Below are 143,532 nucleotides of genomic sequence, written 5' to 3' on the forward strand. Positions count from 1 at the left end.
TGCTCTTGCTTGTTCTCTCTCTCTCTCTCCCTCCCCCTCCCTCCTCCTTCTTGTCCTTCCCTCCCTCCTTACTTCTATCTCTCTCTATCACTACTTTCACCTCTCAGTGCTGGAGAGAATCTTAGAAATACTTTGATTCAAGCCCTTCATTGTACAGATAAGAACTTGAAGCCCAGAAAAGTTGTTACTTGTCCATCATGAAGGTAAGAATCAAACCCATAGCTTTTGATCTCAAATCTAGTGCTCTTTCCATTTCCATGCTGCTGGGGGAGGGAGAGTGGCTTCACTTGCCTTAGTTCTCTAGAGAATGATAGCCTTAGCACGACTCAATTCTATGTGTAGGGATGTTCCCAGCATCCTTGAGAAGACCAGGGGTTATTCTCTCCCTGGAGAAAAGACCAGAGAGGGGAAGTTGTTTGTCTAAAGGTCACTTGGCCAGTTTGAAAGCTAATGGGAATAGGGTTTCAGGCAGCAAAGGAAACTGAAATGGTCTATTCTGGGACCCTCTGTTTTTAATCACATGTTTGCAGATGATACTCAGAGGTCTAGGGACTGGGGTAATGAGACTTCTGCTTTGTTTTCATTCTTAGCTGTAGGGTAGGAGAAGCTGAGTTATTTGGTTCTTTCACTGATTTGGGGTTGAAAGAAAAGGGAAAGAAGGAGGAAAGGGGGGAGGAAGGAAGCAAAGAAGAAGGAAGAAAATAAAGGAGGGAGAAAATTAGGAAAGAAAAAGGAAAGAAGGAAGGAACAAAAAGAAGGAAGGGCAAGTCAAGATAGTCAATAAACTTTTACCAAGTGATTTCCATTTTCCAGGCACAATGCTAAACTCTAGAGGTACAAAGAAAGGTGAAAGACAGTCTCTGCCCTCAAGGACCTCAGAATCTAATATTGTGGTGGTGAACCTATGGCATGTGTGCTAGAGGGGGAACTCAGAGCTGTCTTTGTGGGCATGCCTGCTGTAACCCAGCACAGAGTTCACCAGAGTTTTTTACTAGAAACTGTTATAAGGAAAAGTTAAATTATTCTGATACTGGCCTATAATTAAACATCTAATCACAAACCACCCTATATTACAAAACCCAGAGGGAGATGGGGCCAGGCTGCTCTCCTTCCCCTCTTCATGCAAGCCTGAGGACCTCATCTACCCCACTAAAAGGTTCACCATCACTGGTCTAATAGAAAAGACAACATGTAAACAACTAGGTTCAAATGACCTAACCAAGCCAGAGGGACCTAGTTCCCATCTAGACTGCACCACTAACCACTCATGTACCATTGGGTAGTCACATCCTGTCACTGGACATCAATTCTCCCATCTATAAAATAGGGGCATTGAAGTAGATGGTTTCTATGTTCCCTTATAGCTCTATAACTCTAACCAGTTTTCACAGATACATTACCAGCCTCCCTTTCCCCCTTTGTATTAGAAATCATAAAGAACCATTAAAATTTTCAAGGCATTGTAGCCTGATGGATAAAGTCCTAGACTTGAAGTCAGGAAGACCTGAAATTAAATCTGTCTCTGAGACTTCCTGGCTCTATGACCTTGGGCAAATCGCTTATCCTTCCTGAGTCTTAATTTCTTCATCTATAAAATGGGGCTGATGAGGTCCAAATAACAAAATACTTTGCAAATTTGAGAACTGTCTAAATATGAGACCATCATTATTCACCTGGGGCACTTCAACCAATTTGCTCACAGTATCTCAGACAATCATTTCCTCTATGTTGAGTTCAGGGAAAGTAGATTTAGTGGGCAAAGATGTGGCACCACGAGACAATCAGCCCTGTGCTTCTTTGGAAAGGCTTCAGGGAGCCTACTTGGACCCCCCGGCCCCTGGCAGTATTTGACTCAGGGGCTGGAAAATGCCATGCCTGTCTCAGACTTAATGCTGTGTGGGCCTGGTATGTTTAGCCCAAGCCAAAGGAGTGGTTGTGATAGTTGGAAATGTGGAATGCTTCTGGAAGATAAAGATAATTAAGTGTCAAAAATGCAGCCCTGGGGGATGGGAAAAGCAGAGGGAACTGGGAGTGGGGTAGGCAGACAGACAAGTAGACAACATCCATTCAGAAGACCCAGGCCTGCCTACTGTGTATAAACCAGCTAGTGCTATCTGATTGGGGGGAAATGGGAGGAGGGTTTAAATTCAGCCCCATAAAACAAATATTTATTAAGTCCCTCCTCTTGTCAAGGTGTCCTGAGCTCTGGGGAAACAAAGGATCAGTGCTAAGAGACAGAATATGTACACGTGAGAAGCTAATACTTTTAAAAGTCAGTGTATGATGATCAAAACTCTTCAGCTTATAGTGCTCAGAGATTTTGTGAAGGAGGTGTGACTTGAAGGATGGGTAGGATAAAGAGAGGAGGAAGGCAAGAGGAAATAGCATGAGACAAGATATGGAAAATAAATAAGTAGACCTTTTCAGCTGGAGCAAAAGATTCCTGAAAATTTAAGAAGTTGACTGTGGAAAAAGTGGAGAGAACAGGGGCAGCTAGGTGGCTCAGTAGATGGAGAGCCAGGCCTGGAGATGGGAGGTCCTGGGTTCAAATGTGATCTCAGACACTTCTGAGCTGGGTGACCCTGGGCAAGTCACTGAACCCCCATTGCCTAGCCCTTACTGCTCTTCTGTCTTGGAACCAGTACATAATATTGACTCTGATGTGGAAGGTAAGGGTTTAAAGGGAAAAGCATCCTTCCTCTGGGACAGATGGGCAAACTGCTACCACATGCTTCCTTTACCTAGAGCTGGAAGTCCGGAGTTTAGTGGGCAAAGGGCTGGGCTTGGAATTAGAAAGCCTTGGGTTCTGTTTCTGCCTCAGACACTAACTAGCTGTGTGATCCTGGGCACATAACTGAACCTCTCTTGGACTCAGTTTCTTCATTTGTAAAATGAAGGGTCCCTCCCATCTCTAAATTAATGCTTTTAACCCCTTCCTCAAACCTCAGGCCAGATTCCATGTTCTTAGGGCTACCTAAGGAATTGGGGCAGTGAGTGGCACAATGGATAGAGCACTGGGCTTGGAATCAGGAAGACTATATTTTCCTGAATTAAAATCTGGCTTCAGGCACTTGCTTGCTTCATGACCCTGGGCAAGTCATTTAACCCTGTTTACCTTAGTTTCCTCATGTGAAAAAAAAATGAGCTGGAAAATAAAATAGAAAATCATGCCAGGAAAACCCCAAATAGGGTCAGGAAGATTGGACATGACTGAAAAATGACTGAACTAAGAAATTAAGAGGTAAGGAGATATTCCAGACAAATGTGGGAAAGGAAGTTGGTATGTGTGGTAGAGAGAGTTCAGGGCTTGCATTTTGTTCCAGAGTCTGCCATTCCCTAAGCTAGGTGACCTTGACTGCTTCATGTCCCTGGGCCTCAGTTTCCTCATCTGTAAATGGGGATAATAATAGGCTATACACTTACAGGGTGGTTGTGAGAATCAAGTGAGTTAACAGATAAAGAAAGCCCCTTTATCTTTCTTAAAGCACTGCATAAGTGCTTGCTTTCACTGTTATTGTCTCTGAGGTCTCTTCTTGTTCTGACATGGTCCGATTCTAATCGCCTGGTTTGGTGCCAGGCCAGTACTGAGATATCCCCAGTGTCGGGAGCCAGGCTGGTGCAATGTGTGTATGTGTGAGAAAGGGTTGGATTTCCTCTGAGAATCATCTCCTCCTCCATAACATTTCTCTTCCACAGGGGCCTGAGCCCTGGATGCCTACACTTGGATTGAGACTTTAGAATCTGGGACCATTTATTCAGCCTCTGAGCAGTGTTTGTGGCAAGACGAGGCTTTGCCTAAAATACACCCATACTTTCTGACTTCTCATTCCTGAGACAACACAGGAAAGGTCATGGTCTTGGGGAAACTGGAGAAAAAGATGAAAGGAGGGGAAATTTGGTAGCCATCTCCTTTTATAGCTGTCCCCTCTCCCGCTTTCCTCTCCTGCCCTTTGAGCATCAATGGGAGGGGCAGGGACAGGAAGAAGTAGATGCCAGTGAATACCTTGGCCAGCCGAAGGAGGCAATATGATCTGGAAAGGAGACATTGGGTCATATCCTTTTGAACTCTAGAGCCCAGCTTCTCAGTCATGTGAAGAACCCAGGGGATTAGCAAAATGGGCAAGATCAGAGGGAAATGAAGCAGCCACCTGGAAAAGGCAACTTTATTGATTCCTCTGCTCTCCTTGACTGGCCACTGAGAAGGGGGGGGGGGGGAGAAACCAACTGGGCAAATGCTAGGCAAGGAAGAAGACTGGGGAGGGAATAGGATGAGGAAGAGGAGCTGAGAGGAAGGGGGAAAGAGCAAAGGAAACAGGGAGAAAGCAAAAGAGAGAGAGATTATCAGGAGATGGTAGGAATGGGGGCCAGTTGAGAGAGGTCGATTTGTGGAGGAAAAGAAGATGAAAGATGTTGACCTGGATCAGAATTTTACTTCCCTGTTTGATTTTTGTGCTTTCTTGTTAAAAGGGAAGCATATACTAGGATAAATAATATGGAAGAAATAAATACTATGGGAAGAGAAAGGGAGAGAACAAGCATTTATTAAGCCCCTACTATATGCCAGGCACTCTCTATTATTTCATTTGATCCCCACTACAACCATGGGAGGTGGGCACTGGAATTATTCCCATTTAATATTTGAGAAAACTGAGTTTGAGAGGTTAAGTGACTTGCTTAGGATCACACATCTAGTGTGTGTCAGAGGTAGGATCTGAAGACCAGTCTTCCTGATTCCAGGTCCAATGCCCTATCTACTCTGCTATCTAGCTCTCTAATATTGACATATGATTGAGGTGTAAAAAAAGCAAAATATCTTAATAAAAAAGGTGTCTATGTATATAATGTACATGTTATGTGTATATAACATAATCTATCATGTATATATTATGCATGTATATATAAACATATTTATGAGAAAGGAGAGAGAAGAGGGGGGAGAGGGGGAAAGAAGGAGGGAGGGAGAGAGAGAATGAGAGAAAGAGACAGGGGAGAGACAGACAGATAAAGAGGAGAGAGAGAATGAGAGAGAGAGAGAATTAGAGAAAGAATGAGAGAGAAAGAGAATGACAGAAAGAGAGGGGAGAGAGATACACAGAAAGGAGAAAGAATGAGAAAGTCAGAGAAAAAGAGAATATGGGGATTAGAGAGAATGAGAGAGAAAGAGAAAGAATGAGAGAGAATGAAAGAGAATGAGAGAAAGTGAGAGGAGACAGAGGGAGGAGAGAGAATGCAACAGAGAAAGAGGGAGAATGAGGGAGAAGGAAAGAGAATTAGAGAGAATGAGAGTCAGAGAAAGAATGAGAGAGAATGAGAGGATAAGAGAGAAAGAGAGAGGAGAGAGACAAATAGAGAGAGGAGAGAGAACGTGAGAAAAAGAGAGAATGAGAGAGAGAGAGAGGGAGAAAGAGAGGGGAGTAAATCTAGAACACACAGTGTCAGAGAATGGGCCCTGGTCTTCAGCAAAGGGAAGCATTGGTCTTACCCAGAGGAGATGGGAAGAAAAAGAGTGGTTCTCCCTTTCTTCCAGAAATTTACAATCTCAAAGAGAGAGAAGGGCATCCCTGCATGTCAATAACTACAATCAATCAAAAAGCATTTTGGAAATTCACTTTTATTTTTAGGTCCAAATTCTCTCCCTCCCTCACCCATTGACAAAGAAAAAAGACAGACCCATTGTTGCGCTGTATAGTCATGCAAAACGGATTTCTGCATTAGACTCGGAAAAGGTGGATTGTTAATTGATTTGGAAGCAAGACAGTTTTTATCCTCCAGGTGCTTAATTGGAGTCAAAGGCTACAACACAGTTTGGGAGAAAGCAGGCCTAGAAGATTTCGTCCCAGAGAGTCGAAGGGACAGGCAGTGGTGCCATTGGTCAGTGTCTCTTTCCTGGCGCGCTGGTAGTAATGGCTGGAATCTTGGTCCAGTGAGTGAGGGGAGAGGGAGCGCTGGGTGGAAGTGGGGCAGATGGTATCCTCCTGAACCTGGTGCCTCAGTTGGATTTGAGGAAGCAAGTCCCAGAGCTACAGAAAAAGGTCCTTAGGAGTTGTAGGTTTGCTCACCTACTCACTAACCGGGTCCACACCTCCCTGGGGCAAGAACTTGGTGATATCCAGGAGAAATGCCTAGGAAATGTTCTAAGGCTTTGCAGGAGGGAGATAATACTTCCCTTTGAGAGGAAAACTAGGCCTGCCTTTTCTTACCAGCAAAATGAAGGGGTCATACGACAACAGGGGTTCTTTATTAGGGAACTTGTTTAAAAAAGAAAAAGCTTACTATTGGGGCAGCTAGGAGGTTCAGTGGATAGAATGCTAGGCCTGGAGATGGGAGGTCCTGGGTTCAAATGTGACCTCAGACACTTCCTAGCTGTGTGACCCTGGGCAAGTCACTTAATCCCAATTGCCTTACACCTCTTCTGCCTAGGAACTGATACTTAGAATCAATTCTAAGACAAGGTAAAGGTTAAAAAAATCAATAAAATAAAAAATAGTTTACTATTTAAATATAAGTAATTGGTTTACTTTGGAATTCTATGTATTTAATTAAAAAAAAAAACTCTTACCTTCAGTTAAAATCTTCCGACACAGAAGAGCAGTTAGGGTTAGGTAATGGGGGTTAAGTGAGTGACTTGCCCAGGGTCACATAGCTAGGAAATGTCTGAGATCACATTTGAACCCAGGACCTCCCATCTCCTGGACTGCCTTTCAACCCACTGAGCTACCCAGCTTCCCCCTGTATTTAATTCTGTGCTTTTAAAAACATTACTCTGAGAAGGGGGTCTCCTTAGACCTCATCAGACTGCTAAAGGGTCTTTGACACAAAAAAGGTTAAGAACTCTTGGCATAGATCTTCTTCAAGATGACTTCCAGGGCACTTACTAAGTGCTCAGAGGTTGGCACAGAGTAGGCACTTCATTTAAACTCTGAACTGTAATTCTATTTGCTGGTTTGCTTATTCTGAGCCTTTACCTTTTCTAGGTAGGTACCATGAGAGGACATAAGGAGGCAACGTGGTCCCTGCCTACATGGCTAAGCGTTAGCCTGAAGCAAGGAGGGAGGGGAGGGAGATGGCAGAATTCAAAGGCAGTTTCAACAGAGAGGGAACACTGGAGAAGGGAGACTATAAATGGGCATAGATTCTGCAGAGTCTCCTACAAGCTTCAGTCCCTCCTTTCTCTGTCATCCCCACCCCCACCAACTTTTACACCTTCCTGTATGCACAAACACATCTCTTACACATAAGCACTGCCCACTGACAGGGCACACATCACAAGTCTACTAGACCCTGCACATTTCCCCCTCCCTTCTCTCTCCCCCTCCCCCCTCTTTCCTTTCCTCCCTCCCTTTCTCTCCTTTTCTCCCCCCCCTCTCCCTCCCTCCTTTCTCTTCTTTCTTTCTCTCTTTCTCTCTTTCTCCCCCCTTTCCTTTCCTCCCTCTCTTTCTCTCTCTTCCTTCCCCCTCTCTCCCTCCTTCCTATCTTTCTCTCCCTCCCTCCTTCCCCCTCTCCTGGTGTTATCCCTGCTCCACTGGTTTTCCTGAGCATTATGGGAATTCCAAGCCTCTGAAGGAATTTCTTAGGCCTAGTGCTGGGTGCTGCACGGCTCAGCCATCTAAGGGGAGAGAAAAAAAACACAAGAAAGCAAGCTAGGAAGGACCTGTATGCCATGGGAGGATGGGATGGGGGATGGGAAGCAACCAACTCTCTTCCCCTATCCCTCCCACCAGGCAACCTGTCTTCTGATTTATTTTCCCGCAGCTGCCGACCCCAAGTGCTGTTTACCTCTCCTGGCTGTCTCAGCTGGGGCAGGGAGAAGAGCCCAATATTGTTTAAAGTCAGGCAAGGACTCTTGCCTTAAATAGGCATGGAGTATGAAGGGGAGGGGAGAGCTGGGGAGAGAGAGAGGGAAAGGGAAAGGGGGGTGACTGGAGTCCAGCCCCTAGGGAGAAAGAGGAGGAGGAGGAAGAAGGAGATAAAGGGAAAGGAAGAGAGATCTTCTTTGCCTTGGCCTTTGGTCCCTAGACTTCCACTTATATGCTACTGCAGTAGGTTTCTGTTATAGGCCAGGACCCTAAGAACCAAACCTGGGACAGTTTGGGGTTCGGTTCAGGCCTATGGAAGGTTAGAGCCTTTCCTCCTACCCTTTCTCCCACTGATCTCAGCTTTTGCTTTTTGACTGTCTCTTAGATTCCTCCTGCCCCCTGCTCTAGCCCCACTTTCTCCCCTTGCCCTGCCTCTTCCTCAGCCCTGCAATAGGATACCCCATTGCCTTGTGACTGACCCCTCCTCATAGTTACTCGGGCATCTCTATTTACTAAACCCAACACCAGCCCAAGCTAAGGAAGGCTAAGGGCAGGGAGGGCATCTCTCAGGGAACAGCCCTCCATGGAAGTCTCAGGAACCAGACCTACAGAGCAGAAAGTTACAGAGGTAGGAGCAAGCTAGAAATGAGGGGAGGTGGAGGGTTTGGAACACTGACCCATCAAGGACAGATGCTGAGAGGAGCCAGGAAAGGCAAAGAAACTGAGAAAGGAAAAACCCCAAAGAATTGGGTAGAGGGAGGAGGCTTTTCCAAAACTCTTGTAGACAAAATTTTGACTTCAATTACCTTGGGATTATTGGTTCAGAGTTGGAAGGGATTTTAGAAGTAATTTGGTTCTACCCCCTCATTTTACAAAGTAGGAAACAAGATCACAGAGCTAGTAAGTGCTACGTAGACTCAGGATTCGAATCCAGATCCCGAGATTCTCTAACTCCAGCAGGTTTTCTGTTGCACTATACAGTCTTCTAAAACTCAACTTTGGTGCTTGCTTTGGCAACACATATACTAAAACTCAACTTTGTAATTAAAAAAAAATTTATTTGGTCAATTACAAAAATCATATTCTATTCCTCCCTCCCCTCCTTCTACCCCTCCCATAGCTGATGCCCAATTCCACTGGGCATTACATGCAATTCCACTGGGTATTACATGTATCCTTGAGCAGAACCCATTTCCATGTTGTTGGTGTTTGCATTAGGATGTTCATTTAGATCAACTTTGTAATTTTTTATTATTGTAAGAAATATTTTTTGTAGTTTTATTGAATTTAATTGGACTTGATGAACCTTTTTTAAGATGTCTCAAAATATATAATCTAGCAAGGTACTTTGTCCTAGCAGGCTTTCAACAAATGTTTGTTGAATTGACTGTGAAAGCCTAGTACAATTTAGAAGATGCTCCCAGTTTGCTATAATGTAAGTGGTACATGATAAGTTCATGAAAGAGGTCCAAAATAGAGTACAGCTCCATGGCAGACTAGGATGGCATTTGGGCTTTAAAGGAAAGCATAAGAATTCAACAGATGAAAGAGGTTCCGAGTAAGGTAAACAAAAGATTCACAAATAGGTCAAGTCAATAAGCATCTATTAAGTTCTTACTGTGTGCCAGGCACTGGGTTAAAGCTCTGGAAATAAAAATACCAGCATTTATTAAGTGGGCAATGGGGATACAAAGCAGAAAGTTGTTGCCTTTAAGGAGTTGATCTTCTCTCAGAGGGAAACAACATTCACATGAACACCAATGACATTTTAAACTACAAGTCAACCAGCAAAGCAGCCTATATCAGGACCTAAATATACTAGGTCCAGAGATATGAAGTCTAAAATGAAAGTTAATTCCCTTAAGGAGCCTCCATTCTATGTTTCTCATTCCCTGGTACCACTCAATCCTTGACTTAATTTACTGGTTTTGTTTTATTGATCTGGGTGGGGAACACCCTCTAAAGGTTATTTTCATTTAAATAGCAGATGAGAAGCCTGTGAAACTTAAAAGACCAACAACCTACAGGGCGAAGAGTTAAAGACAGAATTTCTGGGACTGTGACAGAGGTACAGGAAAATGAGTGCACCTCCCATCATACCTTGCCCACGACTGCCCAGGGCCAGAGGGGAGGCCAGATCTGTCCATCACCCACTGATATGGAACATGAGGATAAGCTGAAGTCCCCACCGGAGGTATTCTGTTGAAGGGTATGGCATGATGGGGAAAGACCCTTACCTGCTACCCCATGTTAGATTTAAAATAGTTGAGGTCTTAAACTGTAGTGAGTTAAAATGGTGGAAGATATAAATTGTGATAGATATAAGAGAGGGTGAGTAAATTTGACCGCAGAAAATATGTTTCACTACAGTGTCTTGGTTTTTAAATCAAATATAAGGTGGTCACCAGGGAAATATTCCCAATTATTCAAATACCCAAGTCAACTGGGTTTTATAGAGATTTTAATTAATACAAATGTGGAATTAAAGAAAAGAGAGAAAAAGGAAATAAGTATGAAGGGCCTTAAGCCAACATGGCCTAGACCTGAGTCTTAAGAGAGAGAGATCAGTCAGTCAGTCTTTAACACTCACCACAAGGTCTGTCTAAGCAAGGATTCTAGTGACACCAAGCCAGCATCATCTCAGCTGCTTTCACCAGCTCCCTTCTCCATCTGAATGTTTCAGAATCAGTCCTTCCTCAATCTGAATGTTTCAGAATGAGTTCTCCTCAATCTGAATGTTTCAGAATCACCTCCAGCTCTTCTCTGAGCTCTTATTTTTAAGGGCGAAATCTTCTATGTCACCTCCCCTAAGTTCTTCCATCTACCAATCACTATAGATATTTTCCAAAAGACAGCCCATTTTGAATTCACAGCTGAGTAGATTAATCTCTTTAGTAAGTCAGAAAAAAATGCTGCTGTGCCTACTAATTTCATTAAGAGAAACCCTCTGGGTAAGTTTTCACCTTTTAGGTCTAAGTAGTTTACAAGTTGCCCCACCTTTATAGGCACCTAGCATCCCATTGTATCAATTCCAAAAACAGGCATGGCTCAAAGAACTCCTTTCCTTTATAAGTATGGTTTTCAAGTACTTTCATTGTTTAGCAAGGAGTTTTCTGCCCTAAAGCAGTCTTAAGTAGGGGTGGAGTAGGGATACTCCCATAGCAAGGAGTTTTCACATTCAAGTAGAGTTCTCACTATCTGGTAGGGAATTATTTCAAGTAGGGAACTGGAGGATTCCTCAATGTGGAGTAAAATTTTTAACATTCATAAGTCTGAAATTTTAAGGTTTACACCCAAATGCCAGGGTCCAGCCTTGATACATATGATTGTGACAAGACAAAGAAGGTAAAGTTTACTTAATGACAAGACAGTTTGTCCAGCATCAAAGAGTTTGTTCTCAGGGTTTGTCCAGCATTAAAGAGGGATTCAGTTTTGTTTGGTGATTGAAAGTCTATTCATGACAGAGCCATGTTGGCTGGATGTGGTTCCTGCAGGTGTTTTCTATTATTCAGAGATGACATAGTTGGTCTGAGTTGATCCATGGTTCTGGTCCATGGTTTTGACAGTAACACATTGACAACAGAGTTCATCCTTAATGTACATTCACAAAGGACTGTTGTTATGGCAAGCTCATAGCACATTTTTAAAATTAAATTAATTTTTTAAATTTTATTTAATTAGTTAATTTAGAATATTTTTTTATGGTTACAAGATTCATGTTCTTTCCCTCCCCTTCCCCCAACTCCCTCCTGTAGTTGACGAGCAATTCCACTGGGTTTAATGTGTCATTGATCCAGACCTATTTCCATATTATTAATATTTACACTAGGGTGATCCTTTAGAGTCTACGTCCCCAATCCTATCCCCCTCGACCCATGTGATCAAACAGTTATTTTTCTTATATGTTTCTACTCCCACAGTTCTTCCTCTGAATGTGGACAGTGTTCTTTCTCATAAATTCCTCTGGATTGTTCTGAATCTTTGCATTGCTGCTAGCAGAGAAGTCGATTACATTCCATTGTACCACAGTGTATCAGTCTCTGTGTACAATGTTCTCCTGGTTCTGCTCCTCTCACTCTGCATCACTTCCTGGAGGTTGTTCCAGTTCCCATGGAATTCCTCCACTTTATTATTCCTTTGAGCACAATAGTATTCCATCACCAATATATACCACAATTTGTTCAGCCATTCTCCAATTGAAGGGCATCCCCTCATTTTCCAATTTTTTGGATACCACAAAGAGCACAGCTATGAATATTCTTGTACAAGTCTTTTTTCCTCATTATCTCTTTGGGGGTACAAACCCAACAGTGCTCTCATAGCACATCTTGATTAGTTAAATATACTCAGTAGCTGGATTTGGGCCTGGGGAATATAACTCTGGAAAATGAGAGGCATTAGCAATGGTTAAATTTTGGGGTCCTGATAGATTATGAATTTAATGTTGGTAGGGGAATTAGAGGCCACCTAGTAAAATCCCACTATACAAATGAGGAAACTGGGACCTGGGGAAATTCAGTGATTTATTCTAATTCCCATAGGTTGTAAGTCTCCAAAGTTAGAAGTGGAATTTGAACCCACTAGAGTTCTTTGACTCCAGATTTTGTGCCTGGGACTATTAAATGAAGTGTACGATATTGGAACAAATCTATTATTAGAAGTTCAGAGACATGGGTCCTACTACTCCTAGCGTTTCCATTTTGCTACTAAACTTGGGTATGACTTGAACTTTGAACCTCAATTTCCAATCTTTAAAATGGGAGCAATTATACTTGCCCCACATAGAATTTGCCTCAGTGATCAAAAGATCCAGTGAGAAAAGGTGCTTGGAAGCTCCCTGAAAACCATAAAGCCCCCTACAGATATGGGACAGCATTCCTGCCAAATCCTGAATAATGGAGTTTCCAGGCTGTGGGATGGTGGTTCCAATGGCAATATGCAGCCCCCCCACCCGTGTCTCTTTTGGGGGACAGGGAGTCGACGACACACAAGACAAAGAGATCAATAGATAGATTGCATTGGCCTGGGCCTGATGTTTATTCTCCTCGTTACCCCTTGAAAGTCAGGGCCAATCCTCAAAGTGGGGTCCCCACAAGGACCTGAGAGTGGGGGGGAGGGTCCTGAGGGAGTCAGATGGTGGCTCTCCCCCTCATGATCTTCCGGGACCTCCCCGCCACCTCTCTTAGTAGCAGGTGACCATTTAGCGCCCCCTCGTGGAAAGTGGTGTGCATGTACATCGGGGGGTCCAGGGCCTTGGTTCTGGATAGAAGCTTTGCAAATGATGTTTGTCTAGCAGAGGTGTTTTCGGATGAAAGAAGTTTGGTGACTGGAAGCAAGGTCGTTTAAGGGGACTACTATTTGACCAGACTTCGTATTTGGGGAGAGGGCGTTCTTTAGACACTGGAGTCTTTTTCCGAACAGGCTGATGGTTTTTCTCCTGCGGAAGAAACATAGGCGGATGCTATGAAAAGAGAGGGGATGAGGTTGGTGTTAGAGCTGGGCTCCAGAACTGGCGTCAAGGGAGCTCTCAGTACTTAAGAGTTGGAAACACATTGAGGATCGATACCAATGGCCTCGTGTATCCTCAATGCCCACCCACCATGCCTTGACTAGATTTGGTTTGTTGGTACTTAATGTTTTAAAATTGAATTCTATTGGGAGGAAAAACGGGGTAAGCTGGAACTAGGGTTGGGAAGAAAGAAATTATGTGGTTGTACCTACCCTATTCAATCCTGAGTTCCTCTGGTTTAGAAAGATGGATAAAGTCGGTTTTTGTTCCATAAAATCACTCAGTTCCGCAATCCTGGTTAGAGTATTACAAAAAAAAATACTCTTAAGAGGGGGAAAAGGGAAAAAACCCTTTTTCTTCCTTTCCCCCAGCTCAGCACCTATCCCTATCAATTTCTTCACAGGATGATAGAAAATAGCAAAGTAGAAAGATCACTTGGGCTAGGTTGGGAAGGATCACGACTTAAGAATCCATCTTGGGCCTTAGTTTCTCCATCTGTAAAATGGAGATAATATCTGCCCTGCTTCCCTTCTCAGGCATCCTTGATGTTTCTTAGAAGCTACTATATAAACGGTGAGCTATTGTTAGTGTTCTCACTGTCCTCTTCTTCCTCCCCCCAGGACCTCAAGTTCTAGAGCATTCCACTTTTCAGCTATCTCTGGCTTTTCATCAGGGTTTGGATCTAACCTCTTTCCTCCCCTTTTCCCAAAGGCAACCTATAGGTGAAAGCTGAAGGGTCAGGGAGCTGGACCAGGTTGGGGTGTGAGGGCTACCTTTGTTTGTTCTTCTCAAACATCTCCAAGAGTTGATCCATCCCTGATGGTTGGTCCCTAGGCTTGGGATTCATCTTTCCGGTCTTTAAAGGTTTGGTCTTAGAAGAAGCCTTCTTGAGATTTGGGCAAGTTTCATAGTGGAGCCCATTCACCATTAGCCCAGTCCCTGTCAAGGCTTTGGGTCCCATCTGCAATGGAGCCAAACTCTGGTCTTACTTCTCCCCACCTCTAGTGTCCCCAGGGCACTCATCAGAATAAGGAAATAGAGTTCCTTTTCAGTACTCCACACCTTCTACCCTCAAGGCACTGGTGTCCTTCCTTTCATAGCCTACATCCCCTAACCCGCCTTTTCCTGTTGGAGACCTGCTTAAAGAAGGCAATGACCCATGCTTGCAGTTGGAGGAAATGAGAGCCTCATCTCCATATGGCTCCTTCCAGCCATTGTTCTTAGAAGGGCCCAGGGAAGGCAAACATCTATTCCCTCCTCACCTTATCTCTGGGTACAAACATCCATTCTTCTCTGCCTCCCTTTCTCCAAAGTGTCTGAACTCAAACTCTGGCCCTTAAGTAAGTGCCATATGTATCCTTTCCTCCCTTGAGCTTCAGAATGGCCTTTCCCTCCATTGTATCATTGATCTTACATGTTCCATCCACCTACTAGAGTCTGGAAGCTCCTTGAGGACAGAGACCAAGTTTTACATGATTTTGGGTCTCTTTCTAGCACCTCAGAGCTCTGCACACAGTAGACAATACATATTAAAGAGAATTTGGACTTTCTTTCAAAACTTGCCCTTCCTATGGCCCATCTCCTGAATACTAGCTAGCATTTGTAACATTGACCATGTGCTAAGCCATTTTACAAATATGTTATTTCCCAACAAACCTGGAAAGTTATTATCCCCATTTTATATAAATTGAAGCATTCAAAGGTTAAGTGACTTGCCCAGGGTCACACAACTAGTATCTGATCTCAAGTCTTCCTGATTCCAGGCCCCTTTACTCTGGCTACTGTGCCCTGTAGTAGCTGCCTCTAATGGGGCAAAGGTATTGATAGGTACTACTATTACAAATACAACGACTATAACAACTACTACAATTATTTCTTGTTTCATCATTTTACAGCTGTGTCCAACTCTTTGTGACCCCATTTCGTGGCAAAGATACTAGAATGGTTTGCTATTTTCTTTTTCAGCTCATTTGGCAGATGAAGAAACTGAGGCAAACAAGGTTAAGTAATTTGCCCGTGGTCACATAGATAATAAGTGTTTGAGGCCAGAGTTGAATTCAGTAAGAGGAGTGTGCCACTTAGTTGTTTACTAGTACTTACTACCACTATTTTTTATACAGTTCCTGTGTTGTAAGGTACTGTGCTAAGAACTTTACACATATCTCATTTGATCCTTACAAGAAGCCCTGTGAGGTAGGTGCTCTTACATCCCCATTTTACAGATGAGGAAACTCTGGCAAACAAGTCAAGTGACTTGCTTAGAAAAGTAATCTGAAGTCAAATTTGAACTCAAGTCTTCCTGACTCCCAAGTCCTACAATCTAGCCACTGTGGTACCTACAAAGGTTTCTATGACTACTAAAATAAGTACTACTAGGTTAACTACTTCTTCTCTTTGGGTCACACATTGCATTTAAGGGGAGTCTTCTCCAAATAATTGCTATCCAAAAGAGTAAGGTTATCGAAGGTGAGAATTTCAGGCAATGGGGAGAAGTGAGATAGATATCTTAAGATGAGAGCTCTCTTTGGCCCTAACTGTGACCACTGATTTATTACCTCTCGTAGCAAAGCCAAACTGTGTGAATGCAGAGAGAAGGGTAATGGGGAGGTTGCCTTCTCTGTGATCTTGCCATGCTGACTCTTCTCCATCTAACTAAATCCTACTCTGATTCTTAAGCTCTATATTCACACGGACTTTACTGACCATTTCTATCATTTTTCTGTTATATTTAAATTGATGCCACTCGGTTTCGCCTTGTTTTCTAGTCTTTCTCATTTGTATTGGTTCTGATACCCCAAATATACTGTAAACTCCTCGAGTGCAATTAAACACTGTATTTCATCCCATTTCAGTCACTGTGTGACCTTGGGCAAGACCCAGCTGCTCTGAGCCTGCTTCCTCCTCTATAAAAATGGGGATAGCAATAATGCTGGTCCTCCTCTACCTCACTGAGCGGTTGTGAAATAATGTATGTAAAAGGATTTTGTAAAAGGGAAAGCACCATACAAATCTGAGATATTATGATGACACTTTTTTGTATCTCTCCATACTCAGTAGAGATCTGGTTATTGATCGTAATATACAACAGAAGAAGGGGACATTTCTGCACAAAGGTAGACAAGAAATGAACCCAGTTTTCACCATCTTTCTGTCCTAGACCTGGTTTCTCTAGGTTTTTGGGTAACTTTGTCTACTCTCGGGAACAACCATCAAGGAAGCACCTCCATTCCTAAAGAACCATTTACCTCCATTGCAGAAAACCCCAACGGTTGTAAAAAAAAGAGTGGCTGCCAAGCATAGCAGGGTGGGCAAAAAGATTTCCTTTTCTCCGGGGTACTTTCTGTCCCTTCCCTTGAGTCTTCATGTTCTTTATCAGGTTCTGGTAATTTGGACTTTACAGACCTGAAGAGAAAGGGAGAAGAAATTAGTGAAAGCTGGAGATAGGTCTCAATAGAATTCTGGGGAAGTAGTGGCAGCTCTCCTTCACTCTCCCAGCTGACAAGAGCAATGATACTCAATAGAAGACCCCCCAAAGTACCCAGTAGCCCATGGCAGGTGCTTTCAACAAACTTTCTACTAAGGCACAAATACAGAAAATGAAACAGTTGCTGCACTCAAGGAACTCATTTAATATAACTCTGACCAAGAGAAAACTAGTTAGGGACTTACCAAACTTGGGAATTCCTTTAAGTTTCAAAGTAGTTGGGACATACCCAGGTCACACAGCTAGTAAGTGTCTGAAGGAAGATTTGAATCCAGGAGGATTCAAAATAAGGAATTTAAATTTCCATGTTATCCATTTTTATAAGTGAATAATCTTCTAAAACCCAAACCCCAAAACTTATACCTAAATAAACAAGTGACAAACCAGATATTTTCATCTGCATTTCTACTTCAACAGTTCTATGGAGGTGGATAGCATCCTTTTTCATCAGCAAAGTCTATCACATTTGGTCATTCCACAATATTACAGTTACTATGTGGATAATGTTTTCCTGGTTCTCCTTATTTCATTCTGCATCAGTTCATATAGGTCTTTCCAGCTCTTTCTGAAATCATTCAGTTCATCATTCCTTGTAATACAATAGTATTCTATCACCATCATAGACCACAACTTGTTCAGCCATTCCCCAATTGAGGGACACCCCTTTAGTTTCCAATTCTTCGTCACCACAAAAAGATCAGCTAGAAATATTTTTGTACAAACAGGTCCTTTCCCATTAAAAAAAAGTCTCTTTGGGATACAGACTCAGTAGTGATATTACTGGACCAAAAGGAATGCATTCTTTTATAGCCCTTTGGGCATAGTTCCAAATCATTCTCCAGAATATTTGGATCAGTTCACAACTCTACCAGTAATGCATTAGTGTCCCAATTTTGCCAAATTCCCTCCAACTTTTAATATTTCCCTTTACTGTCATATTGACCAATCTGATAGGTGCAAGGTGGTACCTCAAAGTTGTTTTAATTTGTATTTCTCTAATATATAGTGATTTGGAACATTTTTTTCCATATGATCATTGATAGCTTTGGTTTCTTCATCTGAAAATAACCCATTCATATCCTTTGGCCATTTATCAATTGGGGAATGACTTGATGAATCCAGATCTTTCTCATTCAAAGCCCTTCCTTCTCCAGCTCATTTTACAAATAAGGAAACTGAGACAAGTAGGACTAAGTGACTTTGCCCAGAGTCACTCAGCTAGTAAGTAGCCAAAGCTGGATTTGAACTCAGGAAGACCAGTCTTTCTGACTCTAGGCCTGGTGCTCTATCCACTGCCCCATCTAGCAACTTTTCAAAACCTTGTACAGTAGTTCATTCACTCTATCCCAACACTTAGGCCACAGATGAGTAAATACAAAGTACTTACAAAACAAATACAAAGTAATCAGGGATAAAGTCCATAGAACAGTAGCAAATGAATGCTCAAACATTTGTCGAATAAAGGAATCCAGACTTAATTGTGAGCAAATAGAGGTTATTCAGCACCTCCAACCTCCAGCCAACTGATTTTGGTGGTGGGGTCATACTCCAAGAGCCATCCTGTGCTCCTAGGCTGCTCAAGACAGTCCAACCTGGGACCTGTCTATATGGGATCAATTCTCAAAATTGGGAGGGGATTCAGAGGACATCTAGAAAAACCCTTATTTTACTGATAAGGAAACTGAGACTGTATTAAGTCAGAGCTTGCACAGAGCTAGATAGTGGGAGAGCTAAGATTTGAACAGAGCTAGGTGCTTGCTCTGGTTCTAAACTCAGTTCTCTTCAGTACCCTGTACTACCTCTGTCCACCCACCTCCAATTTCCTTCTCTTTCTACCCTCTCTTAAAAACAAAATGAAACAAAATAGGAAGAGGGGGCTATGATTATAGACTGTTGTATCGACTGTCAGATGTTTTCAGGTGGGCTTCACTCCCATGACCCAATGGTGCTTGCACCCATTTGCCCAGGTTAGCCAACCCCCTTCTTTTCCCTCTATTCACCCCACTAGCTGGCTCCCATCTGATGTTGGGATTTCAAATATTTAAAAGGTTCCCCATATGGGAAGGATTTGACTGGGGCCAGGATGGAGGAGGACAGGGGCTGGGATGCTGAAAGGCTGATGATGGATTGGGAGAGGAATTTGGTCTCCTCCAAACTGCAAGGGGCTCGGGCCTACAGGAGGATCCCCAACATCGCTTGACTTAATTATTAGCAACTACCCCTTTCCCCAGGGTATCTTCAGCCAGTGGACACACCTCGCCCCAATCCCCAAATATCATGTTTGATGATCCAGACCTTTTTTTCCCTATTCTACTCTTACCATGTACAATTCCATCCTCATCTCTCTCAAGGAAATTGTGAAGATCAAATGAGATTTTTGAAAAGTGTCAAGAGCTGTAGGTAGTACGATGGTTACCACAAATGAATCTGGGCAATATGTCGTCCTCCCAACACCGCTTTTGGGAATATACATACTAATGAAGACTTCTTGGGGGGTAATGTCTTAAGTTACCTCCAAAGAGATCATCATAGTTTTCAAGAAATCATGACTCTGGTCATCTGAGGCACTGAGACAGGCAGCTAAGGGAAGACTTTTGGGTGGTGACAGGGCCTCAAGCTACATGTAAAACATTTCATTTTTGAAACATCATTCTTCCTCCAAAAGAATTGCTATGTGGAGAATCCTCATCAAGGGAAAAATAGAGACTCAAAGAATCAAAGAATTTTGGCATTGGAAGGGACTGCTCACATCATTTGATCCAAGTTTTTAACTTTACAAAGAGGAAAAATGGAGACCTAGATGGGTCTCAGTGACTTGTCCAAATTCCCAGTTACATTAATAACAGAATTTGCCTAGAAGATAAGTCCCTCCAGCCCAGGCTCCTTTTTCTATGGGCCACATAACATTAAAAAAAACAAAAACCCTTACCTTCTGTCTTGGAAGCAATACTTGGTATTGGTTCTAAGGCAGAAGAGCAAAAGTGACTTGCCCAGGGTCACACAGCTAGGAAGTGTCTGAGGCCAGATTTAAACCCAGGACACCTCCTATCCCTAGACCTGGCCTCTCAATCCACAGAGCCACTTAGCTGCCACCCCTCACCCTCCCGCAGCAACCTTCCTTTTGCATGTCATAGACTCTTTGGCAATCTGGTGAAATCTATGGGCCATGTCTCTGAATAATGTGAATAAAAATAAAATATATAGCATTGCAAAGGAAGAAATTATATTGAAATAGTTATCAAAATAGAAATAAGTTGAGAAATTCCAGGGTCTTATTACCATGGTGCATCACTCTAGTCATGCATATTATAGGTTATAACATATATTATACTATACCGTGTGTTATAATTACATATTATGTAATATATATTATTCAGCTTTATTTTTTATTTTTCCTTTCCTTTTCCACACTCTTTGATCCCACACCAAACTGTCCCTTGCTGTTCTTCTGATAGGACATAGCACCTCTGGTCACCCCCCAATGCCTGGAATGCATATCTTTCTCATCTTTGCCTCTTGGGATCCCGTGTTTCCTTCAGAGCTCAGCTCCATGTGATCTACTAGACTTTTACTGATACCTCTAGCTGATACCATATCCCTCCCTCCACCATTATCTTGTATTAGAGATTTATTTTGCAACAATCTGATACATACATATATATATATATACACATGTTGTTTTCCCTGATATAATGAAATTCTATGAACTTTTAATACATGTTCTTTTTATGTATATGTATAGACATAATATCCCATAATAAAACATAAGCTTCTTGAAGGCAGGCATTGTTTTTCTTTTTTTGTCTTTATATCCCCAGTGCCCACCCACAGTATCTGGCACAGAGTACCTGCTTACTGAAAAATGGGTTGATCTTGGGATCCTGGGAGATGGAAACAGGTACTCAGTGTATAAAGAAGACTAAAGGGGAAACTTGTTACTATACTTGCAAGTTTTGGAACAAAAACAGATCAGCCAGTAAGTTTGAGAGAATGAGACTCTTGCCTTTCCTTTCTGTTCCTTTTCCACCATTCCCCCCACCCCGCCAAATTTGCTTAGGACTAAGAAGTCACTTCAGTTTTCTGTGGTTGATCCTTGAAGGGGTAATTAACCACTTAGCTTCCCTGCCCTCTGCCAGATAGGAAAGGATTAGAAGTGGAAGTTTTGGTCCCTGGAATGGTGTCCTTGACTTTTCCTTCTCCATTCCTAGAATATCTCTCTAATTTCAATGACCTATATATCTTTCTAAGTAGACCTATGAAAAATGAATGAATTGGAATAAGGGAGGAAATTACAAGGGAATCCATGGATTGGGATTGGAGGTGCCCTGCTCTCAGAGTTTAAACTGGGGTGGGGGGAGGTTCTCTGTGGCTCTCTCAAACTTAATTTTTGCGGAAGTGAGTTCTTTCCACAGCCTTTCCAAATCCAACCCTTCCTCCTTCCTCAAGTGTCATCTTGCCATCTCAACCCTTACTGATCCCCAATTCCTCTGAATGCCTCTTGGATTTAACCTCCAACCTAATGGTTTCCAAACATTTCTTGATCAAGAGCCCCTATCAGTAGGTAATTTTTAATTTCTAAGGGCTATGCTAGGGGAGAGATATTGATTTTCCTAATGGCGTCCTCATAGCTACTGCTATGGGGTTAGATTGAACTGCCTTGGGGGACCAGAGCTATGAACAGAGTAGGGCTAATTGGGTAGCTGATAGCTTTATTAGGAATGAAGGAGTACTGAGGGGAAATGTGAAGAGGTTAGGTGTGGTTATTTGAAGATAAGTGACATAATTGGCTATCTCAGGGATAGTGGGAGGTGAACCATCTTCCCATTCCTCACTGGTTAATCACACTTCTTGTGATTGAATCACAGTCCTGCTCCTCCACCTCCCCCCAAACTTGGTTGCCACAACTGATCTAAACAATACCATTTGGAAGCTTTTAGTTATATCCTATTGTTTTATATTGTACTGGGGCAGAGTCAAGATGGCACAGTAAAGGCAGGGAATCACCTGAGCTCTCTCAAATTCTTCTCAAAGCAACATTAAAATAATACCTCAAGGGGGAGCTAGATGACTCAGCAGATAGAGAACCAGGCCTGGAGATATTTCCTAGCTCCATGACCTTGGGCAAGTTGCTTAATCCCAAATTGTCTAGCTCTAAATTCTCTTCTGTCTTGGAACCAATATACAGTATTCATTCTAAGAGATAAGACAAGGTGGTTTGTTTTTTTTTAAGCCTCAAGAAGATGGTGGAAGAGAAGGCAGGGAAAGCTCAAACTACTATGAGAATCCTCTCCAACCAACCTTAAATAACACCTCAAAATTAATTTTGGAATAAAAGCACCAACAAGGAGATGGAGTGAAGAAACTTTCATACAGAGGACCACTTGAAAGGTAGGGAGAGAGGGTCTGGTTCACTGGAATGAGAGGGGAGCACATCCCATAGGAGGCTACAAAGGTGTACCTTCATAAGCTAACAGTGAGTACTTCCATCCTATATTTACTGGTTCAGATTCTGAACCTAGGTACAAGCCAATATTCAGACTCTGCTACCCCACCTAAACCAATATCAGTGCAATGACAGGTCAAGTTCAAAAACCCAGCCTAAGCCTGCAGTAAGGTCTAGAATTCCAGCACAAGGCAGTCTACATAGCACACCTGATCTGTGTAAGCCCAGAGAGAGGCAGGGAGCTCCAGGCCAAGCTTATAGTGAGGAATTGAACCCCATCAATAGTCAGTCTATAAACCACATACCTCATCTGTATAAGCTCAAAGAAAGGTTCCAGTTGAAGCACAAGATGGTTTGCAGCTGGTTAACCTAAGTAAGCCCACACCAAAGTCCCTATAAAAGCTAAAGGTGAAGTTATAAGCCCCAGGGCCAGGTAGTCCACAGTGTGCTTTACCTGATCAAGCCCAGAGAGAAACCAATAGCCTCTGCCTAATCCTGAGGCTAGACTTTGAGCCTCAGCACAGGATAGCTCACAGTGCTCTGAGCTCTGCAAGCCATCAGCAGTCTTAGGGGGTGATTGAATCAGCAGTGGGAGATGGCTTTCAGAGCCTTCACCCTTCAGGCCATACCCCCTTGGAAGAACTGAAACTTGCAGAAACCCAGAAATAGAGTTAGTAGTATATATAGTAGCATCAAGGAAAAACTGAAGTTTAAGACAGTGTCCTCTCTACTCTGAGAAGAGTCCACCTTTAAGATAAAAGTGAAAGTCAAAAAAACTCTGGGAAAAATGAGCAAAATTTGTTATAGAGACAGAGTAAGGCACAGACACAGTAGAGGACAGTGGAAGGAAAGCAAGCACACACAAAACTTCAAAGAAAAATATGACCTGGTCTCAGGCTCTGAAAGAGCTTAAAAAGGATTTCAAAAATCAATTAAGAGAGGCAGAGGAAAAAAATGGAGACGAGAAATAAAAGCAATGCAAAAAGAAAATAACTATAGAATTGGCCAAATGAAAAAGGAGGTTCAAAAGTTCATGGAAGAAAATCACTCCTTAAAAATTAAAATTGTGCAACCAGAAGCTAATGACTTCATGTAACATCAAGAAACAATAAAATCAAATCAAAAGAATGAAGAAAAAAAAACAGAAGAAAATGCGAAATATCTCTTTGAAAATATAATTGACCTGGAAAACAGATCCAGGAGAGATAATTTAAAAATTATTGGACTACATGAAAGCCATGATTAAAAAAAAAATCCTGGACATCATATTATAAGAATTTATCAAAGAAAACTTGCCCTGCTATTCTTGAAAAAGAGAGTAAAATAATCCCATATCAGAAAAAGAATTTGAATAAACCATTTATGAGCTCCCTAAGAAAAAATTCCCAGGACCAGATGAATTCACAAGTGAATTCTATCAAACATTTAAAGAATAATCAATTCCAATACTATCTAAACTATTTGTGAAAATAGGCAGAGAAAAAATCCTACCAAATTCTTTTTAATGACACAAATATGGTACTGTTACCTAAATCAGGAAGAGTAAAAACAGAGAAAAAATTATAGACCAATTTCAGTAATGAATATATATGCAAAATTTTTAAATAAAAAAATTGCAAGGAGATTACAGCAATGTATTACAAGGAAAACTATTAGCATACTTGACCATATCAGTAAACAGACTAACATGATTATTCCAATAGATTCAGAAAAAACTTTGTATGAAACATAACACCCATTCCTATTAAAAACACTAGAAAGCATAGGAACAAATGGGTCTTTCCTTAAAATGATAAGTAGTACCTAAAATTATCAGCAAATATAATCTGCAATGGGTATTAAGTTCTAAGCCTTCCCAGTAAGATCAGGAGTGAAGCAAAGATGCCCATTATTTCCACTATTATTTAATATTGCATTAGAAATGCTAGCTTTAGCAATAAGAAAAGAAAAAGAAATTGAAGGAATTAAAGTAGGCAATGATGAATCTAAACTATTACTTTTGCAGATGATATGATAGTATATTTAGAGAGTCCTAGAGAATCAACTAAAAACTAAATAATTAATAACTTTAGTAAAGTTGCAGGAACAAAATAAATCCACATAAATCATTAGCATTTTTATATATTATCAACAAAGTCAAGCATTAAGACATAGAAAGAGAAATTCCATTTAAAATAACACTAGACAATATAAAATAGCTGGGAATCTACTAGTCAAGACAAATCCAGAAATTATATGAACCCAATTATAAAATAATTTTCACCCAAGTAAGGTCAGATCTAAACATTTGGAAATATATTAAATATTCATGGGTATCTAAGCTAATAAAATAAGAATAAAATTTCTACAGAAATGAATTTACTTATTTAGTGCCATACCAATCAAACTACCAAATAATTATTTTATAGAACTAGAAAAATAATAACAAGTTATCCAGAAGAATAAAATGTCAAGAATATCAAAGGAATTAATGGAACAAAAATGTGAAGGAAGGTAATCTAGCAGTACCAGATCTCACACTATACTATAAGGTAGTAATCAAAACAGTCTGGAATTGGCTAAGAAATAGAATGGTAGATGTATCTAAAAAACACTATCCACAAGCAGAGGATAAACTGTGAGAGTAAAAACACCAAAGAAAAGCAACTGCTTGACTACAGGGGCTGAGGGGAAATGACTGAGGAGAGACTCTAAATGAACACTCTAGAGCAAATACCAACAACAGGGAAATGGGTTCGAGTCAAGAACACATGTGATACCCAGTGGAATCATGCGCCAGCTATGGGAGAGGGGGGGGGGGGCGGGGAGGAAAAGAAAATGATTTTTGTTTCCAATGAATAATGTTTGGAAATGACCAAATAAAATAATGTTTAAAAAAAAAGAATTAATATTAGAGAATAGAAGGTTTTCCTCTCAGAAAATTAAAGCTGAATAAATTGTTCTCTGTCTCCTTAAAAAAAAAAGAATGGTAGATAAATGGAATAGATTGGATACATAATATACAGGAGACTATGACCTTAGCAACCTAGTATTTAATAAACCCAAAGACCCTAGGTTTTAGAATAAGAACTCATCATTTAACAAAAACTGCTGGGAAAACTGGAAAATGGTATGGCAGAAACTAGACCAATATCTCACACCCTATATCAAGATATGGTCAAAATGGGTATATGATATAGATATAAAGAGTGATACCTTAATTAAATTAGGGGAACATAGGATAATTTAGCTGGCAGATATTTGGGGGAGGGAAGAATTTATGACCAAACAAGAGATAGGGAACATTACAAGGTATAAAATAAATAATTTTGATTCTATTAAATTAAAAGGCTTTTGAACAAACAAAATTAATGTAATCAAGATTCTAAGGGAAACAACAAATTGAGGGAAATTTTATAACAAATTTCTCTGATAAAACTAATTTCTCAAATTGGTAGAGAACTAAATGAAATCTATAAGAATACAAGATATTCTCTAATTGACAGATGATCAAAGAATATGAAAAAGTAGTTTTCAGATGAATAAATTAAAGTTATCAATAATCATATGAAAATACATTCTAAATCACTATTAGAGAAATGCAAATTAAAACAACTTTGAGGTGACACCTCACACCTATTATCAGATTGATCAATATAACAAAAAAGGAAAATTTCAGAGGGGATATGACAAAATTGGGAAACTAATGCATTACTGGTGGAGTTGTGAACTTATCCAACCATACTGGAAGACAATTTGGAACTGTGCTCAAAGAGCTATAAAACAATACATATCCTTTCATCCAGTAATTCCACTACTGGAATCTGTATCCCAAAGAGATAACAAAAAAGGAGAAAGGATCTGTTTGTACAAAAATATTTCTAGCTGCTCTTTTTGTGGTGGCAAAGAATTAGAAATTGAAGGGATGTCCATCAATTGGGGAATGGCTAAACAAAATGTGGTGCATGTTGGTGCTGGAATTTTATTGTGCCATAAGAAATGATAAGCATGATTCCAGAAAAAGCTGAAAAGATTTGCATAAACTTATACAAAGTGAAATAAGTGGCAGAGGGAGAACATTGTATATAGTAACAGCAATATTGCACAATGATGAACTGTGAGAACTTGGCTAGCCTCAGTAAGGAATTGTTATGGGACAATACTGAACAACTTATGAAAGGGAATGCTATCCATCTCCAGAGAAAGGACTATTGGAGTCAGATGCATGTGAATTATCTTTCACATCAGTTTATTTACAGTTTTACTTTAGGGTTTTGCTTTTGTATGAATGTGCTCTTACAATAATGATCAATAATATGGAAGTTGTTTTGCATGATAATAAAAAATAAATTTAAAAAATTCTCAAAATACGTTATGGAGTGGCAGAGCTAACAAAAGCATGAGGTGAAATAATTATTCAGGCCAAGACAACTTAAAAATTCATCAAAAAGGTTTGTCTCACTGGGGTGAGAGAGTGCAGTTAAGCATAGGTCTTGCCCCAGCAAACCAACAGCAGATCTTGGTAAACACTGAATCAGTAGTACAGAGGCTGTGTCCAGAGCTCTGAACCCATAGATAGTGAAGGGGTTGGAAAATTGATCAGGAGATTACAGGAGACCCTTTGCTAACTGAAATAGAGAACACTTTCATTGCCCATAAAAATTCTGGATTGAAGTCCTCATGTGAAAAGTGTGAGGGGGTAGAAAGTTTTTTTTTAAGATTGAACTGGATTATTTAAGAATAGGGTCACCAGGAATTTAATTTATTCCAAACAGATTTATTTATAATTTATTTACAAAATATAGAAAGAATGAAGTAAGAAAATTAGAGAGAAGATAGGGTAAGATATCTAGCCTAAGCACTAAGTAATTTGCTCCCAGCCCCTGGCTCAACCCAGGCAGGGAGAGTTAGTTCTTGTCCAGAGAGGCCTTGGCAAAGCCTAGGACCTGGTGATGTAGGGAGCCTCTCTCAAGAGGATAAGTCTCTCCTGAGGCTAGTTTCTTCAGAAAATCCAGGAAAGGAGTCAGCTTTTTCACTCACCATGTGTCAGTCCAAGGGGAGAGATTTAAGGATAGTCTCACCAGGAATCAGGGTCTAAGGTCTAGTCAGCAGATTCTTCTTCAGTCTCCAACTGGAATTCAGAACTCCCAAGAATGAGAGCAGTCAGAAGTCCCAAGCATGAAGAATTCCAGAACTCCTTTACAAGTCCAAAGAGTGAAGAAGTGTCCAGTCTCCACTCCAAAGAATAAAGAATTCCCTCACAGGAAGTGACAGCTCCTTTTAAAGATGCTTCTTTTATGACACTTTCTGTGCCTTACCCTAATTTTCATGTCTAACAATTATAGTTAAAGCTTTGCTTAGAACTTCCCAGGGGGCAGTCAGTTTGATTCTGATTCATTACCCACTATTGTACATGTGACAGGTCACAGACCTCTCCCACTAAATGATTAAGTGGAATATTTACACTTTTGGTGATTAGATCTAAAAAATGGGCAAGGCAGTTAATTTAATCTTCACAATCAGGGGAAAGTTAATTAATTTCATTTTCACAATCAGGGGAGAGTTAAATTTAATCTTCACAAGAGGAAGACTGACATGAGCAGGGACCCTTGTCACAGTTCCAGGGCATTAAAGGATGCTTGTGGTCACTCATAGACTAGAGCACATGCCAGGAGATTATTAACCACATCTCTCCTTAGAACATAACAGACTCCAAGAATTAGCCACACATTAGTTTGGAAAATTTGAAGCTTGGGACAGTGTGCTCTTCGAGGACAGAGCCCAACTTAGCATAAAGTTAAAAATCAAGAAAAGGATTGGAAAAATGAGCAAATATTAAAAAAAAACACCTGGCCATATAAAGTTACTATGGTGGCAGGGAAGATCCAAATACAAACTCAGAAGAAGACAATGAGATCAAAACAGATAATATGAAAAGCCAAAAAGAAAAATATGAGGTCATAGAAGAGTTCAAAAAGGGTTTTAGAAATCAAATAAGAGAGATGGCAGAGAAATGGGGGGAAACATGAAAGTGATTCAAGAAAGAATAAACAACTTAGTAAAGGAGGCACAAAAAAAATATTGGAAAAAAGTAATACCTTAAAAACCAGAATAGGCCAATTGTTAAGAGGTACAAAAATCTACTGAAGAAAAACCTTTCTAAAAAAGTAGAATTAGCCAAATGGAAAAGTAGGTCAAAAGCTCACTGAAGATAATAAAAAATCAGAATTGGGTATGTGGAAGCCAATGATTCATGATTCATCAAAAATAATAAAACAAAATAAAAAATAGAAAATGTGAAATATCTGGTTGGAAAAATAATTGAGATGGAAATAGATCAAGGGGAGATCATTTATGAATTACTGGATTACTTGAAAGTCATGATCAAAGAAAGAACCTAGACATCATATTTCAAGAAATTATCAAAGAAAACTGCACTGATAGCTGAGAACCAGAGGGTAAACTAGAAATTGAAAGAATCCATTGATTACTTCATGAAAAAGATCCCCAAATCAAAATTCTTCAGAGTGTTATAGCCAATTTCTAGAGCTCCCATGTCAAGAAGAAAATACTATAAATAGTCAGAAAGAAATAATTCAAATATCATGGAGCCACAATCAGGATAACACAAGATTTAGTCATTTCTACATTAAAAGAATAGAAGGCCTAGAATATGATATTCTGGAGGGCAAAGGAACTAGGATTACAACCAAGAATCAGCTACCCACCAAAACAGTATAATCATTCAGAGGAGGGAAAAAGAATAATGAGACTGAAGACTTTTAAGTATTCCTGATGAATAGACCAGAGCTGAATAGAATATACCTTTTTCTCATCAGTACATTAGGCCTACACAAAAATTAACCTAGTTTTTGGTCATAAAAACCTCTCAATCAAAAGCAGAAAAGCAGAAATGTTAAATACATCCTTTTCAGATCACAATGCAATAAAATTACATCCAATAAAGGGTCATGGAAACAGATTAAAAATCCACTGGAAGCTAAATAATCTAATTCTAAAGAATGAGTGGGTCAAAGAATAAATCATAGAAACAATATATCCACTAAAGTTAATGACAATGAAACAACATACCAAAATTTGTGGGATACAACCAGAAGGGAAATTTTATACTCTAAACACTTATATTAATAAAAAAGAGAGAGAGAGCAGATCAATGAATTTGGCAGCACCCCCCCCAAACCAAACAACTAGAAAAAGAACAAATTAAAAATCTTCATTTAAACATCAAATTGGAAATCCTGAAAATCAAAGGAGAGATGAATAAAATTAAAAGAAAATCATTGAACTATTTTTATCTTGTTCCACATGAGCCATGACAGATAGCAGCTGGGTGTAGTAATGGATAGATAGCCAGCCATGGAGTCAGGACAACCTGAATTCAAATCCTGCCTCTGATGACATGCTGGCTGTGTAATCCTGGGCAAATCACTTAACTTCTCAGTATTCTAGGCAATTTAAAACACTAAAAGGTATAGAGAAGATAACCTGCGAGTTTCCTTATCTGGAAATATATAAAATGTTTGAGATACTATTTAAATTATGTAAATGGGTGAAATTACTGATCCACTTCCTATCCCCATCCTAGTGTATAATCTCTCTTGAAGATAATATATATATGTAAATCTTTACTGCTTATATTTCTTGGATAGGGTCTAGCACAGGGTAGACCCACAGTTGGAACTCAGTGTATTCTGGATGATTAGTTGATTGGGAAATAGGTGGTGAGAGAAAGAAAAACTTACAAGAGGGAGGCTAGTGCTGCTAGGACTTTTAACCACCCTTCCCCCATCCATTCCTGGCCCTCTTTTCTCTTCCCCACTTCCCACTAAGCCCAGTGCCCCTCCTGCCTGTCTTACGATGATGGGCCCCAGGACTTTGTTGGCAGTAACACCAATAGATCATTGCATGATTTTTCATCTTCTTCATCGGTGAAAACTGAGTCATAGTCATTCTCAGTAGTTTTCAGTCCTGTAGAACTGTGGAAATAACGATAGACACAAAAGCCCTCAGAAACTACTCTCAAAGATATCAACTGACTTGTGATAGAATTAGTCATAGAATCAGGACTAGAACCCAGTTCTCCTAATTCCTGAATCCAAGGCTCTTTCCATTGTACCTTAATCCTCTAGAAGGACTAGAGGTGGGTTGACATTTTTAACTACTCCCTCCATTCCCCACCCTACTTATTCTCAAATACACATGCACCAAACACTTTCAATAATACCAACTTAGCACCATTGATATCTAGAGGGAGAAGGAGATGGGGTCAAGGAAAAGGGAGAGGGAAGTGGTGGAGAAGGGAACAAGGTAGCCGGTGGCTAAAGTGAAGAGGGGGCAAAGTTCAAAAAGGTGTCTCCAGATGACATTTTCACCTGCTTAGAAGTAAGCAAAATTGAAAATTCTTCAATTCCAAAATACCTGCTAGATGCATTTTCATTCAATTCACTCATCCATCCATCCATCCATCCATCCATCCATCCATCCTTGCATCCGTTCATCTCTGGTCTTGTGCTTTGAAGTACAGCCCTGAGAAACGCACAGAATTCCAACTTGTCTTCAGGCTTCTTAGAGTGAAGTCAATTCCAGTCCTACAAGGTCTCTGTGGCAAGATAGGGAAGATCCTAGAAGTCTTTACCCTGACACCCTTTTCCCCTGGCAGTTTCAAGGATATCGAGGCTTCATTTCCTGCTCCCATCCACCCTTCCCTTCAAATCTGGTCTTCTGCTGGCATTGTCCACATAAGGTTTACTCACTTGTAAGAATAGCTTCCTTGTGGAGTATAGGGTAGGTCTTTGAGGGAAGGGAATGGGGGTTGGTATTGGGAGTTCAGATGTCTCATCTGCCAGAACCCAGTGAAGTAAGCATGGAAGAAAATAAAGAAGGGGTGCTAAATAGGAGCAAGGCCCAGGATAAAGTAAGATCCTGGGTTCGGCGTGGGGGAATTGATGGTTTTGGGGGTGATTAAGTCTTCATTTCATGCTCCCCATTCCTTAGGTGGACACCCCTCCCCTCAGGCCCCCCCTCCTCTCAGGCCACTCCCCCTGCAACTAAAGAGGGTAGGGGCTGGGTGGCTCCTTTGGGTGGATGCTAACCAATGGCTTTCATTGTTCTTTCATTGTTGTCTGGGAAACAACTCAGGAAACAAACAACCCAGATGCTGAGAGGTAGGTGCAGCCAGAGTGGCTTAGGAGCCTGGGTGTGGGTCCTGCTCTCTACAAAGGACTGAGAAGTTCATGCTTTTCTCCTATCAGTGAACTTGACAAAAGGTTTAAACTAATGATGATGATGATATAGTAGCTCTACATTTATATAGTGTAGATAACCCTTCCCCATCAAGAGGGTTAGGGGCCCAGCACCCTGATGATCTGGAAAATCCCAGTAAAATTTTTGGCCCTCCCGCCATACCAGAGAAGTAGTCTGAAATTTTTCTTTTTTCATTTATGGGGTGTTCACAGTACCTAATTTGGGTTAAGTATTTGGTCCTAGGCTATGTGTAGATCAATGTTAAGTAAGAATGAATTTCTAAACTTCTGTATCATCTGCTGGCCCTCTGGTGTTGTCTGTGGCTCTTCCATAACTCCCTCCAATAATCCCATTTAATTTCTTTTTTTTTAAAGTTTAATTAATTTAGAATACTTTCCCATGGTTACATGAATCATATTCTTTCCCTCCCCTCCTCCCACCCCCTCCTGTAGCCAATGAGCAATTCCCTTTTAATTTAATTGTGCTGTCCACAATATATCGAAACCAATGTTTTAGAGTTATAAAGCATTTTATATACATTCATTTGATCATCACAAAATAAGTTAAGAAACTTGCTCCAGATCAGAGAATAATAAGGCTTATATGTGAGGGGGACTGGATTCCCTCTAAGATCTCTTCCACCTTGAAAGTCAGTTCACACAGAGTCCATCTAGGCATCCATCCATCCATCCATCCACCCATCCATCCATCCATCCATCCATCCATCCATCCATCCTTCCTTTTCCAGACATGATGAAAAAGCCATGTAGTTGTCAATGCAGCCACGAGGGGACACCAGACTCCCACTAATTCTAATATCCTGCACTAAGCTCATGGACACTGGTAAACACTTAAATGTTTTCTCAGTCTATCTTGGAGTCACCTTTGACTCTTTTCCCCTCATCTTACACCCAGTCGGTTACCAGGTCCTTTCAATTCCATCTTTGCTAATTCAATCTGTCCTCACCATCCAACTTCTGGTCCTTCGCCACTTGGATTATGGCAGTAGACTCTAAAGTCTAATCCCTCCTTTATATCATTGTCAGAATAATCTTTTTTCTGTGTCTGCATATGTTGTTTAGAAGCAGCAAAGGGCCACAGTGGTTAGACAACTGGACTTGGAGTCAGGAAGTCATTGTATTAAATCTAGTCTTCAAACATATTAATTTATCCCTCTGCTTCAGTTTCCATAGCTGTAAAATTGGGATAACCATAGCTCCTATCTCACAGGGTTGTTGTGGGGATCAAAAAGGAGTAGAGCAAATTTTAAAGTACTATGTAAATGCCAGATACTGTTATTTGTTATATATGTTGTTTCTCCCATTCGTATGTAAGCCCCTTGAGGTCAGGGCTTGTTTTTGCTTTGTCTCTGTACCTAGCACTTACCACAGTGCCTACCTAGCACATAGTGCTTAATACATTTTTGTTGATTCATTAATGGATAGTCCTGGTTATGTCATTCTACTGCTCAAATATTTCAGGGGCTCCCTATTGCCTAATAAGTAAATTCAAATTCCTCTGCTTGGAATTCAAAGCCCTCCATATTCTGGTAGCTCTGTACATTTCCAGCCTCTGCTGTTATTTTCCTCCATATACTCTCACCAAATTGGTCTATTCTATGGCTTTTCACCTCCATGTCTTTGCTCATGCTATTTCTTATATATGCTTTCCCTTCCCCTCTTTACCCCACTTATCTACCTTCAAAACTCAATACAAATGCAATATAGCCTTTGGAAATCTTTCTCTGATTCCCTTTGACTATTAAATACCTTAACACTTGAACTAAAGGAATTTCAGAAGGAAACAGAAAAGCATGACAACTTTCTTTCTTCTCTGCTACTTTGAGCTTGATTCTTTTTTAAACAGTTTTTAATCTTTTTTTTTTAAGTCTGAGCCAAATTCTCCTCCTTCACCCTCTCTGAGATGGCAAGCTATCTGATATAGATTTTACATGTTCAATAATGTAAAATATTTTTCCATATTAGGCAATTTGTAGAACTCTAACAAAAAAAGGAAGACAGAAAGTGAAATATAGTATGTCTCAGTCTGCATTCAGACTCAATCACTTCTTTTTCTGGAGGCAGATGGCATTTTCCATCATGAATCCTTGGAGTTATCTTGGCTCACTATACTGCTTAAGAACAGCAAAGTCATTCATAGTGGTTCATCATATAATATTTCTATTATTATGTACAATGTTTTACTGGTTCTGCTCACTTCACTCTGCATCAGTTCATGTAGGCCTTTTCAGATTCTTCTGAAAGCATCCTGTTCATCATTCCTTACATCACAATAGGGTTCCATTACTGTCATATCATATACCAAGACTTGTTCAATCATTCCCCTATGGATGGACAGTCCCTCAATTTCCAATGTGTTGCCACCACAAAAAGAGTTGCTATAAATATTTTTTAACAAATTGGTGCTATGATGGCTTTTAGAAGAATCGTGGTATTATACTTAAAAAGAAAAACAGGCTGTAAGAGATTTGAACTTTAATATAACTTCCTTTTCTATTTTGTATATGGAAATGTTCTTTGTTTTAATTCAGTGTAAAAAATTTTAAAAGCCTTTGACACCTTGTACTTTGTTCCTCAATAATGAACTTATAACTCACTATAGGACTTTAAGATTAGCAAAGGGCTTTATTTCCTATGAAGGAGGTAATGACATTTATTTAGTGATTTAACATTTGCAAAGCACTTTACAAATATGATCTCATTTTATCCTTATCACAATCCTGGAAGAAGGTACTATTATGATTCCCATTTACAGATGAAAGAACTGAGACAGATAGAAGTTGTCACTTGTTTAGGGATCACAGCTGGTAAACATCTGAGGCTATATTAGAATTCAGGTCTTTGACTCTATAAATTACACCAATTAGCTGTTTTGTAATACAGATATCCCCATTTTATTTCATGGTATAAAACCTGGAACATAGTGCTATAAAAATACTCTGTTCATTCATCTATCCATCTGTCTATCTATCTATCTACCTACTTATCCATCGAATGCTCTATCCATTTATCCATCCATCCATCTATGGAAACAGATATCTTTTTTGCCTCACACTGGTTTCTCTTGTTTGGATAATGAGGGCAAATTCTTTTGAGTTGATTATGGGCCTCATTTGGGAGGTTCTGATGTCCTGGGACTTAATTACGAACACAATACAGCTTAATTAAAAAAAAAAACAACCTAAGAACATCTAAAGGACCTCCCCTTCAAAATTGAATCCTTCTTCCATTTGCAGTCTGGGGTGGACTGTCCTCCATGACTATAGTTGCAGCTTCCACCACTTAATGACTTCTAATTAAGCATCAGAAGATCATCTGACAAAATGATGTCTGCTGATATATTTTTCAAGGAAGCTTGTATAATTGTATTATTGTCATGGGAGCTGAATTGATGGAGAAGTGTTTTTAAGGTGCCCCATTTCTCACATCAGAAGCTTTTTTATAGTTGTCTTCCTTATAACTTCCAGTCAGTTGTATTAAAGAGGAACATTAACTTAGCTGTTGTTCCTCTAAATGTGATTTCCTTATCCAGAGACCAACAAGCAGATATATTGATGGAGGAGCTGAATTATATTCACCTTATCTTGTTATTCCCTCCATAAAGAAAGCTGGTGGTAAAAAAAGGAAGTTGCAGTTAAATAGAAGGCTGGTTCAGAGGTTCTTCTTGTAGAGGCAACTCAAGGCAAATCTACAAATTTTGTAGGTGAGTTCTGACTAGCATTCAGCAGGAATTCAGGGTAACAAAGACACTTATCTTGGTGGTCAAGTATATCTAAGCGGAAGCACAGCCAGGAGAGGAATGAACTGGTCTGGTCTATCCCTTAGTGGAGGCACCATGATGAAAGCATGAATGGAAGAGGGGACCAAAAGAGTGGAGGGATGTCTGTGTATATATATATATATATGTATGTATGTATATACACACTTAATCACCATTATATCTATGTTATATGTAATTATATTAATTAAAATATTTTATAGCAGCTTTTATATTTATATATAATTTAATTTATATTTATTAAATGTTAAATTCATATAACTTTATTTTTTTTGTGTATATGTATATAACACATATATTTTAAACCTTTACTTTTTGTCTTAGAATTAATATTAAGTATTGGTTCCAAGGCAAAAGAACAATGGAAAAGTCCAGACAGTTGGCAATATAGTTGTACAGTTGGGAGATGTTTTTGAACCACAGTCTCTGATCAATCCAATTTGCTAGCCATTAAATTTCCTTTCTTCCTTCCTTCACACTAGAGGTGCTAGTTCTCTTTGAACACTCCATACATCTCATAGCAAGCACATAGTAACACTTAACAAATGATATTTTCCTTCCTTCCTTCCTTCCTTCCTTCCTTCCTTCCTTCCTTCCTTCCTTCCTTCCTTCCTTCCTTCCTTCCTTCCTTCCTTCCTTCCTTCCATCTTAGAATCAATACTGTGTATTGGCTCCAAGGCAGAAGAGTGGTAAGGGCTAGGCAATGGGGGTTAAGTGACTTGCCCAGCATCACACAGCTGGGAAGTGTCTGAGGCCAGATTTGAACCTAGGACCTCCTGTCTCTAGATCTGACTCTCAATCCACTGAGCCACCCAGCTGCCCCATGGTTTATTTTTAACCAGAATTTGTGGTGAGTAACTGCCTAGCATTCTATACCTGGCACCTGGTTTTGCAATTTAGAGAGGTTTATGTTATGCAATGGAGAGATTTAATGTTGGTTCCATTTAGCAGTTGATATTCTTCCCCTCCTAGACTAGAAACTCAAATAAGAGCAGAGACTGTGTCTTATCTAAGCCTTTTATTTCCCTTACCTCTTGCTGAATGAATGGAAAATGCCTTTCTTCTCACCCAACATATTAGGTCTTCTACCTGATGGTCAACTGCCTGATGAGCTAAAAGCCTACTCATGAAATCAAAGCCCTCTTCTCCTGACAAAGCGTTAGAAGATTAGTGTGGATATCATTCCAAATGTAATTCTTTGTAGCCCGAACATACTGTAATTAAAGCAATGATCATGGCTTCCTAGTCATGCTTACATATCTCCCTTGGAGGATTTGAGCTCCCTGGGCAGAAGTCACCTAGACTCTACCTTTCCTTGGTGGCCATACTGTTCTTTTCCTTACAATACTACTTTTTTTTTTAAGTTGTTGACAGATTGTATTTTTTTTTTATCAGAGCAACAATTAATCACAGTTGATGAGATCCCAAATCCCCTGAAGTATGGAACTTTTATAGCAAGGTCTTCAGTCTACAGAAACATTACAATGTCATTTGAACCTAACCCTTTGATCTCCAGCCACAAACTCATCATAACAGTGTCTTCATGAATGAATACTCAAAAGATAAGTACCCAGAACCATCTCTCCAACTCTGTGCAGCTACAATACATAACCTCTGGATCAAAAGGCAAAGTGATGTTGAAAGGGTCTAAGCTATCTCATAAATCACAAAGGCTATAATACTATCATTGTATGAATGGTTCTCCTGGTTCTGCTCACTTCACTCTGTATCAATTCATAGAAGTCTTCCCTAGTTTCTCTGAAACCATCCCCTCCAACATTTCTTATAGCACAATAATATTCCATTATATTTATAAACTGTAATTGTTTCAGCCACTATTGCTGACTATATTACAGCCACTCACATGCCCTATTGATGGGGCATCCCCTTGGTTTCCAGTTCTTTGACATTATGAAAAAGAACTGCTATAAAATATTATGGATATATATTTTATAATAACTAAATTATATATATATATATATACATGTAGTTTTGAAGGGGAGGTCCTCTAGATGTTTTTGCTTTTTAATGCAATTATGCTTTGAATTGAGCCCCAGAAAATCAGAACCTTCCAGATGAGACCCACAATCAACTCAAAAGAATTTAGCCTCTCTATCTAAACAAGGGAAATCAGTGTGAAGCAAAGAGGTATCTTTTTCATATATATGTGTATATATATATATACACACACACACTTAATCACCATTATATCTATGTTATATGTAATTATATTAATTAAATATTTTATAGCAGTTTTTATATTTATATATAATTTAGTAAATGTAAAATTCATATATCTTTATTTTTGTGTGTGTGTATGTATGTAACACACATATATTTTAAACCTTTACTTTTTGTCTTAGAATTAATAGCAAGTATTGGTTCCAAGGCAGAAGACTAGTAGGGGCTAGGCAATTGGGGTTAAGTGACTTTTCCAGGGTCACTCAGCTAGGTAGTGTCTGAGGCCACATTTGAATGCAGGACCTTCCATCTCCAGACTTGGCTCCAGACTTGACATCGAGCTACCTAGCTGCCTCTGCTATAAATATTTTTGCACATAGGAATCCTTTTCCTTTTTAAAGAAATCTCCTTGGGACACAGGCTTAATAGATATATTCCTGGGTCAGAGGTATGAACAGTTTGGTGACTTTTGGGTATAGTTCCAAATTGCTTTCATTAACATCTGGATGTATCACAGCTCCACCAACATATACATTAATGTTCATATTTTCTGTCAACCCCTCCAATAATTATCAGTTTGGGGTTTTGGGGTCATCTTTGCCAATCTGATAGGTATAAATCCTTAAGTATGGGTGTAGACATTCCTGTTTTTGTTGGAGTAGGTAGGGTGGAGTAATCTAAAGTTCACAATCTTCAGAGTTGCTTAAATTTCTATTTCTCTAATTACTGGTGATTTGGAGAGTAAATCTTGGAGAACGGCTCTTGTTTCTATTGATCTGAATCATTTCCTGACAGAACATTCCTTAATCTCTATCACTAAGCTCTACAAACAACCTTACCAACTAAAAAAGGAGTTCTTAACCTTTTCTTGTCTCACAGATCCCTTTGGTAAGCCCATAGACCCTTTGTCAGAATAACATTTTGAAATATATAACAAAACACATTACAGGATGACAAAAAAAATCAACTATGTTGAAATATAGTTGTGTTTGTGTTTATATACATATATATGTATTTACTTATTTTATTTATTAAAAAATGAAAAAATTCATCTGGAAGAACAAAAGGTAAAAAATATCAAGGGAATTAATGAAAAAAAAAGTGAAGAAAGGTGGCCTAGAAGTACCAGGTCTCAAACTATACTTATAAAGCAGTCGTCGTCAAAACAATTTAGTACTAGCTAAGAAATAGAAAGGTGGATCCATGGAATAGGTTTTAGAGGTAAGTGACCTTAGCAATCTAGTGCTTGATAAACCCAAAGATTCCAGGTTTGGGGATAAGAACTCACTATTTGACAAAAACTGCTGGGAAAATGGAAAAATAGCATGGCAGAAACTAGATATAGACCAATATCTCATGCCCTATACCAAGATAAGATCAAAATGGGAATATGATTTAGACATAAAGTGATGATATATGTAAATTAGGGGAACACAGAAAATACTTTACCTGTCAGATCTACAAAGGGGGGAAGAATTTATGACCAAACAAGAGAGAGAACATTATAGGATGCAAAATGAATAACCTTGACTACATTAAATTTAAAAGTTTTGGTACAAACAAAACTAATGTAACCAGGATTAGAAGGGAAACAAAAAACTGGGGGGAAATTTTATTTAAAAATTTCTCTGATAAAGGTCTTATTTCTTTTGTTTTGTTTAAAACCCTTATCTTCCATCTTGGAATCAATATTATGTATTGGTTCCAAGGCAGAAGAGTGGTAAAGGCTAGGCAATGGGGGTTAAGGGACTTGCTCACACAGATAGGAAGTGTCTGAGATCAGATTTGAACCCAGGATCTCCCATCTCTGAGTCTGGTTTTTAATCCATTGAGCCACCTAGCTGCCCCCTAGAGGTCTCATTTCTTAAATATATAGAAAACTAAGTTAAATTTATAAGAATACAAGCCATGCCCCAATTGACAAATGATCAAAGGATATGAATAAGTATTTTGTGATGAAGAAATAAAAGCTATCAATAATCATTTGAAAAAATGTTCTAAATCACCATTTAAAAATTTTATTTTATTTTATTTTTTTGGTTACAATATTCACTTTATTTCCCTTCCTCCCCTCCACCCCCCCTTCCCGCAGCCAATGCACAATTTCATTGGGTATTACTTGTGTCCTTGATCAGAACCTTTTTCAACGATGTTGTTTGCACTAGGATGTTCATTTAGAGTAATAAGGTTCCACTTTGCCAGACAATAGAAATCCACTTCAGGTGGGAGGTAGACCCCATCCAAAGTCAAGTAGCTCTTTTGTCTCCAGAAGCCTTTCCCAGTATATCACACCCTCCTTCCAAGGATCAAACTCAGGACCTTCAGCTTTTGAGACTGATGCGCTACCTACTGCGTCAAAGCTGAAGTGGATCTAAATCACTATTGATAAATGTAAATTAAAATAACTCTGAAGTACCATCTTACACTTATTATCAGAGTAGCCAATATGACAGGAAAATGATAAATGTTGGAGGGGGAATGTGGCAAAATTTGGACATTAATGCATTGCTGGTGGAGTTGTGAACTGATCCAACCATTCTGGAAGACAATTTGGAATTATGCCTAAAAGGGCTTTAGAACAATGCATACTCTTTGATCTAGTAATACCACTACTAAGCCTGTATCCCAAAGAGATTTAAAAAAAGGGAATGGACCTGTTTGACAAAATATTTCTAGCTGCTCTTTTTGTGGTGGCAAAGATTTGGAAATTGAGGGGATGCTCATCAATTGAGAAATGGCTGAGCAAATTGTGGTATATGATGGTGATGGAATGCTTTTGTGCTATAAGGAATGATGAACTGGATGACTTCAGAAAGACCTTCATGAACTGATGCAGAGTGAAATAAGCAGAACCAGGAGAACACTGTTCACAGTAACAAAAATATTATATGATGATCAACTGAGAAAGACTTAGCTACTCTCAGCAAATATGATGATCTACGACAATTTTGAGGGACTTATGATAAAGAATGCTCTCCACATCAAGAGAAAGAAATGTTGGAATCAGAATGCATATCAAAGCATACTATTTTTCACTTTTTGTTTATTTTGGGGTTTTGTTTTTATTTGATTATTCTTTTACAAAAATGAACAATATGGAAATGTTTTGCATGATAATATATTATGTAGAATAATATATTACATGATATGTGTGTGTGTGTGTGTGTGTGTGTGTGTGTGTATATACACAAAACCCAGGTATATTGCATGTTATGTATATGTAAAAACCCAGATCAAGTTGTTTGTCAGCTCTGGGAAAGGAAAGAGAAGGGAAGGAGGAAGACAATTTGGATCATATAAATTCAGAAAACTTATGTGAAAATTTGTTATTACATGTAACTTGTAAAATAAAATATATAACCAATAAAATAAAATAAAATTATACATTTAAAAAAACACAAAAAATCCTTTCATTTAATTTGAGAATCAATACTAAGTATTGGTTCCAAGGCAGGTAAGAGTGGTAAGAGGAATGGGAGATAAATGGCTTGCCCAGATATACACAGTTGGGACATAGCTGAAGTCATATTTGAACCCAGGACCTTCCCTCTCTGCTCTTGGCTCTCAATCCACTGAGCCACCAAATTCCTGGACCCCCAAGTTAAGTACCTCTGAATTAGAGCTTACTTGTGGCCCATAGGAATGAATATGGGAAGAGAAAATTGAGTTACAGTTTTCCAAGAGGAAGAGAACCTCTCCCTGGGCTCCCCACCCATCCTGGGAATTATGGAAGTGAAAAGATCATAGAAAGGTGTGACCTCTGATTGGAAGACAAAGATAACCAATTCAGGATGAAAGTCCATGCTCTGGTAGCCAAGGTAGTGGGGTAAGGGCTCCACCCTGCACAGAGGGAAGATTGAGGTAGTAGCAGGCACAGTCCCCCCCAGCCCAGAGATGAACAGAAGGGGAGGATATCTGGGAGACTCTCCCCTGAGAATGAAAGGGAGACACACATACAATCCTTGCGAGATCAAAGATCCAAGGCTGAAAGGGACCTCAGAGGCCAGTAAGTGCAAAGCCTTCAGTTTACAGATGAGACTGAGACCCAGAGTGAAGTGCCTTGTTCAAGGCCTTACAGGTAGAGTGAGGTAGGACTTTCTGCCCTTTGGGCGCAGGGACTCAGATGTCAGGGTCCTTATTCTCCTGTTCTGGATCCTCTTCATCCTCATTCAGATAAGCCTGGGACAGAAAGAGGCAGATTCTTTGAGTGTATCAGCATTCAGGACCTCCTCCTTGTAACTTCCAGAGCCTGGGCATCCCAGCCCTCTCTTGCATCCATTCCAGGATTGCCCATCTTGCTTTTCTGGACAGCCCCTGGCCAAGATGACCCAGAACAGTGACCTCCAGACAGTCATTTCCATCACCGTGGCCCTGCAGGGTAGTCCCTGCAAAGCTGATCCCCCCCCACCCCCCCCGCACCCAAACAGCCTTCCAGAGCCCTCCCGTCCTCTGGTCCATCCACCCACCTGCTTGCGGAGAGAGGCATAGAACTTCAGTACCCGAGGGTCACACCGGACCACATTGGGGTCAAAGTCCAGCACCCGCAGCCCCTGTAGACTCCGGGCCCGAGAGAGGGCCACATAGGCCTGGCCACTCTCAAACACTCGGGCCAGTGAAATCTCCACACAGTCAAGAGTCATGCCCTAGAACGTGGGAGGCAAACACCAGGGTCAGCGCGAAGGGGAAGAAAGGGGGGAGGTAGGACAGGGATCCAAAGCTGGGGTCTGGGTGAAAGGAAAGAGAAATACAGACATGGCATCCTACAGAGAGAAAATTCTGGAGGGACAAGGGCTCCCCGGAGACCAGACAGAGGTTGGGGATCACAGGCACCAGGCTGGTGAAGGCTGGATTTGTTGCCCTGAAGCGAGAGGTTTGGGTACAGAAGGAGAAAGGTAGAGGTGCTGGGAGAAGAAATTCACCCTGGTGACTCTTGGTGCTCAGCAAGTCTCTTGTCTTAGAATTGATATGAAGTGGGGCTGAGTGGAGAGAGAGCCAGATCTGGACATGGGAGAATCTGGCTTCAAATGCGACGTTGGACATGTCCAAGCTGTGTGAGCCCTTCCCTAGTCCTTACAGCTCTTTTGCCTTGGAACCAATACTTTATATATATATTAAACCCTTACCTTCCTTCCATCTTGGAGTCAATACTGTGTATTGGCTCCAAGGCAGAAGAGTGGTAAGGGCTAAGCAATGGGGGTCAAGTGACTTGCCCAGGGTCACACAGCTAGGAAGTGGCTGAGGCCAGATTTGAACCCAGGACCTCCCGTCTCTAGGCTTAGCTCTCAATCCACTGAGCCAGCCAGCTGTCCCCCAATACTTAATAGTTTGACTCTTGATCCTCTTCCCCTTCTCCCCCTCCATCCACTGTGGCCCAGGGGTCATCCCTCTGCCTCCATCCCCCGTGGTCTCACCTGACTCTTGTGAATGGACAGAGCCCAGGCTAGCCGGAGGGGCAACTGCTGCCTGCTGAGGAGCTGGCCACCAGGGCCATGCACAGTCCACCGCTCGGTCCGGACGACCTCTGTGACGCCACATAGGAATTTCACGGTGGGAAGCCCTGGTGGGGGAGGCAGGGAACGGAGAAGAGAAAGCCGGCCGATGAACACTCACGTCTAAGAAGGGAGTGGATGGAGCCCTGAAGCCCTCAGGTCATTGGTCCGGGGTGCCCTCACCCAGCCCTTCCCAGCCCCCTTCTTCCCTCCCGCCGGAGCCCAGACCGTCTCACCTCTCCCGTCTGCTTCGAATCCGACCACGACGCCCCGTGCTCCGTTTACCAGGCCCTGAGATACTGCCAGGTTCTTCACCAGCATCACCTGGGGAGGAGATCCGGAGGGATGAGGGCTCTCGCCTCGGCTGGGAGGGAGCGCAGAGAGGAAGCCCCTTCCTGAGAACCGGGCGTTTATGTCCTCATCCCAAACAGGCCTTCTCCGCTAGGAGTGGGGCCGAGGCGGTGTGGGGACGTGGGAGCGACACACTAGGGGCGACGAGGCAACCTGGGGTTAGAGAGCCCGGAGAATCTGGCTTCAAATGTGACTTCGGACGTTGCCAAGCTGTGTGACCCTGGGCAAGTCCCTTAACCCCCCTTCCCCAGCCCTTACAGCTATTTTGCCTTGGAACCAATACTCACTGTTGATTCCAAGACAGAAGGTAAGGGTTTATTTTTAATTTAAATTTTTAAAATAATTATTTAAAAAATAATTTAATTTTTTTTTCAAAAGATAAGAGTTTTTAAAAAAAGACACCCTGGACTAGCCATCAGGAGGCCCAAGCTCCGGCATCCTGTATTTATGACTAACAGGATGGAAGGAAGAGACGGCCAGGCTCAAAAACTGAGGAGGCCAGAGAGGATACGGGCAGGGGTCTGGAGGTAAACCTGCTGGGAGAGATCTGGGGCGTAACTCCGCCCTCTGACCCCTGCCGCTGGGCTTTCCAGCTCACCTGGGCTCCCAGCTTTAGCTGCAGGAGATGACTCACTGGGCACTGGGAATCAAGGGTCCTGACCATGCTGGGGTCGCTATCTACAGCTTCGTAGCTGTGGACTTGGCCTGGGTGGAGAAAGATGGACAATTTAGATGAGAAACTAGGTCTTTTTTTTTTTAATCTTCACTTTCTGGCTCAGTATCAATTGTTTAATTTTAATTAATTTATTTTTAAATAGTCTCCCATGGTTCCATGATTCCTGTTCTTTCTCTCCCCTCTTCCCTCCCCCCTCCCAGAGTCAATAAGCAATTCCACTGGGTTTTACAAATGTTATCACTAGATACCTATTTCCATATTATTCACTGAGTATCAATTCTTTTAATTTTAATTATTAATAATAATTATTATTAATATTAAAATATAATTCTAAATATTTACTTATTTTTACTTTGTAGCAATTCTAAGACTGAAGAATGGTAAGGGCTAGGCAAGGGGGTGCTAAATGACTTGCCCAGGGTCACACAACTAAAAAATGTCTGAGGTCAGATCTGAACCCAGGACATCCTCTAGAGTTGGCCCTCCATCCACTGAGCCAGCTGCTCGGTCATCATGAGGCAGGATTAAAAGTCTGTCTTCCCCACTCTACCTCCAGGGCTCCATCCATTCCATCCCCTCCTAGGCCAGGCCTCCGGTCCCACAGCCCCAAGTCTCTGGAATGGCTTTCTTCCCTCCTTTTCTTCTTCAACGCCTTTTCCATTCCCTGCTCACCAGGCAGCTGCTGCAGCCTCCGCTCGTTGGTCAACGCCACATCATCCTGGTGGGTACAGAGTCTTGTGGCCAGAATCCCATCACGCTCTACTTTGTGTCTGGCTGTGGCCTTTAGCTTCTGGGTCACCTCATCTGAGCACCTGAGTTACAGAGAACGGGGCGCTGGGATAGACACTCCTCTCCAAGCCCCTGGGGACCAGATCCCCCTGAGGGGTCCTCAGGAGATCCAAGTGGGATGACGAGCAAATCAATCCTTGTGAGCAGCGTGTGTATGATGTATTCACATACTCCCTAATGAACCACCTTTTGCTTTTTTTTAAGTACATTTTTTAAAAATTAAAAAAAAGTGAACACTTTTTATTATTTTAATAACAAACTTCCACATAAGTTTTCCAAAGTTATAGGATTCATGTTGTCTCCCTTCCTTCTTCCCTGCACCCTCCTGGAGTTGAGAAACAAATGAACTATTCTTTGTAATAAAGAATAAATTCAGAGAGCAGTAAGGTGGCTCAGTGGATGGAGAGCCAAAGATAGATGGGAAGTCCTGGGTTCAAATCTAGCCTCAGCTTTGAGACCCTGGGCAAGTCACTTGACCCCCATTGCCTAACCCTTACTGCTCTTCTGCCTTGGAACCAATACACAGTAATGATTCTAAGATAGAAAGCAAAATAAAATAGCTTTATAATAATAACAAAAAAAAAACCCCAAACCAAATCAAATATCAACCCCTCTGTGAGGCCTCCCCAACCCAGATCTCTTCAGTTAGTAACAACCTTCCTCTCAGACCTCACAGAGCACTTTATTTTATAATTCCTTCATGTGTATATATATAAAAGAATATTGCCCATTATAGTTATCTGTGTTTGTGTTGGGGTCCCCTACTAGACTCCATGAGGTTGGGGCATGGGATCATGTCTGGCCAAATATTGTATCTTCCTCAGCTAAAGTCCACACAGCAGCATTGTGGTTAGGAGCTGCTGGACTCAGGAAGCAAGGCTTTAAGTTCTGGTGAAACTTGTAAGGATCCGACAATCAATAAACATTCATTAAATGCCAGACCCGTAGCCAGGAGCTGGGGATACACATGCAAAAGTCAGAGATTTCCTACCATCAAGGGGTTTTCTTTCTCCCTCCTCTCTCTCTTCTTTCTTTTCCCTTCCTTTTCTTTCTTTCTTTCTTTCTTTCTTTCTTTCTTTCTTTCTTTCTTTCTTTCTTTCTTTCTTTCTTTCTTTCTTTCTTTCTTTCTTTCTTTCTTTCTTTCTTTCTTTCTTTCTTTCTTTCTTTCTCTCTCTCTCTCTCTCTCTCTCTCTCTCTCTCTTTCTTTCTTTCTTTCTTTCTTTCTTTCTTTCTTTCTTTCTTTCTTTCCCCTTCCTTTTCTTTCTTCTTCTTTCTTTCTTTCTTTCTTTCTTTCTTTCTTTCTTTCTTTCTTTCTTTCTTTCTTTCTTTCTTTCTTTCTTTCTTTCTTTCTTTCTTTCTTTCTTTCTTTTCCCTTCCTTTTCTTTCTTTCTTTCTTTCTTTCTTTCTTTCTTTCTTTCTTTCTTTCTTTCTTTCTTTCTTTCTTTCTTTCTTTCTTTCCTTCCTTCCTTCCTTCTTTCCTTCCTTCCTTCCTTCCTTCCTTCCTTCCTTCCTTCCTTCCTTCCTTCCTTCCTTCCTTCCTTCCTTCCTTCCCTTCTGTCTTAGTATCGATTCTAAGACAGAAGCATGGCAAGGGCTAGGCAATGGGGGCAGGGGGGGGGTACCTGAATGGCTCAGGGTCACCCTGCTAGGAAGTATCTGTAGCCAGATTTGAACCCAAGTCCTCCTGACTCCAGGCCTGGCTCTGTATCATACTGTGCAACCTCGCTGCCCGTGGGGTTTACTTTCTACTGGGGAGGTTACAACCTGTGCACAGATTAAATAAATATACTCTCTATACAAAATAAAGGCCTAACATTTAGAGGGGATCCAGAAAGCCTTTTTTCTGAGGAGACAGAAATTAAGCTCTGCTCGGTGTCAGGAGTGGTAATCCCTTTCCCACTCCCCTATGGCTGGCTGATATTTCCTAGGGAAATCCTGGCATCATGATACTCATCAAACTTGGAATTCAGTTTGATAAAACAAATGCCTCTAAGTCCCTACTACGTTCCAGAAACGAGGTGCTGGGGAGACGAGAAGAACGTGAAATCTACTGGAACAAATCCTCAGGGGTCCTGGAGAGTCTCCTCCCTAAGCACTGGCTAGGCTCTGCCAGGCACTGAAAACTCTACCCGCAGGCCTCTTTCCATCTCGTGGGCCTCCACCTGTCCCTTTCAGCTCTGGGCACATTTTGAAACTCTCAGTGCCTAGAATGGGGTGGCCTGCAGGCTGCTACCAGTGGGGGCGGCTGGCCCATCCTGTAGAAACCTTCTCTTTTAGTCATTGTTGGGGGTTATGGGAAAGAAGGTACCCGAGTGGACTGGGACAGAGCTAGGAACCATTGCAGCAGTTTGGAATGGTGCAAATAATTTCGATGCCAATGATGGACTTAAACAACGTCCCTCTAATATATATATGTGTGTATAATCCAGTGGAATTGATTGTCAACTCCAGGAGGGGGAGGGGGGATGAGAGAAGGGAGAAAACATGAATCATGCAACCCTGGCTCAGTCACGTTACTTCTCTAAACCTCAGTTTCCCAATCTGTAAAAGGAGGATAACCATGCCTTCGCTGCCTCCCTCAGGGGGCTGCACAAGACTAGAACGGACCTGGAGAATGCACGCCAGACTTTAAGGGGCTAGATAGTATATACTTATTTATAGATTACATGCATGTTGTTATATTACACAAGGGGCTATCTGTATCATGGACACGTTCGTTGCTATTATTTCTTCCCAGGGTGATCTGCGGAGATTGCTTTGTGAACGACATCAGACGAGGAGCTATGATGATACGATCCTAGAATGGGGGTTGGAAGTGACTTTGGAGGCTAAGTCCAACCCTCTCACTTTACAGAGAAGAGAGCTGAGACTCAGACTAGGGAGTGTATTTTCTGAGGCAGGATTGGAACCCAGGACTTTCTGAAGCCCAGCGCGCTTCACCTAGTCTCTGTTGCCTCTCTTTTGCTCCGGGCTATAGTTAACCGGGCAGCTACGGGGTACGATGGAGAGAGTATCAGGTCTGGACGTCCTCATGAGTTCCAACCTGGCCTCAGACACTTATCAGCTATGAGACCTTGTTTGCTTCAGTTTCCTCCTCTTTAGAATGAGCTGGAGAAGGAAATGGCAAACCAGTATAGTATCTTTGCCAAGAAAACCCCAAATGAGGTCACAAAGAGACTGACATGACTGAAATGACTGCATAATGAAAACACCCAACTGTCAGGGGCAGCTAAGTAGCTCAGTGGATAAGGGCCAGGGCTAGAGTCAGGAGGTCGTGGGTTCAAATCTGGCCTCAGACACTTCCTAGCTATGTGACCTTGGGCAAGTCACCTAACCCCTATTGCCTAGCCCTTAGGGCTCTTCTGCCTTGGAACCAATACACAGTATCGATTCTAAGGCGGAAGGGGAGGGTTTAAAAAAAAAAGGGGGGGGGAAACAAGCAAAAAAACCTGTGAAGACTTGTATGAATTGATACAAAGTGAAGGGAACAGAACCAGGAGAACATTGTAAACAGTAACAGCCCTATTATACCATGATCAGCTGTGAAAAACTTAGTAACTCTGGGCAGATCCAGCACAACTCCAAAGGCCTCATCATAAAAACATGCTCTCGGCCCTTTGATAGAGAAATGATGGACTCAAGAGCCCAGACTGAAGCATGTTTTTTCCTTTTTTCCTTGCTCTCTCTACCCCTTCCTGACATGGATAATTCATATATATAATGGGAATCCTATTTCTTGCCTTTTTAATGAGTGGGGGGAGGGGGAGGAGGAAAGGGAAAGAATGAAAATTTTATTTTATTTAATTTTTAATTCCCCCCCTCATGATTCATGTTCTCTCCTTCCCCTCTTCCCCCCACCCCCAGCTGACAAGCAATTCCATGGAGTTCTATATATATTATCACTCAAATCTTATTTCCATATTATTCATTTTTGTAATATTCTTTTAAATCCCAAACCCCAAATCATATCCCCATATAAACAAGTGATAAATCATATGTCAAAAAATTTTTAGTCTTTTATCTACTCCTTCTAGAATGTTGATCCTTGAGTTGGGAAGACCTGAGTTCAAAATCTGTCTCATATATTTACTACCCTTCATTACTATGTGACCCTGGACAGGTTACTTAGTTTCTCTGGGCCTCAGTTTCCTTATTAGTTAAAGGAGGAAGTTGGACTAGACAGCCTTCTTCTAGCTCTATGGCTATGATCCTACAATCTCTTCATCTCCATTCACACACATGTTCTATGCACACATTCAATAGTACATTGCCTTGGACCTCCCTCGCTCTAGTCTTTTTCTCTCTTTGGATCTATGCCATATCACTGAATAATTCATCTTCTCTTACCACCACTTACGTTCCTTTTCTGATAAGAAATCCTCAGTGACTCTTATTTCTTACCCGTTAAAATCTAAACTCCCCTGTGGAATTAAAGTTCTTTTACCCTACATCAATCTGATCCCAGAACCATCACTAGCCATCCTGGCACCCGGGGCAAACAACAGGAAACAGGCCCTTAAATCAACTTTGTAATTGCTTATATAAACCACAGCAACCAGCATTCAGCTGCCGCCCTTTCCCTTTCCCCCTTCTCCAGTCTTCTGTCAAATATCCAATCAGCCACTAAATGCTCCTGATCTTTCCTTCTGTTGATTAAATCAAAATCACAGGATTCCCGCAGGTTCTCTCTCCCTAGGAAACAAAGAACAAACTATGGGCTCACCTGCCCAGTCGCACAGCTTGTAGAAGGGAGATAAAAGTCTGGTCTGTCTGTCTCCACACCTCAGTCAGCTCCATGGTCAACTGGATACATTTCCTCCAGCTTTTTGCCTGATAAGGTGGAGAGACAGAGGGAGGGAGAGTGAGAAGGAAAAAAGGAGAGACAGAGGGATGAAAGGGGTGTGTGTGTGTGTGTGTGTGTGTGTGTGTAAGAGAGAGAGAGAAGGAAGGAGAGAGGAAGGGAGAGAGGAAGAAAGAGAGGGAAGGAGAGAAGAAGAGAGACAGAGATAGACAGAGAGACAGGGAGGGAGAGTGAGAAGGAAAAAAGGAGAGACAGAGGGAGAGAAGGGGTGTGTGTGTGTGTGTGTGTGTGAGAGAGAGAGAGAGAGAGAGAGAGAGAGAGAGAGAGAGGTGAGACAGACAGAGGGGGGAGGGAGGGAGGAGAGAGAGAGATTAAGAGAGGGAGGGAGGGAGAGGGAGGGGAGAGAGAGAGACAGAGAGACAGAGAGACAGAGGGAGGGAGAGTGAGAAGGAAAAAAGGAGAGACAGAAGGAGGGAAGGGGTGTGTGTATGTGTGTGTGTGTGTGTGTGAGTGTGTGTGTGTGTGTAAGAGAGAGAGAGAAGGAAGGAGAGAGGAAGGGAGAGAGGAAGAAAGAGAGGAAAAGAGAGAAGAAGAGAGAGAGACAGAGATAGACAGAGAGACAGGGAGGGAGAGTGAGAAGGAAAAAAGGAGAGACAGAGGGATGGAAGGGGTGTGTGTGTGTGTAAGAGAGAGAGAGAAGGAAGGAGAGAGGAAGGGAGAGAGGAAGAAAGAGAGGGAAGGAGAGAAGAAGAGAGACAGACAGAGATAGACAGAGAGACAGGGAGAGAGAGTGAGAAGGAAAAAAGGAGAGACAGAGGGAGAGAAGGGGTGTGTGTGTGTGTGTGAGAGAGAGAGAGAGAGAGAGGGAAGGAGGGAGAGTGAGAAGGAAAAAAGGAGAGACAGGAGGGAAGGGATGTGTGTGTGTGTGTGTATATGTGTGTGTAAGAGAGAGAGAGAAGGAAGGAGAGAGGAAGGGAGAGAGGAAGAAAGAGAGGGAAGGAGAGAAGAAGAGAGACAGACAGAGATAGACAGAGAGACAGGGAGAGAGAGTGAGAAGGAAAAAAGGAAAGACAGAGGGAGGGAAGGGGTGTATGAGAGAGGGAGAGGGGAGAGGGGAAGAGAGAGAGGGAGAGGGAGAGAGAGAAAAACAGAAAGAGACAGAGAGATAAAGGGAGGTAGAGCGAGAAGGAAAGGAGAGAAAGAAGGATGGAAGGGGTGTGTGTGTGTATGTGTGTGTGTGTGTGTGAGAGAGAGAGAGAGAGACAGAGAGACAGAGAGAGTCAAAAAGTGAGAACCTTCCCTTTCTTTGCATAGGCAGGAGACTATGGACTATTGTATACACTGTCAAATCAGCTTAATAAAATGCTTAGTTTTTCTGAACTGCTTTTTTTTTGTGCCGATGGCTTGTAAGGTAGGGAGTGGAGAAGGGTGATATCTGGAAATAAAAGTAATATTTTTAAAAGATATCAATTAAATAAGGAAAAGGGGAAATGGCTTCTCTAGTAGGGGAGAGCCCTATCATTGTCTAGGTGGCATAGATACTCAAATTGGGAAGGAGAGACACAGGTTGGCGAGAAGAGAGGGAAATGAGGGGAGCTTGATTTTACTGGAGGAGGGAAGGGCAAGGTTGGAGGGCAGCTACCTGGAAGCAGAACTGGGGGGGCTGGTTGTTTTTGGTCACTGGCGGCAGCTGTAGGAAGTCTCCACAAATGATGAGCTGAATCCCCCCAAAGGGCTTATCCTGCTGTCTAATAGCTCTGGAAAGGAAAAGGAAGGGTTGGGAAGGGGCCATGATTTAAGAAGACTGGATGGGTTTGGATGTTCTTCCAGGATTCACAGGCAAACTAAGGACCGGGAAAGGGGGGATCTACATCTATATCGACATATACATATCAATCTATATGCACGTTGAGTGGGATCCTGCTGGACCCAAGGCCACGACAGTTCTTCAGCCTCTCGCCGTGCTGTCCTTCTCGCTCCTGCATACAAACCTGGCCACCGCTTCCAGCTTATCAAACAGACTTGCCTCCACCATGGAGACTTCATCGATGACAAGTCGCTGACAGCTCGCCCAACTCTGCCGGATGCTGGGTCTCAGTGCCAGAGCCACGCACTGCGCGAGAGGGGCCTTTCCTGAACCAATGCCTGGTAAAAGGCAGACATGGAACTTAGTCCTCTAAAGGGAAGGACCTCCCACCCTGGAGAGCCTCCTTTGTCTCTGCCTAGAGCCAGCCTTGTTAGACCCTACCGCATCCTTCAGACCTCCAAGAGCCTGATTCTAGGAACCCAGTTTTGGAAGCCTGTTTTAGGGAGACCCAGAGCTGGAAGGTACCTCAGAGGCCACCCCGTCCAACCCCTTCTTTTTATGGCTGAGGAAACGGAGGCCCAGGGAAGATAAGGTCAAACACAGGTAATAAGTGACAAAGGTGGGATTTGAATCCAGGTCGTCTGACTTTTCCACTCTTACCTGGAGATTCTCCTTGAATTCTGATTCCCTAACCCATCTTAAAACCTGGTCTTTCACCTGTGCCTCAACACTGCTCCTTCTCAGGCCCCACATCCCTACTACAAACCTGCAAAGGCATGGAGGGTGGTACCCCCAATGTGGCAGGCAGCCACCCCGGTGCTGGCAGTGACCACAGTGCCCTTTGGGGGAAGGGAGCCAAGGATCCTCTTCAGCAGGTATGATTTCCCTGTTCCTGGACAAGAGCCAAAGGGGTTAGGGAAACATTTGGGGAGTCCCCAGGAGACCCTCGAGGATCTTCATCACTTCCTTTTTTAGGCTTGGTCCTCATCTTTTTTTTTTAATAAAACCCTTACCATCCATCTTAGAACTAATACTATGTATTGGTTCTAAGGTAGAAGAGCTAGAGAAGGGCTAGAGCTAGGAGGTATCTGAATTCAGATTTGAACCCAGAACCTGCCATCTCTAGACCTAGCTCTCCATCCACCTAGTTGTCCCACTCCCCTTTGTTTAATAACTTTTTTTTTTATTAATCCTTATCCTCTTGTCTTAGAATCAACACTGTGTATTGGTTCCAAGACAGAAGAGTGGTAAGGGCTGGGCAAAGGGAGTTAAGTGACTTGCCCAGGGTCACACAGCTAGGAAGTGTCTGAGGCTAGACTTGAACCCCAAGGCCTCCTGGCCTCCATCCACTGAATCACCTAGCTGCCCTGCCTCTCCATTTCCTTTTGTAAAAATTCTATTTTATCTTCAGTTCTGAATTCTCTCCCCCTAGGCCATCCATTGAGAAAGCAAGAAAAGCAGAACTTACAATTATGTGTAGCCAAGCCAAACAGATCCTCACGTTAACCCCGACATCTGCTTTTAGCGCCAGCTGCTCCTTACCTGCACTTCCAGTGAAGAAGATGCTCTTGCCGCTCAGCACAGCGCTCAGCACCCGGGCCTGCTCCGGGGAGAGCTGGGGTTTGGGGGAGGGAAGCTGGAGACGATGCCTAGGTACTGTGCTCTTGGTGGAAGATGCCTAGAAAAGCAGAGGTCAGCTAAGTGGCAAAGTGGATGGAGGCCCCGGCCTGGAGTCAGGAAGACTTATTTCCCTCAGTTCAAATTGGGCCTCCGACACTTACTAGCTGAGTGACTCTGGGCAAGTCACTAAATCCTGTTTGCCTCAGTTTCCCCCTCTGTCAAATGAAGGAAATGGCAAACCACTAAATTCCAAATGGGGTCATGAAGAGTTGAACATGACTGCACGACAGCAGAAACAATAAAAAAGCAGAAGGTAAGGATGACTCCAGGATCAAAAGAACGTCTTGAGTGGGGAAAAACACTGGATTTAGAGTCAAAGGACTGAAATTCAGAACCTGGCTCTGCCGTGTTAATGCTGTATGACCTTAAGTAAACCATTTCCCCTCCCCAGGCCCCTGAGTTCTTCACCCAAAAAATGAGGGAGGGGGCCTTGAAGGAGGATTAGCTGGAGTAGGATAGAATGAAAACTCCTTGAAGACATGGACTTTGACAGTTTTGTCTTCCTATATACCTAGTGTCGAGCACCGTACCTGGCACACAATAATACATTCTTGTTAATTAATAAAATAATTTTAAGTTCCTTTCCAATTCTAAATTCAATGATCCTATAATCTGTGTTCCTTCATAGCCTCATTCAGTTTTCACTTTTCCTCCAGTCTTTTTTAAAACCCGTATCCTCTGTTTTAGGACAAATTCTAAGAGAGAAAATCCATAAAGGCTAGGCAATTGGGGTCAGGTGGCTTGCCCAGGGTTCACACAGCTAATTAGTCTCTGAGGCCAGATTTGAACTCAGGTCCTCCCAATTCCAGGTCTGTAGCTCTATCCACTGTGCTACCTAGATGCCCTCACTTTCTCCTCAATCTTTCTTGGCCTGATTCTATTTTATTATTTATTTATTTGATTTGATTTTAAGTTTTATTTGGGGGAAGAGGGGGGAATAAGAGAGTCATATAGACCTGTGATTTCCTCTGACAAGGAATTTTCAATGAGAAAACTCCAATATAGAGTTGCAAATCTTCTATAATCAGGCACTAAAGAAATGAAGTGACAGTCTGGCTATAGAACGAGCAAGGGTTGGGAGCAGGACTTCAAACACAGGATGTTTCTGACTCTAAGAAGACTCTAGAGACCTATGAGGCTGTGTTGTCTTTCACTTAGCACCACAGTGACAATATAAATATCTTACACATAGGCCCCTTTAAAACAAATTCTCAACTTGACAAACACCAAATAAAATGGGTATTTCCAAAATGAAACCAAAAAAGGGACTTGTTCATGAAACTACAGATCTCTATTATCAGATAGCTTGCTTTTATTTTAAAGTATTTAAGTTCTGCCTCCCATATACTTAAGAAAACCCAACTACCCTTACCTTCTGTTTTAGAATCTATATTTCCAAGGCAGAAGGGTAGTAAAGGAGTCAAATGACTTGCCCAGGGTCACACAGCTGGGATGTATCTGAAGCCACATTTGAACCCAGGACCCGTCTCTGGGTCTGGTTCTCTAACCATTGAGCCAGTTAGCTACCTTTCCCATGTACTGTCCCAAACACTTTCAAATGTATCATCTCCTCAGACCCTTATAACATCTTTGTGAAGCTGATGGGTCAGGGAAAGATTATGCCCTTGTTACCAGTCCGAGGTCACCAGCTAGATAAGCGACAGCTAAATGGATTTGTTGTCCCCATGGCCCCTGATTCACCTCCTCCCACCCTTGCACCCTCCCCGCTGGCTCATTTCTCACCTTGCCAGTCTGGCCTCTGATCTCCTGGAGACAGGGCCGCTTCACAGGGGTTGTGTCCTGCGTTGCAGTGGCTGCCACCAGCTTCAGGTCCTCAGGTTGGATGGGACTGATGGTATAGAAGGCCTGAGGTCGGGGACCGAGCAGGCGGGATCGGAAGGGGGCAGGCCCAGGGCCGGGGGCAGTGGCCAGTTTAAGGCGCACGGTCCGCAGGAAGCGCCGCAGCCTATCTGGTGGGCAGTCAGACAGCAGCAGCTGGATGGAACCTGAGCTGAGGCCGGCGTCAGAGTCAGGGCTGAGCCGAAGAGCGCTGCGGCCAACTGCTGCAAAGCGGGTAAAAAGTCTAGCGGTACGAAGGGGGAAGCAGCGGGACTGACCTGTCCCCTGAAGGCGCAGCATCAGTTCCCTCCGCTCATTTCGGCCCAAGCTGAGCTCAGCATCCTTGATGGCCTGCCGCCTCCTGGGCTGACCGCCGGGGCTCAGCTCTTCTAGGGCCACTCGGCAATGAAGCGCTGGGTTTTCTGGCTCCCCCAACTCTGATAGCATCATAGGACACCTGCCTCCGACCCTGTCTGGGGACACAGAGGCTGTTAAAGGGGCACATAGAGTCTGACTCAGGCAGATACGGGGGAAGATAGAAGCCTGTGAATCTTAAAAATTCTCAGACCCTACTTCAGAACACTTTGTTAAGACCATTCCCCATTTTAAACAATGAAGGCACTTCGTCAGGAATGTGAGAACTCTACTCCACCCATACTTAAGCATACTTTAGGGGAAGATAAAGTTGTAAACTCCTTACTGAACAATGAAAAAGTACTTAACTCATACTTATAGTGAAGCAAAAGCCTTAAGCTAAGTCTATTTTTAGGAAGGTGCTAAGTACCTATGAAGGTCAAATTAATCACTAAAGGTTCAAGCAAGCTTAGCAAGAGGTGTGAGGTTTTAGTCTACTCAGGTGTGAACTTACTCAGAAGTTTTAGTCTACCCAGAGAAGTTGAGAACTAAAGAAGGTGTGAATTAAGAACGGTCAGTCCTATGAAAACATCTACTGTGATTGGTAGATGTGAGAACTTAGGGGAGGTGACATAGGAGAAAATTCTCTTTAAAAGGAGGTCAGAAGCTGAGAGAAAAAACTCTCTCTGAGAGAACTCTCTCTGAAGAGACTCAGCTTGCCAAAACTGAGATGAAAGGGCTTGGTGGCTGAACTTAGTCAAGCTGAGGAGCTGAACTGGTGGGTCTCTCTAAACACTAGAATCTTGCTTGGGACAAATCTTGTGGTGAGTGGATTAAAGACTGACTGATCTCTCTCTTAAAGCTTAGGCCTAGGCTGGCCTAGCCCTTTTCTCATTGTTTCCTCTTACTTTCTCCCTCTCTCATTAATTCCTTATTTGTATTAATTAAAATCTCCATAAAAACCCAGCTGATTTGGGTATATTTCATATTTGGGAATTTTTCCCTGGCGACCACTTTATATTTGATTTAACTCAAGACAATGTCTTGAAACCATATTTCCGCGGTCACAGTTTATGCCAACCACTCTTTTAATTGTAACAAGCCTCACATCAGGAGACAGGAGAAGGCACCATTCACTGACAAGAGTCATAGCATAGCATCCTAGATGATGGAGATTGGCCACATGGAAATAGCTAGATGTGTAATTTCAATGAAGAGGACTTGTCAGAGGCAAAAGCAGGGTGGGAGGTGGAAGGTGTGTTGTATGTATATGAAGGGCAAGAAGAGGTACAGAGGACCTGTTATCAGTGAACATGAAAGAATTGGGCCTGGTATACAGTATAAGAATTGACTGAGGATAGGATCTAGAGCCAGAAGGACTCTAGGGGAAAGCCCAGTTCCCATCATTGTATAGATAAGGGAATCCAGAGAGATGGATAATATGGTTCAATGTAATTAAACATTTAGGATAAAAGTTAAATTTAGGGGGCAGCTGGGTAGCTCAGTGGATTGAGGACCAGGCCTAGAGATGGGAGGTCCTAGGTTCAAATCCGGCCTCAGCCACTTCCTGTGTGACCCTGGGCAAGTCACTTGACCCCCATTGCCTAGCCTTTACCACTCTTCTGCCTTGGAGCCAATACACAGTATTGACTCCAAGACAGAAGGTAAGGGTTAAAAAAAAAAAGTTAAATTTAGAGTCAATGGGATTGTATTCTAATCTCACTGACTACTTTTGTGACTTTGGGGTGAGAGTTAATTTTGTAGAATCAAAAGAATTTTAGAATTGGAAAGAGACCTCAGTTGCCATTTTGTTCAATTCATGCCTCTCTGGGCCTCAGTTTACTCACTTGTAAACATGTGGGTATGGGACTAGAAGGTCTCTGAGGACCTTTCTAGTCAGTCTAGACCTATTTTGTGCAAAGGTTATGGGTCCTGGGGGCTATTAAAAAAAAAAAACAACAACAATCTTTGCTCTCAAACATCTTACCCTGAGGTGGAGGTCCAGAGAAGGGGGGGGGGGGGGAGGACGAGGGAGAAGAGAAATGGAACTTAGGTTTTGACAAAAGGGAAATGGACAGGGATTTATCATGAGGGAATGGAGAAGGGATTTGTCATAAAGGATGAGGGTACATCACCAATCACAGAAGGCACAAAATCTGTGGTATGGGAACGGAGACACTCAAATTGTCACAAGGACGTCGAAAGGAGAATCCAGAGGGGCCCGTGGGGCCCTTCGTAGGGGTGGTGGGATTTGATGAAAGGGGAATGTCGAGAGTTCTGAGGACGGAGGTGGGTTTTTTTGCCCGGAGAGGGGGAGGAAAAGGGGGGGAGGGATCTGGAAATTAGTGCCGGGACAGGAATGGGGGGGCTTCAGAGAGGCTTGCTTAGTGTCCTGGGGTTTTGAGGGAAGGGGCTTCGAAGGAACACGCAAGCCCCCTCCCCAGAAGCTCGGGACACTGGGCTAGCATGGCTCGCTCCTTACCTGCTCTCTGCAGTCATACACACCTTCCTGCGTGGATCCAAGATCCAGTACTGGCCAGACCCCCTCGCCCCACCCCGTGCCACGTTGGGGTTCCCACCTGCAAAGCACAATGTCTGGCAGACTCTCTCTGCGAAAAGATGAATGGCACGGATGGATGGATGGATGGACCCAAGTGCAGAGCGACCAAAGCCGGTACCGACCTCAATGTTCTAAAGCTGGAGACTTTCAAAAATGCCTGTTAAAAGAACAGCCAATCCCCTAAAGGACCTTTAAAGATTTGAGCCAATCAGTGACAGGGAGCGTGGCCACTTTTGCGTTTCTCCTCCCTCCCTGAAGGGAAGAGCTCAGAATGTACCACAGGTCTGAGAGGGAAGGGGTTTCTGTTGTTGGGTGGTCTGTACCATAAACGCGAGAGTGGGGGAGGATTAGTGATGAGTCGGGTATTACATCACTTAACCTAGCCTTGCAGCTATATTTTCAGAATGTATCCGCCCCCATACCAGTATCAGCGAGGAGGAGAGGGGTGGCAGCAGCTGCTGCTACTGCTGCTGCCGCCGCCGCCGCTGTGCCGTCTTGAAAAAATCCAGCTTCAGCACAAAGAAATGATTCAGTTGACCCACCAGGAAGCATATCTTGAGTGCAGTCAATCAACTAGCATATATTAAGCTCCTATTAAACAAACAAACAAACAAAAACATGTTACACTCCCAACCCCTGAGAAAGGCATTCTATTCTCTAGAATTTTTTAAAAATGAGTGCCCCCATCTAAGAGTAGACCTCCATAAATATTTGACTATGGCCCTCTTTCTTTATTAGGCTTTGGCCAAGCCGTTTTCTCTCTCTCAACCTTATAAAAGGAGAGGGTTGGAGTACATAGTTTCTAGGATCGTTTCAAACTGTCTTTGATTCTAATCTATTCAGGGTTGGAATTCCAGAATTGGAAGGGACTGCAGGGGCTATTTTCACCAACCTCATCCCCGGAAAAGAATCTTCACTACACAAGGATGGATACATTAAGCACTTACAACGTGCCAGACTCTGTATAAAGTAAAGGAAAAAAGGAACAAGAGTCCCTACCCTCCTGGAGCTTATATTCTCATGGAAGAAGATAACACATAAAAAAAAAAAAAAGGAACTGGTTGCCCAGCCTTGGCTTATCTCCAGTGGCCAGGGTGTTATTTCCTAGGCAAGCCTAGCCCCTCTGTGATAGAACTTTCTTGCCTGAATTGGTCTAATCAACCACGGTATGTTGAACCTCATAGTGATGCCATTTTGATCCTCTTCCGGTGTGAAGGACAATGACCAACCAACCAAAAGGTCTATTCCACTTTTGTATATTTTGTTAGAATTTTTTCTTGATACAAAGTCCAATTTTGCCTCTTTGTGATTTCTACCCATCTCTACAGGTTCTGTCCTCAGAGACTAGACCAGAGAAGTCTAATCCCTTTCCCTCTTCCAAAAGACAGCCATTCAAATACTTGAAGACAACCATTATCATCTTTTTTTTTTAATCCTTACCTTCCGTCTTGGAATCAATACTGTGTATTGGTTCTAAGGCAGAAGAGTGGTAAGGGTTAGGCAATGGGGGTTAAGTGACTTGCCCAGGGTCACACAGATAGGAAGTGTCTGGGGCCATATTTGAACCTAGGACCCATCATCTTCTTTTCTCTTCTCCAGTCTAAACATCTCTAGCTCTAGTTCCTTCAAATAATCCTTTCATGGATTGAAGCATCATTTTGATTGCTTTCCTCTGGATGTTTAACTTATCGGTGTCTATATCTTTGATAACCAGAAATCAATGAATTATAGCTGTGGTCTAACCTGAGGAAAGCAAAAAGGATTTATCATCCATCTCCCCATTCACAAGATGGGGGTGGGGGAGTATTCCTCTCTTAATTCAGCTCCAGATCACATTCACTTTCTTGTATGTTTTAGCACAGTTTTGTTGTTCAGTCATTTCAGTTGTGTCTGACTCTTTGTGACCCCATTTGGAGTTTTCTTGGCAAAGATACTGGAGTGGTTTGCTATTTCCTTCTCTGGCTCATTTTGCAGATGAGGAACTGAAGCAAATAGGGTCAAATTTGAACTCATGTATTCCTGACTTTAGATCTAAAGGTCTATTCACTTTACCACCTAGCAACAAAACGCTGGCAGCTAGATTGTGCAGTGGATAGTGTGATGGGCCTGGAGTCAAGAAGAGTCATCTTGTCAAATTTGGCCTGAGACACTTACTAACTGTGACCCTGGACAAGTCACTTAACCCTGTTTGCCTCAGTTTCCTCATTTGTAAAATCAGCTATAGGAAATGGAAAACCACTCCAGTATCTTTATCAAGAAAACCCCAAATGAGGTCATGAAGAATATGACACTTTTCAGACAAATTGCTATCCAACCATATCTCCTTCATCTCATATATGTGAAATTCATTTTTTAAATTTTTATTTATTTATTTATTTTTAAACCTTTACCTTCAGTCTTGGAGTCAATACTGTGTATTGGCTCCAAGGCAGAAGAGTGGTAAGGGCTAAGAAATGGGGATTAAGTGACTTGCCCAGCATCACACAGCTGGGAAGTGTCTGAGGCCAGATTTGAACCCAGGACCTCCCATCTCTAGTACTGGCTCTCAATCCACCGAGTTACCCAGGCGCCCCCCCCCCCCCCCCGTGAAATTCATTTTTTAAAAACCCATGTCAGATTTACATTTTTCCCATTAAAATTCATCTTATTAGATTCAGTCCAATTTTCCAGGTTGTCAAGATGGTTTTAGATCCTGATTCTATCATACAAAGCATTGGCTATCCCTCTCAATTTTGTGCCATCTGTGTATTTGATAATAGTGCCATCTGCGCCTTCATACAAGTCATTGATAAAAATGGCTAAGTACAACTCTCTGGGCCATCCCAGTGGAGACTATCCAAGTTGACATTGGGCCATTAATGTTGATTCTTTCAATCTGGCTACTCAGCAGCTTTGACAAGTTATTATGGTTCTTGCTGTATGGAAGGCATCTCGTTAGGTCTTGCAGATACACAGACAAAGTAATTCCTGTTCTCAGGGAGCTCATTCTACTGGGGAGGGATAGAACATTTATGTATAATAATTGGAGGAGGGAGAAAGTACTACTACCAACAAGGAGATACCCGCAAAAGCTTCTGGGAGGTGGTGGCACATGACATGATCCATCACTGAACCCTAAAGGCTATCTGACCCCAGGGAGAAACCAGAGAAAAACTGAATATTTCTGTGGGGAGCATGTACTAAATTCAAGTCCAACCAAGCCCACTTCCATCCCCTACAGCATCCCTAACCTCTGCTTAAAGATCTCCAGTGATGGAGAACTCACTATCTCTGAAACAAGCCATTCTACTTTTGAGTAAGTTTAATGACTAGGAAGTTTCTCTTTACATTAAGCTTAAATATGACAGCTTGTCCTGAAATCCTTATGACTTCTAGTTCATGGGTGAGTATCTTCTGGTATCTTCCTATTTCCCTCCTATGATTAGATCCAAAGAATAGTCAGTTTATTTCTGACTTGGAAGGAAGCCTCTGGTGCAATACCTTAGAGAGCTCTACTTGGCCCGATGAATCTGGCCTCAGACACTTACCAGCTGGTGTGACCCACAGCAAATCACTTCACCTCTGTCTGATTCATTTTCCTAAACACTAAAATGAGGATAATAATAACCCTTACTTCTTAGAGTTGTTGTGAAGATCAAATGAGATAGTATTTGTAGATAAAGCAGGTATTTTAATAATAAAATACTTATTCTTTTTATCCTTCCTTTTTAAACATTTTTGTCAGTGGCTTAGATAAAGGCATAGATAGAGGTTACTAAAAATGAAATTTAAAGATGACAAAGCTGGGAGAGATGCCCTTTGACCCACAGATTCTATTATAAGTCACATATCCCAAAGAAGTCAGTGATTTTAAAAACATGTTCCCATATACATCAAAATATCATAGAAGCATTTTTCTTGTGATAGCAAAGAAATGGAAACAAGAAGATACCCAGCAATTGGGGAATAGCTAAAGAGATTTGTAGCATATGAATATGATGTAATATTACTTTGCTACAAGAAATTACAAATGTGATGGATACAAAGAAGTATGGAAAAATCTATGTGAACTGATGCAATGAAATAAGCAGAGCCTAGAAAACTATTGGCAAAAATTGCTGGAAAAACTGGAAAGGAGTTTGACAGAAACTAGATTTAGACCAATAACATCTCTTACTATATCAAGATAAGGAAAAAATGAGTTAATGATTAAACATAAGGAATGATATCCTAAACAAATTAGGAGAACATGGACAATTTTACTGGCAGATCTATGGTTAAGGGAAGAATTTATGACCAAATGAGAGCCAGAGAACATTATGGAATATATACTGAGTAATTTGGTTACATTAAATTAAAAGGGTTTTTCACAAAAAATCCCAATGCAACCAAGATTAGAAGGAAAGCAGGAATCTGTAAAAAATTTTATAACAAATTTTTTTATAAAGGTTCATTTCACAAATATATGGAGAATGGAGTAAAATTTATGAGAATACATGTCATTCCTCAATTGATAAATGGTCAAAGGAAATGAATAGGAAGTTTTCTGAAGAAATCAAGTCTCTAGTTATATGTGTTAAATATATGGTTGGACTGAATAATAATTTAGTTGGTTGCCAGGGATTTAAATTTATAAATCCCAAATGAGTTACTCAAGTCAGAATGGAATTTATGGTACTTCATTTGCAATAGAAGAAAAATATTAAGGAAGAGAGAAAGAGAGGAAAGGAGAGAGATAGCTACTCCTACCTCCTCTGAGCCAGGCAGGAATTCAGAGGCCCCAGCCAAGGGAAAGGAGTCCCAAGATGATGGGCCTCTCCAGAGGCTAGTGCCTCCAGAAAGGCCAAGGAAAGGGAGTCAGTCTTTGCACTCACCAGAAAGCCAAGGAAAAGGGGTCACCAGGAAACAGGTACAGTCAGCACTTTTCTGAATGGAGAAAATTCTCCACTCCAAAAGAACTCCAGCAGAACTCTCTCTCACAGGAGGTTTCACTCCAAGTGAGAGTTCCAAGTTGAACTACTTTCAGGTAGTTGTTACTTTCTTTTAAAAGACATTTTTCTCTTGCCTTCACTTCCTCTAATTTTTACATCTATCAATCACAGCTGATGCTCCACTCTAGCACTGCTCAGAAGGCAGTCAGTCAATTCTGATTCGTCACCCACTCTTTCACACGTGGGTCACAGACCTCCCACCTAGTGTGTGTGAGATGGGTATTCTACCTTTTCTGGTTAAATCCAAAATGGGTAGATCTCCATACTTAACTTTTAAGTACTCTATTTACACTTATGGGAATTAAAAATCTAAAAACAGACAGATCTCTATACTCAACTTTAAGAACTATGTTTACACTTTGGGAATTAAATCTAAAAATAGACAGGGGATTACAATTTAATCTTCACAATCACATTGTTATTGTTAATCTTCACAACCTTCATTGTTACAATCAGGGGAGAGCCAAATCCAATCTTCACATATGAAAAAATGTTCTAAATCACTATTGATTAGATAAATGTAAATTAAGACAAGTTTGAAGTATTACCTCATATCTATAAGATTGGCTAATGAGAAAGAAAAGGAAAATAGCAAATGTTGGAGGAAAAATAGGAACTAATCCACTGTTGGTGGAGAAATAGGGACATAAATGCATAGTGCATAGCTGTGGACTGTAAGATTAAAATTAATATCCAATAACCCCAAGTGTTATATTTTATAAGATTTATTAATAATCACTTGAAATAGAAGAAAATAAAAAGACAAAGGAGAAGTTTTCCCAGCTGAGTTAGTGGTAAAAGAGAGTGAAGGTCAGGGTTACACAAAACTTTTTCTCCAAAACATAAGGACTTAACATGAGAAGGAAAGTGGGATGCTGGGATATAAAGTCCTGCGGGGCAGATTCTAATTATACAGGACTAATCCAACCATTCTGAAGAGCAATTTGGAACTATTCCCAATGGCATTTAAAACTGTGCATATCCTTTGATCCAGCAATACCACTACTAGGTATGTACCCCAAAGAGATCAAAGGAAAAGGAAAAGGGCCTATTTGTACAAAAATATTATAGCTCTTTTTTTTGTGGTGGTAAAGAATCAGAAATTGAGGGAGAGATCATCAAAATGGGGAATGACTGCCAAGTTACAGTATATGATTGTAATGGAATAATATTGTGCTATAAGAAATGATGAGAAGAATGCTTTCAGAAAAAAAAACTGAAAAGAGTTACATGAACTGACACAAAGTGAAGTGAGCAGAACCAGGAGAACATTGTACACAGTTAATAGCAATATTGAATGATGATAAATTGCGAATGACTTAACTATTCTTAGCAATACAATAACCTGACACAGTTCTGAAAGACTTATAATGAAAAATGTTATCTATCTTCAGAGAAAGAACTGATAAAGTCTGCATGCAAATTGAAGGATACTTTTTAAAACTTCCCTTTTTTCTTTTTCTTGTCTGTGTTTTCTTTCAAATATAACACAAAACTGTTTTTTTATGACTTCATATATAAAACAGCAAATTGCTTGCATTCTGAAGGAGGGGAAAGGGTAGGGAGGGAGAAAATTTGGAACTTATAGTTTTAAAGGATGAATGTTAAAAATTTTTACTTGTAATTGGAAAAAATAAAACATTTAAAAATGTTGAACAAGATGCTTTCAGAAAAACCTAGAAAGACATGAATAAACTGAAGTAAAATAAAGTGAATAGAACTATGAATCTTAAAATTGCTCAGACTCTACCTTAGAAGATTTGGTTAAGCTATTCCCTTATTGTAACAAATGGAGGTACTTGATCAGGAATGTATTGGGAATTTTAACATTACTCCACCCATACTTAGGCATACTTTAGGGGAAGATAAAGTTGTAAACTCCTTACTGAACAATGAAAAGTCCCCAACTCATACTTAGAGTAAAGCTAGAACCTTAAGCTAGGTCTATTTTTAGATCTAATACAAAAGGGTACTAAGTACCTATAAAGGTTAAATTAATCACTAAAAAGGTCAAGCAACTGACAAAAGGCAAGAGGTGTGAAGTTTTAGTCTACTCAGAGAAGGTGATAACAAAAGAAGATGTGAACTAAGAATGGTCAGTCCTGGGGAAAACGTCTACTGTGATTGGTAGATGTGAAAATTTAGGGGAGGTGACATAAGAGAAAATTTCTTTAAAAGGAAGGGACTTATTGAATTTGAGTGAGTTGGAATTCACTGTGGTAGTTGGAGTTTGGAGTTAGTTGGAGGAGCTGGGTCTCCGAAACTCAGTTCAGGAGTTGAGGATTTCAGTGAAGGACTGGAGTTTTGCTTGGGACAAACCTTGTGGTGAGTGATTAAAGACTGACTAGTCTCTCTTAAGGCTCAGGCCTAGGTCAATTGGCCTCGGCCCTTCCTACTATTTCCTCTTACTCTGTCTCTCTCCCTTCCCTTAATTTCTTCATTTGTATTAATTAAATAAATCTCCATAAAACCCAGCTGACTTGGGTATTTTCATATTTGGGAATTTTTCCCATGGCGACCACTTATTTTTGATTAAAATCAAGACACCAAAATTATCTTTACAGTTTTGGCAATTAACAGTCTTGAAACTCACATTTTTTGCGGTCATAGAACCAGGAAAACATTGTGTAACAGCAATATTGTAGGTGTTTAATTGTGAATAATTGATCTTATTCTCAGCAATACAATACAATCTAAGATAATTCTGCATGTTTTTGATGAAAAATGTTATCCATTTCCAGTGAAACAACTGATAGAGTTATGAATGCAGATTTAAGCATACTGTTTAAACTTTTTTATATTTCTTGAAGGGTTTTTTTTTATCTGTGTTTTCTTTTGCAAATGGCTAACATGGAAATGTGTGAGTTTTTTTTTTAAAGATTAATTGGTCAATTTAGAACATTATTCCTTGGTGACAAAAATCATATTCTTTCCCTCTCCTCCCCCTGCCCCCTCCCGTACCCGAGGAAACTTTTTTCATGTTGTTGATGTTTACACTAGGATGATCATTTGTAGTCTACATCCCCAATCATATCCCCATCAACCCATGTAATCAAACAATTGTTTTTCTTCTGGGTTTTTGCTCTCACAGTTTTTCCTATGAATGTGGATAGTGTTCTTTCTCGTAAATCCCTATAAATTGTTCAGAATCACTGCATCGCCACTAATGAAGAAGTCCGTTACATTCTAATGTACCACAGTGTATCAGTCTCTGTATACAATGTTCTCCTGGTTCTGCTCCTTTCGCTCTGCATCACTTCCTGGAGGTTGTTCCAGTTCCCATGGAATTCCTCCACTTTATTATTCCTTTGAGCACAATTGTATTCCATTACCAACATATACCACAATTTGTTCAGACATTCCCCAATGGAAGGGCATCCCCTCATTTTCCAATTTTTTGCCACCACAAAGAGTTCAGCTATGAATATTTTTGTACATGTCTTTTTCCTTATTATCTCTTTAGGATATCAACCCAGCAGTGCTATGGCTGGATCAAAGGGTAGACATTCTTTTATCACCCTTTGTGCATAGTTCCATATTGCCCTACAGAATGGTTGGATCAATTCACAATTCCAGCAATGCATTAATGTCCCAACTTTGCCAGTTCCCCTTCAACATTCATTACTTTCCTTTGCTGTCATGTTAGCCAATCTGCTAGGAGTGGGGTGACACCTCAGAGTTGTTTTGATTTGCATCTTTCTGATTATAAGAGATTTAGAATACTTTTTCATGTGCTTATTAATAGTTTGGATTTTTTAATCTGAAAATTGCCTATTCATGTCCCTTGCACATTTATCAATTGGGGAATGGCTTGATTTTTTGGTACAATTGATTTAGCTCTTTGTAAATTTGAGTAATTAGACCTTTGTCAGAGATTTTTGTTATGAAGATTTTTTCCCCCAATTTGTTGCTTCCCTTCTAATTTTGGTTGCACTGGTTTTGTTTGTACAAAATCTTTTTAATTTAATGTAATCAAAATGATTTATTTTACATTTTGTGATTTTTTCTAACTCTTGCTTGGTCTTAAAATCTTTCCTTTTCCAAAGATCTGACAAGTATACTATTCTGTGTTTACCTAATTTAATTATAGTTTCCTTCTTTATATTCAAGTCATTCACCCATTCTGAGTGTATCTTGGTGTAGGATGTGAGATGTTGATCCAAACCTAATCTCTTCCATACTGTCTTCTAATTTTCCCAGCAGTTTTTATCAAATAGTGGATTTTGGTCCCAAAAGCTGGGGTCTTTGGGTTTGTCAAAGACTGTCTTGCTGAGGTCATTTACCCCAAGTCTATTCCACTGATCCTCCTTTCTGTCTTTTAGCCAGTGCCAAATTGTTTTGATGACCACTGCTTTATAGTATAGTTTGAGATCTGGTACTGTGAGGCCTCCTTCCTTTGCATTTTTTTCATTATTTCCTTGGATTAACATGGAGATGTTTTGCATGTATGCACAGGTATAATCTATATAAAATTACTTGCCTTTCTAAAGGAGGGAGGGAGAGGAAGAGAGAATTTGGAACTCAGGTCTTTTTTTAAAACCCTTACCTTCTGCCTTAGAATCAATAAGGCAGAAGTAAAGTAAGGGCTAGGCCATGGGGGTTAAGTGGCTTGCCCAGGGTCATACAGCTAAGAAGTGTTTGAGACCAGATTTGAACCTAGGATCTTCAGTCTCTAGGTCTGACTTTCAATCCACTGAGCTGCCCAACTGCCCCCTAGAACTTAGATTTTTTTTTTAATTTTGGAAATTTTATTTAATTAATTAATTTAGAATATTTTTACAAGGTTACAAGATTCATGTTCTTTCCCTCCCCTCCTCCCACCCCTCTCCCATAGCCAATGCACAATTCCCCTGGGTTTTACATGTGTCTTTGGTCAAAAACTTTTTTTATGTTGTTGATGTTTGCACTAGGATGTTCATTCAGAGTCTACATCCCCAATCATATCCCCATCAACCCATGTGATCAAGCAGTTGTTTTTCTTCTGTGTTTCTACTCCCACAGAAGAACTCAGATTTTTTAAAAATGATAAATCTTTTTACATGTAATTTAAAAAAAATAAAAAGCCCAACCCCACCTCACTCCATAATACACAATGACTACAACATCATCAACAGAAAGAAGTCAAACTCCCACAATAATCAAAACTGAATATTGCAAAATTTAAAAGAATAAGCATGGCTTGAAAGAAGAAATATGAGAAGACATTCCCATCCTATTATTTTGCAGAGGCAAGTGGTCCACAAAGGTTGCCCTTTGTACATATTTTCTGACTTTTCCAAAGTATTGCTCTGTTATAGGCACTTTTCTGTTTTTTTTTCTTCTTAAACTACCCCAATATTTGTGTATATGAGTTGGTTTTCTAGGAGGGGCAGGAGGAATAATACTGAGGAAAACTATGATGATGCTAAAAAAAGGCATAAAAATTATTTTTGATAGAATTTTTGTTTTTTGAAAAGAGAAGAGTGGGAAAATAATCCAAGGGGAACAAGTGAAGTTGTAGGAGTCTTTAAAAATAAATTTTATCCTTTTCCCTAAAAAAGAAAAAAAAAAGACACACAAGAGCAAGAACTAAGCCTGATAATTAATAAATGTATAAATTACTTTATATATGTTTAACCATGGGGCTAAAGATATATACTTGCCTGATCTTGTTGAACAATAAGGATCCCAATGGCAATCTCACACTCAGTCCATTGGTCAAACTCTCCCCTCAACATCTGAGAGCATTTTAGGGAAATGGTAAACTCACTATGGTTTTCTCCTTTTGTGGGTGACAGTCCCCTTCTTCATTAGTCCAGAGGGTGTGGTGTTGGTGTATTTTTCCAATTAAATTCTTGGTTTGGTCCCTATTCACTGGGAAAAATCTGCCTTCTTTCCTTCTTGTTGCATTTCCATGACATCATACTAGAATAGCATAAAGAAATTGAATGCACAAACATAGTTTAACTATGCAATTATTTGTTCATATCCATAAAAGCAAAGAATAAAATCCAATATATTAAAACATGTACATTGTAGACTTCTTGCTTACATTTTCTCCCATATCTAAGAAGTTTATAACCAATTTATAGGAAACCTCAAATTCATGAATTTAGCTGATTCCTCAATTTCAGTGATACCCACTGGGAGCTATCAGGTGCCCCTCAGATGCTTTTCCTCTCTCAGCCTTCTGAAAAGCTAATGTCCACTCAGTGGGGAACTCTCTAGGGTATTTATTTCTCTTCTGGCCGCCTTCCTTTGTTGACTACTCTCTTGCATCTCTCTGATCCTGCTTTCTCACTGTTTCCTAGAGTTTTGACTCATGGGTTAGGCTGTAGAGGAACTAGATCATTCATCCCTCATAGAATGGTAGATTGAGGAGTCAAGGGCAGGCCCAGGCATGGAAAGGGACTCCTCCCATGCCTGTGATTCCTCCCTCTTGTCCTTGCACACCCTGTCTCAGGCTGCTCTTACTTTTTACTCTGTTCTGTACACTGATTCATTTATTCCCTGCTCCCTAAGCCCAACATCCCCTGATTCCAAGTCTTAGGGCTCTCCCCTAGTAGAATCTGAGAGAAAAAGGCTACAGAATAAGGACAACTGCAAATGTAATGTATATATAGAATTACTTAATGCCTTAGCACTGACTACCAGTGTACTTAGAATATATGGGGAATTTGCTAACAAGCTTAGTTTGCCTTTTAGTATCAAGGAGTTGAATGAACAAGTCTGATTGGATGAGAAGAAAAATCATCATCTAATTTTTACTTCATCAAAGAAGGTTTGGTAGAAGAGGTTTAGTCATAGGGCTTCTTTACAGGTAAGCACTCTATTTCATAGATTGACATGGATCTAAGACCAACTTCACCTGTGCTATAATTGTGCCCAGGATCAGCTCTGTAGGGAGAGGGATCACTGAACAAGGAAATGTGTTTCACGTTGTGGTATTTATCCATTCAGGAGTCTCATCTCTCAGAATTTATTATAAGTTTCACCCTGGTAGTATCCCTGGGTTATGCTTCTGTATTTCCTATGTGGTAGGCAGTCAGTGACAATATACATTGCATAGCATGGGATGGAGAAAACTAGTGAGAATGTTAGCCGGTATGCAATAAAAAGCATTCAATTATTCACTATTAGTCACAGAATTTCAGAGTTGGGAGGTATCTTAGTGACCATCTAGTCTGGATCATCCTTGAAAAAGAACCCATTCTATAGCATACTAGGAAGTGGGCATCCAACTTTTGCTAAAAAAGACTTCAAGTGAGGGTAAAACCTGATACCATTCCACTTTTGGAGAACCAGAATTGTCTGGAAGTTTTTCCTTACATCAAACTTCCATTAAACTTCCAATGATGGCTACTATTTTTGCTCCTCTTTAATGAGATAACCTTATAGAAAAACCTTTGTACCTACCTCTAAAGGTGGTTGTGAAGATCAAATGACATGTTTATAAAGCACTCAGCACAGTGCCTGGTACATATTAGGTGCTTAATAAGTCCTTCCTTCCTTCCTTCCTTCCTTCCTTCCTTCCTTCCTTCCTTCCTTCCTTCCTTCCTTCCTTCCTTCCTTCCTTCCTTCCTTCCTTCCTTCCTTCCTTCCTTCCTTCCTTCCTTCCTTCCTTCCTTCCTTCCTTCCTTCCTTCCTTCCTTCCTTCCTTCCTTCCTTCCTCCCTCCCTTCCTTCCTTCCTGAAGTTTTTGTTCTCTTTCCCCTATCCAAATCTATCTAGAATTTGCTTCTCCTCTTAATCACACCTGTTGTAACCCTTGCTTTTTTCAAGGCACAACCCAGGTGTCACTTCTTACATAAAGTTCTTTCTCAGTGTCTTGGATGGTAGCATGTCCCCTCCAACCTTTTATTTTCCAAGTTAAGCACCCCTAGTTCCTTTGGCTAGCCCTCAAATGGCATGAACTGGATGCCCCTCATCATCCTGATCAATCTCCAGTAGGTAGGATGTTCCAACTAAAATGGGCCTCTCAGAGCAAATACAATAGTCTAGAGGTGGTCTGACTAGAGCAGATTGTAGAGGAGCTATCTATCTCCTGTGAGACTAATGCAGGGAATGAGGAGGGAAGCAGCTTCTGCCTCCTTTGATGCCTTGGCCTCAGTCTTTTCAGGCATCCTTTGTATTCTTTTTTTTTTAAACCTTACCTTCCACCTTGGAATCAATACTGTGTATTGGTTCCAAGGCTGAAGAGTGCTAAGGGCTAGGCAATGGGGGTTAAGTGACTTGTTCAGGGTCACACAACTAGGAAGTGTCTGGGACCAAATTTGAACCTGGGACCTCCTGTCTCGAGGCCTGGCTCTCAATCCACTGAGCTATCCAGCTGCCCCCCATCCTTTCCATTCTAAAGATGATCACAATATAGACGCATGGGATATAATAGTTGGCAGGGACCTATGGCATGGGATCATAGATTTAGAGCTCTTCACCTGGGATCCATGAATTAGTTTTAAAAAATATATTTTTTTCATAATTGCATTTCAATATAATTGGTTTCTTTTGTAATCTTTGGTAGTTTATTTTATTCTGTCAGTTGTGTCTGACCCTTCATGTCCCCATTTGGGGTTTTCTTGGCAAAGATCTTGGAGTAGTTTGCCATTTCCTTCTCCAGCTCATTTTGCAGATGAGGACATTGAAGCATACATGGGTAAATGACTGGCCCAGGGTCACCCAAGTGGCTGAGGCTGGATTTGCACTCAGGAAGATGTTTTCTTGACTCCAGACATGGCACTCTATCCACTGCAATACCGAGATCCCAATTTTATTTCATGCATTAAAAATTTTAATAAGACATAATTCTGAGGAGTTCATAGATTTCCCCGAATTGTCAAAGAAGTTCAGGACCTGAAAAAGGTTAAGAATATCTTTTTTAGAGCTAGAAGGGACTCATCCCTTATGGATGAGAAAAATGAGGTCCATTGAGGTTAAATGATTTGCAGAGTCTTAAATCAAGCTGAGTCAATTCAACTAGAACTTGTTAAGTAATTTGCTGTGTGCTAGGCATTGTGTTAAGCACTGGAGTTATTAGTTGGGTCACATAGCAAATAGCTGTCTCAGATAGAATTTGAATCCTTATCTTCTGGATTCCATGTGTAGCATGGATGTCAGAACCTAGCCTTAACTTTAATGGTAAAATTAGAGGTTTGGGAGAGGCATTGCGCTGTGGTGAATACATCAATGGATGTGGAATGTGGAATATCAGTGAGTTTCCTAAGTTCATAAAGTGAGCCAGGGGGCAGGGCAGAACCCAGACATGAGCTCTTTTGACTCCCAGCCCCAGACTCCATTTCCCTGGGCTACTTTAGCCTTTGGAGTTGAAGGTCCAACCAGCATAGCCCAGCATGTCTGAAAACCAAGCAGGATCAGAGGGCAGAGCAATGATTGCACAAGGCTGGAGATTGAGAAAAATAAAACCACATAGTGTCTGCATCATCTTGCCACAGGCCTGACTTCCTCTGATATCCCAGGCTGGATTTTCTTCCCCAGACACTACAGCAAACAGAAAAGGCACCAGGACATTTCAGATCTGTCAAGTGGTTGTGGAGAAACAACAAAAGGCTTAGGATATTGGAAAACTTGTGTTGGGTGTGTTTGTCAGCAAATGCCCAGCAGGCTTCCTCCTGGCACCATCAGGGGTACCCTGTCAATCAAAAAACATTTACTGAGTGTCTTCTGTGTGTGCAGGCTACTAGTGATACCTAAACATGATCCGTCTCTCAAAGAGCGTACTTACTTACTTACTTACTGGGGAGACAAGTGATAGCCAAAGAAAAAGATAACCACAATTTGGAAGGCAATAGAGGGGTGCCAAGTGAGTGGTGTGGGTGCTCTAGTTCAGAGAAAGAAGGGATTATTATGGTGAGTGGAAAAGGTGGCATCTGAGAGGCACTCTAAAGGGGTAGGTGGTAGGATTCCAAGCAGAGTAAGAGTATTTACTCTCTTCTAGAGGAAAGAAAAGGCTATGGAATCTTGTTGTTCAGTCCAGTCTGATTCTTTGTAACCTCACTTGGGGTTTTCTTGTCAAACATATTGGAGTGGTTCACTATTTTCTTCTCCAGCTCATTTGATGGATGAGGAAATTGAGGCATATGGGGTTAAGTGACTTGCCCAAGGCCACCCAGCTAGTAAGTGTCTGAGGTCCAATTTGGACTCACGAAGACAAATCTTTCTGATTCTAGTCTCAGTGCTCTATTCCCTGCTTCACTTTGATGCCCCTTGTATAGCCTTAGGCAAGTGATATAATCTTTCTGGGCCTCAGTTTCCTTATCTGCAAAGTGAAGAGATAGAGCAAATGACCTTTAAGGTCTTTTGAGCTCTCAATATATGATCCTGTAATATCAAATTGGGGGTTTGTGTAGAGATAAAAGAAAAAACCCCAAAGGAATGGAGGCTCTAGGCAGGAAAGGCCATCCAAGTTTCCCTATTTCCTTATATTCCAACGGCCCATGACTCTCAGTGAGTCCAGCACCTTTTTCTGATGGTCAAAATCTATTCTGAGAATGGAGAGTGGGGTGCTTTTCTTGCCCTTGTTCTTCATGTGACAAACCAGGCCAGGGGGCACTGTTACCTCTGGGGCATCAGGCTCTTAAACTGCTCATTCAGGACACAGGCCTGAAAGCAGGTCAGGGTGCCCAGGGCCCAGCTGAGGAGACAGTTGTCTGGGAAAGGGCAGAGCTGGAAGTCGAGACCCAACTACTGTATAAAGTTGCTACAGTAGAAGTAAGAGCCTAAGGAGGTCACAATTGATCCTGCAATTCTGACTTAACCCTTTCTGTGGTGAGTTGGGCTCCCAGAGTTGGAATATGCCAGTTGGAAGTGGGTAATGAGGAAGTTTTGGCTATGGGGAAAGGGCACCACTAAACCTCCAAAGAGAATATTGTCTTAAGTCCAAACGGCCTGAGGGGAGAGAGGGAAGAGAGATCTTTTGGGGACAAAAGAATAAGACTTGATATTTTGTGGCTGAAGGGGAAGGCATTTCATTTGGAAAGTGGTGGTAATCTTTTTTTTTTTTAAGAAAGTGGTTGTTTTCTGGTTTGGGGACCAACTCAGATCATGGGCAGAAGAGCATGTACCAGTTTCTGATAAAAGGAGAGAGAGGATGATTGGAATTGGCAGCAGCCTCATTGAAAACATTTAAAGTTACACCTAGAAAAAAATCTCAAGACTGAATTGCTCAGGCCCTGGGCAAGTCCAGTTGCTTTTGCCTCTAGAGTACCTTTTGGGTAGGTTAAATTGTGATAATAGCTACCATTTACTATTTTAAAGTTTGTAAAGCACTTTATTAACTCATCTAATCCACACAGCAGGCCTGGGAGACAAGTACTCTAAGTACTACTATTATTCTGACCATTTTACAAATAATGTAGCAGCTAGGTAGTGTAGCTAGAACAGATTGCTTGGCTTAGTGTCAGGAAGACTTCTCTGAGTTCAAATCGAATCACAAATACTGATTCTGGTCAAGTCACTTAACTCTGTTAGCCTCAGTTTCTTCATCTGTGAAAATGGTGAACCACTCTAGGTTCCCTGATAAGAAAACCCTAAATGGGGTCATGAAGAGTCAGACATGATTGAAAAAGTGACTAAAACACAAATGAGGAAACTGAGGTTTGGTTAAATGACTGGTGTCCAAGGTCACAAAGCAGATAAATGCAAAGAAGCAGGAATGGCAACCAGGTTTATTCTGATTCCAAGTTGAGCTCTCTTTCTCCTCCACAGCATTGCCTGTGTACTTACTAGGATAAATCGAGGCTCAGGGGGGGAAGAGTCGAAAAGTCATTATGAGTCAGGGCCTGACCTGCCAAAAGGACCCAGGTGTCCTAATTCCCAGATCTCTGACAGGTCTAGGAGGGAGGTGACCAGATTGATACAACCCATTGCAGAGAGAACCCGTTCAAGGCCCTGCTTTAGCTCCTACAGCTTGCCTAGGCTTCTGCCTCCAACGTTCTCGCCTTCACTTTCCTCCTCCAGGACCACGACTCCAATGAGACGGAGATGGAGGAAGGCAGTGAGTGGTACCCAGAGCCAAAGAGGCGCTTACCGGCGGGTCCCAGGACTAGCCAACCAGGAGGAGACAGTCTTGAAGGAAGAGGAGGGGGATGAGGGGCTGGGCTAGAGTCACGTCTCAGGAGGTGACCGGCTGGAGGTTTAAACTCCGGCAGCTTCGACTCCGCCCCTTTCAAGTCTCAGCTCCGCCTAGGTCAGCCCATTCAGGGGCTCGCCCCATCTTAGACATCAGTTTTACCCCTAGCCCTGACCGCAAGCCATCCATCTCCAGCCTCCTCCCCAACCTCAGCCCTTCTCTGTCTCCGATCGAGGTTCTTCTTTTGACAGGTAGCTTCAGACTGCAGCTGGACATCCAGGGCCCCCCATTTTACATCCCACTACCTCTGGTTCGGGAATAGCCCAAAGGAAAGAAGGGGCTCGCCGCGGCTCTGGTTCCGGCCCCTGCCCCTCCTCAACCCGGGCCTCCCAGCCCCTCTTGGCCTTTTCGGTCCCGCCTCCGGGTCCCGCCCAGGCTACGAGTCCACCAATACATCAACCCATCCGGACCCCCGCCTCGCCCCGCCTCCCGCCCCGCCCAGCCCTGGCCCCACCAGCACAACAAACTCCTGCTGGCCCCCCTCATCCGTACCCCCCAGCCTCCGGGGTCCGGCCCCACCCGGACTCTGGCCCCACCAACCCCTCCCGGCCTCCTTGTCCCGCCCACAGCCCCGCCCCTGCCTCAGAAACCCCTCCCCGGCTTCGACTCCGCCCCCCGCCGAAGTTTCTTCTTCTGGCCGAGCTGCGGGCGGGACAGACAGAGGGGAGTAGCCGCCGCCCGGCTGGGATGGGGGCGAGCAGAGCCGCGGGGCCCCCGCGGCGTACGGGCTAGTAACCCCCGGGGCGGAGCGGCAGTAGCGGGAGCCGCCCGCCCGTCCCCCCGCCTCCCGCTCGGCCCGGCCATGGAGGAGGAGGTGAGGCCGGTGGCAGGGGGGCCCCCCGGGAGGGAGGGACGGAGAAAGGGAGGGGAAGGGGCTGCCGAGCCCGTCCTCAGGGGGGACAGGCGCGCTCCTGCCCTGCTTCTGGCCGTCGGGTTCCAGCCTCCGGTGGCCGGCTGGGCTGGGCCAGGGGTCGTTCTGGACCTCCTTCTCTCGGCGCTGCCTGGGGTTCCTCGCTCCTAGCCGCGTATCTTCCCTTTTGCCGGGAGGGGCGGCGGCAGAGACGGGCGCACCGGGAGTCTGGCTCAGCTCAGGGCTATGGGCACCGGGCTGGGTTACCGGATCCGCTGGCTGGGGCGATACAGACCGTGGGAGTGGAGAGAGAGTCCGGAGAACAGACCAGGAGGAAGGGCGGGGGCGGGCGGGCGGGCCAACGGGAGGCTAGTGGTTTGGGGAGTCGGAGTGAGGATGCCTGCGAGGGCACGAAGAGCTGGCGGCGCTGCTCATCCTCGAAGTGGGGGTGGGGGGGTTCCCTAGTTCCCTAGTTTCCTAGTCTCAGCCCTGGACAGCCTGCCTCTCTTTTTCTGCCTCCTTCACTCCCGGGGCCCAGAAATGCAGGGCAGGGCAAAATCGTGCTGGGGTCCCTGAAATTCAACTCTGCTGTTGTGGTAGGAGAACCACCCTGTAAATGTGTTCCTCTGTCTGAATGTAAAGGGGATGTCTGGTAGTGGAGGGGAGCCTCCTTGTTTTGGTAGTGCAGGGGTGAGTCTTTATAAGTTTTCAGAGGTTGTTGGGGGAACCTAGACTGCCAGATATAACAGAGATCTGAGCCAATGTAACTATGTGTCTTAGTCGATGAAGGGAACCTGCCTTGTACACAGAGGTTTTGGGAAGGGGTGCTTCTCCACACACACACACACACACACACACACACACACACACACACACACACACACCCTTCCCTCACAGACCCCCCCCCCCCCACAACGCACAGACACACATAATATAGACAGATATAGACAGTCACAGACACACACACTCTCCCCTCAAACTCAGGGGTATTGTGAGAGTTGGCCAAGAAGTTGCATTTTTCTACCCAGAAAAAGGACCTTTATGCTGCCCCACCCACTGGACCACATCTGTCCTGAGAACACGGTGTGGTGGTAGGGAGAAGGAGGGAGGGCAGAGGCTGTTAATAAGACTGTGGTGGGTAGCCTGAGCCCTTGTTTCTCTTGGCTAATCAGATAGACAGACTCACAGGGATGCAGATGATGTCTTCGGTTTTTGGTGCCCCCCCCCCCTTTCCTTACTCTTCAGAATATGAGGAATAGCTTTCCTGTAGGAAAGAGCTGAAAAGAAGGTAGGGAGGAAAAGGGTGTCAGCCTTGACTGAAGGCTATTATAGCCTTTTCCCAGTTTGGGCCAGGGTTTCCTCAAGCCTTTTGATAGGAGTGCAAAGGATCCTAGAATTTCAATTACCCAGAAGGGTCATGGTGGCTCAGAGGTGTAGGGGAGAGTTCCTACCATTTTGGTAATTGGAGGCAGGTATGGATATGTGAGCTTACTTGACCTTCTTCAATCTTCTATTGAGACCAAATCTCTGTAGTCTCAGACTCCAGGAAATCAGAAAGCAATAGCTTAGAGGTAGGAGGCTAAAGATGGGCTAAGAACTTGGCTCCTTTCTTAGTAAGGGTGGCTTGAGCCCTTGAGGTCAAGGGAAGATGCTGAATCCTTATGAAGTTAGAAGGAGTCTAGTGGTATCAAAATGGTCTTCAGCTCTTCCTGAAAACCAAATTTCTAACCTCTGGCCAAAGTGGTAGTTGAACATAGTAAGATCCTGGCTAACAAGGCCAGAAACCTTTCATGTATGATTAGCTCAAAACAACAGTTTGACCCAGGAAATTTCTGTTCCCTCCCTGCTGTCTCAGTAATCATGTCTTTATAGCACCAACATAGTTAGACACTAGATTGCTGGGATTCAGGAGACCCTAGTTCCATTTCTGCCATTTATTCACAAAGTAGGCTTATTAAATATCTACTATGTGCCTGGCATTATACCAAGGTGCTGGAATTTATAAAGACAAAAACCAAACATTCTTTGCCCTCAGGGAGCTCATGTTCCACAGGGTAAAACTGTTTTAATAAACAGAAAATATATACAAAATAAATGCAAGATAATTTTTTGAGAAGGCCTAGTAGCTAGAGGATCTGGAAAAGCCTCATATAGGAGGTAGGAATAGTATTTTTCTTCTTTGGACCTCAGTTTCTTTATCTGTAAAGTGAAATGGTTCATAGGGTCCTAGATTGAGAGTTGGACTTTAGTGGTCATCTAGTCCAAATCCCACATTTTTTTACAGATAATAACACAGATCTAAAAAAAGGTTAATTGACTTGCCTATATTCTTTTAGGTCCTTTCTTTTCTTCTGCTTGGATTTGCAAATACTTTTTGGTAAGTTGGGACAGAGTGATTTGGTTTCCTGCCAGTGGGTAGTTGGGAGAGGAGCTGACCAGCAAGGAAAAAACCAAACAAACAACTTTTCAGATCAGAGCCTCTTTGGAGAGGGTCTTGGAAACCAGCTCCCAAACTCTCTCTATTGGAGGTTGAGAGATTCTGTACCCAGTCTTTTCTCTGGTAAAGATAACAACTGAAGCTAAAAAAGTGAAACTATGCTTTTCATCTTTTCCCTCCATCCTTGCATCTACCATTTTGGTGACTGCCATTGGAGTTTTCATCCTTCATCCCTGCCCCCCAAGTTTGGAAGTCATCTTCAGTGTTTCTTTATCTTCTCACCTCCTATGTCTTCCCTCACATCTATCTTGGTGCCAAATACTAAATGTTTTTATCCCAAATTATTTCTTAATTCTAGTTTTTCTTTCTCAGGCTCACTCTCCTTATACCTAGACAACAGCTTCTCCTTCAGATTGTACAGGGAAGTGAAGAAAGTATCCATTTAGCTTAATTTTGATACTGCCACTCCCTTTCCCAGAAACTCTCATCTCCTCTCAGTTTCTTCTGAATCAAATTTCAATTCCTAGGCATGTCTGTCTCTAACCCATTGGCTTCATCCTGGCTTATATTCCTTGCTCCAATCTATCTGGTCTTTTCCCTGTTTCTTTTCTGCAGGCAGTGCTGGGTAGTGGAAAGAACACTGGATAAGACTGAGATTCTAGGTGCCAACTTTGCTACTAATTAGAATTTTAAACCAGTTTCTTCATCTCTGTGGTCTCCATTTCCTGATGTATGAAATGAGGGGTTAGGAATTAGCAATGAGAGGCTTTCTATAATTTATATTCTATGATCTCTAAGATTTTTCTAGCTTTAATGTTCTATAATTCTGACTTACCTAGGAACCTTTCCTGTCCTTGATAAGTTCTTACTTTTATGATGTCAAAGTTTGTCCCTTTTTACTTTAAGAGCTACTTAGAACTTATTTCCTACAGGAAGTAGGATTTTTCCCCCTCACTTGATTTTAGGTACTCCAGTAGCATCTAAGTCCTAGACTTTTCTGTCTCTAATTTACCTAGAATCTATATATTATTCATTTGTCAGGTTAATATTTTGTTATATTTTTTATTTAAAGGTATTTTATTTAATTTGTTGTATTTGATTAAAGGAAGCTCAGTGTATAGGATGCTCTGTAACCAATTTAAGGCTATCACACTGTACTTACCTGAGCCTCGTCCATAGCTCTCTATCACATTTTTGTTTGGCAGAGTATGTAGTTTGGTCACTTCATCCCTGACTGAAAAAGCCTCCTCTACAATGGCTATTGTAGCATTTTGTCCTTGGCCCTGCCTAAGATGCTCTTGGGGAAAAAAAGAGATATATTGCTGTAGAGTGGTCTTGGGATGTAGCAGAAGGTACCAAAATTGTACCCAAAGGATTCCATGGAGACCTGATGATTGGGAGGAGGGAAGAAGGAGGGAAAAATAGAAAAAGCAGTGGTCAGCCGGTCAGTGAGGGAGAGGAGAGGCAGCCGTGAAACTAGGCTGAGAAGGACAAAGCCTCCACTGTGGCAGTGGCATGCTGCGCCAAGGAAAGGGGATGGCTTATTAAAACTTCCGGGTATATTGCCAATCCCCTGACCTCATGGAGCAGGGGGAAGGGTGACTCCAAGTCTGAGGGGGAGGAGGGAAAGGGAGGAGGCAGGTGGAACAGAGTGACAGCAGGAACTGAGTCTATCCAAACTTAGCCATCTGCAAAGGGGACCATGTGTGATGTATGGGGATGATGATGATATGCGATAATAAAAGTTTCCTTCCTACATTGGGTCATGCTGTTTCCTATGCCTGCCTGTCCTTTCTTCATTCTACCAGTCTAAATCTCTGAAGCAATATAAGGAATCAGAGGCCTTTAGTTCAAGTCTTAACAGCTCTGCTACTTACTCTTCCACTGCCTGTGACCTTGTAAAGGCCAGAATAGATGACCTTTGACAAGTCAGTTCCTGAATCTCAAGTTTCTCAATTTCTTTAGGATGAGATGTTTTCCAAGGTCTCTTCCAGTTATAAGTTCTATAACTTTACATGTCCTTTAAGAACCTCACTTCCTTAGATATATATTTGGAGCTGGTAGTTGTCTTGTTCAATCATTTTTCAGTCATGTCTGACTCTTCATGACTAAATTTGAGATTTTCTTGGCAAAAATACTGGAGTGGTTTGCCATTTCCTTCTGTAGCTCATTTGACAGTTAGGGAAACTGAGGCTAACAGGGTTAAGAGACATTCTCAGGGTCACACAGTCAGTGTTGGAAGCCTGATTTGAACTCAGAAAGGTGAATCTTTCTGACTCCAAGCCTGGTACCATATCTGTTGTGCCACCTCAGAAATCTTCTAGTCTGACTACCACATTTTACATATGAAGAAACTGAGGAACATGAAGCTGAAGTGACTCACCAAAGGATTCATCCCTGGTATACAGAATCAGGACTTAAAACTCAGATCTTCTTACTACAAATCCTACCCCTTCTTTCCACCATAAAACAGATGGATTTGATCCACATTTAGGAAATGATATACTTTACAGGGCTAACTCCCTTATTATAGACATTCCAATAGCCCTTCAGCCTAGCCTTGACCATCTCTAATTCTTCTGGTACCAGAGGTATATTGGAATCTGCTCATACTGGCTCTGATGATTGTGAAATTTTCAGTGTGAGCATCTCAGGAATTGGCAAAGACTATAAATCAGGAGGTAGCTAGGGTGAAGTAGGTAGAATGTCAGGCCTGGAGTCAGGAAGACTTGTCTTCCTCAGTTAAAATCCGGTCCCAGAAACTTACTAGCTGTGTTACCCTGGGCAGGTCACATAATCCTGTTTGCCCCAGTTTCTTCATCTGTCAAGTGACCTAAAGAAGAAAATAGCAAATCACTCCAGGATCTTTGCCAAGAAAACCCTAAATGGAGTCACAACTAGAATGATTGAACAACAAATCTGGGCTCAATTTATTGTTTTATTGACTGTCTAGACTTAAGAAACAGGTGGAGAAAATGTTAATAATCCAGATTAAACTTAAAAGTGTGTCCTGCACACATCTACCTCCTTCCTCTAAAGAGCTGGTTATTAACATTTACCAGTACATTTCCTGTCCAATACTTATGTATTATTTGTTCATTTGTTTTGCTCAGCCTTTGAGGGAGGGACGGAAGGACAATACAAAGGTATATCCTAAGTGCTTCCTTGCCTTCAAGGAATTTTTAATCTACTTAGGAAGATAAGATTCAAATATCTTAAGTTTCATAAGCTAAAATAGAAAATGGATAGTATAAAAGAAGCAAATTCTGTAAGTGTTCATGGAAGGGCGAAATCTCTGTAAGTCAGGGAAGGATGTTTATTTAGGAGTGGGAAGGCATCTTAGGGATCATACACTATCCTCCTTCTTTTAAAAATGAGGAAATTGGGGGCCATAAAAGTCAGTTTCTTGCCCAGAAAATAGATAGTAAGCATTAAAACTGGTATTTGAACTCAGGACTTTTAATTCCAAATTTAGTGCTCTTTCCAAGGCTTAATGGAGGAGGTGGGACTAAAAGTTCATGAGGAAAGAAAGAGATGCTTGGTCCATGAAGTCTTTTGTTATCCTATTTAATTTCCTCTTCCTATGAATTCCTTTAATATCCAATCTGTGCTAAACAATTTAGTATCAAATTTATTCTGCTTGTATGTCAAGGTAAGTGTTTCTGAAGCATCAATCACGTCTCCAGGATTGCTTCCAATGGTGTGAACTTTCCATGTCAACTAGATTGGAAGCTTCTTTGTATATCATCTCATCATATTCAACTTAGTCCCTGCTCTCTCTATACATTCCTGTTCACTGCTTTAATAATAATAAAGTTCTTAAATATCTTCCATACTTTAAGTATGCTTAGGTGCTTGAAGTACCAACTCCATTGTTTCCTTTGATTACCTTAAGTATTGTAAGTACTTTAAGTATTTCTTGTATCCTAGATATCTTAAGTATCCTAGTACATACTTTCCCATGTAGGGATGTGATCAGTTTAGCTTCATTGAGTCCCTTGAATTTCTCCTTTTCTTTTTACACTACTCGAGTGTTATATTTGATCATCAGATTTTATTTTCAGCTCTTATCATTTCATCAGGAATACTTGGAAGTCCTCTCTTTCATTAAATGTGTATTTCTTCCCCTGAAGTATTATGTTCCTTTTCACTGGATAGGTGATTCTTATAGTCCTAGATTCTTCTCTTTGTGAAATATCATATTCCATGCCTTTCAGCCCTTTAATGTAGAAGTAGACGGTAAGCTTCTTGAGAAGGGACCATATCATAAGACATCTGCATCACCCAGAGCCAGACATTTGGTAGTTGTTGGCACTTGAGTTTGCTGAAATTACAATTGCTGCTGTCCTGTCCCTAGATGTGCCAACCCCAACTGGCATCCCAGGAAGACTGGATCTGAAGATAGATCATTAGCAGTCCAGAGAGGAACAAGGCAATGCAAAGATGCAATTTTCCGTCTCTTTTTTATGGGTGGGCAGTGGAGGGGGGCCTAAATTTCTTCTGGTCCTTAGACTTATTCACTAGTTGCATTGTATTTCTTTAGAAATGTCATCCATCTGGTAATTACACAGCCTGTTAAGTCCCTGGAGAACTAGCCTGGCCTCATTGTCCTGATGTTCTATGACAGCCCTTCAGTGTAGTCATGATCTCAATGTGGACATTGTCTCATATGGTGCAGAGAGCAGACATTCCATGCTTTCTCATCTCATGGTCCATTGGGGGTTCCTTTAGTGAGTTGGAGTCCATTTTTTTCAGTCAACAAGCATCAATCAAGGATTTATTAAGTGTTTGCTAAGTGCTAGGTAACTGCTAAGCACAAAGGATAGAAAAAACAAAAGGGAAGTCTGTCCCTGCCCTTCAAGGAGCTCAGATTCTGTATGAGTACCAGTGCAACATGTGGCTAGTCACTCAATTTTGTAGCATGATTGGCTCATTTCCTTTTCCCAGGCAAGCATCTCCTGCATGACATCTACTTATATCCCAATAACCTGGAGGATATCTTGGTAACTTATGTCCTCACATTACCAGGGAGAAACCTGAGGGGCACACTGTTTCTTTGATGAAGAATTTAGTATTTGGTTCCCCTTTCTAGGCTTCCAGGCCAGGGCCAGATTCTGAGTACCAAGGGAGGAATTCTCTAGTATTTGAATTACTGGGAGGAAAGAGTTTTGGGTGGAATGCCTCCTAGAAGAGCTTGAAAACATCTTCCTTTTTAGAGGACTAACCTATGAGGGCTGTGCTTTTGGATGAAACCCGTTTTTTTCATTTCTTCCCAAGTAGAAAGAGAGATTCTTAATGTAGAGGTGCCGTGGGCAAACATTGGACTGGGAGTCAGAAGGGCAGATCTGTGTTTGACTATGGGCAAGTCACTTAACTTTGTTTTCTTCCCCTGTAAAATATGAATGCTAAAAAAAAGAAAAAAAGACCTATCTCACAGGATTATGAGGAAAGTCCTTGGTAGACTATAATACACTTTCCAAATAGGAATTAGGACTTTATTTTTTCATTTTAAGCTCTGGGGTTGTTCTATCTCAAAAATTAGGTAGAAATGTCTGGGTGTGAGTTGCGTGTGATAAGTAGCCTCTGCTACTGTCCTTAAATGCTGTGTCTTCTGCCATTGTGCCAGGTAGAGCTTGGGCCTCAAAAGGATCTCTTGCTTTCCTGGGAGAGGTCAAGAACCAGGGTTGGGGGTCAGGGAGCTTCAAAGGCTTTGTTTTGGGCATTCAACTCAGCAAGAGGAGAGGTTCCAAAGCAAAGGAATGACCTTGGTAGAAAGTCCCAGGAGAGAGCCATTTTAATATGAGATTATTCTATTTTGTCCTGGATTCAGAAAGGGATCCCTGAATACCAGAATAAATGGTTCAGGAGGTGTGGGGTATGGGTGAAGAGGGGCAATGTAGGTAGGATTTTCTTCAGTAGAAGGGGGAGATGTTTCCTGATGGATGGCAGAGCTCTGCTCTTCTCTAAACTGAGTGCCTCTGTGAACATTTTGGGAGATAAAATAAATTTGCATATGTGTGTTCTTCCAAAGACAGCTTTTCTGGCTGTTTCCATAGGGCCAGAAGAGATGAACTCACCCATGAAGAGGAGGAGGAGGAGGAGGAGGAGGAGGAGGGGTATAGCCATTTTTACTTTTGATTGGACCTTTTTTTTTTAGTTTTATGTAAATAATAAAGTGTCCAAAATTAGTAAATGCTAATTTTCATCTAGCATCCTCCAGATTTTGACACCTCCCCTCTTCCCCACACAAACTCACACTGGTATACACAGTCATGCAAACTTGAGAGAGTCTAAGTCGTCAGCTAAGATGGGTGTAAAATTTAAAATCCTGAAATGCTCAGCAGAAGCTTCTGGGAGAAAGTTATTGGTATAAAAATGGTGGCCATCCTGATTTCAATAGGGTAAATGTTATGCTTACTTTAGGGGAAGATAAAGTTGTAATCTCCTGATTGAACAATAAAGGTACTTAGTTCTTACCTTATAGTGAAGCTAGAACTTTAAGCTGTCTGTTTTTAGTATCCTAATACAAAAAAGGTGTTAAGTAACTATAAAGATTAAATTAATCACAAAAAGGTCAAGTAACTAACAAAAGGTGAACTTAACAAAGAAGTGTGAAGTAACTATAAAGATATAATCTAATCAAAAGAAGATGAGAACTTGGAATGGGCATTTAGAGGAGGAGACACAAGGGTCTATATATTTGAAATATATTGAAAGGTCTATATATTTGGCTCCCTTGCTGTCTCTGAGTAGAATCTTGATTGGAGAAACACTCTCTTTCCCTTATTGGCTGTGGAAAGTTAGCTGAGAGGAGCGTGCTGAGCCTTTTGGCATCTTAGTTTAGCTACAAGCTATTGTCCGGTTTGATGGTGAGTTTCTGGCTGAGTTTTCCTCCTTTACTTTCCAACTTTATCCTCTTAGAAGCTTCTAATCTTCTTCAGAGACCTAGAGGCAGGGATTTTTAAATTCTCCCTGGCACAGGCCAGGTAGGAGAAATCCTATATCCCTTTCCTTCCCTCTCCTTAATTCCCTCCCTCTATATTAATTATATTACAATAAAATACCAGACTGACTTGAGTATTTTATTTGGGATTTCCTCTGGCAACCAATTAAATCTAGATTTTAAGTCACAACTCTAAATTCATCTTTACAGTTATAGCCTTGACCATATCTTATGGTAACTGTCCTCTCATGGTACTTGAGAGCCAGTGGTTGGAGGTTAGGGAGGTTCCCTCTCACTGGGCTTCCATGAGTCTCTTTCTCATGTGGGTGTGTCTATTGCTATCATTTCAGGGCATGAAAGAGAGTGGTGAGAAACTTCGGTGTGCCCAGATGGCAGATAAGGCTGGATGGATCAAAAAGAGCAGTGGGGGCCTCCTGGGACTTTGGAAAGACCGCTATCTCCTCCTCTGCAAGACACAACTTCTTGTCTATGAGAATGAGGTAAGGACCCCTTCTAAGATGTAACTCTAATATACTTGGTGACGAGAACTGGGATGGGTCAGGGTGGAGTGGTAGATTGAAGGATGATAGGTAGAAGAAAGTTATCCATCCTAAAAACCATGAAAAAAAGGGAAGGCAGTAGAATTTGGTGGAGGGTAGAGAGTAAGAGTAAGAACCACGTGGCACAGTGGGTAGAGAACTAAACTTGAGACAGGAAAAACTGAGTCCAAATCCTGCCTCAGAACTTTTTATTTTTAAAACCTTTACCTTCTCTCTTGGAATTGATATAAGTATTGATTCCAAGGGAGAAGAGTGGTAAGTAAAGGCCAAGCAATTGGAGCAGGAGCAGGAGAAGGAATGCTACTGCTCCCAACTGTATCAGATGCTGCTCTTCTCATTGTCAAATTTGGCTTATTAAAATATAACATATATAATATCAATATTTATTATTATTATATTTATTATGGGATGATAATTTTGCTTTATGACCCCCAAAACCTGGATCACCCTACATTGGATTAGTTGGTTTGTCCTAATACTGAACAATAAACCCATAAGTACTCATTGATCACCCTGGTTATGATCAGCAGATGTAATAGAATTTTAAGTACTCTTTTTGACCTCTAAGTTTCTTTCATTCTATCTAGGCCTGGCTACATACCTTTTTTTTTTTTAATTTTTGTTTTAAAAATAATTTTTTTCCATGTTTCCATTATTCTTTCTCTCCCTACCTCTCCCCTCCCCCTCCAGAACCTACAAGCAATTTCATTGGGTGATACAAATGTTATCACTTGATACCTATTACCATATTATTAATTTTTGCAATAGAGTAATCTTTTAAACAATCAAAATCCCAAATCATATACCCCTGGCTACATACTCTTCCCTTAGCCTCTATATAAGCCAGTCAGTTTTCCTTTATTTCATATATTCCCTAAGGTATAAATAAATATAACCCCAAGTTCTTTAGTTTGATGGAAATTCCTATTAATGGTATCTTTCCCAGAGACAGTGTTCCCAGAGTCTCAGAGCCTGGCTCTGCATAGTGTGTGGATTGGCCATAAGAGCATTGATTCTCTTGCGCTGATTAAAGATGTGTTGTATTATAACTGCTTTGGTGGTTCTGTGTTTTGTCAGGTTGACAGGGGTTAAGTGACTTCCCCAAGATCACACAAATTTGAACCCAGGTCCTCCTGAGTCCAGAGTTGGCACTCTATCCACTAAGCCACCTTTCTAGCTGCCCCTCTGCCTTGTAACTTACTAGCAGTGTGACCTTGAGGCAAGTAATTTAATCTTGCTTAGCTCTCAATTTTCTCATCTGTAAAATGGGGATAATAATGGGGAGGCATCTTATTTTCCACCTGCCAGAGTTCAATTTGGGAACTTGGGGAAGCAGGAGCAGTGGGTGAGAATGCAGATACATACCTCCAGATGTATCAGACACTGCTACTGTTATTATCTAACTCCTAGAGCCTTTGTGAGAAACAAATGTGATAATATGTATAAAGTGCTTTGTAAATCTTTTTTTTTTTTTAATCCTTACCTTCTGTCTTAGAATCAATACCTAGGCAGAAAAGCAGTAACAGCTAGGCAGTTAGGGTTAAATGACTTTTCCAGGGTCACATAGTTAGGAAGTGATTTGAACCCAGACCTGGCTCTCTATCCACTGAGCCATCTAGCTGCCCCTTGAAGTACATATAAGTGCTATTGTTAGTTCTGTATCCAGCTTTATGACCTTGGGTAAATCACTTACTTCCTCTGAGCTTTGTTTTCTTCATCTTCAAAACAGAAGTAATAATACCAGGTGTACCTCCCTTGCAAAGTTATTTAGAGTAACGAAAGAGATAACAGGTAGGAAAAGTACTTCATAAATGCAGGATAGTATCATTAACGTTAGCATCATCGTTAATTTATTGTTAATAAAAATAATGATTATAGCTGTTATCACAGTGGTCTTAGTGATAAACTGAGGTTTAATTCAGCCAAAGAAAACATGTCTGTAGTTGTTCCTGGGCCCCACCCTGGAATAGCATTCAGTCATATTGTTTTCATTCCCACCACTTCCTAGAGAGCTCAGCCTCCTGTTTCCTGTACCATGTCAGACACTTTATCTATTCTGCTGTTGGCTTAGCAACATGCTGTGTGGACATGATGACCCTGAAGGAAGAGGCTTGGACCAGATCAGTTTCCAAAGGCTTTATACTGCCTCCTCTGATGCTTAGGGAAGCAGGGACAGTTTTCTGTAGATCACCATTTCCCAGGCTGTGAATTGGCAGAATACTTTGGTATCAGGGTAGAAATGGCTGGAACCACAGTGAAGAGAGCAATAGGCATGACTGGCCAGTGCATGAAGGCGTGTGGGCATACGTTTAAGGAATAGCCATCACAGTTCCTCATTGATCAAGCATTCTCTGAGAATGAAGGGCATCACATAATTGAACTTTTCATATTAAATTAAATTCATAGAACATTATTAATGAATACAAAAGAGAATAAGGCTTGGTCCCAGATTAGAAAAGCTTATAGTCGACTGAGAGAGATGACAAGGTCACTAGCAACTATAATTCAAGGTAGAATGTGATAAGTGCATAGGAGAGATGTAGACAGTGCTGTGAGGAGCCTCAGGGTACACAGATTATATACTGTTGGGAAGCTCAGAGAAAGCTGAAAGTATATTCCAGAGCAACTACGTGGTTCTGTGGAGAGGGAATCAGACCAAGAGATGGGAGATCCTGGTTTCCAATGTGGCCTCAGACACTTCCTAGCTGGATGACACTGGACAAGTCACTTAACCCCTATTGCCTAGCCCTCACCACTCTTCTGCCTTGGAGCCAATACCAAGTATAAGCTGTATGACCCTGGGCAAGTCACTTAATCCCCATTGCCTAGCCCTCACCACTCTTCTGCCTTGGAACTAATACACAATACTGATTCTAAGATGGAAGGTAAGGGCTTAAAAGAAACAGTTAAATAATTCTTTTGCTCTAACAATTTTGAATGGAAGTCATGTAAAATATGTTGTACTCTGTTTTATTAAATAGAGAATACTCAGGGTCATCCTTGCAAACATTCACTATTGTAGTGTATAGTAATACACTTCTGTCCATCTCTCTCTTTGGTATCAGGCTGTCAGTTGTCACTTCTGCTGTCATTGTGCCTGCCTCTAATCACACCAGCCCCTACCCTCTTTCCTTTGCAGCTCCTAATATTTTATGACTTGAAAAACTAGATTATTGAGTTTGTTAGTATTGTTAGTTAAGTAAGGGTCAAAACTCTCCAGGAGGTCGTAAGGAGTGAGGTCCAAGTTTTTAGTGGAAGAACTATGTAACAGTTCTTTCAGGGGCCAAAGGACTGAGGTTATCTGTTTGACCTCTGAATAAATGAGATGTATGTGGCCGTACATGCCCATGCACATGGTTGAGGGTGAAATTGGATGAATATATCAGAGAATAGCTGGTTTGAGGAGCAAAGAGGCAGAAGACTTCTCTTCTTTAGAGTGCCCCAGTATGTCTCAACAAGTTCACAAACGTGTCACAAACTAAAAAAAGGTTGAGAAGCACAAATTTAGATTCTTCTCCTAAGGTGCTGCCTTTTGCAGGGCATCTTATCCTCCACCTGCCAGAGTCCAACTTGGAGAGCATATAGTGCTTGGGGAAGCAGGAGCAGTGGGTGAGAATGCAGACACACCTCCAGATGTATCAGACGCTGCTGCTGTTCCCATTGCCAAATTTGGATGTGCTTGAGCTGGAAACATGGATGTGTGGTGGTATTTTTATAAAGAAATGGTCTTGTCACAGCTCATTCCCAGTTTCTGTGGGGTTGAGTGACAGCCCGACAGCTGTCAGGCTGTCAGACTGTCGGGCCTGCCCTTGGCCACATCTGGTGAGGGCCTGACCAAACATTTCATTTACCTATTGCTTTATCCTGACCTGACTTTAAGGAGAAGAGAGAAAAATCCTTTTTTTTTTTTTAAGAATCACAATTTGAAAATCAACTGCAATTTCAAGAATTTAACACTTTGGGGAGGAGGAGGATAATGGGGGATTTGGCTATGGGGCAGGAATTAAGAAATGTCTCTTAACTCAGTTCTTCCTTTCCTTTTTTATTGAGACAAGGACCAGGGATCCTAAAGAATGCCTCTGGCTCTCTCTCCCTTGCTGTCAGAGAAGCTGATATTCCAAAGATGCTTCTCCTAATGCTTTGGGTTTGTTGTCTGAGGGGGTAGTTTTTCTGAGCTGTAGAAGGTCAGGAATGATTCAGCAATTTGAGCTGAGATGAAGCTCAGAATGTCCAGAAATTCTCACCCAGCTGGGGTGGGTACAGGCAGACAGCTGGTTGCTGGTTGGGCATTCAGGAGTAACATCCCTTGGCAATGGCAGCAGCAGAGATCTGGCCGTACTTCCTCTAACCCCCAACTTTGGCTATAATTTACTAACATGTGTATCTTGGGGTGGGGGTAGGAGGATTCTGTGTTTGTATTTTTCCAGCCAGACTAACTCTGTAGCTTATCTTAGAAACTGCTTTGGGCCTTTGGTTCTCTCTAGAATTGGGGTTCCCTCCCATCTCTACCAGGATCCACCTCATCAGTTACAGGGAAGCCCCATAGGTGCCTTATGCTGTCAGTCAGTCCTCAAGTATTGCCTAATCAGAATTTAGAAGACAGTGTTGTAGGGGCAGGATAGAACTAGAAGTCAGGAGCTTCAGAGTGGAGTGCAGGTTCTGACATGTATTATATTGGCTGAATGACTATGACCAAGTCCTATTACCTGTTTGAGCCTCAGTTTCCTCATCTGTAAAATGGGAATACTAATACTTGTGTGGATAGAAAACCCCTCAATGTTTATCTACACTTGAACCATCTCCCTGATGGGAATGCTGTGAAGAAAGTACTTTGTAAACCACAAAGTGCTGCTTTTCTATAGATGCCAAAAAAAAAAAGGAATGCATCATGCTAAAGGAGTCTGGTGGGGTCCGGGCTTTCTAGAAGGGGGATGGGGATCTTGAGCTAGGTCATGAAGGACAGGACTGTATTAAGATAGGTAGAGGAGATCCAGGAAGGGAGAATGCAGATAGGAAGCCCAAATTGGAACTGATGGTGATGTGGGACAGGTGTAGAACAGGTTACTTGTGCCAACAGCATTCTTAGAGACTGAAGAACCAACTTTTTAGATCCACAAAGTGGCTCCAATTCACACTTATTCACATGAATTAATAGAATATATCAGTGCATCTCCTTAGCGATGCCTTACAGGTGACAATTTCTTCTTAAATCCTTTGTGCAGGTTAGTAAGATCCAGAAACAGTCAGGCTCTTTGCTATTGCCTGCTGCCTTTCTGTGTGGTACCCAGTCTCAGCCACTGGGCTCTGGCACAGAAGGCTGCCTCTTTTAGGGTGCCCAGGTTACTAGAGGATTCAGCCCCAGGCTCAGTGTGTTCCAGACCAGACAAGGCTTCTGCTACTTCAGAGCTCCCTCCAGGAAGAGAAAGCCACACCCAGGAAGAATGCTTTAACTTAGTCACACCCAGGGGATAAACCAATTAACTTGTGGGGGAAGAGAGAAAAGAGATTAAATTTACTGTTCCTGGACCTCAGAAACCTCCCTCCCACTCCCACTCTGAAGCAGTGAAATCTGCTTAGAGGACTCCCATGAAGGGCTAGAGGGGACAGTGCAGATGAAGTCTGGGGGGGGGGGGGGAATTGGGCACCCCATGTTGGCTCTGATGCTTCGTTTAGTCAGAGGGGATGCTGGGAGATGTATGGCTCCTCAGGGTAGAGCTTGCCACCGGTGACACTTTGGTAGGAGAAATAGTCTCAGGTTTCCCACAGAATATTCATCATTGCATTATCCTCAGAACTGCTAGTCTTTGCCTTTGCCCCAGTGGCCAAGACCTGAGGAGAGGATATCCTAAGGGGGAATCCTTTTGATTAAATGATTGAATATTAGCTTCTTATGGGCAGAACAAAAAGATTTCAGGTCTTTTTTTATCTTTGTATCCCCTTATGTCTAGTATAGTGTCTGGTACTTGCTTGGCACTTAGTAAATGCTTATTGTTAGTTGATTAATGGAACTACTTACTAACTGACTTACGTGATCTTGTCAATTCTATTTCCCATTCTGGCTCTTGATTTAGTCTAAAATGAGACAGTAGGACCATATCAAGGGTTCTTAACTTTCCTTGTGTCATTGAGCCCTTTGTGAAGTCTATGAACCTCTTCTCAGAATAATGTTTTTAAATACAAAAAGTAAAATTACAAAGGAAGTCAATTATGTTGAATAAAGATACAATTTTTTCCCCATCAAAGTCCAAAGGCCCCCTGTCCAGGAACCCCTGGACTTCATGATCTCTAAAGGTCCTGCAATTATCCCTAGTTGACTACCTATCTTGGAACAGGTATGAATTCACCTTCACAGCAGCTTCTGGAGTCTAAGAACAGGGTCAGTGACTAATCTTTCCATGATACTTAAGGGGAAATAGTCTTGTTCCAGAACTTCAGAAACACCAAGTAGGTTAGTGGAAAGGCTTACAATCCCTTAGACATTCCATGTTCCCCTCCCCTTTTTTTGCTCATGCTGTTCCCCAATATGGAATGCCACCTTCCATTTTCACTTAGGAAATCTCACCAAATTGTCAATGGCCACCTTAAAGGCCATATAGTAGTTGAGGAAAAAGCCCTGGATTTGGTGGTGGAAGAACTGAGTGTTACTACTAGCTTTGCCACTAACTGCATTAGTGACCTTGAGAAATCTTTTTACTTCTCTGAACTTCAGTTTTTTCTTCTATAAAAATAAGTAAAAATAAGTAAATAAGGGCCCATTGGGGAAACTGCAGGCCAGGGCCAAAATTTTAGGGATCATATAGAAAACAATTCATCTCTCTTATGTACATTATGCTTTTTAAGTATATAATATATTTAAGTATATAATAATAAATTCAACAAAGAAACTTAAGTTTTTTTTTCATATGAAGGCCTTTCTTCTCTACCTTTTACATCCCATCACTCTCTCAACTGAGAAAACAGGAAATACAAGCACCCTCTTACAAACAAGTATAATCAAGCAAAACAAATTTGACCATGTCTTCCCCTCCAAAAAATTTTCAGAATCTGTCCTTTGAGTCTGTCATCTCTGTCTGAAGTTGAATAGTCTATTTCATCAACATGTAACTTTCAAGACTGGCCTTGTTTATTTTTTCTTTTGTTTTCTTCTGTGTATTTAAATATGCCCAATTACTTCTTCCTTTCTTCCTTCCTTCCCTCTTCCCCTCCCTCTCTCCCTTCCTTCCTCCTTCCCAAATTCTAGAATTCTGCCTTTTTCTGTATAGCCTGTCTCCCACCTAGGCAGTAAGCTTTTAGAGGGCAAAGAACCCTGAATTATATCTCTAGTGCTCAATGCTATACCTTGCAATTCAGAACTCATTTGGTAAATGTTTTCTCATTGGATCTTTAGTATCTAGTCTCCCTGCCCAGAGCTCTAACAAATCAAGAATCTGTAGATCATATGCCATGGGCACTATTGGTGGGGAACATCCCTAGGAAGTTGTTTCCATTTGTGGTGTGTTTGCTCCCTCATATCTCATCAACACCAGGTTGAAGGGCATGATTAGAATCATGCTTGACCAAGTTTGAAAACTGCCCCATTTGTAGTTGTCTACCAGTCACTTTGAATCTTCACTCAAACATAAGAGATTTCCACCAATAAATTACTTGAAGTACAACTTGTACATTTTAAAAAATATATATTTTTAAAAGGTGTGTGTGGGGTGGCAGGTAGGTGGCTCAATGGATAGTGAGCCAGATCTGGGGTTAAAATGCCGCTTTAGACACTTCCTTGCTATGTGGCCTTGGGCAAGTCACTTAACCCCAGTTGCCTAGTCTTTACCACTCTTCTGCCTTGGAACTGATTCATAGTATAGATTGTAGAATAGAAGGGAAGGGGTTAAAAAAAAGTAATATTTTAGAATTTTCCTTGTCTGCTACCCCCTCCCCTTACATATAATACCCTAGGGATGATTACTGGTCTTCCTAAGCTCTAGCCCTGACTCTGTGTGTGTGTGTGTGTGTGTGTGTGTGTGTGTGTGTGTGAGAGAGAGAGAGAGAGAGAGAGAGAGAGAGAGAGAGAGAGACTAAGGTAAGGTGGAATTTCATCCTCTAATTAACCTAGTGATCACCTTTCTTTCTTCCCCCCAGGATGAGCAGAAGTGCATAGAGACTGTAGAACTGGGTAGCTATGAGAAATGCCAAGACTTGCGAGCTCTCTTAAAGAAGAAGCATCGGTTTATTTTGCTTCGATCTCCTGGGAACAAGGTAAGAAAATGCCTCCTTTGCCCCCTTCCTTAAAGTCTCTGCACCTTCTGTTCCAAGTCTTCCTAATTTTTTAAATTGACCAGTATTTATTTATACATCAGTATAGGGCACTCTAGGGAAGGGATTCCCTTCACCAATATGGACTGGCACCTCCTTGTCAACTCAGTCTTAGTATCTAACTGGGGAGAGCTCGTGTGTTTACGAAGGGTCATGCATTCATTACATAGAACAAACAGGCAGAACTCTTAAGATCTGGTCTATCACAACTTTCCCTTTTATCATTTTTTTCTCCAGTTACATGTGGAAACAATTTTCAGCAATTTTTTTTTACATTTTAGGATCCAAATTCCCTCCCTCCCTTCCTCCTTCCCTAGACTGTAAATAATCTGATATAGTTTATACCAATATTACAATTGTGATAAAAATATTTTAAAAAATTATAATAATAACCTATATCTTATTATTATTCATAATTGTCACTTTAAATAGTGCTTTAAAGTTGATAAAGCACTATCATGGCAATCCTGTGCTACTGGTAATAATGGCTAATATTTGTATAGTGCTTTAGTGTTTACAAATTGCTTACTTGCCCAGGGTCCCATAGCTAGCAAGTCTAATATGACCAGTACACAAACGTGGGGTTCTCCTGACTGCAGGGCCACCTTTGTGGTAGCTTCTGGAGTCTAAGAACAGGCGCAGTGACTAGTCTCTTCCATGCTACTGGAAGGGAAATTTTCTTGCTTCAGAATCCCAGAATCCCCAAGCAGGCACTATCATCTCATTCTGGAAGATAGTCCTAGATACCTGGGAGTTAGCTCTGTGAAGGGGAAAGGGAGAGGAATAAGCATTTATATAGGTCCTACTATGTGCCAGGCGCTTTTTTTTTTTTAAACCTGCCTTCTATCTTAGAATCAGTACTGTGTATTGGTTCTATGGCAAAAGAGTAGTAAAGTCTGGGCAATGGGGGTTAAATGACTTGTCCAGGGTCACACAGCTAGGAAGTGTCTGAGGCTAGATTTAAACCCAAGACCTCCCATCTCTAGGGCTGGCTCTCTATTCACTGAGCTACCCAGCTGTCTGCCCTGTGCTAAGCATTTTTTGACAAATATTGTCTCATTAGGTATAAGCTCTGTGATTTTGCACAGCATTCACCATATTTTGCAAATAGTGACATGTAGTCTGACAAAGGGGCATCTCGTTGGTGGAGTAGATAGAGCCTAAGACCTGGAGTCAGGAAGACCCAAGTTCAAATCTGGCCTCAGAAGCTTACTAGCTGTGTGACCCTGAGCACTTCACCTAACCCCTATTGCCTTGGATCCTCATCTGTAAAATGGGGACACACTGGAGAAGGAAATGGCAACCCCTCCAGTATCTTTGCCAAGAAAATTCCATGCACAGTCCATGGGGTTATGTAGAGTCAGACATAACTGAACATGAACAACAAAAGTCTGACAAAACTGTATTATTTTGACAAAGTTGACAGTATTAACTGATGAAAACTGTATTTGGAAAACTTTTCTCATAGCATTAATATGATTATTGAACTGTAACAATGTTAGTATTTAGAAAAACAACATAACAGCTAGTGTTCTAAGGTGTGTGTCATCTCGGGGTGACCCCCCCCCCCCCCAGCTGACTTTTAGAGTAGCTACTTCACTTGTTTTTAGCCTCATTTTGCAAATGAGCGAATGGAGGCTTGGAAAAGGCTGAGGAAAACCTTGGCCAGAGGTCTCCCAACTAGTAACCCTATAAGGTGAAAGGTGGAATTTGAACCCAGGTTACTCTTGACTCTTTTCTGCCACGCCAAGTTGTTTCTTGAATGATAAAGTGTATTTTCTTTTCCTAAAACTGGGATTGTTCTGGGAAATGCCTAACGCATGGTTCCTGTGTCTAGCTCAGCACCGTGTCTTTAGATCTGGAATTCCTCCATGTGCCAGGAGCTTAGGCTAAAAGGCTGAGGGCTTGGACCCGGCTAGCACCCCACCCCCAGCACTGCCACATAGAGATTCTACATTAATTAGAATCCACAGTGGTCTGGACGGAGATGCCTGCCACAGGTGGGCCCTTTTAATCATTTTCTCTTGGACATCTCCCCAGCTGATTATTGATGGGAGATGCATTTAAACCTCTCTGTGTATTGACTAAAGAAATCTTTAGCAGAGCCTCCCCTGATTTTTTTGCCAGGAGACAGGCTGTACCCAGGCAGTCTCTCTCAGTTTCCCTTTGGTGGGTCCCTGAATGAACCCCAGGGGACCCTGCTCCTGTCTGCCACAGGGGATATAGGATCTGACAGGGGCAATTTTTGCATATATTTGAGACTGAGATGAGGGAACTGGAACTGAATTACTTTGAGCTCTGGAGAGCTGGGGGCTGGGTGTGGTAATAACCAAGGACTAGATTGGCTACCCCCTGGATTTAGGTACCCATAAGTGTTTGCCCATGGTGGTCTTCCTATTCCATTCCCATCCCTGTCTTCTCCCCTCAGCCTTCTCTGGCCCCCAACCTCCCAGATCCTCTCCTTAAGGGATGTCCTAATAGAGAGTGTTTTGGAAATGCCCTAGAAGGAAGGCTGGGAGGGCAGCACTGGCCTCCTCTTGCTCCCCTAGTCCCTGGGCACGAGCTCAGGACTGACCTCCCTGAATTTCTAGGCACTCCCCGTCCTGTTCTTCACTGGGAGATCCCATCCCCCTAAAGAGCTCCACCCTCCTCAGTTCCCTGATCTCATTTCTCCCGGAGCCTGAGTATGATTTCTCGCTGGCTAGATGCCTCTGTGGCCTCTCCTCCCCCCCCCCCCCCCCAGAAAGGTTGGGGGGAGTGGGTGACCCATGAAAAGTTTGCTGTTTGTACCATTTTTTCTTTGGCTGGGAGTCTCTAGTGGGTGTTGACACACAGCATACTTTCACAGATGTTGGGACAGAGTTCAGAATGCGTTCCTCCCCCCCCCCCCCCAATTTGCAGCTGTGTGGTATGCCGTGTTACCCACCCAGCATTTTCCATTTGTGATATGCAGCAGGCATAATTGTGTGAGGCTGAATCATAGATTCCCTTTGCAAACTCATTTTTCTAGACCCTCCCCGCCATCCAGAGGTCATCCTGGGCCTCTCCTAGCCTCCACAAAGGATTTCTCCACCTCAGCCCAAGAGACTCCTTCTCCACCACTCCTTTCTTTCCTGGTACCTGGTCACACTTGTTGTACCTCATAGCACTGCAGGCTTTGTACTTTGGGGTATTAGTTCATTAACCCTCATCCTCCTAGTGAGGGATTGGCTCTGGCTCAGAGATGAAGTTAGAATGGAAAGTCTAGGAGGAGAGACTGCTAGGTGGCTCAGTGGATTATGAGGTAGGCCTAGAGATAGGTGGTCCTGGGTTCAAATTTGGTCTTAGACACTTCCTAGCTGTGTTACCCTGGGCAAGTCACTTAACTCCCATTGGCTTGCCCTTATTGCTCTTCTGATGTGGAACCAGTACGCAGTATTGATTCTAAGAAGGAAGACAGGGGTTAAAAAAACACAAACAAGAAAATCTGGGAGGTAGTAGAGAGATTTGAGGGTCACAAAGAACCCTGGGGTTATTCTGGGAGGTTTAGTGTATTTCTTCCTGTTGCTCTGGAGGATGGATGGACGCATCAGAGCAATGACCGAGGCAGTTAGATCAGTCACTCAGAAAACCATTATTAAGCTCCTAGTATATACCAGGAACTTTGCCATCCAGGAGCTCACAATCTAGAAATCCAAGTGAATAGCAATGGATCTGGAATCAGGAATATCTAAGTTCAGTAAGGTCTCAGATACTCACCAGCCATATGACCCTGGGCATGTCACTTGACTTTGTCTCAGTGACTTTATCTCCAAAATGGGGATAATATCATCTCCCTTCTAGGGTTATTGTAAGGACAAAATGAAGTAATATTTTTAAAGCACTTTGAAAACCTTAAAACTCTCTATAATTGTTAGCTATTATTGTTGTTGTTGTTGTAAGTATTGACTTTTCAGAGTAATAGACATTAATGGGACTGGGACAGAGGTTGCTACTCGGACCAGGTTTGAGCCTTTTGACAATAGTTGTTTGATCTTTGCTCCCTGGTGGAAGAGGGGTCAGACCCAGATTTTCTGAGTGTCTGGCTGAGCTTCCTGTGGGAGAATGGATTTATAGCTAATCCCAGTTGAAGATTTAGGATCTGTAGTTCTGTTCCTAGATCTGGGTGTGAGTGTGAGTGTGTGTGTGAGTGCGCGTGTGTATGTGCGCGTGTGCATGCGCGCATGTGTGTCTGTGAGTTCTCCAAAAGAACTGCTCTAACCAGCTGACCTCTAGTTGTTCCTGAAACATGCCTAGAGATGTGGCCTGTGGGCTGAAGACGGGATCTGGGTACTATGTTGAAATTCTGAGTGACTCAGTTTCTGAGAAACATCCAAAATGGAGCTAGGGAGGACAGAAATGGAGAAGCTGTGGGAGCCTCAGCTGGGAGTTCTTTTGCTCTTTTTTTCTGTCTCCTTTTTTGCCTAACTCTTTCTCTTCCCTCCTCTCCTTTCTTTCTCTCTCTGCCTCCTTTTTTGTTTTTTCTTCTCCTTTTCTGGTACTTTCCCTCATTCTTTCTTATTCCCCCTTCCTTTCATTCTCTATCCTCTTTCTTTCTCCCTTCTCTTTTCTTGTTCCTTCCTCTTTCCTGCCTCCCCCCCCCTTTTTTGGCCACATTCATCACTCCCCTTCCTTGTTACTATCTCTCTCCTTTCTTTTCTTTCTTCCTGTCTCAATCTCACTCCCTTCCCTCCTTTACCTCTTTTCTTTTTCACTTAAAAAAATGTTTACCAAGTATTGGTGCCAAGGCAGAAGAGCAATGAGAACTAGGCAATGGGAGTCAAATGACTTATCCAGGGTCACAAAGCTAGAAAGTGTCTGAGGTCACATTTGAACCCAGGACCTCCTGTCCCTGGGCCTAGCTCTCAAACTACTAAGCCACCTGGCTGCCCCCCAATCTCTTTTTCTCTTATAATGAATCCCCAAACTCTCCTTGCCATTTTTATGGGATGGAACTAGAAAAAGATAGGAAAGGGGAGATCATTTTGCTCTGTGAGGCTGTGGAGCCCAGAGGAGGTTCCATGTGATCACAGGCCTGTTTTTTTTTTTTTGTAGTAGCCCTAGGATTAAGGGGTAGGTGACCCCACGGCTAGAGATGTTGAGTGACCCAAGGACAGTGAGTGTTTATAATCATATAGCTAAAATATCTGCAAACCTCAAATTCCAGGTGTCAGGTGACTTATGGGAATAGTATCTGAACTGCTCTCTCTTCAGAAGCTTTATCTGAGCTTTACTAGTGTCCTGTATGTCCAAAAGAAGGTCTCTGTGATACTGGAGACTACCCTCATGTGGCTGGCATCCTGCCCTTCAGAGGACAGAGCAGGGCATGAGGAGCTATGACTCATAGCTCAAGAGAAGCCCTGCTAAAATGGCATTAGGGACCCCTTAGCTTGTATCTAGAACCTGGTTTTCAATTCAGTTTGACAGATATTCAATTGATGATTTCTTTGAACAGAGTAATGTTTTAGGTGATCAGGGGAGAACAAAATTTGGATTAGGCGTGTTTCCTGCTCTCACAGAGTTTATAATCTAGCAGAGGGATGAGGTATAACCACAAATAAGAAATATAATGTAGCATAATGTAACAAAATAATGTAACATAATATATAAAAAAAGGCAAACAAAATACTTTGTGAGGTCTAAGGCAGAAAGGTCATTATCAATTGAGAAAAAAGAATCAGAGAAGGCTTCTTGGAGGAAGATTGTGCGGAGCAGTCCCATAGGGTTGAGGGCAGCAAGAAGCTTTCCAGAAGTAGATGTGTGAGCAAAGACAGAAAAGCATGGAAAATATACAGGAACAGCATCTGTTTGACTACAGTTTAGTACATTTGAAAGAATGAGGTGGTAGTGGTAGAGAGGGGGCAACTAGATGGCATAGTGTATAGAACACTGAATGAATATTCATTTTCTAGAATTTAAATCTCATCTCAGACACTTATCAGCTCTGTGAGCCTGGGCAAGTCACTTAACCTTGTTTGCCTCAGTTTCCTCATCTGTAAAATGAGCTGGAGAAGGAAATGGCAAACCATTCCAGTATCCCTGCTAAGAAAACCTCAAATGACCCAGTGGAATTGCGTGTCAGCTATGGGAAGGGTGGAGGGAGGGAAAGAATATGATTCTTGTAACCAAGGAACAATGTCCTATATTGAATAAATAAATAACTTACAATGAAAAAATAAATAAATTTTTAAAAATCTAAAAAAAAAAGAAAACCTCAAATGGGGAGCATTAAGAGTCTAACAGGACTGAAAATGATTGAACAAGTAGTAGAAAAAGCTAAAAAGGTAAGGTAGCTTCAGAGTCTAGCTTCCTTAAGATCACATTTTATTTGATAGATAATAGGGAGCCATCAGAGGGTTTTGAGTGGATGAGTGTGACAAAACCAGATCTATACACGAGGAAAGGAAGGGAAGATGTAAAGAACTGATTGGAGAGAGTAGATGTGGTAAGTCTTATTAGGAAGCTATTAAAATAGTTCAGAAGGTGGTCATCAGAGTCTCTACTAGGGTAGGATAAGGACAGTGGGCATCCTCAAACTCCTCCCCTACCCCCATCTGCCTGAGCTTCTGGGCACCCAGAGAATCTTTGAGTGGGAAATGACCTTAGAGGTCATCTAATCTAACCTCCTACCTTTTCTCTGGGGGTAAAAACAGGAATAACCTGCTCCTTTGAGCCAATGAATGCGGAGAAGGGAGGGAGTTGGTCCAGCCTGAGCTAGGGAAGCTGATGGGTCACCTCAGTGCCTATTGTTTTCATGTAGTTCTGCCCATTGGTGAGAAGGGAAGGGAGAGGAGGCTGGGAAGCCTTAGCCATCCGTTGGGGCCACTCTGCCCCCTTTCCTATCTGATTTCTTAGAGCAGGCTTGCCCCCACCCCCCTCTTCCCTCAGACCTTGCAGCAAGGAAAGAGTTCTTGTTGGAACACTGTGTGCCTGAAGGCAGTGGGGCAGTCCAGTTCTCTTGAAAAGAGGGGCTGCTCCATTGGAGATGGCCTTCTTGTTCCTTCTTGTGCTCTCTGCCTGGAGTGCTTCATCACCATCCCCTCTCCCCTCTGTGTCCCAGACTGCCCCCGCCTCCAGCTCATCCACCAGGCTCCAGGATGTTTTCCATCTCCCTGTGTGTTCCCTTCATTCTTCATAGGACTGGCTGTGCAGGTCACGTGGGCAACACTGTCTAGTCCAGGGACCTTTTTACCCCCTTTAATTAAACAAACAAAAGCTCTAGTGTCTTGTATCCCCCTCTCTTTGTGCCTCTCAGTGTCCCCACGCCCCTGACCCATGAGGTCATGCTCAGACACTGTCAGCCCAGGCTGTGGGACTAGTCTGGTGCTCCATTCTGGCCCTTGCTGTCTTGGCAGGCACCCACTTAACCTTTCTCTCCCTCTTCCTTTTGCCTTTCTGTCCTTCCTTTCTCTCATGTCTCTTCCTTCCTCTCTTCTTCTCCTTTTCCTTCTCTCTTTTCTTGTACTAGGACAGCAGCCTCCCTGGCCTGGGTCCAGCTCATTCCAGCCCCTTTCTTCATTTGGGGTAAAGAAAGAGCCCTGAAGTATGTCAGGGAAATTGAAATAGCTGAATGGAGAATTCTAAAATATGGCACCAGAGTAGGCCTTTCAAAAGCCTTTAAAAAAAGGTCCCTGTGGGAAGCTTGGCCCTTGAACTCTGGCAGAGGGACCACCAGCCTGACCTGATGGTCATTTTATTGACTAGATAAGTTTTGTTTTGTTTCTGTTTTATTCTCAAAGGCGCAGACAGCTTACTAAGGGGTAGAGGCGCTGGAGAGCTGTTTTCAGGGGAAAACTCAGGAGACCTAGGGTTTAATCCCAGCTCTGCCATGAAGTGACAAGTCCTTGCAAATGTCTGGGCCTCTTTCTCTGTCCATAGAGAAGGGCCACTGGTTCCCAGCTGGTTTACTTCATAGGATTGTCATGAAGATCAGGTGAGATAATAGATATGAATGTACTTTGGAAAGGATAAAGTGTGGTATGATGTTATTAACTGGAATTACAGTCTTCCTCTGTTGCCTGAGGTTCCTGGAGTAGAGCATCTTCCTGGGGAATAAGATGCTATTTTCCAGAACAAATACTTCCCTTAGATATGCTAGGCAGAAAGGACTTAAACAGTAATGATGATGACGAGGAATTCCGTGTCTAGGGTGGGAGAGAAAAAGTATGGCAGTGGTTCGGTTCCCCAGCTCCTGGTAACTGGCATATTTTTGCTTTTCCCTCCCATTGGTGACCTGTGTGTTTTTTTTGCAATTCTAGTTCTCTCAAGCATATTTGAAAATGGGATACCTCTCACTGAATCAAAATAGCTTAGTCCTACCCTTTCATTTATACATAGAAGGAGCTCAAAGGTGAAGAGATCTGACCAAGTCACAAGTAACTAGTGGCTAAAATGGGGGGGGGGGGGAATCTGTCTTTTAGTCAAGCCAATAAGCATTTATTAAGTGCCTTCTCCATGTCAGGTGCTGTGTTAAGTACTGAGTCGACTTAGATAAAGAAAGACAAAAAAAATAGGGCCTCCCCTCAAGGAGCTTACAATCTAATAGGGGAGGCAGCGTGAGAACAACCCTATGTGAACAAGACCTATATGAGATCAACTGTAGATAAGCTCAGATGAAGGAACTGGTGTTAAAGGGGACTCAGAAAGGTTTCATAAAGAAGGTGGGATTCATTTAGCTGAGAATGGAAAAAAGCCTGGGAGGCTGGAAGCTGAAGATGAGGAGGGAAGAGGTCCTTTGATTATATGCAGCTGCCATTCTCCGCTGGAGCTGAACCTGGTTTTTCTTCCTAAACAACCTGTTACATCTAATTTTCCCCAAAAAGGAAATCCCTTCAGGGTACTGAAGAGACCCACATCTTAGGAGTATGGAGGAAATATGTATTGGTGAAAGGGTACTATTTTCCCACTGGCTTTCTTGGGCCAGCTGTCCAATCTACTCCCTTCTTAAATCTGCCATCCTTGATCTCCAGAGTGTGTTGCTGAGGAGGATGTAGAAAAGTTAGTTCTTATTTAATGGACTGCATGCAAATTAGTACATGATGTGACGATAGAAACTGTTCCCTAAGTTTGTTTGCATCCCATTTTTGTGTGTGTATGTTATGGGGCATAGGGGGCATGGAGGAGAAAAGGTGTAGGGTGAAGGTCTCTCTCTCTCTCTCTCTCTCTCTCTCTCTCTCTCTCTCTCTCTCTGTTGGTGCTTGAGGGCTTGGCGGGCTTGGAGTTTTTGACTTTGGGTTTTTTCCTAGATAGGTGAGATTTTCTGTCCCCTTCCTTCATTTCTTTTTTTTTTCTCTATCTCTATTTTTTAAATTAAAATTACATTGTTGAGAGCTACTGACAGACTCCTGACTTGAGAGTTGAATTTATAATGTTGATCACAATATTATATTAATATTACATTTAATAATCTTACTTTCATTGGTTAAGTTATAGGATGACCAAAATATTGGCTAATAGCTAATATAGAGCCTTAAGGTTTACTGAGCGCTTCACAGATGTTACCTTACTTTATTCTCACAACAACCCTGAGAGCTAGGTGCTATTATTACCCCCATTTTATAGATGAGGAACCTGAAGCAGGTAAGGTTAAGTGATCTACCCATGGCCAAATAGCTAATGAAGGACTGAGGCTGAATTTGAACTCCAGGTCCAATGCTCTATCATGGATTTAGAGCTGGGACTGATCTTAGAAGTGTTCAGGTCTTAGCCTCTCATTTTACAGATTAGGAAACTGAGGCCCAGAGAGGTTGAATGACTTGTCCAGAAAGTAAGTCCAGCTAGTATCTGAAATGGGATTTAAATTCTGATCTTCTTGATTCCAAGTTCTGTGCCATATATACTATACTATGCCCAGAGAGTCAGGAAAGGTGTCAGGGATATTTGTATCATATAAAAATAAAGGAAGGTATTATATAATAATGAATTATAAGGAGAGGATATTGTTTAAAACAGAAAGTGGGAAATTGATATATAATAACAAAGTTGGGGCAGGGGAAATGCCTTCTATAAACTCAACAAATAAATTGATTTTTATGGAGAGAAGAAAGGTATGGGTATATAGAGAGGAAAGAGCTTAAAGACTTGGAGCCAGTAGACCTGGGCTGAACCCCCATCTCTCTTCCTCCCTGGGCCTCAGTTTTCTTGCTGTGAGGAGATCGATCTAGATCTGGGATTCTTAACCAAGGCTCCATTGGACCCCTAGGACCATCAGCTTAGATGGGGGAAAAAATTTACATCTTCATTTCAGTATAATTGGTTTCTTTTGTAATATTATAATATTATGTATCATGTTTTATGCTTTTCAAAGCATTCTTCTTAGAAGGGGTCCATAGGCTTAACTGGACTGCCAAAGTAGTTTACAACACAAGAAAGCTTTAAAATATCTTGGGCTTGGGCAGATAGGTGGCATAGTAGATAGAGTACCAGGCTTGAAGTCAAAAGGACCTGGGTTCAAATTTGGCCTCAGATACTAAGATAAATGACCCTAGGCAAGTAATTTAATTCCAATGTCCCAGCCCTTGTTTTTCAGGCTTTTTTTTTTTAAACCCTTACCTTCCATCTTGGGGTCAATACTGGGTTTTGGCTCCAAGGCAGAAGAGTGGTAAGGGCTAGGCAATGGGGGTCAAGTGACTTGCCCAGGGTCACACAGCTGGGAAGTGTCTGAGGTCAGATTTGAACCTAGGACCTCCTGTCTCCAGGCCTGACTCTCAATCTACTGAGCCACCCAGCTGCCCCCTGTTTTTCAGTCTTAGAGTTGTTAGTAGGACAGAAAGTAAGGGTTAAAGTATGGCTGGGGAATTTATGGTGATGGTGAGTGGCAGAGAGAGACTCTAGGATCCAAAACAGGCCTAGAACCTAGATTTCCAAGCATCAAACTGAAGTTAAAATGTGGTAAAAATGTGTGGTTAGGAGAGCTGCTTTATTTCCACCAGGGAATGGAGTATATATGTGGTATATAATGGAGAGAACTTGGAGTCAGAAGACCTGAATGGGAATCTTCTCTCTGATGTTTACTAATAGAATCTCTGAGTTGACTGTATCATCTCTGTGTGCCTCAATTTCCTCAGTTTGATGAATAGGGATAACACAACCTACCTAATGGAGTTGTTGTGAGCAAAGAGCTCTTTGTAAACTTTAAAGTACTAGGTAGATGTCAGCTGCTATTATTTAGCCCTGGAGGTCTTTCCACAACATCACTCTCATTCTGCTCTTCCAATTGGGAACAGTTTCAAGCTCCCTTGAAGTGCCCTTTCTGCCTTTCCCTTCTTCTCTGCTCATATTTCCTCCCTTCTTGCCTCCCTCTGTTTTCTTATCTACCAGTCTTTTCCACAAATAAAAATGTCAGGTGTTGTGCTTGGGTTTGGGGGGTTATAAAACATTGGGGTTTCATTATTTCTCCACTCCCCCAACATCCAGATACCCTAGCTTTGGCTGAGGAACATTTATGGATCTGAAAGATTATCTAGGGGTGGAAGCTAAGTAGTAGTGATGATGTTTTAGGAGGATTGGAGGCTTGCTTTCAGAGATTGCATATATTTTGTACCATTTTGCAGATCATAGTTGGGGCTCATGCCCCTATATACCCAACGTTTGAAGCCTGTTAAACTGTATTTATTTCCTTGACAGGTTCATGACATCAAATTCCAGGCTCAGAATGGGGAGGAGAAGGATTCCTGGATCAAAGCCCTCAATGAAGGCATCAACAAAGGCAAGAATAAAGCCTTTGATGAGGTGAGAATCTTAAGCTGGAACTGGAAAAGTCTTAGAGGTCTTTCAGTCTGCTTCACTCAGGGCCATAAAGACTGGTCAGCAGCAGAAGAGAGTGGGGTCTTAGTATCAGCTCTAAGACAGAAGAGTAGTGAGAGCTAGGCAATTGGGGTTAAATGACTTCCCCATGGTCATATAGCTAGGAAGTACCTGAGGCCAGATTTTAATTCAGGTCTTCTTGACTCCAGGTCTGGTGCTCTATTTACTCTGCTGCTCAGCTACTCCTTCCAGGCAATTTTTTTTTTTAATAAATATATTTTATTTGATCATTTCCAAGCATTATTCGTTAAAGACATAGATCATTTTCTTTTCCTCCCCCCCACCCCCCATAGCCGACGCGTAAGTCCACTGGGCATTAGATGTTTTCTTGATTTGAACCCATTGCTTTGTTGATAGTATTTGCATTAGAGTGTTCATTTAGAGTCTATCCTCTGTCATGTCCCCTCAACCTCTGTATTCAGGCAGTTGCTTTTTCTCGGTGTTTCCACTCCCATAGTTTATCTTTTGCTTATGAATGGTGTTTTTTTCTCCTGGATCCCTGCAAGTTGTTCAGGGACATTACACCGCCACTAATGGAGAAGTCCATTACGTTCGATTGTACCACAGTGTATTAGTCTCTGTGTACAATGTTCTCCTGGTTCTGCTCCTCTCGCTCTGCATCACTTCCTGGAGGTTGTTCCAGTCTCCATGGAACTTCTCCACTTTATTATTCCTTTTAGCACAATAGTACTCCATCACCAACATATACCACAGTTTGTTCAGCCATTCCCCAATTGATGGGCATCCCCTCGTTTTCCAGTTTTGGGCCACCACAAAGAGCGCAGCTATGAATATTTTTGTACAAGTCTTTGTGTCCATTATCTCTTTGGGGTACAGACCCAGCAGTGCTATGGCTGGGTCAAAGGGTAGATATTCTTTTGTCGCCCTTTGGGCATAGTTCCAAATTGCCCTCCAGAATGGTTGGATCAATTCACAACTCCACCAGCAATGAATTAATGTCCCTACTTTGCCACATCCCCTCCAGCATTCATTACTTTCCTTTGCTGTCATGTTAGCCAATCTGCTAGGTGTGAGGTGATACCTCAGAGTTGTTTTGATTTGCATCTCTCTGATTATAAGAGATGTGGAACACTTCTTCATGTGCTTGTTGATAGTTTTGATTTCTTTATCTGAGAACTGCCTATCCATTTCCCTTGCCCATTTATCAATTGGAGAATGGCTTGATTTTGTGTACAATTGATTTAGCTCATTATAAATATGAGTAATTAAACCTTTGTCAGAGGTTTCTATGAAGATTTTTTCCCAATTTGTTGTTTCCCTTCTGATTTTAGTTATATTGGTTTTGTTTGTACAAAAGCTTTTTAGTTTGATGTAGTCAAAATTATTTATTTTACATTTTGTGATTCTTTCTATATCTTGCTTGGTTTTAAAGTCCAGGCAATTTTCTAAGCATGTAAATCCCAGAGAAGATCCTGACCTGCATTAGTAGAGGGCAGTTTCTCATGCCAGGGTTCTCTATTCCAGTGAACCCAAGGTCTGCCTGAATCCTTTGCCCTTTTAAGATGGACAAAGCATTTTATGATGGAGTTTAAAGCTAGTAGACCTGTCTCTGGGCTTTCTTCAAAAATCACACTTGGGGCAACTAGGTAGCACAGTGGAGAGAGCACCAGGCCTACAGTCAGGAGGACTTGGGTTTCTCCCCATTTTATAGATGAGGAAAGTGAAACCCAGAGAAGTTCAATGAATTTCCCCCTGTTAAATGGATAGTATATGTAAGAGCTGGAATTTTAACTTAGGTTAAGATCCAGCACTCTTTCCACCATATCTCTTCCCCAGGAAGGCCCCCACTAGCTGCCTCATGCCTTTGTCCCCTTTGATTAAGCTCTTCATTGCCACACAAAACTAGATGGTTGTTATGAGCTCACCTGCTTGGGTGTTGGGGAGGATACAGGTATGGTGTTTTTTTTTTTTTGCTGACATTCCTTAGAAGGAGCTGGAAAACTAATAAAAATACTTCCTTGGGGTAAAGCAGGGATTCAGAGTAATTCCCATTGTAGCAGTTGGTACTTCTAGAGCAGTCTTCCAGCTGGAGTGAGAGTCCCACTCAGACCAGGTCAGGCAGTTTCCTCTCCTCCTATTTCTCCTTCTCCTCTCTCCCTCTACCTCTCCATCTTTCCTCTCCCTCTCTTTCTCCCCTCTCCCTCTCCCTTCCTCCTTCCCTTTTCTTTCCTTTCCTCCTTTCTCCCATCTACTCTTCCTTGATCTCTGTGCTAGTTGAGCTGGAGACAATGCCTACTTATGTCTGGAGGAGACTGGTATCCATCTATCCCCTCAGTAGTGGACAGCTCCCAGGGAGCTGAGAGCCTGCCATAGGTCTGAGCCAGTGATACAGCCAGATTTTTCCCAAGGCGGTTCCTAGTGAGCTGGAGATTCAGATACCATTGCAATTCAACCGGAGAATAATATTGGGTACATAGGGATTGCTATCCCAGTTGTATGGATGGGGAAACTGAGTTGCTGAGCTGGGAAGTGATCTGACAGAAATGATCATAGTGCCTCCAGAGGAACTTTAAAGTGATGAGGAGAGATGGAGGAGTGCAACAAGGAGAGATACCATTTTGGAGGTTTTTTCAAAACTTTTCTTAAGTACTTCCTTGTCTATACATTCATACATATCTACACTATTTATCACAAAAGAATATGTGTCTTGAGGACAGGAGTTTTTTCATTTTTGTCCTCCTATTCCCAGCACTTTGAATAGTGCCCAATCTATAAGAGTAAGACAAATATTTTGTAATTGATTATGCTAGTTAGTTTTTTTCCCAGAGCACTTTTTTCCTTCCTGCTGAAGCCTCAAGCAGACAACTGACTCCAGTCTCATTAACATTTCCAGGTTAAGGTGGACAAGAGCTGTGCCCTGGAACACATGACCCGGGATCGGGTGAGAGGGGGACAGCGGCGCCGGCCACCTACAAGAATCCACCTGAAAGAGGTGAGGACCGCTGGGGCAGAAACTGAGGGCTGGGCACCACTCTTCTCTCCTCTTCTAGTCCTTCCTCCCCCCAGCACCAGGGGTAACTACAATACAGACAGCTGGGAAGAAGCAGGGTGGGGGTTGTGTGGCTCCTTTGTCACTAGACAACAGCTGGTGAGGTCTGGGGGCCAGCATCCCCAGAGATTAAGTCTTTGTCCACTCAAATCCCCTCATCCTGGGGAAGGGGGAAGGGTCAGTACCAGGCACAGGACCACAGTGTGGCTTTGTCCTGGCCCTGGACAGACCGGTGTTTGAGTGCAGCCCTCAGGGTCTGGGGCAGGGATCAAAGGCCATATACCACTGTGAGATGAAGTAGGGTCACAGTAGGGTCTGGAGGAAGGGGCTTTTGTTCAGTTTAGATAAAGCTGGAGGGATGTGTGAATCCCAGACGTATGTGAGAGAGTATCCGTGCACGTGTGACTTTGTGTACCTGTTAGCTTCTGAATGTGTATATCGACAACAATAGGACCTACTATGTGGGGAAGGTACAAATAAAAAATGAAGATAGTCCCTCCCCTCATGGAGCCTACAATCTGATGGGGGGAAGCCAGTGTGCCAAAGGAAGGTGAAAATGGTGAGGAGGGAACGGGGGTGGTACCCAGTACATGACAGAGTTCCAAGCAAGTCCGAAAACAAAGTAGCTGATGGGAAATGTGGAGAAAAATTGTTCTGAGCTGGGTATGTGTGTATAGTTATAGCCATGAGTCACCCTAAGTGGCTATGCTTATGGTTTAACCATTCTTTCCATCAGTAAGTTCTTTGAGACTCTTTGCTATGTGTTGTGTAGCCCTTCCCACCTTTTTAAATTCTTACCTTCAGTCTTAATGTCAATTCTAAGACAGAAGAGCGACAAAGACCAAGCAATTGGGTTAAATGACTTGCCCATGGTCACCCAGCTAAGAAGTATCTGAGGCCACATTTGAACTCCAGGCCTGGCACTCTGTCTCTGTACTGTCTAGTTTCCCCTTATGTAGCCCTTTGATAGGCACTGAGGGGCATGCAGAAGGTTAAACTATGGGCTTTCCTAGGGAGCCTGTGATCTAGATGGAAATAGAACACATATACATGTGAAATAGCCTGAATAATAATATAAGCAATAATAGCTGACATTTTCAGAGTGCTTTAAAGTTTGCTAAATATTGTACGTATACTAAATTACACATATGATCCTCATAGCCTCTCTGTGGGGTAATTGTTATTATTATCTCCATTTTAGAGATAAGGAAACTGAGGCAAAGGAGCCACATAACTAGTTAGTGTCTGAGGCTGTCTTCCTGACTCTGGGTCCAACATCTATCTCCCGTGTCTTAAACAAAGTGCTGTATAATCTCAGAGGAGGGAGAGAGAATTTTTGGCTGGAATGACCAGTGAAGGCTTTATGGAGATGGCAGCCCTGTAAGCTGAGCCTTAAAGGATGGATGTTGATTAGCAGAGATGATGGGGAAGTCATTCTAGGCAGAGGCATGATCAAAGGCTGAGCAGGAATGTCAAAAACTTGCTTAGCTCAGTTTGGCTGGAGTTTGGGAGTTTATATACTTATGAGAGATTAGACTGGAAAGATATTTGGAGGACAGATTGTGGAGAGCCTTGAATAGCAAACTAGGAATTTGGTGCCCTGTTTAGGAAATAGGGAGTGGTTTTGTTTTGTTTTCAAGTAGGGGAATGATAATGATCAGACTTGTGCTTCCTGAACATAAATCTGATGGTGGTTTGGAGGATGTATTTAAGAGAAGAAAGATAAATCGTAAGACCATTGGGGAAGATAAGCTATTAGGCCATGAGTGAAGTAATACCAGGAAGGGCTAGACTTAGGCAGTGGTTCAAGGAATAGAAAAGAAGGAGGGGGCAGCTAGGTGACTTAGTGGATTGAGATCCAGGTCTAAAGATAGGAGATTCCTCATACCCTTCTTAGCTGGGTGATCCTGGGCAAGTCATTTAACCTCACTTGCCTAATCCTTACTGTTCTGCCTTGGAACTAGTATTGGTTCCAAGATGGAAGGAAAGGTTTAAGAAAGAAAGAAAGAAAGAAAGAAAGAAAGAAAGAAAGAAAGAAAGAAAGAAAGAAAGAAAGAAAGAGAAAAAAAGAAAGAAAGAAAAGGAAGATGGATATGAATGAGAGAAGTTATAAAGGAACAACCAAAAGGGCTTGGTTATTGACTGGATTTGGGGATTGAGGAAGAAGGAATTCAATATGAATGAAGTTTTGAGCCTGATTTTTGCCATTAATATATATGGGGGAATTAATTTAAACAGAGGAGAGAAAGGGAAGATGGAGAGTTAAATTGCAATTCTTAAATAATTTATTATGATCTGGGGCAGGAGGGAAACCTCCAAGGGAAGATATTCACTGAGTAATGGAAAGGCAGGGCTAGAGCTCAGAAGGCAGAATAGAGTTGGAAGCTTAAGATTTGTGTGTCATTTGTGCAGAGGAGATAGGTGAAGCAATGAGCATGGTTGAAATAACCAAAGAGGAAAAGACCAAAACCTTGGGGAATATACACTTCTAGGGAATGAGAGGAGGAAGAAGAGGTGGTGAAATGGGCACAGAAGTAGGAAGAAAAGCAGGCAATCAGCAAACATGTATTAAGTGTCTCTTATGTGCTAAGTACTAGGGATAGACAAAAAGGAAAGTTCCTATCCTCAAGGATCTTAATTTCTATCATATTTCATGTACACATATGTCTATGTATAATAAAATATTATGTAGAGATGGAACATACTACATATGTTCATATGTGTATATATGTATATTAAATTAGTGTAAGTTGATGGGGATTGGGGTGTGGAGGAAGAAGCTAGCAGCTAGGAGAATCAATACAGATTTAATTAATGTAGAAGGTGATACCTGAACTGAGTTTCAAAGGAAATTTGGGATTTCAAGAGGTGGAAGGAAATGTATTATAGATGTGAGGAACAGCCAATGCTTACTTCACTTTATATCAGTTATATGTCTTCCCAGGTTTTTCTCAAATCATCCTGTTTGTCAATTTTGTGGCAATTACAATCATATACCACAACTTGTTCAATCCCCAATTGATGGACGCATCCCTTCAATTGCCAGTTCTTTGCTACCGCATAAAGAGCTGCTCTGAATATTTTTGTACCTTTCTCTTTTCTTTGATCTCTTTGGGATACAGACCTAATAGTGGTGGGGCTGGGTCAAAGGGTATAGGCACAGTTTTATGGCTCATTAGTTGTGGCTTCATATTCCTCTCCAGAATTATATCAGGTTATATCAGGTTATATCAGGAGAACTGTTAGTACAAAGGCTTGAAGATGGAATGGCTTGTGGGAGGGATAGTAAGAGGACCAATTTATCTGAACTTTGGAGTGTAAGAAGAGGAATCATCACGTATAATAAGGCCAGAAAGGAGAAAGGCTGTGTAAGGTGTTAAATATCAAACAAAGGAACCTATTCTCACTTGATCCTGGAGGTGATAGGGAGCCACAGGGATTTTGTGAGCAGGGGATGACATGGTCAGACCTGGTCTATGGAAATCCCTTTGGTAGTTAGGTGAAGTACAGTCTGAAGATGGGCAGAGACTTGAGGAGAGAAATAAATGTGGAGGCTATTGCAACAGTCCAGGCTAAACTAAGGTCAGTCTACCAGTGTACCAGAATCTAAGGAGAGAATTTCAAGGAGGAAGGGCCAGGTAAGCAGTACCAAATACATCAGCAGGTCAGAGGATGGGGAAAAGATAATGCATTTGGCAATTTGCAGATAATGCATGTCTTTTGAGAGAGCAGTTTTAGTAGGATAAGATGAGAGAGAGAGAGAGAGAGAGAGAGAGAGAGAGAGAGAGAGAGAGAGAGAGAGAGAGAGAGAGAGAGAGGGAGGGAGGTAAGGGAAGTAAGGGATGGAGGCAGAAAGAGGGAGGGAGGAAGGAGTGGTTGAAGGAGGAGAAGGAAGAAAGAGAATGAGAATAGACCACTCATTCAGGTAGTTTAAGTGTGAAAGGAAGTAAGGAAATGGGATCCTAGCCAGAGGAGGAAGTGAAGGTTGCCTCCAAAATTGGAAAAAGCTAATCATGTTTGTGGGTAGGAGAGGAGCTTGTAGATAGAGGGAGGAAGAGTGGAAATGCTGGAGAGAACTAAGAGAACCAAGTCCCAATAGGGATAGAAGAGTCTTTGAGTTCAGGGCAAGAGACAAGGGGATAAGAAGGAGGGTATATATCTGAGTGTCTTTGTGGATATACAGTTGGAGAAAATCACTGGGCCTTGAGGGTTAAGTTAGGAAGTGGGAACGAATGCCCCTGTTCAAGCATGACAAGAATCTGAGAGAATCCTGGGTACAGAGGTGGGATCCCTCCTTTGTAGAGCCTTCTCAGCACTACCCAAAGATCAGCGATGGCCAAGGCAAGCATGAGGTCATCATGTCCCAATTTTGTAGAACCTTCAAGAGAGGCAGGGAGCAGGGAGAAAAAGGGACTTTTTGGTATGTTTATTAAGCAACTGCTTTCTTTCCTCCTGAAAATAAACTGTGTTTTGGGGGCTGTCCCTTATTTGACCTTTGGATTTCTATATTTGTGATGGCTCATTCTTCCCTCAGGGAGAAGGTTCCCCTGGATAACAGGCCTGGGGACTCACTGGGTTAGGAATTGCTTAGTATTAGCTGTGCCAATTCACAGAGCCAAGACAGGGTGCCTCAGAGCAGGGTCTCTGGGGAAACTACTGGGCTTCTCTGTTTCTTTCTTCTTCTAAATAGGACCCTAATTCATAACAACTTCCTGCCTATGATAGACAGTGCCTGGTTTCTTCTTAGACCCTTGTGAAACCTAGAGAGGAAGGGGAACCTGACTTCCCCTGTACCACTGCTCCCATCAGACACATGTACACTTCCTCTAGAAGGTTAGAAGTACCTGAGTCTAGAAGGAAAAAATGTAGCCTGTTAAGAAAAGGACTTGGGAGGGAAATGGGGGTGGGTGAAATACATCTGAATTTTGATGGTCGTCAGTTGAAGCTACTTTCTCAGTAGCTCAATTTCTCCCCATATGTGGTGGTCAAATTAGATGTAGGGTGGTTGGAGCAGGGGCTCCAGACAGAACTTAGATGGAATTGTAGAGAGCATTTACTAACCCAGCTGAAGTCAGTGGGAGTAGGGGAAGGGTGAAACAAAACACCTCTACATGAGGAAGATAGGAAGAAAGGGGCAAGACATATAAAAATGGTAAGGGAGGATGGGGAACAGGGTTGGTACTTGATAGGTACAGGTCTCAGAAAAAAAGGCCTCTGTTGAATAACTGGCATTTCCCACTTTTCCCACCTAATGGTATCTATGAAGCTCATGAGACCAATGATACCATGGAACCTCAGAGGTCATGTATTCCAGCCTGGGAATAGGAATCTTCTCTATATTATTCCTGACAAGTGGCCATCCAGCCTTTCCTTAAAGATCCCCATCAAAGTGGGAATGCCCATGGTCTTCCACATTTTCATAGTTTCCATTTAACCTTTTAGAGGCAGTCCATTCTAATTCTGAACAATTAATCTTTTGAAGGGAAGATAGGTACAGTGGATAGAAATGTTGGGTCTAGAGTCAGGAAGACTGGAGTTCAACTCCAGCCTCAGATACCTTCTAGCTGTGTGACTCTAAGAAAGTCACTTAAGCCAGTTTGCCTCAGTTTTCTCATCTGTAAAATAGGCTGGAAAAAGAAATGGCAAACTATTCCAGTATCTTTTCCAAGAAAATCCAAACAGGGTCACAAAGAGTAAGGCACAACTAAAACAAATGAACAATAAATCTTTAGGAATTTTTCCTTATACAAGCCCTAAATCTGTACCTATCTTGGTTTTGTCCTCTGGGGCCCAGAAGAGCAAATCTAATCCTTCTGCCACATCATAGTCTTTTATACCCCTTCAAGACAGCTGTCATGTTCCCCCTAAATCTTCCCCAGGTTTAAATATACCCAGTTACTTCCATTGATTCTTGAATCATCTTCTAGGAAGATGGCAAGTTTCTATCATAGAATTACAGAGCTGAGAGGAAGATCCTCTAGTCCAATTCATTTTCTCATTTTTTACATATGAGGAAATTGAGGTCCACAGAGGAGAAGCGACTTGTCCCAGGTCTCACAGTATGTTTTGGAGAGATCTGGGACTAGGACCGGGATTTTCTGAGGTTCAATCTACTGTTCTTTTCTGTTTAATATTTACACAAGCTCTTCCCTATTTGCTGTTTTCTTGCTGGTATTCCAGCTAATTGCTGACTGATTTACTGACTAGTGATCATGGGAAACTTCTTGATTTCAATATAACTCATTGGCCTTGAGTTTGGTTCATTGCCTTTATTCAGAACTCCTCTTCACTGGAGGAATGTGCCAGGTTACTGTCTGTGGTGCCCTAAAATACTTTTTTTCCTCCCAAGGTGGTGAGCTGATGTGAGAAAAGCCATCTCAGTTTGGTAGGGAGAAGCCATCATTTCATGGACCCTATTCAGTTTCATTCGCTTTCCCTCCCTCCCCCCATCTTATACCCCAACCCCACCTAAAACAGACTAAATCCACAAAATAGTGACAGAGCTATACTTGGTTGAACTTGACTCAAGGAGAGAGACACAGAGTCATAGAATGTTGGCAGAAACCTTAGAAGTCATCTGGTCAGAACAGAGGCCCAGATATGTTCAGTGACATGCCCACAGTACCATAGTTATCCTGGCTTGGTGGCCCATGTCTGTGATCCCTATTCCTTCAGGAGACTGAGGTTGGGCGATCCCTTGAGAGGATTTCTGAGTGGAAGCTCATCTGGCATTTGAGCTAAGTCCAGAATTAATATGGTGATCCTTTGGGAGTAAGGGCCCACAAGATGCTCAAAGAAGGGCAATCTGGTCCAGGTCAAAAATGAAGCTTAATGGGGGCAGCTGGGTGACTCAGTGGATTGAAAGCCAGGCTCAGAGACTTAGAGGTCTTAGGTTCAAATATGGCCCCAGACACTTCCTAGCTGTGTGATCCTAGGCAAGTCACTTAACCTCCATTGCCTAGCCCTTACCACTCTTCTGCCTTGGAACCAATACACAGTATTGATTCTAAGACAGAAGGTGAGGGTTTCTTTAAAAAAAAAAACTACTTAAAAAAATAGAGCTTATACACCAATCAGAAGTGGGATCAGATCTGTATGTGGCTTCTGTGAGTGGTGTCTAGATAAGAGAAGGAGGCTTGGTCTTCAAAAAAAAGCCCCCCAGAATAATAAGCAAAAAAAAAAATAATAAAATCATTTACTAGCAGAGCTGAGACTAGAACCTATTTCCTGTCTCAAAGCAATGTGCTCTTTTTCCATGTACAATTATTATAAATAGTAAACATCATCTTTCCTTTCAGTTCCTTTAGAATGCCATAGAATTCTATTGTGTATGTATGGTGGTTGGGGTGGGAAGGGGACAGGGTAGAACAATGCCTGGCAAGCCTGAAACTTAACTAAAGTAATTTCTTGATCCCCCAATTCAGCTGACCTTTGGGAAGAAGATTGATGCCATTTGTAGGCTGTATATGCAACTCTCTGCATTGCCTTCTCCTTGCTATGAATAATATCAACCATAAAAGATGGCAATCAATCTCTTCTCTTTTCTCTTTCTACCAGGTGGCCAGTGCTGCATCAGATGGGCTGTTGAGGCTGGACCTTGATGTGCCAGACAGTGGGCCCCCCTCTTTCACTTCCAGCAACAACATCAGTGATTCCCTGCCTGCAGAGAAACCTCGGGCACCTATGCCTCCAACCAAACCCTCCCAGGAGCCAGAGAAGCCAAATTTGGAAGACAGTTCTGAAAAAACAGAGACAGAGGAGGATACCTCAACTCCTGCCCCTGAAAGTACTCAGGACCAGCCAGAGGACCAGGGTGCAGCAAAAACAATCGAGGAGGACTCAGAAACCCTGGCCCTGCCTGGTAATAGTAAGGAGAGCCTGTCAGAAGGAAGCAAGAGCTCAGAGAAGGCCCTGGAACCACCTCCCAAGGTCCACCCTGACAAACTGAAAGTAAGCTGGGAAAATCCAAGCCCAGAACTTCCCACCTCTGTAGGCAAAGAATCAGATCAGCCCACCAGTTCAGAGACTGCTTCCAAGGAGGGAGGGAAACCCCCAACCCCTCCACCAAAGATTCTATCTGAGAAATTGAAAGCATCTCTGAAGGGGGGTGAGACCACCAGCCAAGACCAATGCCAGGACTCCCAGGCTTCCAAGACCCTTGATCCTGGTCCAGATGGTTCTCAAGTTTCAGTGAATGGCATGACTGACAGTGCCAATGGGATCGAGTCCATTCCAGAATCAAGTCTTCAGATAGCTGTGGAGGATAGAGGTGACCAGAAGACTCCCCTGAAGGAGGGCAAGGGAGAACTAGTCCCTTCAGAACCTAGTGAAGCTTCCCCAGAAGCTGAGAGAGCCCAGGAGGGCTCAGGAGCAACCCCCCAGGATGGATCCCCAGTCCTGCCATCACTCCAGCCCCGATGTGCCTCCCTTGGGAATCTGCTGTCCAAGAGTGACAAGGGTCAGGGCCTGCGCCTAGACAAGCACCAGCTGGTCAAGATAGAGAAGAAGGTGACTTCTGAAAGGGAAAAGACAGAGCAGCTCTTGAACCAGGTTTTGAGCAGAGAGTTGGAGCATACCCAGGAGGGAAATGGACCCCCTGTCAATGCGGAGACATTGCTCAACCAGGCAGTAGAGCAGCTGAGGCAAGCGACTCAAGTCTTGCAAGAAATTAAAGATTTAGGAGAACTGAACAAGGAACCAGCGACCACCTTGACAGAGAAGCAGAAAGAAAAGCAGAAGGACCTAGTGACTCTGTATAGGAGAAGTGCTCCCTAGGGCATGCTTACGCACTTTTTCCCCTTTTTTTTTCCCTTTATGGTCTCCCTGAAAATTTTTATTCACTAATGCTGTTGCTGGGCCAGCAGGCACTAGTAGTAAGTCTGGGCTTGGACCTACCCCTTGGCCAGCCATTTTCTTAGCAATGGCTCCTTTTTCCTCTTCTAAATGCTCTCTTTCTAGTGAAGTCTTCTCTTTATTGACATAGCACAGAAAGTTGCCGCTGCAGTGGAGCTCAAGGAGTGACAGCCTTCTGGTTGCTAAATCATGTCTCTGTCTCTAAGCCCTTCGGGGTCTCCATCTAACCCCAAATAGCTGGATATACCCAGTGTGCCTCAGGGTGCTCAGCCGCAGACCCTTCTAGGGGTGGCTCATCTCTGCTGTGTGGTCTCCAGCTAGAACGTTTGCCCTCCCCTCCTGGCCACTGCATGCCCTTTTGAAATCAGGCTGGGTAGCGGATCAGTCAGGAGAGGAGAGGCATCTTTGTAAGGAAGGCCAGTTATGTCAGAGTAGAACATGCCGGTGGCTAGTCTATAAATTCTGCCCCCTCCCATCCCAGGGCAGAATTGTTGTCTGGTGTTGCCCGACCATATCCATGGGTTGAGTCTGTGGGTAGGACTTTCCCAATGTGCTCTAGTGATCAGTTTCCTGAGAACTCTTGAGTGCCTGGACTAAGTCATCTAGCCAGAATTCATTAGGGGTTGATGGTCCCTAGAGACTAAACCACGTGTGCTTTGGGGGATATTTCCCTCTATCCTTATCCTGATGCCCTAAGAGGGCGGTATAGAGAGGCGTGAGTGACGATAGTGTCCCAGCTCACTCAGGGAGAAAAGTCATGGCTGCCCTCCATCATTCTTGATGTCTCAGTATTTGTTCCTTTAGCCACTTTTGTTTAGCTTTGGACCCATTATTTAGCCCAAGGTCCTGGATGGGAGATATGTAAGAGTTTACATTCTGGGCTCCAGGGAACATCATCGCATCACTTTTTTGTGCCCTCAGGTGAAAGGGAATTTGGGAGCAACTTCATTTCCAAATACTCAAGGACTTCCTAGGACTATCTCCCCATGCCTAGCAAAAAAAGAGTTTGAGGCTTTCTACTTTTTGGTTCCTAAAATGCAAACAGTCAAGGTGAGACCCTTTCCGAGGCTGGTGAGGGGCTGCTGCTGCAGAATAAGGAAGGAGGAGGAGGAGCAGCAGCACTGGTTGGCTTTAGGGGACCAATTGCTGAGCCAACATAGGTTTCCATGATTCTCTTTGGAAGGGGGTCACCTGGTTCATGGCCCTACTTCTTTGCAGGATCATGACCCAGGCTACCCAACTTTTTACATTCTTACATGCGTTTCAATTCTGGACACTCAAACAAAAGAACCTTTTTTTGTTTTTAGATTGCAAAATAAACTCACCTCCAGGAGGATCATATTTTTTGTTCTCCTTGAGTGACATTTACATTCATACGGTTTATATACATTTAGTCTCATTCCTTCACCTGAACTGGTTAAATAAGCACCAGAGGTGTCTGTCAGTCAAGCCATTTCTTATAAATTGACCACAAACATTCATTTGAGTGATGTTAGTTACAGCAATCGAATTGATGGAACTTGGCTTGAGAATGACTAATTCCTGTTAGCCATACCAGTTGATAAGATAACCAAGCCAGGCCAGGCTTGGGATGCTAGTGATTTCCACCATGGTCAACATGGATGATCTGGGGTAGGGATGGACCTTTGGTAATGTGTCCTCCTCTGTTTCTCCCTCCTAATCACACACTGACTTTTTCCTGGGGCTGGAACCTAGAGGTTCAGAGGAAAGAAGGAAGTCCTGGTGAAGTGATAGGAATTGCATTTTCCCTACCTTCCTCTCCCTGGCCTCAAAATTACCTCCTCTTCCAGGGCTTGTATCAGGGGTGGTGGTGGTGGAGGTAGGAGAGATGCCGTAGTTGACTTACACTGTGTGCAGCCACAGATTGCTTATTTTACTCTGGCAGTGTTGGCCCCCCTGGCTTCACTTCCTCCAGCAAGACTGGACCTTGCATGTTCAGAAGTCGTGATTGGTACCAATCAGCTGCTGCCCCAGGAACAGCCTAGAGCTCAATATCCCCAGGTGGATGCAACCAGTAGTTAGCTGTTATAGCCACAGAATGCCTGCTGAGGGGCCTAATCTTTCTGGAAATTTCACATGAGACTCCCCAAAGTCTATGCTGGGTTCAGACATTTTCCGGGCCTTTTTTTTTTTTGCATGAGCACTTTTTGTTTAGTGAAGGATTAAAAAAAGAGAGAATGCCATCCAGAACCTCCCTAGTATGGCAGCACCTGGCACAGTGCCTTGCACACAGTAGTCACTTAATGTTGGAGTGGTGGGCTGGCCTTTGTCAAGCACTGGCTGCAGCAGAAATCAGCAATGCAAGTGGATGCCTCCTTTACTGAAATGTTATCTTGTAACACAAGATATCACCATGAGTAAGCTGGCTTTTCTCCAGGGTGGTGCTGGACCTATGGGTGTAATTGGACTCATTCAGAGAATTCTGTCCCATGGTGGGGGCTTGCTCGCTGACAGTTGTCAAACCCCCTCTAAATTTGAGACATACTTCAGTTCTTCACAACACTCAGGGCTGGGCTCCTGTGCTGAAGAGGGATGGATCTCCCATTCCAGGAGGTCACTGTAGGGCCACCAGTTACTGGGAAGTGGCAGTAAGCAGGGCTCAGAAAAAAAAGGATTGGGGGGGGGTCTCCCAAGAGGAGGTGAGACCCTGGAGTAGACAGCAGGCTTATATTTCATGTAAATAAGAGCCAATGTGTCCATTATACAAAAGATTCCACTACTGTCTTTCCCTGTGGGGACTTCCCTCTCCATCTTTCTCTCTCTAGGGGTACTGGTTTAAAAAACTATCGTTGGGATGTTGCATCCTGTCTCAGTCCACCTCCCTTTTCGGGCCAGTTTGGTGTCAGCTCTTTATACAGGGTTCCCCTTTCTTAATGAAAGAGGTCCTGGAAAAGGGGTGAGAGGATAACAAATGTGAACGGCGGTGGACTCTACCTGCCTGGTTGGAGAAGGAGAAACAGCATTCATCATCTTTGGCTTCTAAAGTGCACCATTTTTGAGAGTTGGCAATAAAAAACCCCTTTTTAAGTATATCTCTACCCTGTAGCTATTTGTTGGTGACAAGGTTGTCAGCCGGGGAGGAAAGGACTGGAGGGCTTAGGACCAAAGCCCGAGCCTCTTCTGGACACCAGGACTTGGGTGTTGGTGTCTTCTTGTGGCATCTTGAAGAAGGGGGTCTCGCCAGCTCAAATCCTTGGGTTCCAGGCCTCGGAGGGATTCATCAGGCCTTCTTTATCAGCTTGGCTAGAAGAGTCTGCCTTCTGTTGAACTTCAACCAAGCACCTTCCATTTCTATTTCTCCCCCCCCCCCAACCCCTTATCTTCTGTCTTAGAATCAATGCTGTGTATAGGTTCCAAGGCCAAAGAGCAGTAAGGGCCAGGCAATGGGGGTTGAGCCCAGGGTCATGTAGCCAGGAAGTATCAGAGGTCAAATTTGAACCCAGGACCTCTGGTCACTAGACCTGGGTCTCCATCCTCTGAAACCACCTATCTGATCCCTCTCCCATTATCTTTCCCCACAGAGGGGAATGGGAAAGGATCCTCATAATGAGTGAGGAGTGAGGAAGCCCCCTCCATCATCAGTATGGCAGCACTGAGTGAATCTTAGGGACGGGCTCTTCCAAGAGCCCCCTTACCCTCTTCCCTCAGGCCCCAGGTAGGCAGCTCTTCCCCTCTCCTGTTCTGAGCCCGGGTCAGGAACACACCAGTTTCCCCTGGTTCAGGGCCTCCTTCCCCGATACCTGACAGCTGTGGGAGGATAGACCGTAGGTGCAGGGGCCCAGCTGAGACGTGGGTGGCCCAACTTCTCTGCCACTCACTCTGAGTATTTATTATTGAATCTGGAGGTCAGGAAGAAAACTCAGTTCTTTTGAACTTTACAGCAGTTGTGGGGAGGTCAGGGAGAGGGGAGTGAGTGGCAGGTGTCTATCTTCAGGCCAGTAGAAACCTCCCACATTCAGAGGAAATAAATAGTTTTCCATGAAAACCCCCCAAGACAAGAAGAGAATTCCTCAGCAGTTTTAAGTCCCAGATGTCTTGCAGAGGAGGGAATTTTTGGTTGTAGCCAGGAGAGACTCCTATACCAAAGGGGGGAAACTGGTCCATGGGCTGGGGGGCAGCAGGGGCCAGTAATGAGTGGGGGGGGGCTTTCTCAGGATGGTCTCAGCACCCCACTTTGCTGTTTCCCCCCTCTAGGCATTGCTTGAAGCAGGGGTGGCCCAGGAAAGCAGGGACAGGGCCTTCCCGGCTCCCTGCTGCTTCTCAAGCTGTCTAAGGTTCCTGGGTCAGGAGACTTCGTCTTGAGCCTCCCCCACCCTCCTTCCCTTTCCTCTGAGGACCCAGAGAAGCTCCCTCCACCCCGGCCAGCTGGGGAGCTCAGGCCAGCAGCACTGCAAGGCACAGGAGGGAACGTGCCCTTATAAGGATAACTACAATGTCATGATGAAGCTGTGGTCCTGTCCGGCCCACCCCCAGGCCCTCCTGCTGGCGAGGGGGAAGGGGAAATGAGGGTGTTACAGCTCCTGCAGCTGACAGATAGTGGGAGCAGCGAGCATCAGCTGAGGCCCCGCTCACCACAGGAACTCGCACACGAGGCCCCAGCCTCCCCTTTCCTCTTCCTGCAGAGAACTGAGGCCCCGGGAGCAGCCCTCGGAGCCCTGGGCCGCCTGGCCAGCCCAGGGGATGGGCTTCCTGGCCTTCCAGAGCCAAGAATAACAGGGAGGGAGGGCGAAAACCACACTCGGGGCTTTCCAGAGGTTCTGGGCCTGGACGGACTCTGGGGCAGGGAGGGAAAAGCCAAGAGCTTGACTTGGAGAGGCCAGAGCCAGGGACACGCTGAATCAACATCTTTCAAGCTCTCTGTCACCCAAGCTTCAAGTTTACTCTCCCCACCCCCAAACTGCCCCAGAGTAATCCCGCTTCCACCTCGGGCTCTCCCGTGGTCCTGCCTCCTCCACTGGACACATACCTGATAGCGGGCACACAGTCGTTGCTTAATAAACGCTCGTTGAGTTGGTAAAATTGCAAAGGCAACTGCAAAACTTTTTTCTCATCCTGACTCGGTTCTGGGACCCTCTCCCTTAGCTTCCTAGACCCTTCCTCTCTTCTCCAGCTAATCTGATTGGTTCAGAGACTCAGAGAAGGCGGGGGCTGGAAGGATTTTGTAGATCTGCTCCAGTTCCCTGGTTTCCCAAATGAACCGAGGTCACTTGCCCACAGTAGTGTCACTAGTCAGTGGCAAAGCTAGGACTTCCATGGCGGCAGTCCTGATTCCTCGGTTTATGGGCTCATAGAGGAAAGGCTGGAAGGGACCTGATGGGCCACTCAGTGCAGCTCTTTCTTTTACAGATGGGTTGCCCCCACACCCATCTAGATGGGATTTGGGCTCATGTCATCTGACTGCAAATTTGGCTTCCTACTTTATACCCTCCCTCTGCCTTAGTGGTGGGGTTCCCTCTGGCAAACCACCTGTTCATTCATGCCATGGAATTTATTATGGGGAGATGACAGGTTAATATGTTATCTGTCCCAAGAGATAAATTAATATTTTAATAGTAGCCTTCGGTACCTTAAACCAAAGGGGTGATTAATAGGGGAATTCCTGGCACTGTCACAGGACGTTGAGGAAGGAAGTTTGGGGGCAGGTGGGGCAAACCCAACATCCTTAAAATCATATTAGCAGAGAGCCTCCAACTCTGTTCAAGCACACCCTCTGGGATTTTGGATATCCATGTTTCCACTGGAACTGTAGAGTCCTTTAGCTGGGTGGAAGGAGAAGAAAAATAAGCCTCCTTTCAGACTTTGTGGAAACTTCGTTATTGTATATTTGAAGCATTTTTTTTTTTGAGTATTGTAAAATCATAGTGATTCTGGGAGGCCGTCTGCATGAGGTGGGGTGGGGAGCAGAGCAGGGGGGGGTGGGGGATGAATGATTCAGCAAAGAGAACCTCAGGAAGTGAGTAGATCGAGAAAGTAACCTGAGCCCAGAAACAGGAGACCCTTCCACGAACTCAGGACTTGTCAACCATCTCCAAAGAGCAAGTAAAACAAGGACAGATGACGTCTCTCAGAGAGGAAGAAGGATCTTATTGAGGGGCCCAATAGGAAGCAGTGGTTGTGAGATGATGAGAATAGATGGGGGGATTCTGGCTCTTGGAAGAACTGATGTGGCGTTTGGTTCCTAGTAAAGATGGCGCCAGCCACTGAAGCCATGCTGGCCAGGAATGGATTAGACCAAGATGCTAGGTGACGCTAACTAGGTGGCATAGTGGATAGAGGGTTCAACCTGTAGTAGATGGCCAGATGGCCAGGGGAGGACTTTTAGGGGCCCAATAGAGGAGGACTTTTCTTATACTGGAACTAGGATAGGGCCTCAGGACTGCTATGGTGGAGCCTAGGACCAGCAACACTGACCTGGGAACTTATACCCTGGAAATTAGGACAGAAAAGAGGTTCTGGGAGGGAATCACTCCAGAACTGGGAGTGTTGGAGGTATACCAATCCAAAAAGAAATTGGACTAAAAGTTTGAGAAGGCTTCTTTATTTTATTATTTTTTGAAACCCCTATCTTCTATCTTAATTAACAACTCTAAGATAGAAGGGCAAGGGCTAGGCAAATAGGGTTAAGTGACTTGCCCAGGGCCACCCAGATAGGAAGTATATGAGGCCAAATTTGGACCCAAGACTTCCCATCTCTAGGCCTGGTACTCTACTCACTGTGCCTCCAAGTCTTGCTGAGAAGACATCCAACCCTGATAAGTTTAGAGGAAGCAAAAGAAGTCCAGTGGTAGATTAGGAGCTAACCAATGATTAGATATTAATTGAAGTGAGGATTCGAACCTTTGTAAACTAATTAGATCCCTAGTCTCTCTCTCTGTCTCTCTCTCTCTCTGTCTCTCTCTCTCTCTCTCTGTCTGTCTCTCTCTCTGTCTCTCTGTCTCTCTCTCTCTCCATATATATCAGCTACCTTTAGGAAACAATATTTGTAAAGTACTTTGCAAATCTTAAAACATTATCCAAATATTACTTATTATTACTGAGCCCATATGGAGAAAACTGAGCCCCTTGGACCTCCAGAACCAGCCTATTAATCAAAAAAAGGAAAAGCAGACTACATTCACAACTGAATATATCTGAGGCTGAGAACGTGACCACCCAAGTGGCAGGATTCTGGGGGAAGAGTGGGATAGGCACAGCAAGGATCTGACCCTGGTCCTCTGTTAAAATGCCAGTGATATGTGGAAGGTTGAACCACTGGCCCCAACCTCTGCCCTCTGGACTCTGGCCACAGACACTGATATCATACCGTTAGAGACCGTTCTTTGACTTCAAGCACTGAACATGGCGTACTTTCCTCAAGGGGTCTGCGGTCTCACTCATGGTTGCTCCCTCTGGCTATGCAGACCACAATCCATACACCCTTCCTTCTCCTCTGGTGCTATATTTGTCCTTGTTTTTTCATAAACCTTCTATAGAGGGCCTACTCTACTTCCTAGAGGCCTTCCGGTAAGTTTTTTTTAAACATTTCTAGGTACTAATTTCATTACCCTGAAATATCCAGGCACTGAAGGTCTCTGTTAATAGCATCCTCTAAGTAACCCAGTGGAAAGATCATGGGCTCTGGAGTCACACGCTATTCAGTCATTTTCAGGGACCTCATTTGGGATTTTCTTGGCAAAGATACTGGGGGTGGTTTGCCATTTTCTTTTCCAGCTCATTTTATAGATGGGGAAACTGAGGCATGGGATTACACAGTATTGTCTTTGTCACAGGGTCTAGGGTCACACTGCAAATAAGTGTCTGAGGCCAGATTTGAACTTAGGAAGATTAGTCTTTCTGACTCCAGGCTTGCTCCTCTATCCACTGTGTCATTTAGCTGCCTAATTGAGTCAAATGACTGACCCAGGTTAAAATCTTGCCTCTGACATTTGCTACCTATAGGAATCATGTAAATTTTCCATGCCTCAGTTTCCTTATCCATAAAACAAAGCAGTTTGAGATAAATGGTCTCCAAGTTTCCTTTCAGCTATGGAAAGATAATAAATCTATGATTCTATGATCCAGGAAACTAAACAGCCTTTAACACATTGGTAGTGAGTTCATTTATCAGGTCATCCATGTAGTGGAAAGAATGTTGTCTTTGGAGTCTTTAGTTTGATTCCTAGTATTGCCACTTATTACCTGTGTGACCCTGAGCAAGTCACTTAAATGATCAGGACCTATAAAATAAGAGGGTTGGATGAGATGACCCCTAAGGTCCCTTTAAGGCCCCTTTTAATGTTAACTCCTTTGATTCTTACAACATCCCTGAGAAATACATGTTGTTATTATCCCCATTTTATAGAGGAGGAAACTGAGGCAAGCAGAGGTTAATTGACTTGTCTAGGGTCATGTGACTAGTGACTGAGGAAACATTTGAATTTGAGTCTTCTTGACTTTAAGTCTTGCACTCTAAACAGACCTAGCTAACTATAAGTTAACATATAAAGCCCTTCACAAACCTTCTGGTGCTTTATAAATGCTAGCTAATAATAATATTAGTATTAGTAATTAATATAATAGTATTAATAATATTATTATATCTAGCATTATATATGTTACATATAGCATTAGATATAAATTTTTATCCGTAAAATATCAATATTCTATATTAGAGTAAATCATATATCATCTATTATATAATATAAAACTATATAATAATTATGAATATAGTACAGCACAATGTAATATTGCATATGATGTATAACAAAATTGATAGTACATATGTTATATGCTTTCTGCATATTATATTTGCTATCAGTTAATGTATAATTATGACATGACTACTATATAGTATTATAGTAGTAGATCATATCATCTATTATATAATATAGAACTATGTAATAATTATGAATATAATATAGCACAATGTAATATTATATTAATTATGACCAAATTAATAGTACATATGTTATATACCCTGTTATATATGCTATAAGTTAACATATAATTTTGACATGACTAGTATATAGTATTATTATATTAGTAGATCATATCATGTATTATATAATATAGAGCTATGTAATAATTATAAATATAATATACCACAATGTAATATTGCATATTAATTATGACCATATTGATGGTACATGTTATATACTCTCTGTTATATAGGTTCTCAGTTAATGCATAATTATGACATGACCACTATATAGTAATGTTATATTAATCATCATCCTTGTTAATGGAGGAGTGGAAGCCTGAGCTCAGAAGGAAGGTGGGGGTTGTTTTGGGGTATCCCCAAAAGACTGAGCAGCTGGGAGTGGGGAAGGCAATGAGTACGGGGAAGAGGGCAGCAGTGATTGAAAGTGGGGCCAAAGAATGGATGGGACCCATGCTTTCATGATCCCGTTCAGGGAAAGGTGCGGTCTCCCTTGGTTCCCTCACCTGTGCTCCCTTCTTGAGGGCTGACTCAGTCTTTCCCCCCATTTCCCCCATTCTCCTACCCTTCTTTGATCCCGCTGGGGCCCTTTGACAACAGATAGGACCTTTTGGTTCTGATAACTACCCACACCTAGGCTAGGTTGGAAACCAAATGAAGTGTTTATCCATGGTGTTAGCCAGACCTAGGGGCCACCATGGAGGCAGGAAGGCTTGGTGGTCGGAGCTGACTGGGAGGGAGAGAAGGACTGAAAGTCACCATGTGGGGGAGACACTGATAGAAGGGTTTTTGTGTTCCCAGGTGGACTTGTAAGCTTGGGAGTGTGTATTTGGGAGTTCATCTTCCCGGTGTGAGTGGATGCTTCTGCTTCTGTGTGGGTGCTCCCGGGAGAAGGAGAGTCAATGTGCCCCATGCAAAAGTGTGTGTTTGTGAAAGTGGGATGTGTGTGAATACTGGCAAGAAACTAGGGGACCATCTGAAAGTCCTCATTAGTGTGCTAGGAAAGTCTGAGCAGCACATGACAGCCTTCCTGTCCTCTTTCTGGGCCCCATCATGGCCACCAGCTTCCCTTCCCTATAAATTCAGGAGACTCTGAAGTCCCATTTGGAGGCTGGCTACTCAGACAAACGCAAATCACTAGACTTCCCGTGGGATTTGGCCTCAGCCTCTCTGAAGATTTCTCTGGGTTGAAGGACTTATTCATTCACAAATGACTGGGGATTTGTTGGAGCAGCTGGAAAGTGTCTCCCCATGAACTTATCCACCTGTCAGTTCCTCACTCCTTTCCACCAAAAAAAAAAGAGAGGCAAAAACAAAATCCTCAGTATTCCAAGGTCAGGGATGACTCACTGGTCTTGGAACAGACCATCTCTTGGATTCAGTCCAGGGGCTAATGTCCAGATGTCTGGGGTCCTCTAGAAAGGCTGTGGAGAGCAGAAACACCAGTCTCGTAGCATTTGGGTGCTATAGGGCTTTACTTATAGACCTGAATGGAGCACTTATGGTCCTTGCCCTGTCATTTGTTGACACTCCCTGCATTAGTCTTTATTTTTTCTCAATTTATTTGTTTGTTGATTGCATTAAAATTCTCAGATATCTCACCTCATCCCTCTTCTTCCCAAACCATTCAAGAAGGCATTCCATTCCCCCAACAAAAAACACACACGCATATATGTATAAATTGTGTCTTTTTATGTTTCTATGTGTCGGTTCTTTCTTGGGAGCCCTTGCATTATTCTTATAAATATGTATCATATAAAGATATAATAAATATATCAATATGTTTCAAAATACATATTGTAAGACCCTAAAGTTCATTACAGCCATAGAACATTAGAGGTAGAAGGGAATCATAAGAGCATATATGTCTTAACATTAAAAAGGACCTCATATCATTCAGTCCAAGTCTTGCATCTAGGAGGGTAGGTGATATAGTGGATAGAGCTCTGGGCCTGGAGTCAGGAAGACTCATCTTTGTGAATTCAAATCTGGCCCCTGACACTTACCAGCTGTGTGACTTTGGGCAAGTCACTTAACTTAAACCTCATCTATCAAATGAGCTGGAGAAGGAAATGGCAAATCACTTTAGTATCCTTGCCAAGAAAACCCCAAATGGGATTATGGAGAGTCCACCTCATCTTATAGCTGAAAAAACTAAGGTCTAGAAATGATTAAAGATATGCCCAGACTCTCAAAGTTAATTAAGTGGCAGAGTCAGAATTAGAAATCTAATCTTTTTAAAAGAATGTCTACCCTTTGATCCAGCCATAGCACTGCTGGGTTTGTACCCCAAAGAGATAATGGACAAAAAGACTTGTACAAAAATATTCATAGCTGCGCTCTTTGTGGTGGCCAAAAATTGGAAAATGAGGGGATGCCCATCAATCGGGGAATGGCTGAACAAATTGTGGTATATGTTGGTGATGGAGTACTATTGTGCTAAAAGGAATAATAAAGTGGAGGAATTCCATGGGGAATGGAACAACCTCCAGGAAGTGATGCAGAGCGAGAGGAGCAGAACCAGGAGAACATTGTACACAGAGACAAACACACTGTGGTATCATCGAACGTAATGGACTTCTCCATTAGTGGTGGTGTAATGTCCCTGCACAATCTGCAGGGATCAAGGAGAAAAAAACACTATCCAAAAGCAGAGGACAAACTGAGGGAATAGAAACACCAAGGAAAAGCAACTGCCTGACTACAATGGCTGAGGGGACATGACAGAGGAAAGACTCGGAGCAAACACTCTGATGCAAATACTAACAACATGGCAATGGGTTCAAGTCAAGAACACATATGATACCAGTGGAATCACGTGTCGGCCACGGGGGGTGGGAGGGAGGAAAAGAAAATGATCTTTGTCTTTAATGAACAATGCATGGAAATGATCAAATAAAATACTATAAAATTAAAAAAAAAGAAAAAAAAGAAATCTAATCTTTTGACTCAAAATACTATCTCTAAGACATCTTATAGAATGCTGAATCCAGGCTCTTGGAACCAGATTGTGAAGGTTTTAATTATCAAACAGAAGAGTTTGTATTTTACTGTAGACCAAACAAGGAACCACTGGCCTTCTGGAACAGTGGTTTGGTCTTTGCTTTGGGATATCAATTTGGCCTTAACTACCGAGTCTACTATGAAGAAGATTGAGGACAACAACCCCCTCAGCTTCATTGTGAGCATCAAGGCCAACAAGAACCAGATAAGACAGGCAGTAAAGAAGCTGTATGACAATAATACAGCCAAGGTCAATACATTAATCTGGTCTGATGGAGAGAAGAAGGCTTATGTTTGATTTGCTCCAGACTATGATGCTTTGGATGTTGCCAACAAAATCAGAATCATCTAAACTTCATCTAGTTATCTTGCTCCACCTAGAAAAATGTTTCTAGTTAAAAGAAGAAAAAGAAAAGAAAAAGAAGTCTATTGTGAAGGTCTAAGTAAGAAGTGAAGTCCTAAAAAGACAGTGCCATTTGTATAGAGAGAAAGAGACAGACATAAAAGAGGTTGTTGTGGGAAAATCACCAAGCCTTGGCAATTGATTACAAGGGAGGGAGAGTGAAGAATTAAGAATGATTCCTAAAATGGAAATCTGGAAGTGTGAAAGGATGGTGAGGCCCTTGACAGAAAAATGGAAATTAGAAGGAGGATTGAGTTTAAAGGGAAAGATAATGAGTTCTGTTCTAGAGCTGTTGAGTTTAGGATGTTTATGGAACATTTAGGTGGAGATATATTGCAGACCTTGTTAATGTGAGACTGGAACTTGGTTTGATTTATCTAGATCTGATAGAGGAAGGTTCAGGTCTCCCACTAGAATCATTTTTACCATCTATTTCTTCCTTAAATTCCAATAGTTTCTCCTTTAAAAATTTGGATGCTATACCATTTGGTGCATACATGTTGAGTGCTGATATTTCCTCATTGTCTATACTGCCTTTTATCAGGATGTAATTAACTTCCCATATCTTTTAATCAGATCTATTTTTACTTTGGCTTTGTCAGATATCATAACTTTGACTCCTGCCTTCTTTTTCTCATTTGATGCCCAATATATTTTGCTCCAGCCTCTTACCTTTACCCTGTGTGGGTCTACCTGCTTCATGTGTGTTTCTTGTAGACAAGTTATGGTAGGATTTTGGTTTCTGATCCACTCTGCTATTTGTTTCCATTTTATGGGTGAGTTCATCCCATTCACATTCAGAGTTATGATTACCACCTGTGTATTCCCCATCATTTTGATTTCCTCTCCTAGTCCTGCTGAGACTGGAACTTGGGAGAAAGGTAAAGGTTAACATATAGGTTTAGAAGTTATCTGTGAATTAAAAAAAGAGAGAGATTATCTGCATAGTACGCCTTCTGGGGTACTACCCAACTCTTACTTATCCTGGCAAGGTAGCTGATTACTTTCGTAATTTGAGGAGTAATCCTGTGGGAGATTATCTTCCTATTCCTGGAGCTCATAAGCCCCCATTGGCATAATTTCCCTTAACAATCAGCCAATAAATTAAATGAATTTAGCAAAAGCATTTACTCAATGGAATATTAAGAACAATAGTTTCCCAAAATTAAGAGTGCATTCTCCCTGGAATAAACTTAAACTTGTATAAAATGATACTGAGGTACAACTGTAGGAAACCCACATGGTCAAGACAACTCACAGGTGTAAACCTTGATATTCTTTCTCCAAAGAATCCCCACTAAATTAACTTTCAAGAATAGTGTTGGTGGGGGCAACTGGGTAGCTCAGTGGATTGAGAACCAGGCCTAGAGATGGGAGGTCCTAGGTTCAAATCCAGCCTCAGCCACTTCCTAGCTGTGTGACCCTGGGCAAGTCACTTGACCCCCATTGCCTAGCCCTTACCACTCTTCTGCCTTGGAGCCAGTACACAGTATTGACTCCAAGATGGAAGGTAAGGGTTTAGAAAGAAAAAAAAAAGAATAGTGTTGGTGTTGCTGATGGATGAGTTGTTCAGGCACTAGGTTGGGCTGGTTTCTCAAAGGACATTGGATTTCCACATCTGGATTTGTTCCTATGAGGACCCAGTTTCTGTCTGAATAGATAGAGCAGGCCACTTGGCTATTAAGTCAGCTCCTCACTGGGCATGGCTGTGACTATGCTGAACTAGACAAGCTGCTCAGCCACTGGCCACGATGGCTGTTGGGTCAGACCAGGCAGGTCAATCTGCTGCTTGGCTGCCACTGCTGGACAGAGCTGGGTGACTCATTCACCTGCTGGATGCAGCGTCTCTGCTGGGTTGCCTGCTAATTGGACTTTCTGGGTATCAGCCTATCTTCCCTGGGCAACTACAGTCTTCACCACTTTAACCCTAGAGTTCAGCTGATTGTTCTAGTCTTCATTTTAGCCATGACCTCTCTGCTTTGGCAGAAGCTTTCTCTACTTTGCTTGGTAGAACCCTCTCTACTTTGATTTCCTCAGAGCCCACATCCAGGCAGGAAGTGCAAAAAGTTCAGTAGTCCTTCCTGGTTCAAAGACTGTTCATCAGGGTAGTAAAGGGCTCCATGATGACTTTGGGGGGGGGTAGTTATACTTCTCAGGCTCCTGATAAGTCTTTTTTTTTTTACCCCACCTTCTGTCTTAGAATCAATACTAAATATTGGTTCCAAGACAGAAAAGTGGTAAGGGCTAGGCAATTGGGGTAAGTGACTTGTACAGGGTCACATAGCTATGAAGTATCTGAGGCCAGAATTGAACCCAGGTACTCTTGAATCCAGACCTGGCTTTTTATCTACTGAGTCACCTAGCTAGTCCTCCTGTTAATTTTTAAGACAAAGAAAACTGATGGAATATCAGTTCCTGCAGAATTGTTCTTTTATTTTTGGTTTCATACTATCCAAGCCTCAAGTCCATTCTAAGGTATGAAATTTTTTATTTGCATCTAAAAGGTCTTCCTTTTTTACACTCAAGATTTTATTTATTTTCATTTTTAAAAATTTTATTTATTTTAAATTAATAAAATCTATTTCTTGTTACTTCTGCTTTTCTCACTGGAAAAAAAAGAGAGAGAAAATCCCCCAAGCCCTTATAAAAAATATGCCTCAAGCAAAACAAATTCCTCCATTGGTTTTGCCCCCAAATTATATGTCTCATTTTGCACCCAGAGTCTATCACCTTTCTTTTGGAAGTAAGAGCACGCTGCATGCTATGCTCCTCTGGCTTCATGTTTTATCATCGTGTAGATCAGAGTTCTTTGTCTTCAGAGTTGTTAATCTTCACAATTTATTGTTGATGTATAAGTGGTTCTTATGATTCTGCTCACTTCACTCTTCAGTTAATACAGTTCTTCCTAGGCTTCTCTGAAGACATCTCTTTCATTATTTACCATTGCATTGGATTCTGTTCTATTCCTAGAGCACAAATGATTCAGCCATTCCCTGATTGATGGACACACCTTTGTTTCCAGTTCTTTGCCACCATGAAAAGAGCTGTTATAACTATTTTTGTACATATGGGTTCTTTAAAACGAACAAAACAAAAAGAAAACAAAAACCACCCTTACCTTCCATCTTGGAATTAGTACTCTGCATTGGTTTGAAGGCAGAAGAGTGATAAGGGGCAGACAACGGGAGTTACCTGACTTGTCCAGGGTCACACAACTAGGAATTGTCAGAGGTCAGACTTCTTGTCATTAGGCCTGGGTACATCTGGATTCTTAATCTCTTTCTTTATTCTCTTTGAGATATAGACCTGGGGGTGACTTTGCTGACTATGCATAGTTTAGTAACTTTGGGGGCATAGTCCCATATTACTCTCCAGAATGACTGGACCAATTCACATCTCCACCAACAGTTCATTAAATTGTCCTTTATCAGAGAAACTTGCTCCAATGATTTTTCCCCCTAGTGACTTGCTTCCAAGAATGTGATAGAGCTAGGTTCAACTGGTCCTTGGGAGAGCCGATAGTTAAATCTTCAGTTTGGCATTTATATCTTAGAAATTAACAAATGCTATAAATCAGGGCTTACATTGTTTTGTTCATTGTCTAAGCTCAAGAAAGTGATAGGGAAAATGTTAATAATGCAGATTAAACTTGTGTGGTGTGTACATTTTTGGAAAGCCAGTTGTTAAATATTTCCCAGTACCCCACCTTCTCTTATTTTTGCTGCATTGGTTTTATTTGTGTTAGTCAGTTGACAAACACTTTGTGCCAGGCGCTGTACCAATGGCTGAAGCTGTAAAGAAAGGCAAAAACCAGTCTCTGCTCTCAAGTCTATGAACTGTGAGCAGCTTAATAAATACTGATCGATTGACTGATTGATCCTGGTTACCCTCCATTGGATATTCTGAAACTTATCAAAGTTATAAAAAATTGAACCCCCTAAATTGAACACAGAACTTTTGGATGTGGTCTTATTTTTTTTAAACCCTTACCTTCCATATTAGAATCATTATTGTAACAAATAAAAAGGTGGTCTGGCCAGAGTCAAATCATTTATTAATAAAACAAGACAGACAGACAGACAGACACACAGGGTGAGGGGGAGAGACAGAGACAGAGAGAGAGAGGAGGAGAGATGGTGAGGCAGGGGAGGGAGGGGGAGACAGACAGACAGAGACAGACAGAGAGGGATGGTGAGAGAGAGGTGGAGGGGCCGACAGAGAGACCGAGAAAGAGAGAGGAGAGGGAGAGGGTGAGGGAGACAGAGACAGAGACAGGAAGACAAAGATAGAAAGACAGAGAGTTGGGAAGGGGAGGCAGAGAGAGAGAAAGAGAGGTGTTGAGGCGGGGGAAGAAGGGGGAGATAGGCAGGCAGACAGACAGAGTCAGAGAGGCAGAGAGATTTCCTTTAAGGTAAAATCAAACCCCAGATTTCAGTCCAGAATGGTCAACTCCATGCTGTGCTGCTTTTTGTCAAGTGCTAATCCTGGGAGATAGTCTCTTTATATTGGTTCTAAGGCAGAAGAGGGATAAGGGCTAGGCAAAGGATGGTAAGTGCCTTGCTCAGGGTCACACAGCCAGGAAGTTGTCCATCTGAGCCTGGATTTGAACCCAGGACCTCCCATGTCCAGGCTTGGCTTTCTATTCACTGAGCCACCTAGCAGCTCTCAGGGGTATTATTAATTTCTTCTCTTAAGGCACACTAAAAATGTCTTAAAATGTTTGAATTTTGTTGTTCAGTCGTTTCAGTCCCATTTAGGGTTCTATGTTTTGCATGATTGCACATGTATAACTTGCTTTCAATGGGGGTGGGTGGGTAAGAGAGTTTAGAACTGAACATCTTTGAAAATGAATGTTAAAAATTGTACATGCAATTGGGAAAAATAGAATATTATTATTATTATTATTAAAACTCTTACCTTCTGCCTTAGAATCAAAACTCTGTACTCGTTCCAAGGCAAAAGAGTGGTAAGGGCTAGACAATGGGGGTCAAGTGACTTGCCCAGGGTCACACAGCTGGGAAGTGTCTGAGGTCAAATTTGAACCCAGACCTCCAGCCTCTTGGCCTGACTCTCAGTCCATTGAACCACTCAGCTGCCCCTAGAATATTATATTTTTAAAAATCTCTTCCTATGGGGAACTCAAACTCTCAAAGTATGTTCTTTGTATCCTGAAATTCAACTGGTCCTAAATCCACCTAATAGTCATCAGTTTGTCGCTTTTTACATCCGGAGAGACCGGCTGTTTTGCTGAAGCCTCGCTTTCTCCGGCAATGCCCCGACCTTCAGAAAAGGAAACAAGGTTGGTCAAGCATGAGCCGGCTCTTGTTCTAAGCATGTGTCCTCCCACCCACGTCCAGGAAACGACGTCCAGTTGTTCCATTTTTTACTGACTCTTTTTGAAACGTCCCAAACCCTGAGCAGCTGTTTCTGGTCTGCTCCGTTCAGCTGGTGCGGGATGGGTGACCAGGAAATAGGGCGACAGGAATAGCCCTGCCTCAAGTCCAGCGAGTTGTGCCCTTCCAGCATGGACTGGGCTGCCTTAAATAAATCCAGGCAGCTGCTTCAGAATTTGGAGAAATCATTAAAAAAAAAAACCAAAGGACAATTAAACAATTCAAATCGGATGTGGTCATTTCCCTGGATAAAGGGGACTTTAGGCTGGGTCACGTGGCCTTTCCCCCTAACAGAGAGTAACTACTGTGAGCCGCTGCAGGAGCCGTTTGGTTTCCTTTTTCTCCTCTGGCCACGTTAGCCCTGGGACAAAGGTCTCCTTCAGCCTCAACGCCAACCTGACCACCCATTTTATTTTTTTTACACCCCCGCCAATCCATTTCAAAGAAGGATAAAGACATCCTTGTAAATTAATCCATCTTAAGAAGAATTTTTGTTCATTGGAGTTTAAAATTGGTTACTCATCTTCTCCTCAAATGATTTAAAAAAACAACAACTAGGTGACAGCTGAGTGGCTCAGTGGATAGAGAGTCAGAGAGAGAGTTATGAGGTCCTGGGTTCAAATGTCTACTCTAGCTGTGCGACCCTGGTCAAGTCACTTGACCCTCATTGCCTAGCCCTTACCACACTTCTCCCTTGGAACCAATACCCAGTATTGAATCCAAGATGGAAGGTAAGGGTTTAGAAAAAAATAATAATAAAGAACTGGTACTCAGAAAGGCTTTAAACTTTTTTCCAGTTTTGTTTTGTTTTTTATTTTTTAAACCCTTACCTTCTGTCTTAGAACCCATACTGTGTATTGGTTCCAAGCAAAAGAGTAGTAAGAACTAGGCAGTGGGGGTTAAGTGACTTGCCCAGGGTCACACAGCTAGGAATGTCTGAAGCCTTATTTGAACCTAGGATCTCCGGCTCTCAATCCACTGAGCCACCCAACTGCCCCCCTAGTTTTGTTTTGTTTTTTAATCAAGAAGAATAACCAACTTTAAACTCCAATGAACAAAAATTCTTCTTAAGATGGATTAATTTACAACACTGTCTTTAGCTTGAAATATTAGCCCTTTTGGGAAGGACCAAGGAAACCAATAAGTTCCAGTTTAAACAGGAAATTTGCCCAATTCATATGCTTCCTGCATTTGGTGGCACAGAAATCTATAGGTTATATAACACGTACTGAGACAACCCCCACCCCGGAGTTATGCAAAAACCAGTCGCAGGAATGACCTGAAATTCCCTTTCCAAGGTCACTCTTGAATTCTGTCACCAGTTATTTGGAAATTGGTGTGACAGATACTCTGACGTGGAAAATACCACTTCAAACCAAATGGTTCCTTTGGAAAATGAAATGATATGAAAAACATTAGCCATGTGCTGGCAGAATCCCAGGCTGTTGGAACTGGGAAGGTCTCAAGAGCTCAATTCTACCCTTGCTGGGGTCTGGCGGTCTGTCCATCGGTGGATTCCTGCCTCTGCACAGGAGGGGGAACATGCCATCCTGCATTGCAATGGTGCTTGGTCATTCCTATTAAGTCACCTGAAGGGAAGTGACTGACTCAAGGTCACAAACTTCTCCAGTTGGAGAGTCAAGATTGGTGACCCCCGGTTTAGGGTTATTTCTAGGGCACTAATGCTCTATTGGGGATCTGCTAGGGGTGGATAAGGCTGTTAAGTCACCTGGGAGCAGCTTCATGTCTAGAGCTCCCAACTGCACAGGAAGCTCTTGTGGGCATGGGGCTGGCAAGCAAGTAGAGGATGTGGCAAGGCCGGAGTTCACCCTCAGGCTTGGCTCCTTTAGTACCAAAGGGAAAGAAGGTGGTAGGGTGCCCAATGCTAGACTTCAGAGGTGATCAGGAGGAGGCAGGAAGAGACCCAGGAGCTCCTTCCTTCTCCAGCTCAGGAATCTCTTGCTGGGCTCTTCTGGGGTAGGCAGTGTAATGCAACTGAAAGAGCCCTGACTCTGGAGCTAAAGAGTCTGGGCTTGTTTCCCAAGTTAGAGCCATGAGCTCCCAAACCACCGTTTAAGAAGGGGGGCTTAGCACAGAACCACCCATTTCTCACCTGGCTGTGCTACTCTGGGACATCTTGGCCATCACCATTCCCTCATTAGCTTCCCCAACTCTCTCTCTCTTTTAAAAAATCCTTACCTTCTGTCTTAGAATTAATACTAAATATTGGTTCCAAGGCAGAAGAGTGGTAAGGGCTAGGCAATGGGGGTCAGGTGACTTGCCCAGGGTCACCCAGCTAGGAAGTGTCTGTGGTCATATTTGAACCCAGGACCTCCCATCTCTGGGCCTGGCTCTCCATCCACTGAGCTACCCAGCTGCCCCCTACTCATCTGTAAAATAAACTGGAGGAGGAAATGGTCAATCACTCCATTGTTTTTTGCCAAGAAAACCCCAAATGGGGTCATGAAGAGTCAAACACAACTGAAAAATGACAACAACAAAGCAAGCATCTCAGCGTTCCTCTTCAGGGGAGCAGAAGGGAAATTCTAAAATTGTATAGGGAACTGTTTAAGTAAGTTGAAAGCCATAGAAGAGGGGAACTAGTGAGCCAGAATGTTGTATGCATTTTTAGACCTGGTCATTATAGCTGGTGTTTTTGCTTAATTGCTTTCTATAAGCAATTCTTTCTCTTATCTTCTATCTTAGAATCAATACTAGGTATCTGTTCCAAGTCAGAAGAGTGGTAAGGATTAGGCAATGGGGGTTAAGTGACTTGCCCAGGGTCACACAGCTAGGAAGTGTCTGAGGCCAAATTTGAACCCAGGACCTCCTGTCTTTAGGTCTGGCTCTCAATCCACTGAACCATCTAATTGCTTTCTTTATTACAAAGAATGATTTCACCTGGAAGAGGAGGTAGAAATTCTCAGAAACGTGTATGATACACATATAACCTAGACTAAATTGCTTACCATCTCAGGGAGGAGAGAAAGTAGGGGGAGAATTTGGAAGAGAAAATTTTGGAAAACAAATGTTAAAAATTGTCATTATGTGAAATTGGGGGAAAATATTCTAGGGAATAGCAAGGTAGGCCAGAGGGATTGAGAGCCAAGCCTATAGACAGGAAGTCCTGGGTTTAAATCTAGCCTTAGATACTTCCTAGCTGTGTGACCCTGGGCAAGTCACTTGATCCCCATTGTCTAGCTCTAGCCCTTACCACTCTTCTGACTTGAAACTGTGAAGTTGGGATTAACTCTCCTTCTGCGGGCAGGGGAAGAGCAAAAAACAGCTCCAAATTGCCCTCCACAATGTTGAATCAGTTTACAAGTCTATCACCAATGCATTAGTGAACGGTTTTTGCCACATCCCCTCCAACATATATCACTTTCCTTTACTGTGATATTGGCCAATCTGAGAAGTATAAAGTGGTACCTCATTTGTTTTTAATTTGCATTTCTCTAATCTAGAATGATTTAGAACATTTTTTCACATAATTATTGTTAGCTTTGATTTTTGTTTCTCTGCAAATTGCTTGTTCATATCCTTTGACCATTTGTTAATTAGGGAATGATTTGTATTCTTACAAATTTAACTTAGTTCTCTAAAATCTGAGAAATTAGACCTTTCCCAGAGAAACTTGCGCTAAAATTTTCCCTCAGTTTATTGTTTCCTTTCTAATCATGGTTACAGTGGTTTTGTATGTGCAAAAGCCTTTTAATTTAATATAATCAAAACCATTCATTTTATATATTCTAGTGCTTTCTATCTCTTATTTGGTCATATATTCTTCCCTTCTCCATAGATCTGCCAGGTAAGTTGTGCTCAAAGGACTATAAAGCTGTGCATACCTTTTGATCCTGTAATACCACTATTGGGTCTGTATATCAAAGAGATAATAAAGGGGAAAGGACTTACTTGTACAAAAATATTTTTAATAATTCTTCTTGTGATGGCAAAGAATTGGAAATTGAAGGGACGTTCATCAATCGGGGGATGGCTGAACAAATTGGGATGCATGTTGGTAATGTAATACTACTGTGCTATAAGAAATGATGAAGAGGATGATTTCAGAAAAAGCTGGAAAAACCTACATGAACTGATGAAGAGTGAAATAAGCAGAACAAGGAGGACATTGTAACAATAACAATATTGGATGACGATCAACTGTGAAAGTCTTAGCTCCTCTCAGCAATTCAATGATATAGGACAATTCTGAGAATTTATGACAAAGAATGCTATCCATTGCCAGGGAAAGAACTGTTGGAGTCAGATACAGATCAAAGTACACTAACTTTCACATTAGTCTATTTACAGTCTTATTTTGAGGTTTTGATTTTATGTGAATTTTCTCTTACAACAATGATGGTGGAAGTATGTTTTGCATGATAATAGGTGTGTAAACCAGATCAAATTGCTTACCATCTCCAAGAAGAGTGAAGGAAGGGAAAGAGGGAGACAGTTTGGATCTTATAAATTTGGAAAATGTATGTGGAAAATTGTTATTGGAAAATGAAATATTTTAAAATTAAAAAAAACAAACAAAAAAGCCCCCCAAATGTTATTACAATTATGGTTTTATTATTACTTTTGATGTTATTATTAATAATTAATATATCCCAGAAAGGAACTTGATCACTGAACTTCTGGTTCTCTTTCTAATAGTTTAAGGAATTTGGGCAAGCTATTTCCTCTCCTCCAGACCTCCAAATTCTTGCCTGTAAGTCCCTTGTGATCTAAAATTCTAGGCCACTATGAGTTTAGAAGAGCCAGAGGCTAGCAAGATCAAAGATCACTTTGATGGACAAAGAGCTTGGGCTGGAGTCTTCACCCAGCTACTACAATAGGCTTGTGCAATTCATTCATTTAATGCATATTTATTGTTTTAATTTTTTAATTTTTTTTTTTAGCAGACCTGTCATTTCATTGGCAGAGGGAGCTCCTAGTGAGGAACTCCTGTCAGTGCCCACAATTATCTTCTCTGTATCAAAGGGGAAAAAAGTTAACACTGTATTTTTGGCTCATGTGCTGGAAGTTATTTTTATTGAATTTAATTAATGTAATTTGCTAGTATTTCTAACTTGGAGACTAAGATGTCCAAACGGGTATAGTCCCCCAAGTCCTCTGACATGACTCTGCCCCAAGATGATTTTCAGGGACATGTGTAAGAATCGTGAGCGAGAAAAAGAGCAGATTTGAAAAAATAACAATCCATGCCTTCTTGAACCACTCCCTTCCACCCCAAAATAAATAAAGGAACCTCCTCCTTTCCAAGATATCCTAACCCTTTCTTTTAGAGCAGGGCAGACAGGACAGAGTGCCAGGCCTGGAGTCAGAAAGACCTGAGTCCAAATCTGGCCTCAGACACATCCTAGTTGTGTGATTCTGGGCAAGGCTCGTTTTGCTTCACTTTCTTCACCTGTAAAATGAATTGGAGAAGAAAATGGAAAATCACTCCCATATCTTTGCCAAGAAAACCCAAGATGGCAGTCATGAAGAGTTGGAAATGTCTGAAAATGGACTGAACAACGAACTAATATATAGGTTCTTTTTTTTTTTTAAACCCTTACCTTCCATCTTAGAAACAATACAGTATTGGTTCCAAGGCAGAAGAGTAGTAAGGACCAGGCAATAGGGGTTAAGTGACTTACCCAGGGTCACACAGTTAGGAAGTGTCTGAGGTCACATTTGAACCCAGGATGTCTCATCTCTAGGTCTGGCTTTCAATCTACTGAGCCACCTAGCTGCCCCCTCATAAGTTCTTTATAAGGACAACATTGGATAATATGTATTAAGTGGTTTGTAAACCACAAAATGTGAATATAAATATAAAATATTATTAATAAAGCCCTTTTGGAGGCAATGCTTTTTATGCAGAGGAGGGAGTAATATGAGAGTGAATTAGGTATATACTAGTGATAGCAATACTTTAAAAAATTGAAGTTCTTACCAACGCCTCTGAAATGACACCCCTAAGTAATTGTCTGCCCTGCCTACTGTGGGTTCACACAGGACTCAATTTGGCTTATTTCTTGTTCTTATTCAATTCAGTTGCTTTCAGTCATGTCCAACTCTTCATGACCCCATTTGAATTTTCCTGGCAAAGATACTAGAGCAGTTTTCTCTTTCCTTCTCCAGCTCATTTTACAATGGGGAAACTGAGGAAAACAGGGTTAAGTGACTTGCCCAGGGTCATATCAACTAGTAAATGTCTGAAGTTGGATTTGAACTCAGGAATTTTCCTGACTCCAACCCCAAAATGCTATCCAATGGGCCATCTTGCTGCTAGTTTGGCTTATGGTTGGCATTAACTAGATAGGATAGAGTTTCTTTTTGGGAAATCACCCTAGGAATTCCTATAAGTCCTATGTAGAAGGAGGAGTATTGGCATTCTAATGAGTGAACTTATATATAACATATTCTTAATAAAGCCCTACTTAGGAGAGACCCATCCCTAAAAGTCAAGCACCCATATCCCTGGTCCTAGTGGGGTTAAGGAACCACAGAACTATTGTTTACTACTTTGGGGAGATATGGGGTATATTTATTTATAAATATTTATAAATATTTCATATAGATATTTCATCCACTGGCCAGCTAGAAGCAGTTAAGACGACAAGCTTCCCTTCAGAGAAGACAGTGTTGGGTGGTCAGCCAAGTTCCCTTCCTTCCCACTCCCCTTCCCTATGAAATGGTTGGGTTTTTTTCTCTAAGGACCATGGAACCAACTTGGGGTAAATGTCAAGAGATCTGGCTTTGTTACTTGCCAATTGTATGACCCAAGGAAGAATCCTTGTTCTACGCAGCTGGATCATCAAAAGTACAATATTTTGAGGACTCAGTGGCGTCAAGGATGGGAAAGGGCTTTGGTAAGTAGGAAGCAAAGCACAGACTTAGATGAATCTGAGCTTTAGACTAGACTCTCTGGTTTTGGTAGTGCTTCTTTCTGGTTATCTTGTAGCCATCATGATTGCCTTCCAGATTCTGCTTATTTAACTTTGCATCTGTTCTCATGTTTTCCCTTGCTTCCCAGGATTCTTTATGTTGATTATTCCTTTGGGCATAGCAATTCTCCATCACATCCCTGACCATAGCTTATTTAACCAACCATTCCTCAATCAATGGACATCTATTTTGTTTGCCATTCCTGGACACTACCAAAAAAGTGGTGATATAAATGTTTTCATGTAGATTAGACCTTTCTTTCTAGCTTTGATCTACTTGGGAGTCAGTGACCAGCAATGGGATCTCTAGGTCAAAAAGCAGAGATATTTGAGTCACTTTCTGAGCAAAATGGCCTTCCAGAATGGATGGACCAATTTATAGCACCACCAACAGACATTAGTGGACTTGTCTTTTCTCCAACATTGATTGGTCCAATAATGTAATTTATGATTATGATTATGATTTTAAAACCCTTAACTTCTGTCTTGGAATCAATAGTGCATATTGGCTCCAAGGCAGAAGAGTGGTAAGGGCTAGGCAATGGGGATCAAGTGACTTGCCCAGGGTCACACAGCTGGGAAGTGTCTGAGGCCAGATTTGAACCTAGGACCTCCCGTCTCTAGGCCTGGCTCTCAATCCACTGAGCTACCCAGCTGCTCCCATCGTAATTTATTATTATTATTATTATTTAAAAGCCCTGACTTTCTATCTTAGAATAAATACTGTGTATTGGTTCCAGGGCAGAAGGGAGGTAAGGGTAAAGACAATGGGGATTAAGTGACTTGTCCAGGGTCACACAGCTAGGAAGCTACTGAGGTCAGATTTGAACTAGGGACCTCCTGTGTCTAGGCCTGGTTCTCAATCCATTGAGCCACCCAACTGCCACAGTCCCTAGCCCCTCCATATCTTAATTCATGAGGAACTCTCAGAAATATAATTTAATGTTGACCATGACTGGCCAACTATGAAACTTCCACATTTTTTTTAACCCTTATCTTCCTCTGGCTCTCAATCCACTGAGCTACCCAGCTGCCCCCCCCCTCCATATTTTCTCACTTTTCAGGATATGGTTATTGAATTTGCTATCAAACTCTCCCATTAGCTTCAAGTTCCCAAAGTCTAGAAATAGTTACCAACACAAGGCAAGTGAATCATATATAAAAAGGAAGCAAGTTTACATGTGCTG

The 143,532-nt window shown here is 42.3% G+C and overlaps 3 protein-coding genes and 1 long non-coding RNA gene across 16 annotated transcripts; 2 read left to right on the top strand and 2 right to left on the bottom strand.

Moving 5' to 3' along the window:
- Positions 1 to 12,805: 12,805 nt before the first annotated feature.
- On the bottom strand, positions 12,806 to 31,296 carry LOC103095440 (uncharacterized). 8 transcript variants are annotated; one of them, XR_008914246.1, is made up of 7 exons: positions 30,986 to 31,295; positions 30,089 to 30,208; positions 16,975 to 17,042; positions 16,551 to 16,707; positions 14,079 to 14,266; positions 13,518 to 13,599; positions 12,806 to 13,233 (listed from the first exon to the last, which is right to left on the bottom strand). XR_008914246.1 is itself a non-coding variant. In XM_007479561.3 (7 exons), the coding sequence occupies exons 1-7, from the start codon at positions 31,069 to 31,071 to the stop codon at positions 12,997 to 12,999; spliced, it is 1,002 nt and encodes a 333-aa protein (XP_007479623.1). In that variant the 5' UTR covers positions 31,072 to 31,296; the 3' UTR covers positions 12,806 to 12,996. The 8 variants fall into 8 exon arrangements, 5 of the variants coding, with proteins under 5 accessions (XP_007479623.1, XP_007479624.1, XP_016283950.1 ...); XR_460619.3 differs by lacking the exon at positions 16,975 to 17,042 and adding an exon at positions 30,772 to 30,831; XM_007479561.3 differs by lacking the exon at positions 16,975 to 17,042 and adding an exon at positions 30,651 to 30,758 and having other exon boundaries at positions 12,806 to 13,257; positions 30,986 to 31,296.
- Positions 31,297 to 34,019: 2,723 nt separating this feature from the next.
- LOC103095314 (uncharacterized) lies at positions 34,020 to 37,370 on the top strand. The gene is made up of 3 exons (XR_008914248.1): positions 34,020 to 35,198; positions 36,354 to 36,463; positions 36,669 to 37,370. It is a non-coding gene; the product is annotated as an uncharacterized LOC103095314 (long non-coding RNA).
- Positions 37,371 to 39,477: 2,107 nt separating this feature from the next.
- Positions 39,478 to 57,974, bottom strand: PIF1 (PIF1 5'-to-3' DNA helicase). Of its 6 annotated transcripts, none has more exons than XM_007479568.3 (13): positions 57,820 to 57,974; positions 54,791 to 55,355; positions 52,910 to 53,045; positions 52,134 to 52,259; positions 51,552 to 51,705; positions 51,203 to 51,317; positions 49,483 to 49,589; positions 44,643 to 44,782; positions 43,893 to 43,999; positions 43,180 to 43,267; positions 42,866 to 43,011; positions 41,921 to 42,097; positions 39,478 to 41,633 (listed from the first exon to the last, which is right to left on the bottom strand). In XM_007479568.3, the coding sequence occupies exons 2-13, from the start codon at positions 55,334 to 55,336 to the stop codon at positions 41,574 to 41,576; spliced, it is 1,902 nt and encodes a 633-aa protein (XP_007479630.2). In that variant the 5' UTR covers positions 55,337 to 55,355; positions 57,820 to 57,974; the 3' UTR covers positions 39,478 to 41,573. The 6 variants fall into 6 exon arrangements, with proteins under 6 accessions (XP_007479630.2, XP_007479628.2, XP_007479629.2 ...); XM_007479566.3 differs by having other exon boundaries at positions 54,791 to 55,359; positions 57,820 to 57,968; XM_007479567.3 differs by having other exon boundaries at positions 54,791 to 55,359; positions 57,746 to 57,960.
- Positions 57,975 to 75,508: 17,534 nt separating this feature from the next.
- On the top strand, positions 75,509 to 120,721 carry PLEKHO2 (pleckstrin homology domain containing O2). Its single transcript, XM_003339991.4, has 6 exons — positions 75,509 to 75,707; positions 85,474 to 85,623; positions 93,811 to 93,927; positions 105,628 to 105,732; positions 108,662 to 108,760; positions 116,375 to 120,721. Exons 1-6 carry the CDS (start codon positions 75,696 to 75,698, stop codon positions 117,590 to 117,592), a joined length of 1,701 nt encoding a protein of 566 aa, XP_003340039.2. The 5' UTR covers positions 75,509 to 75,695; the 3' UTR covers positions 117,593 to 120,721.
- The last annotated feature ends 22,811 nt before the right edge of the window (positions 120,722 to 143,532 follow it).

Source organism: Monodelphis domestica, chromosome 1 (assembly GCF_027887165.1).
Source record: "Monodelphis domestica isolate mMonDom1 chromosome 1, mMonDom1.pri, whole genome shotgun sequence".
NCBI classification, from domain to species: domain Eukaryota; kingdom Metazoa; phylum Chordata; class Mammalia; order Didelphimorphia; family Didelphidae; genus Monodelphis; species Monodelphis domestica.

Coding starts and splice junctions, on each gene's coding strand:
- LOC103095440 (XM_007479561.3), bottom strand. CDS start 31,071: ATGAGACATCTGAACTCCCAATACCAACCCCCATTCCCTTCCCTCAAA. Junction 16,708..30,088: donor AAGTCCTGGGGCCCATCATC/GTAAGACAGGCA, acceptor CTTTCTCTTCAG/GTCTGTAAAGTCCAAATTAC. Junction 13,258..13,517: donor GGAACTCAGGATTGAATAGG/GTAGGTACAACC, acceptor CTCTTTTCATAG/CATCCGCCTATGTTTCTTCC.
- PIF1 (XM_007479568.3), bottom strand. CDS start 55,336: ATGATGCTATCAGAGTTGGGGGAGCCAGAAAACCCAGCGCTTCATTGC. Junction 53,046..54,790: donor TCAGAGGCCAGACTGGCAAG/GTGAGAAATGAG, acceptor CTGCTTTTCTAG/GCATCTTCCACCAAGAGCAC. Junction 44,000..44,642: donor GAGGCTGCAGCAGCTGCCTG/GTGAGCAGGGAA, acceptor TTCTCCACCCAG/GCCAAGTCCACAGCTACGAA.
- PLEKHO2 (XM_003339991.4), top strand. Junction 85,624..93,810: donor TTCTTGTCTATGAGAATGAG/GTAAGGACCCCT, acceptor TCTTCCCCCCAG/GATGAGCAGAAGTGCATAGA. Junction 93,928..105,627: donor TTCGATCTCCTGGGAACAAG/GTAAGAAAATGC, acceptor TTTCCTTGACAG/GTTCATGACATCAAATTCCA.